Consider the following 144,179-nt stretch of genomic DNA (forward strand, 5'->3'; position numbering starts at 1 on the left):
ATGAGAAGTTCAGGAAAGTTCAAGCACAATTTAGAGGAAAGGTAAATTACATCACAAGATCAACGCAGTCAGCTTTAGGTTTTTACGGCATATGAAGTTGTAGAACAGGTTTTTAACTCAACATTCAACAAGTTTGTTGTTACATACGATTAGATATCATGTGAAGTAAAATTCTAGTGCTTATTGTTTGAGTCAAAGGATATATTTTGCTATCATTCTTTGAGTGTCTTAAGATTTAAGCGAGTAGATAAAGTGGCACCGAAATATATATTGTAACGCTGGAGAAGAACGTAAAGAGGAGGCATACACATATCAAGAGCAGCCATGACAAGCCTTTATTGGAGCCAAGAAGCAAGAGATTTGATGATTTGGTGTTTTTCTCACACAATATTTGTGAATTTGCATCAAAATCTAAGGAGTTGATTAGAATTCTGCACCCCGCTTTTGATAATGTCATAGTTGAGATGCAAGAATATCAAGCGAAAAGTAAAGGTAAATGTTCGTTATCTTATGAAGATGCTAGGTTGAATGATGTTAATGACCTTCAAAGTTCCCATATGTTAGAACAAGAGGTTGTCCCAAGAATAGACTGGGATCAAATATGGAAAAAAGATCACAAATGCATCAAAGAAAAAGAAAAAGGTAGTTTTAAGTGAGGTAACATTGATTTGCTTTTGATTAGGCAAAAATGTGTTTGTGCATGTTAGTACATTTGCTAATATATGATTTACTTCTTTTATAGTTGAACATTTTAGATGGTGGATCAATGATTCAGTCAAGCTCCAACCTTTATCATGCACATGATATGAATTATCCTGGAGAAGATATGACGCACTATGATAGAAGTTTCGGTGTTTAGTAAAATAAATTTTAGTTCATTTATGTTTTACTCATATAATGTTTTCCTCTTTGATGAAAATAAGAGTTAATTTCTGATTTGTGTTATGTTTTATTGAATAGTCACTTTTTGATTTTTCAAATTAGCTTCTGTAACTGTGTTGTGGTAAACAGTTTATGTGCTTATTAGAATACATTTTGATTTATTTGTGATTAAATTTCGGTTCATTTGTATTTTTTCCACTGTTGAGGTTTGATAAATACATTCAATCTATTCAGTGTGAACTTAGATTCATTCAAATTAATATGATTTCAATACAGCCCAGACATTTCCAGCAAATAAATCAAAAGGAATTTAAGAAAAGATTTTCAAATATATATTTTAACATTTACAATTCCTTACAAAGTAGTGTTCAAGAATGTCAATAGAAATTCATTATAATTTAGAAGATTGAACCTATTTATTTTCTATATCCCCATATGAGAATCTACAAAAAGGACTTGAGAAGGCAGTGGATGGCTTTGAGATTCTTATACTTTCAGATCCCTCAATGACTTTGTCTCTCAACTTATTTATCTTGTCCAAGAGAATGGTTGGACCATATTCATAATTGAAAGCATCAACTTGTTCCTACAATTGAAAGAAATTTATTCATATGAACTGAAATAAACTAAGAAATGAACCCAAATGAACTAAAAAATGAACCAAAATGAACTAAGATATGAACCGAAATTACTTAATGAATAAAAAATTTGCTCAATACTTCTCAGCAGCATTAAGTGAACCTCATTTAATTCATAAATAAACCAAAATTAGTTCAGATTTGAACAATGATGACAGGTCATCTTATGCTAGTTTTACTAGCAATTTTCATTTGTTTCATGCAATTTCTTGCACAATAAGTAAGTGATTAGAGTGAAATTTCATGTTCATCTTGATTCAATCAAACATCATTAATTTATACAAAATCATAAGATTTATGCAAGAATTAGGTGATTATTATGAATGATGCAAAACCTTATGATTTTGGTGAGACTTTGATTGCATGTTTGGTTGATTTCAGGTGAAAAAAATGAAGAGAAAGAGGGGCAGTGCAGAGTAACGCTGCGCTCAAATAAAGAACGCTACGCTCTCTAGCGACGCGCACGCGTATAGGATGCTTACGCGTCGGGCAATGATTTTTTAAGACCCACGCGTACGCGTGCATGATGCGTACACGTGGATGTAATTGGCGGTCGTTTGCAAAGAGAGCGCTTCGTTACCTAAATGAGCACCTGCGACAAAATTTAAATTTGGAATTGAAGTTTTACAACCGACGCGCACGCGTATATGACACGCACGTGTCGATGGAGCATCTGGGATGAAGCATGCAAACGCGTGGGTGGTGCAGAAGCTTGGAATTGACATTTTGCCACCCATGCGCACGCGCAGAGGACGCGCACGCGTAGGGAGCATTCATGGCACGAACGTAGCGCTCATTTAACGAACGCTATCAGGGTTGCACACGCGTGAATGGTGCGCGCAAGCATGATGGAGGCTAAAGATGGTAATGACGCGTATGCGTATGTGACGCGTATGCGTCGATGTGCAAAAATGCAAAAGGGACGCATGGCCGCGAAGCACGCGTACGCGTAATGAGCATTCAGCGAGCAAGGACGCGCACGCATAGTAGACACGTACGTGTCGGTGAATGAATGCTGCGCTCTCTTTCAGAGCGCTACGTTCCCCTAGAGCTGCAACCAAGTACCAATCCTGACCCACTTCATCAAAGGCCAGAAAGCCCACTCCAAGTACTGGATGACTAAATTAGAAAGTGTATAAATAGGAGAAAATTTGATTTCAATAGGATCTTCTACCTTTTAGCTTTTATCTTCTTTTTACCTTCTTTTTATTTTTTCCTTTTAGTTCTGCTTTTTAGGAGTACTGGAGAATTCTGAGATCGGATTTTAATTGCTTTCTATTTTTTTCTGTTCATCTTCTGAAATTTTCTTTTCTGTGTTTGGTACTAGAGCAATGATGAACTAAACCCCAATTTCATTAGGGTGAGGAACTCTATTGTAATTCTAATGAATCAATGAAATTCTTCTTCTTATCAATTCAATTGTGTAGCTATTGGATATCTTTTATTTTGATTTTGAATTACTCACTCTGGAAGGGGGTTTAATTCAGTGAATGCTTGTGTGAGCCTCGGAAGGGGAATCACTTGCATTAGAATTGGAGCTCTATCCTTCATTACTCTCTTGATCAATACTATTCGGGAGGAATTGAGATCCTGAGAGTTAGTGTGGCTTATGGATGAGAGATATGCACTTAACCTCTTTTCATGACAATTAGATCAAGGAATTGGCAAGATTGATTATGATTAGATAGATTGGATTGCCAAGAAATTGGGATCCAATCAATTTCAATCCGCCATAGATCTACCAAATGAATGAGAAAGGAGTTGAGACCAATTTGATTCATGAAGGATTACAGTATCTCCAATCCCTGATGAATCACTTTATTTGAATTTTCTTCACCTTAGAACTATAGTTTATATTCTGTTTTGATTCCCAACACTCAAACCCCTTTACAATTGATGCAATTTAAGTTTCCTGGCTATTTAGATTTTGCAATTTAAATTTCTTGCACTTTAAGATTCAGTTATTTACCTTTCTTGAAATTTAAGTTTTAGCTCTTTTAATTTCTTGCACTGTAAGTTTCAGCCATTTAGCTTCCTGTAATTTACTCTTCTGTCAGTTTACATTCTGCATTTTAGCTTTCCTGCAATTTACTTTATGTTTGATCAAATTTCACTCAATTCATTAACATTCGCTTAAGTAAATTCATCACCATAGTAAAGTTGCTTAATTCATCAATCCCTGTAGGATCGACCTCACTTTTGTGAGTTTTACTACTTGATGCGACTTGGTACACTTGTCGGTTAGTTTGTGCTGAATCGATTTTCGCTCATCAAGTTTTTGGCCCCATTGCCGGGGATTGATTTAGATTAACAATGATTAAGTAAGGTGATAATCTAGATTAAGCATTCTTTTTTGTTTTTGCTAAGCACTTTAATTGTTTGAAATTTTGTTTCTGCAAACTTTAACTGCACTCTAGTAACAGAGTGCTCTGTTTGTCTTTTTGTGTTTGTTTTGGTTGTATGCTAGGAGGGAGAAGAGGTGAATCCACCTCCTTTGATTCTGAGCCAGAAAGAACATTCTTGAGATTGAGAAGAGAAGCAAGAGGGAAGGGAGTTATTGGAGAAGAAGAATCAGAAGAAGGAGATTAAGAGATGGAGGGTAACCTACCTAATCCACCTGAGGATGTGGCCAACAAAAATGGTCAGCCTCAGAGAAGAGTTTTAGCCTCTTATACTATCCCCAACCCAAGGAATTGTGGGAGCAGTATCTTAACCTCCAATGTCCATGCCAATAACTTCGAACTCAAGCCTCAATTGATCACTCTGGTCCAGAATAATTGTCAATATGGAGGAAGTGCTGCTGAGGATCCAAACCAACACCTCTATGTGTTTTTAAGAATTTGTGACACTGTCAAAACCAATGGAGTCCACCCTGACATCTACAAGCTTTTGCTATTCCATTCTCACTGAGAGACAAAGCCACACTTTGGCTAGAAACCTTCCCTAAAGAAAGTATCACCAACTGGGATGATCTAGTTAGCAAATTTCTAGCCAAATTCTACCCCCTCAAAGAGTCATTAAGCTGAAAACTGATGTGCAAACCTTCAGGCAGTTAGAAGGAGAATCATTATATGAAGCCTGAGAGAGGTATAAAGCTTTGATCAGGAGGTGTCCAGAGGGAATGTTCAGTGAATGGGTAGATCTACAGAATTTCTATGAAGGCTTGACCATGAGTTCAAGGAAAGCCTTGGATTATTCTTCAGGAGGATCCTTGCAAATGATGAAAACTACTCAAGAGGCACATGATCTTATAGACATGGTGGCGAATAATGAGTATTTCTTCTCCTCTGAAAGGCAAACAGCTCCAAAGAGAGGCGTATTTGAGCTTGAATGAGTTGATACAATCTTGGCTCAAAATAAAATCATGCATCAGCAACTTCAACAGCAAATAGAAATGATGTCAAAAAGGATGGATGGCTTGCAGCTTGCAGCAGTGAGCACTACAACTCAACTATCAGTTGTATGGGGACAGCAGGAGAAAAGCTATAAAGAGCAGCAGCCAGAACAAGTGCAGTATATGCACAATCAAGGGTCTGGACAGAATGAGTTCCATAGAGACACTTACAATTCATCTTGGAGGAACCACCCCAATCTCAAGTGGGGAGAAAACCAAAACCGACATTCTTGGCAAAGAAACCCCAACCAAACAACTCCCACAACACAAACCACCAAAACCATCAAACCACTAACCAAAATCCATACAAAAAACCACAAAACAATTACCCCCAATCCAATTTCTATCCACCAAATAACCCATCAACTAACCATAACAATATTCATCCACCATCCACATCCAATACTCAGCCACAACCACCTCAAGAATCCCAAAGAATCTCTAATTTGGAGATAATAATGAAAAAAATGATGAAGCATCAAGAATTAGCCAATAAGAACCATGAAGCCTCACTGAGAAATTTAGAAAGACAGATTGGACAATTGTCCAAACAGCCAGCTGAAAGACCAACCAACACTTTCCCAAGTGACACCATCCTAAATCCTAAAGAAGAATGCAAGGCCATTCAATTAAGAAGTGGAAAGACTTTGTGGAATGACAAAGAAGCTAACAAGAAGCTAACAAGAAGCCAGCAGAGGATGACAAGGCTAACAGCAAGAAAGAAGTGGCAGCAGAGAAAAAAGACCAAGAGAATCCCAAGAAGAAAGAGGATGAGCCACAAGCTCCAAGGAAGGAAAAGAAAGTCATGGAAGAACATCCACAAGAACAGAGGAAGGTGGTGGGACCTTACATCCCTCCTCTGCCATATCCTCAAAGGTTGCAAAGAGAGCTCAAGGACCAACAATTTCCCAAGTTTTTGGAGGTCTTTAAGAAGCTGGAAATCAATTTACCACTTGCTGAAGCATTGGAGCATATGTCTTTATATGCTAAGTTACTCAAAGAGCTTATCAACAAGAAGAGAAGCTGGAATGAGAAAGAGACAGTGGTCTTGACCCAAGAGTGCAGTGCAGTAATCAAAAAGGGTCTCCCACCAAAGCTCAAAGATCCTGGGAGTTTCATCATATCATGCACCATAGGCAATATGACCTTGGAAAAAGCTCTCTGTGACTTAGGTGCCAGCATCAATTTGATGCCTCTCTCATTAATGAAAAAGCTTGCAATAGAGGAAGTCAAACCCACCAGAATGTCACTTCAAATGGCGGATAGATCACTCAAAATACCCAAACGGGTTGTGGAGAACTTATTGGTAAAGGTTGGGGAATTTATCTTCCCTGCCAATTTTGTCATTCTAGACATGGAAGAAGAAGGATACACTTCAATTATCTTAGGTAGACCTTTCTTAGCAACAGCAAGAGCCATCATTGATGTGGAGAAAGGGGAGATGATCCTCAGGGTGCACAATGAGCAAATAATCATCAATGTCTTTAAAGCAATGCAACACCCCCTGAAAAAGAAAAGCATATGAGAGTGGAGATGATTGAAGATCTGGTGGAGAAAGTACTGGAAGCAAGCGCTCTTGAAGAGCAAGAAGAAGAAATAGAAACAAAACAAGATATCTCAGAAGAAAGAGTAGCTGAAGTCTCCTTTGAAGGAAAGACAAAGGAAATGCCAAAGCAAAAACTGAAGCCTCTCCCTCCACATCTCAAGTATGCATTTCTTGGAAAAGAAAAAACCCTGCTAGTAATCATCAATTCTTCTTAAAACATGGAAGATGAAACAAAGTTGATTGAAGTGTTGAAAGTTCACAAGACAGCGTTGGGATGGACGATTGATGATATCAAGAGCATAAGCCCTGCCATCTGCATGTACAAAATTCTGCTAGAAGAGGACTCAAGACCTGTGGTGCAACCTCAAAGAAGACTTAACCCAACCATGAAGGAAGTTGTTCAAAAAGAGGTAATGAAGCTGTGGGATGCTAGAATCATATACCCAATCTCTGACAGCCCTTGGTTGAGTCCGGTCCAAGTGGTGCCAAAAAAAAGGTGGCATGACTGTCATTTTTAATGAGAAGAATGAACTCATTCCCACAAGGACAGTGATAGGGTAGAGAATGTGCATCGACTATAGAAGATTGAATGATGCCACAAAAAAAGATCACTTCCCTCTCCCCTTCATTGATCAGATGCTGGAAAGATTGGCTAGCCATGCCTACTATTGCTTTTTGGATGGGTACTCTGGGTACAATCAGATAGCGGTGGACCCCAAGGATCAAGAAAAGACTGCCTTCACATGTCCATTTGGAGTCTTTGCCTACAGAAGGATGCCCTTTGGGCTGTGCAATGCCCTTGCTATCTTTCAAAGGTGTATGCTTTCTATATTTTCTGACATGGTAGAAAAATTTTTAGAAGTCATCATGGATGATTTCTCTGTCTTTGGCAATTCATTTGATACTTGCTTGCATCATTTAACTCTTGTTTTAAAAAGATGCCAAGAAACTAATCTAGTCTTGAATTGGGAGAAATGGCATTTCATGGTTCCTGAAGGGATAGTTCTTGGGCATAAGGTTTCAAGCAAAGGTATAGAAGTTGATAAAGCTAAGATAGAGATCATAGAGAAGCTTCCTATACCAATCAATGTAAAAGCAGTGAGAAGTTTTCTTGGGCATGCTGGTTTTTACAGGAGATTCATCAAAGACTTTTCAAAAATAGCTAAACCACTACGCAACTTGTTAGTGGTTGACAATCCTTTTATCTTTGATGATAATTGCAAGCATGCCTTTGAAACCTTGAAAATGAAACTCACTACAGCACCAATCATCACACCCCCAGAATGGAGACTTCCTTTTGAACTTATGTGTGATGCAAGTGATGTTGCAATTGGTGCTGTATTGGGGTAAAAGAAAGACAAGCTGCATCATGTTATATACTATGCAAGCAAAGTGTTAAATGAGGTACAAAAGAATTATACCACCACAGAGAAAGAGCTATTGGCTATTGTGTATGCATTTGACAAATTTAGACAATACTTGATTGGTTTAAAAGTTGTAGTGTATATTGATCATGCTGCTCTCAAGTATCTCATGTCTAAACAGGATTCCAAGCCAAGGCTTATTAGGTGGGTGCTGCTGCTACAAGAATTTAACATTGAAGTGAATAGGAAAGGAAGCGAGAACCAAATGGCAGACCATTTGTCAAGATTACCACAAGAGGCCAACCCAGATACACCACAACCAGTGAATGAGAAATTTCCAGATGAACATCTTCTCCAAGTCCAGCAAGCACCTTGGTTTGCTGATATTGCAAACTACAAGGTGGGAAGAAAGATTCCTCAAGAGTTCACCAAGCAACAAGTGAAGAAGCTGTGTAATGAAGCCAAGAAATTCTTGTGGGACGAGCCATTCTTGTTCAAGAGGTGTCCAGATGGGATGATTAGAATGTGTATCCCTAAAAATGAGATGAGAGACATATTATGGCACTGTCATGGTTCAGCTTATGGTGGACATTTTGGACCAGAAAGAACAGCAGCTAAAGTGCTTCAAAGTGGATTTTATTGGCCAACTATATTCAAGGATGCCAGAGAGTTTGTGCACCAATGCAATAAATGTCAAAGAGCTGGAGGGTTAACAAAGAGGAATGAAATGCCTCAGAACTTCATTTTATAAGTGGAACTATTTGATCTCTGGGGTATGGACTTCATGGGGCCCTTTCCTCTATCCTATTCCTTCAAATACATTCTGGTAGCAGTGGAGTATGTCTCCAAATGGATGGAGGCTATAGCCACAACTACCTGTGATGCACCAATTGTCCTTCAGTTTCTCAAGAGACATATCTTTACCAGATATGGGGTGCCCAAAGGCTTTATTAGTGATGCTGGCAGCCACTTTTGCAACAAACAAATGGAAAAACTACTCCACAAATATGGAGTTATTCACAAAGTGGCCACACCATACCACCCTCAAACTAATGGGCAGGCTGAATTGGCAAATAGGGAGCTAAAAAGAATCTTGGAGAAGACAGTTGGAATCACTAGAAAAGACTGGGCAAGAAAATTGGATGATGCCCTGTGGGCATATAGAACCGCTTTCAAAACCCCAATTGGAAAATCACCATTTCAGCTAATCTATGGAAAATCCTGTCACCTTCCTGTGGAGCTAGAATATAAAGCTTACTAGGCAACTAAGCTCCTCAATCTTGACTCTCAGGCAGCAGGAGAGAGAAGGCTATTGCAACTCAATGAGCTAGATGAATTTAGATTGGAAGCTTATGAGAATGCAAAGATATACAAGGAGAGAGCTAAAAAGTGGCATGACAAAAAAATCTTGAAAAGGGAGTTCAAACCAGGACAACAAGTGCTCTTATATAAGTCCAGGCTCAAGGTCTTTCCTGGAAAACTCAAGTCTAAATGGACTGGCCCCTTACTTGGTGACAAAGGTTCTCCCTTATGGGAGTCTTGAACTTCTGAATGAAGCTACAAAGGACACATTCATAGCAAATGGTCACAGAGCCAAGCATTACCTGGGAGGACCCTGGAACAAAGAGGAAAGCATTCATGAGCTAGGATGAACAAGGATGAAGGATGTTAAGCTAATGACGATAAACAAGCGCTTGTTGGGAGGCAACCCAACTGGAGGTAGTTTTCTTTTCATAGCTATTTCAATAAAAAATTCAAGAGTTCCCCTGTATTGCAAGGAATTAAGTTTGGTGTTGCGCACCAAAAGGAGTATAAAAAGGGTGAATGTCTGATTTTAAGTTTGGTGTCCCACCAAGATTAGATGGAAAGACACTATAACCCTTTGAAGAACATCAGGAGTCATAAATTTCAAAGCAATCAGGGAAATCTCTTGACAGTTGTTTGAATTTCTTTACTGGTTTACTTAATAAAGTCACAAGGTTTCATGCATATGATTAATCTTACTATGGACAGTAGCAAGGGACTAAGTTTGGTGTTTTCACACCAAAGTAAGTTAAAAAACCTACAACAGTTCATACATGCTAACCGTTTTCTTAAGTGCTTGGGAAACAAGCAACTTCCAATGATTATGCAGGGAAGCATTCGACCTCTTGAAAGAATCATACATCAGCACCAAAAGAAATACAGAAGTTATAGATGGTGATGACAAAAGAAAAGCTGGAAGACACTCCCAAGAGGTTGTATTGTCACTTAATCCCCTTTACTTTGAAATGTTCTAAATTGGAAGTTTCTATATACCCTGCTGATTAGTCTAATTAGTGCAGATTCTGGTGTCTACTAAGTATTCTGGTCTAAGTGCTTATTTCATTTTCATCTACTTGAATGATGTGTCTTGTCCCTTTGCTTTTGATTTAATAAGAAAATATGATTGAAACAGAAAGTAAAAGTCCAATATGGTAGACATTACAATAAGGACCAGTGGTGGTAATTGTTTGATTAGTTGGTAAGCTCAATAATAAAACCCTCAAGGTAGAATATCTCTTTCAAGTATAGACTTAGTTACTGTTACTGCTATGGACCCTCAATTAATAAATATCCTTAGAAAAAAAAGAGAAAGAAAGAAAAGGCAAGAATTGGCAACAAAAATGAAAGAAACAAATAAGAAAGCTAGACACCAATAGCTTGGACCTTAGGACACATGCCTGTGGTGTCTTTGTATTAGGATTTGCTTGGATAATTAAGTTCTGAAAAGTATTTTAAAACTTGGTTACTTGGATTAACTAATTCGGGATTATCAACCGAAAATCCACTATCAAGAGCAACCTAATTACAAGACATTTAGTAACCCAAAGAAGTGCTGGGCATTAATGTTCTTAAGAAGAATTGTGAGCTAAGTGTCTGTAGTGAAGAGGTGTTGAGTAAAATTGAGCTAAAAAGCTGCTGCAACACTTGACACTGAGCTACAATTGAAAAATAAGTTTCTGAAGCAAAGGGAAGAAAGAAAATCTAACAAGGATCAATAAAGAATAAGGCCTTATAGGGGCAACTCTAGTTAACACTTAAAGAGACATTTCACATTTGGAAGTTGATAATAATTGGGCTGCATTCTGTCTGCATAAAATCCCATGAACCAAATTCAATCACCTGCTTATAAGGACATATATGCTTTCTGTCTTCATACCTTTTTCTCATGTTTTAGTGCTTGCTTGGGGACAAGCAAGATTTAAGTTTGGTGTTGTGATGACAGGTCATCTTATGCTAGTTTTACTAGCAATTTTCATTTGTTTCATTAGGTTTCATACACTTTCTTGCACAATAAGTAAGTGATTGGAGTGGAATTTCATGTTCATCTTGATTCAATCAAACATCATTAATTTATACAAAATCATGAGATTTATACAAAAATTAGGTGATTATTATGACTGATGCAAAACTTTATGATTTTGGTGAGACTTTGATTGCATGTTTGGTTGATTTCAGGTGAAAAAAATAAAGAGAAAGAGGGCAAGTGCAGAGTAACGCTGCGCTCAAATAAAGAACGCTACGCTCTCTAGGGACGCGCACGCGTACAGGACGCTTACGCGTTGGGCAAGGATTTTTGAAGACCGACGCGTACATGTGCATGACGCGTATGCGTGGATGTAATTGGCACTCGTTTGCAAAGAGAGCGCTACGTTACCTAAATGAGCACCTGCGACAAAATTTAAATTTGGAATTGAAGTTTTGCAACCGACACACACGCATATATGACGCGCACGCGTCGATGGAGCATCTGGGATGAAGCATGCAAACGCGTGGGTGGCGCGAAAGCTTGGAATTGACATTTTGCCACCCACGCACACGCACAGAAGACGCGCACGCGTGGGGAGCGTTTATGGCGCAAACGGAGCGCTCATTTAACAAACATTATCAGGTATGCGCACGCGTGAATGGTGCACGCAAGCATGATGGAGGCTGAAGATGGTAATGACGCATACGCGTATGTGACGCGTATGTGTCGATGTGCAAAAATGCAAAAGAGACGCATGGGCGCGAAGCACGCGTACGCGTAATGAGCATTCAGCGAGCAAGGACGCACACGTGCAGTAAACATGTATGCATTGGTGAATGAACGCTGCGCTCTCTTTCAGAGCGCTACGTTCCCCTGGAGCTGCAACCAAGTACCAATCCTGAACCACTTCATCAAAGGCCAGAAAGCCCACTCCAAGTACTGGATGACTAAATTAGAAAGTGTATGAATAGGAAAAAATTTGATTTCAATAGGATCTTCTACCTTTTAGCTTTTCTCTTCTTTTTACCTTCTTTTTATTTTTTCCTTTTAGTTATGCCTTTTAGGAATACTGGAGAATTCTGAAATCGGATTTTATTTGCTTTCTGTTTTTTTTATGTTCTTCATCTTTTGAAATTTTCTTTTCTATTTTTGGTACTAGAGCAATGATGAACTAAACCCCAATTTTATTAGGGTGAGGAGCTCTATTGTAATTCTAATGAATCAATGAAATTCTTCTTCTTCTCAATTCAATTGTGTAGCTATTGGATATCTTCTGTTTTGATTTTGAATTACTCACTCTGGAAGGGGGTTTAATTCAGTGAATACTTGTGTGAGCCTTGGAAGGGGAATCACTTGCATTAGAATTGAAGCTTTATCCTTTACTACTCTCTTGATCAACACTATTCGGGAGGAATTGAGATCCTGAGAGTTAGTGTGGCTTATGGATGAGAGATATGCACTTAACCTCTTCTCATGACAATTAGATCAAGGAATTGGCAAGATTGATTGTGATTAGAGAGATTGGATTGCCAAGGAATTGAGATCCAATCAATTTCAATCCGCCATAGATCTACCAAATGATTGAGAAAGGAGTTGAGACCAATTTGATTCATGAAGGATTACAGTATCTCCAATCCCTGATGAATCACTTTATTTGAATTTTCTTCACCTTAGAACTGTAGTTTATATTCTGTTTTGATTCCCAGCACCCAAACCCCTTTACAATTGTTGCAATTTAAGTTTCCTGCCTATTTAGATTTTGCAATTTAAATTTCTTACACATTAAGATTCAGTTATTTACCTTTCTTGAAATTTAAGTTTCAGCTCTTTTAATTTCTTGCACTTTGAGTTTCAGCCATTTAGCTTCCTACAATTTACTCTTCTGTCAGTTTACATTCTGTATTTTAGCTTTCCTGCAATTTACTTTATGTTTGATCAAATTTCGCTCAATTCATCAACATTCGCTTAACTAAATTCATCACCATACTAAAGTTGCTTAATCCATCAATCCCTATGGGATCGACCTCACTTTTGTGAGTTTTACTACTTGATGCGACCTGGTACACTTGTCGGTTAGTTTGTGTAGAATCGATTTTCTCTCATCAAACAAGCAGTTAAAAAGACTCAATCATCAACAAAAATACATTGAATATATACAGTTGACAAAAATCAGAGCTATAACTAACTAAACAAGCATACATGAACAAGTTCAGCATAGTCAAACCAAACAAAACCAAATGAACCTCAATTAAACTAAGAAATAAATCGAAATATCTTAAGGAATAAAAAAATTGGTCAATAATTAACAGCAGCATCAAGTGAACCTCAGTTAATTCACAAATGAAGGCGAAATTAGTTCAGATTTGAACAAGTCAAAAAGACTCAATCATCATCAAAAACACATCCAATTCATTTCTGAATTCAAATGAACCTCAATTAAACAAGAAATGAACCGAAATTTATTAATATGTATTAATTTAGAAGTAGAGGATCAACTATGTTTTATGATACTTACCTGTTTTCAGTTTTTACATTTGTATTTTTGCTTTTTGATCTTTTTGGGATCAATTGTTTCTAGCCATTTCATGGCATATATTCTGCAATCCCAACTAATAAAGAAATATGAAAATAAAATATGATTAATAGTACAGACATAGAAAAGTATAGTAAAACATATTAAATAACTCTACTATAGTAAAGAATAATAGGAAGATTGATACAGTGTTTGTTGACCACTGATCAAAATATAAGATCGAACCAATGCTCAATCAGGCACAAAAAGTGATTGATATGATTTAATTAGAGCAGAAGGACTAGAAATAATAGATAACTTACAACAAAAATGTGTATTATGTAAATAACTTACAACAAATTTATTCAAAGCTATTCTTTCACTAGACATGTCTTCTTTTTTGATGGGGTCAAGCACATGAAAGACCTTCTTCTGAATATCAGCAATCCACAGCTACCAATGACCTCCATGGAAAATTGGTGCAAATAATTGAAGTTTAGAAAAATGATAGAATATTTTAGTCTAAATGATACCAAATGATAGAATTATTTAAGAAGTTTTATAAATCACAACTTACAAATGGATGAAATGGTAGTTTTTTTGTCAAGAAAAGGTAGGTAGTCTTTAAATTTCTTAATCTGGAAGGCCTTCTTAGTGTTTTGATCAATGTACTCATGGTTATGCTTTGCCAACATAGAATTCTGCAAAATAAACTGAAATAAAATTCTTGTATAATACCATACATAATCAAAATGAATCAAAATTAATGATAAACTTTAATGATAGCTTACCACAATATCTATTGAGATGCAGTATATTTCTTCATCAAATTTGTGACATTTTTTGTTGTTGAGAAGCATACACAGTGTGGAGACTACCTATAGGACCAAAATTTATTAGATATATGGGAATATAACTTTTTAGGAAAATCATTAATGTTAATGTAATAGCATAAGAATTTACCATATTTTTTATGTGTTCTCTGGGTGTTAGAGACAAGAAGTGGCATCTAGTCCTCTCTAAATGAGCTTTGTGGTCTAAGAGGAATATGGTATCAAACTCATTGCTTAATCATTCTTTGTCAATCTTGATATGTGTCATCCACTGATAATATTTTTTCCTCAGCTCCTCTGTTATTTCCTTTTCTTTTATCGGAGTCTTGTACTTTTCAAGGGTACTCAAACTCAGCTCCAGACTTGTTTCCTTCGCAAATTGCAATGTTGCTGCCACCCCAACATCCATCACCACCTCTACCAAACTTTCAATCTGTGTTATTGTTGGTGCAAAGGTCGGTACACTTATGCCAAGGTGACAGAGAAAAAATGTCGGTAAATATTTTCACAAAAAATATCGCGTTACAAGTATAGTCTAAACCGACAATTAAACCTCAATCAATATTTAAATTGTTTATCACTTAAGCAAATCCAATAAAATTAACCGAAGTATTTAAACCTCGGGTCGTCTCTCAAGGAATTTCAGGGAAGTGTACTTATAACTGGTTATGGAAAAGTATTTTTGGGGTTTTTGTGATAAGAGATAAGTAATGTAAATAACAAGAAAATAAAATAACAACTAAGAAAAGTCCTAGCAAGGATTGAGAATTGAAATTCCTATCCTCATTATCATCATCAATGGTGATGGTAATTGCCTTTTGCTTTCACTTAGTTAACCTCTAACAATGAAGGAAAGTCAAGTGAGCAAAATCAACGTAAGTTCACAAGTCCTAATCAAAGACCAGATTTAGTGAAGCCTAAGCCAACCAGCAAGTCTCAATCACCAATCAACAAAAGAATTTTGATAACTCAAGAGTCTCTAATTGATCAATCCAAGTTAAGAACATAAAAATCTAATTTAAAGTCCAACCAAGAAATTTATCAAACACTTGGAAGGCATAAAATAAAAACATAGAAAATTAAAAAGGCATAGCAAAATCTAAGACCAACAATTGCAAGAGGAAACAATAGCAACAAAGTAAAGAAAGCAATCATAAACATGAAAACATAAATTGCATTAATATGGATCAAAGGAAACATAAGAGTTCATAAACTAAATTGGCAACATAAAGGAATCAATGATAGAAGTAGACAAACTAAAGTACTAGAATAAATAAAAGTAGAAGAAAACTAAATAAAAGCAAGGTAGAAATATGAATTTGAGAAAAGCTAAACCTAAAATTGCTAAAACCTAGAGAGAGGAGAGAGCCTCTCTCTCTAAAAAACTACATCTAAAACCTAAAATGTGAATGAATGAGAAGCGAATGATTGATTCCCCCTTCCAGCTTCACTATGTAGCCTCTAATCAATATTTTTGGGCCTAAAACTGGGTCCAAAGCAGCCCAGAAATTGCCCCTTGCATTTTCTGTTTAATGCAGCACGTGACGCTTGATGAGCGGATAATTTATACACTTTTTGGCATTGTTTTTAGTATGTTTTTAGTATATTTTAGTTAGTTTTTATTATGTTTTTATTAGTTTTTAAATAAAAATCACTCTTCTGGACTTTACTATGAGTTTGTATGTTTTTCTGTGATTTCAGGTATTTTCTGGCTGAAATTGAGGGACCTGAGCAAAAATCTGATTCAGAGGCTGAAAAAGGACTGCAGATGCTGTTGGATTCTGACCTCCCTGCACTCGAAGTGGATTTTCTGGAGCTACAGAAGCCCAATTGGCGCGCTCTCAATTGCGTTGGAAATTAGACATCCTGGGATTTCCAGCAATATATAATAGTCCATACTTTGCACGAGATTTGATAGCCCAAACTGGCACAAAAGCTGGCATTTAACTCCAAGAAAAGTCTCTACACATGGAAGCTTCAATGCTCAGCCCAAGCACACACCAGTGGGCCCGGAAGAAGATTTCTGCATTAATTACTCATTTCTGTAACCCTAGGCTACTATTTTTCTATAAATAGGACCTTTTGCTATTGTATTTTCATCTTTGGACGTTTAGTCCCTAGACCTTGGAGGCTGGCCATTCGGCCATACTTACACCATTATCACTTTTGTATTTTCAACGGTGGAGTTTCTACACACCATAGATTAAGGTGTGGAGCTCTGCTGTTCTTCATGAATTAATACAAGTACTATTATTTTTCTATTGAACTCAAGTCTATTTCTTCTCCAAGATATTCATTCGCACCCAAGAACATGATGAATGTGATGATTATGTGACACTCATCACCATTTTCACCTATGAACGCGTGACTGACAACCACTTCCGTTCTACAGACAGACGCAAAAGGATCAATGGATCCTATTCCAACATGATCGAGAACCGACAGATGTTTAGCCGTGCGGTGACAGCGCATTTGGAACATTTTCACTGAGAAGACGGGAAGTAGCCATTCACAACAGTGATGCCCAACATAAAGCTTGCCATGGAAAGGAGTATGAATGATTGGAAGAAGGCAATAGGAAAGCAGAGGTTCAAGAGGAACAAAGCATCTTCATACGCTTATCAGAAATTCCTACCAATGAATTGCATAAGTATCTCTATCTTTACTTTATGTTTTATTTATCTTTTAATTATCAATCCTCCATAACCATTTGAATTCGCCTGATTGAGATTTATAAGATGACCATAGCTTGCTTCAAGCCGACAGTCTCCGTGGGATCGACCCTTACTCACGTAAGATATTACTTGGACGACCCAGTGCACTTGCTGGTTAGTTGTGCGGAATTGTGACAAAGTGTGATTCACGTTTGAGAGCTCTAAGTCTTTGGCGCCATTGTTGATGATCACAATTTTGTGCACCAAGTTTTTGGCGCCGTTGCTGGGGATTGTTCGAGTTTGGACAACTGACAGCTCATCTTGTTGCTTAGATTAGGTAATTTTATTTTATATTTATGCTTTTTACTTTTTATTTTCAAAAAAAAAATTTTTTATTTATTTTTCAGAGTTTTTAAGAATGAATTCTAGAGTTTCATGATGATTTGTTGAAATCTGGCTGGCTGTGAAGCCATGTCTAATCTTTTGGACCGAGGTTTCAACTTATCATCACAAGAGCTTGTTGATTTCTATCAATTTTGCTGTTGAGAGCAATGATTTGCTAAAGCTTGGCTGGCCATTGGCCATGTCTAGTATTTTGGACCAGAGCTTTCACTGAAAGCTTGGCTGGCTAGTAAGCCATGTCTAATTCCTGGACCGGAGTCTTAGACTAACATCGCAATGATTCCTAGAATTCTTACTAAAAATTTTGAATCCCTTTATTTTCTTTTCCACTCAATTTTCGAAAAACCAGAAAAAAATTTATAAAATCATAAAAATCAAAAATATTTTATGTTTCTTGTTTGAGTCTAGTGTCTAATTTTAAGTTTGATGTCAATTGCATGACTTTCTTCCCAAGACAACTACTCACTGGAATTAGATCGAGAAGCTTTCTAACAAAATTCAAGAGAAAAGATTGAAGAAGAAGATAAAACTATTATTGATTCATTGAATTACAATAGAGCTCCCTAACCCAATGAAATGGGTTTAGTGAGTCATAGCTCTGAATTCAATTACAAAACTCAAAAGAAAATGATCCAAAGTTCCCGTGTATAAATCTCCTCCTCAGGGGCTGGATTCCCCCTCAATCCCCCGTGTCTCAAATGCAGAAACTAAGGCCTTTAAATAGGCTCCCTAAATTACAAAATGAAAATGAAATTCAAAGCAAATTACAATCAAATGAAAATAAACTATTCTAGATGATTCTTGTGGCCTTGATTTGGTGTTGTTGATGGGCCTTGCTTGCTTGAAGGGTAGAGTGACATAATTGATCCAAAAAGGATAATGATCCATTAAACTACACTCAAACGTTGCACCCCCCTTTCTTGAGTCGTCACTTTGTTCTCTTGTCAACCTTGCCAATTTGATGCCAAATATAGACTATTATACCTCGTTGGAAAGCTATGGATGTCAGCTTTCTAACTCAACTGGAAACACCTCAATTGGATCTCTACAACTCGAGTTATACTCCATGGAAGGTGAAGAGGTCAGCTGGCCTGGTTGCATGTTGGTACTATGCTCTTCTATGCACATTACGGGGCTGTTTTCTCCCTCAACTTTTAGTATCCACCATGCATGCCATATATGCTTGGAAAGCTCTAGATGTCTTCTTTCCAATGCATTTTGAATCACCTCATTTGGAGTTTTGTAGCTCAAGTTATTTATGTTTGAAGAAGGCATGGTCAAGCTGTTCCATATAACACGTTTAAGCTCCAGTTTAAGCTTAAACTGGAACTTAAACTCCACATGTGATATTCAAGCTTCCTTTATTGATTTTGTTGCTTCCTTGCCTAGCCTCTTCTTCCCTGAAATCATCCAAACAACTGCATCAAAGTCTTGCAAAATTTCATGAGAAATCTTTCATTCATAGCATTCAAGGAATATAACTAAAAACTCATGGAATTTGCATCAAAATCTTCATGTTTGAATGATTTAAGACAAGCATGACTATTTAGCCCAAATGATTACTTAAGGCTCAAGAAAATGCATAAAACAACTAAAAATAACAGAAAAATGCTAGTGAAACTAGCCTAAGATGCCTTGGCATCATCTTCTTCTTGCATTTTTGAATATATGCATATTGTTCTTCATTGATCTTCAAGTTGTTCTTGATGATTTCATTGCTCTGATCTTTAAATTCTCTTGTTTTGTGTGTTTTGTTGTTTCTCATATGCATTCTCAATTTGTTAGTGTCTCTTATATGAAAATTTTTAAGTTTGGTGTCCTGCATGCATTGTTTGTTTGATTTGAGTTTCCTAAGACAAGTTGTATTTTGATTATTTCTCATCATTGAAAAATTCAAAAAAATTTTCAAAACTATGTCTTTTAAGTCAATAATACAGAGAATTGAAGATTCAGAACATTCAGCAGATGAATCAAACAGAAAAAGCTGGGCGTTCAAAACGCCCAATGAAGAAGGAAAACTGGCGTTTAAACGCCAACCAGGGTACCTGGCTGGGCGTTTAATGCCCAAAAGGGTAGCATTTTGGGCGTTAAACGCCAGAATGGATACCATTCTGGGGGTTTAACGCCAGAAGGACACTAGAGGGAAGATTTTGTTTTTAATTCAAATATTTTTCAAATTTTCATAATTTTTCAAAATCAAATCTTTTTCAAATCATATCTTTTCAATCATATCTCTTCAAAATCAATTTCTTTCTATTTTTTATTATTTTAGAAAATCCTTGCTACTATTAATGATTTACTTCAAAATTTTCAAGTTGTTACTTGCCTATTAAGAAAGGATCAAATTTTAAATTTTAAGAATCATATCTTTTAATTTCTTGTTAGTCAAGTAATCAACTTTAATTTTAAAACTTTCTCTTTTTAATTTGATTTTCAATCATATCTTCTCAATCGTATATTTTCAATCACATCTTTTTCAAAATTAAGTTTCAATCATATCTTTTTGATTTCTAATTTCAAAATCTTTTTCAAAAAATCACTTAATTTCTTTCCTAATCTTAATTTTCGAAAAACCTTTACCAAATTTTCAAAATTTCTTTTAATTATTTCAAAATCTTTTACTTTAATTTCGAAAATTCTTCCCCTCTTCTCAACTCCTTCTATTTATGGACTAACACCCCTCCTCAATGAGCAATTCGAACTCTATCTCCATTGATAAGTTCGAATTCTCTCTTCTCTACCTCCTCCTTCTATTCTTTTTTTCCTCTGACACCTCAAGGAATCTCTATACTGTGACATAGAGGATTTCATATTTTCTTCTTCTCTCTTTCATATGAGCAGGAGTAAGGACAAAGACATTCTTGTTGAGGCTGATCCTGAACCTGAAAGGACCTTGAAGAGAAAGCTAAGAGAAGCTAAAGTACAACTCTCTAGAGAGGACCTAACAGAAATTTTCAAACAAGAAGAAGCCATGGTAGCCGAAAATAACAACAATGCCAACAATGCAAGGAAGGTGCTTGGTGACTTTACTGCACCTACTCCTGACTTCTATGGGAGAAGCATCTCAATCCCTGCCATTGGAGCAAACAATTTTGAGCTTAAGCCTCAATTAGTTTCTCTAATGCAACAGAATTGCAAGTTTCATGGACTTCCATTGTAAGATCCTCATCAGTTCTTAGCTGAATTCTTGCAAATCTGTGATACTGTCAAGACATGGGGTTGACCCTGAGGTCTACAGACTTATGCTCTTCCCTTTTGCTGTAAGAGACAGAGCTAGGACATGGTTGGACTCACAACCTAAAGAAAGCCTGAACTCTTGGGAAAAGCTAGTCAATGCCTTCTTGGCAAAGTTCTTTCCACCTTAAAAATTGAGTAAGCTTAGAGTGGAAGTCCAAACCTTCAGGCAGAAGGAAGGTGAATCCCTCTATGAAGCTTGGAAAAGATACAAGCAATTGATCAGAAAGTGCCCTTCTGACATGCTTTCAGAATGGAGCATCATAGGAATCTTCTATGATGGTCTGTCTGAACTATCCAAGATGTCATTGGATAGCTCTGCTGGAGAATCTCGTCATCTGAAAAAGACGCCTACAGAAGCTCAGGAACTCATTGAAATGGTTGCAAATAACCAATTCATGTACACTTCTGAAAGGAATCCTGTGAATAATGGCACAACTCAGAAGAAAGGAGTTATTGAGATTGATACTCTGAATGTCCTATTGGCTCAGAATAAAATATTGACCCAACAAGTCAATATGATTTTTCAGAGTCTATCTGGAATGCAAGCAGCAACAAGCAGTACTAAGGAAGCTTCCTCTGAAGAAGAAGCTTATGATCCTGAGAACACAGCAATGGAAGAGGTGAATTACATGGGAGAACCCTATGGAAACACCTATAATCCTTCATGGAGAAATCATCCAAATCTCTCATGGAAGGATCAACAGAGACCTCAACAAGGTTTCAACAACAGTAATGGTGGAAGAAACAGATTTAGCAATAGCAAGCCTTTTTCATCATCTTCTCAACAACAGATAGAGAATTCTAAGCAGAGCCACTCTGACTTAGCAAACATTGTCTCTGATCTAATCAAAACCACTCAAAGTTTCATGACTAAAACAAGGTCCTCCATTAGAAATTTGGAGGCACAAGTGGGTCAGCTGAGTAAGAAAATTACTGAACTCCCTCCTAGTACTCTCCCAAGCAATACAGAAGAGAATCCAAAAAGAGAATGCAAGGCCATAACCACAACCCACACGGCCGAACCTGGAGAGGAGGAAGAGGCAGTGATCTCCACTGAGGAAGACCTCAATGGACGTCCACTGGCCTCCATGGAGTTCTCTGATGAGGAACCATGGGAATCTGAAGCTCACACAAAGACCATAGAGATTCCATTGAATTTACTTCTGCCATTCATGAGCTCTGATGAGTATTCTTCCTCTGAAGAGGGTGAAGATGTTACTGAAGATCAAGTTGCTAAGTACCTTGGAGAAATCATGAAGCTAAATGCCAGGTTGTTTGGTAATGAGACTTGGGAGGATGAACCTCCATTGCTCATCAAAGAACTGGATGACTTGACTAGGCAGAAATTACCTCTGAAGAGACAAGACCCTAGAAAATTCTAAATCCCTTGTACCATAGGCACCATGACCTTTGAGAAGGCTCTGTGTGACCTGGGGTCAAGTATAAACCTTATGCCTCTATCTGTAATGGAGAAGATAGGGATCATTGAGATACAAGCTGCTAGAATCTCACTAGAGATGGCAGACAATTCAAAGAAACAGGCTCATGAACTTGTAGAGGATGTCTTGGTAAAGGTTGAAGGCCACTACATCCCTGCTGACTTTATAATCCTAGAGACTGGGAAGTGTATGGATGAATTCATCATCCTTGGCAGACCCTTCCTAGCCACAGCAAAAGCTGTGATTGATGTTGACAGAGGAGAATTGATCATTCAAGTGAATGAAGACTTCCTTGTGTTTAAAGCTCAAGGATATCCCTCTGTAACCATGGAGAGGAAGCATGAAGAGCTTCTCTCAATACAGAGTCAAACAGAGCCCCCACAGTCAAACTCTAAGTTTGGTGTTGGGAGGCCACAATCAAACTTTAAGTTTGGTGTTGAACCCCCACATTCAAACTCTAAGTTTGGTGTTGGGAGGTTCCAACATTGCTCTGAACATCTGTGAGGCTCCATGAGAGCCCACTGTCAAGCTATTGACATTAAATAAGCGCTTGTTGGGAGGCAACCCAATTTTACTTATCTATGTTAAATTCCTATTTTCCGTTGTTATTTTATGTTTTCTGTAGGTTGATGATCATGTGAAGTCACAAAAATAATTGAAAAAGCAAAAACAGAATGAAAAACAGAATTAAAAACAGAACACCCTGGAGGAGAAACTTACTTAACGCCAGTAAGGGTAGCAAGATGGGCGTTAAACGCCCAGTCTGGCACCGTTCTGGGCGTTTAACGCCAGAAATGGACACCAGACTGGCGTTTAACGCCAGGAATGGGCAAGAAGCTGGCGTTAAACGCCAGGATTGGCAGAAAAGGGCGTTTTGCACGCCACTTGGTGCAGGGATGAAAAATCCTTGACACCTTAGGATCTGTGGACCCCACAGGATCCCCACCTAACCCACCTCTCTCTCTCTTCTTCACCCATTTACCAATCACCTCAATACCTCTTCCCCAAAACCCCTCACCTATCAAATCCCACCATTCTCTTCACCACTCACATCTATCCATCATAAAACTCCACCTACCCCAACATTCAAATTCAAACCACTTTCCCTCCCAAACCCACCCATAATGGCTGAACCTTACCCCCCTATATAAACCCATCTTCACTCCTTCATTTTCACACAACATAAACACTACTTCTCCCCCTTGGCTGAAACACTAAGCCCCCTCCATCTCCTCTATTTCTTCTTCTTCTACTCTCTTCTTTCTTCTTTTGCTCGAGGACGAGCAAACCTTCTAAGTTTGGTGTGGTAAAAGCTAAAGCTTTTTTTGTTTTTCCATAACCATTTATGGCACCAAAGGCCGGAGAAACCTCTAGAAAGAGGAAAGGGAAGGCAAAATCTTCTACCTCCGAGTCATGGGAGATGGAGAGATTCCTCTCAAGGGTGCATCAAGACCACTTCTATGAAGTTATGGCCAAGAAGAAGGTGATCCCCGAGGTCCCTTTTAAGCTCAAAAAGGGCGAATATCCGGAGATCCGACATGAGATCCGAAGAAGAGGTTGGGAAGTTCTCACCAACTCCATTCAACAAGTCGGGATCTTAATGGTTCAATAGTTCTATGCCAATGCATGGATCACCAAGAACCATGATCAAAGTGTGAACCCGGACCCAAAGAATTGGCTTACAATGGTTCGGGGGAAATACTTAGATTTTAGTCCGGAAAATGTAAGGTTGGCGTTCAACTTGCCCATGATGCAAGGAGATGCACACCCATACACTAGAAGGGTCAACTTTGATCAAAGGTTGGACCAAGTCTTCATAGACATTTGTGAAGAGGGCGCTCAATGGAAGAGAGATTCAAGAGGGAAGCCGGTTCAACTAAGAAGGCATGACCTCAAGCCCGTGGCTAGAGGATGGTTGGAGTTCATCCAACCCTCAATCATTCCCACTAGTAACCACTCTGAAGTTACTATAGACCGGGCTATCATGATCCATATCATCATGATTAGGGAGGAAAATGAAGTTCATGAAGTTATATCCCAAGAACTCTACAAGGTGGCGGACAAGTCTTCTACTTTGGCAAGGTTAGCCTTCCCTCACCTCATTTGTCACCTCTGCAATTCAGTTGGAATTGACATAGAGGGAGACATTTTTATTGATGAGGACAAGCCCATCACTAAGAAAAGGATGGAGTAAACAAGAGATCCCACTCATGGACATGAGGAAATTCCTCACCATGAAATCCCTGAGACACCTCAAGGGATGCATTTTTCTCCACAAAACTATTGGGAGCAAATTAACACCTCCCTAGGAGAATTAAGTTCCAATATGGGACAACTAAGGGTGGAGCACCAAGAGCATTCTATCCTCCTCCATGAAATTAGAGAAGACCAAAGAACCATGAGAGAGGAGCAACAAAGGCAAGGAAGAGACATTGAGGAGCTCAAGCACTCCATAAGATCTTCAAGAGGAAGAACAAGCCGCCATTACTAAGGTGGACCCGTTCTTTAATTTCCTTGTTCTTTATTTTCCTGTTTTTCGAATTTTTATGCTTATGTTTATTTATGTTTATGTCTTTATTACATGATCAGTAGTGTCTAAGTGTCTATGCCTTAAAGCTATGAAAATGAATCCATTACCTTTCTTAAATGAAAAATGTTTTTAATTGAAAAAGAAAAAGAAGTGCATGAATTTCGAATTTTAAAACAGTTTAATTATTTTGATGTGGTGGCAATACTTTTGTCTTTCTGAATGAATGCTTGAACAGTGCATATTTTTTAGAATTTGTTGACATGAATGTTAAAATTGTTGGCTCTTGAAAAAATGATGGGAAAAGGAGAAATGTTATCTGATGATATGAAAAATCATAAAATTAATTCTTGAAGCAAGAAAAAGCAGTGAAAAGCTTGCAGAAAAAAAGATATATGCGAAAAAAAAAGAAAGAAAAAGAAAAAGCAAGTAGAAAAAGCCAATAGCCCTTAAAACCAAAAGGCAAGGGTAATAAAAAGGATCCAAGGCTTTGAGCATCAGTGGATAGGAGGGCCCACAGGAATAAAATCCTGGCCTAAGCGGCTAAACCAAGCTGTCCCTAACCATGTGCTTGTGGCGTGAAGGTGTCAAGTGAAAACTTGAGACTGAGCGGTTAAAGTCGAGGTCCAAAGCAAAAAGAAGAGTGTGCTTAAGAACCCCAGACACCTCTAATTGGGGACTCTAGCAAAGCTGAGTCACAATCTGAAAAGGTTCACCCAGTTATGTGTCTGTGGCATTTATGTATCCGGTGGTAATACTGGAAAACAAAATGCTTTGGGTCACGGCCAAGACTCATAAAGTAGCTGTGTTCAAGAATCAACATACTTAACTAGGAGAATCAATAAGACTATCTGGATTCTGAGTTCCTATAAAAGCCAATCATTCTGAACTTCAAGGGATAAAGTGAGATGCCAAAACTGTTTAGAAGCAAAAAGCTAAAAGCCCCGCTCATCTAATTAATACTGATCTTCATAGATGTTTTTGGAATACATTGTATATTCTCTTCTTTTTATCCTATATGATTTTCAGTTGCTTGGGGACAAGCAACAATTTAAGTTTGGAGTTGTGATGAGCGGATAATTTATATGCTTTTTGGCATTGTTTTTAGTATGTTTTTAGTATATTTTAGTTAGTTTTTATTATGTTTTTATTAGTTTTTAAATAAAAATCACTCTTCTGGACTTTACTATGAGTTGTGTTTTTCTGTGATTTCAGGTATTTTCTGGCTGAAATTGAGGGACCTGAGCAAAAATCTGATTCAGAGGCTGAAAAAGGACTGCAGATGCTGTTGGATTCTGACCTCCCTGCACTCGAAGTGGATTTTCTGGAGCTACAGAAGCCCAATTGGCACGCTCTCAATTGCGTTGGAAATTAGACATCCTGGGCTTTCTAGAAATATATAATAGTCCATACTTTGCCCGAGATTTGATAGCCCAAACTGGCACAAAAGCTGGCGTTTAACTCCAAGAAAAGTCTCTACACATGGAAGCTTCAATGCTCAGCCCAAGCACACACCAAGTGGGCCCGGAAGAAGATTTCTGCATTAATTACTCATTTATGTAACCCTAGGCTACTAGTTTTCTATAAATAGGACCTTTTGCTATTGTATTTTCATCTTTGGACGTTTAGTCCCTAGACCTTGGAGGCTGGCCATTCGGCCATGCTTACACCATTATCACTTTTGTATTTTCAACGGTGGAGTTTCTACACACCATAGATTAAGGTGTAGAGCTCTGCTGTTCTTCATGAATTAATACAAGTACTATTGTTTTTCTATTCAACTCAAGTCTATTTCTTCTCCAAGATATTCATTCGCACCCAAGAACATGATGAATGTGATGATTATGTGACACTCATCACCATTCTCACCTATGAACGTGTGACTGACAACCACTTCCATTCTACATGCAAACAAGCTTGAATGTGTATCTCTTGGGTTTCTAATCTAAGATTAGAACTTTCGTGGTATAGGCTAGAATTATTGGCGGCCATTCCTGAGATCCGGAACGTCTAAACCTTGTCTGTGGTATTCTGAGTAGGATCTGAGAAGGGATGACTGTGACGAACTTCAAACTCGCGAGTGTTGGGCGTGTGACAGATGCAAAAGGATCAATGGATCCTATTCCAACATGATCGAGAACCGACAGATGATTAGCCGAGCGGTGACAGCGTACGTAGAACATTTTCACTGAGAGGATGGGAAGTAGCCATTGACAATGGTGATGCCCAACATAAAGCTTGCCATGGAAAGGAGTATGAATGATTGGAGGAAGGCAATAAGAAAGCAGAGGTTCAAGAGGAACAAAGCATCTTCATACGCTTATCTGAAATTCCTACCAATGAATTGCATAAGTATCTCTATCTTTACTTTATGTTTTATTTATCTTTTAATTATCAATCCTCCATAACCATTTGAATCCGCCTGACTGAGATTTACAAGATGACCATAGCTTGCTTCAAGCCGACAGTCTCCGTGGGATCGACCCTTACTTACGTAAGGTATTACTTGGACGACCCAGTGCACTTGCTGGTTAGTTGTGTGGAATTGTGACAAAGTGTGATTCACGTTTGAGAGCTCCAAATCTTTGGTTCCATTGTTGATGATCACAATTTTGTGCACCAACGCTCTGTCACGTATACGCGTTAGCCACGCGTACGCATCGCTGGACTTTTCACTGACCACGCGTACGCGTCACCCATGCGTGCGCATCGCTACCAGATTCTGAATTACTTGATTTCTTGTGTTCCTTCCACTTTTTCATGCTTCTTTCCCATCCTCTAAGCCATTTTTGCCCTATAAATCCTGAAAACACTTAACAAATGTATCACGACATCAAATGGTAGTAGGAGAGAATTAAAATTATCAAATTTAAGGCCAAAGAAGCATGTTTTCAATCACAGCACAAAATTAAGAAGGAAAATGTAAAACATGTGAATTGTATGCATAAGTGTGAGAATGAGGGATAAAATGCACTAAATTCAGCCAAAAATGTACCACAAAATAGTGGTGCATCACATGGCTGAACGAAGGTGCACCAAAGTCATCTTCTCAATGTTAAGGATAGGGAGGACTGCAAGATGACAAAGAAAAGTTTTCAAAAATAATAAAAAAGCATTATGATATAACATTAAAACCAATAAAAAGGATTTTTAATAGAACTTACTCATTAACAAGAGCTTCTTGTTCTGATTTTCTTGCCAAAGTTTCTGTGGGGCTTGCTGATGAGGTTGCAGAGGGCAGTTGGATTACACAGTAAAGTGTTTCAAAATAAATCGAAATTATTATGATATAGCATCAAAACTAATAAAAATAATTTTAAGTAGAACTTACTCATTAACAAGAGCTTCTTGCTCTGATTCCATTGTCAAAGTTTCTGCGAGGGCTTGCTGTCGAGGTTATGGAGGGTAGCTGGATTACACAGAAAAGTATTTTAAAATGAACCAAAATTATTATGATATAGCATCAAAACTAATAAAAAGTATTTTAAGTAGAACTTACCTATTAACAACAGCTTTTTCTGTTTGAGTTTGTGAAGTGACAGAGTGATAAACCCCAATTTTAGGGTTTATCTTGTGTTGAATTTAGTGGATTTTATCGACTTTTCTCACATTTTTTCAATGAAATAAGCATGGTTTTCTAATTCTCCCTAAATTATGCTTAATGATTAAAAACATGCTTTTTAGGCCTTAAAATTGCTAAATTTAATTCACTTTAATCCCATTCGATGCCTTGATATGCTTGTTGAGTGATTCTAGGTTTATAAGGCAAGGATTGGATTGAAGAACTGAAGAAAAAGCATGTAAAGTGGATAATTCATGAAAAAATGAGAATTTGGTGAAATCATAGCGATGCACACACGTGCCCTACGCGTACGCATGAGGAAGGAATTCGCCAGGTCACGCGTACACGTGACCCATGTATATGCGTGACACTTGTCACGTGACCAACTTAAAGGAACACGCTGGGGGCGATTTCTGAGCTCATCCAGGCTCAAATCTAACTCATTTCTGAAGCTATTTAAGGCGTAATTCAAGAGGGAACAAGGGGGAGCAATTAAGATAGTGTAGAAACATATTTTAGGGTAGTTTTCTAGAGAGAGAAGTTTTCCCTTCTCTCTAGAATTAGGGTAGATTTAGGTTAATCTCTCTTAGATTTAGGATTTAATTCTTGTTTTCAATTAGTTTTTCTTGCAATCTCTTGTTCTTACATCTTTATTCTCTTAGTTTTTTTTTGTTAATTTCTCTTTTATGCCAGTTTAGTTTTATGAGCACTCTTGTTGATTTTCATTTTCTTTAATGCAATTGATGTCTTTTTATGTTTCTTGTTGTTTATTTGAGTTATTGTTGTTATTTTCTTGCATTTGGTAGTAGTAGACTTTATTATTTCTTGCAATTTAATATGCTTTTATTTTTATGCAAACCAAGTATTTGATAAAATACTTGGTTTAGGTTTAGAGTAGATTTTGTGTATTCTTGGCTCGGAAAGAGAAATTTGGTGCTCTTGAGTCATTAATACCCAACTTATGGTGGCGATCTAGAGTTGTTAGTTAATATTGTTTCCGTTGACGCTAATTTTTTGCTAATTCAATTAGTAAGTTGATTAGGACTTATGGATTGAGATTAACTAGACTTATTTGACTTTCTCTCGATGTTGGAGATAACGAAATAGGATTAGCTCTCAATAATTATTGTGTTATGATTAAGATAGAAAACCTTGATTCTCAATTCTTGCCATGAATGCCTCTTTAGCATTTGTTATCTTTAGTTATTTTCTTTATTTTCTTGTCATTTAAATTCTTGCATTTTAATTTCACATTTCTTATCATCAAGCCACCTTTGTGAATCTCATAACCAATAATTGAGCACTCGATTGCAATTCCTAGGGAGAACAACCCAGGAGCAATACTCTCGGTTATTTTTATTGGGTTGAACATGTGACAACCAAAATCAAACTTTGATTGAGGGTTGTTTGTTGGTTTAGATCTATACTTCGACGAGATTATTTTTGTGTGAAAATTCTAGACTGACGGTAACCTTCTTTCAAGTTTTTTCCGCCGTTGCTAGGGAATTGCAATGTGTGCTAGTTGTTGGTTATTGTTCATATGTGAATATTTTGAATATGTTTGCTTTTTGTTTCTTTGTTAGTTCTTGCTAGTTTTAGGAGTTGTTTTCTTTGTTTCTTATTGGCTTTCATTTTTATTTTCTCTTGTCACTATGAATTCTCACCCATTTGGCTATGAGTTTAGTTCTAACAATGTTGTAAGAAATGGAAATTACAATGAGAGCATACATCAAGGATGGAATAATCAAAGGTGGGAGTAGCCTCAAGCATATGATCAATCTTCTTGGCAACAACCTCCTCCAATGTACTATGAGCATGAACCATCTCATGGTGCATATCAATCCAATGGTTATGGTGGACCTCCTTGTGATTATCAATCACCACCACCATATGCCTATGAGCCTTATCCTCAACATAGCCCTCAACCACCATACTCACAAGCCCTATACCACCATTCACCTCCATATAATCCTAACCCATATCTACCATACCAACAACCACATGAACCATACCTAGAGCCACCACCATTCCAACACCAACATTCCCAAGAACCACCACTTCCATATACATTATCTCACTATTCTTACCAAGATGAACCACCTCCCATGTATGAGAAATTTCAACCACATGATGAATTTTCCCTTCTACCACAACCTTCCATGGAAGAATATCCATATCCATCAATCCAAGGACAATATGATCGTAGTTATGTTAGCCAAGTGAAACAAGAGCCAATGGATTATCTCACGGAAGCGATGGATCGGCTTAGAGCAATCTTGGTTTAAAAGGAGCAAGAGAAAGTCCAAAAGAGGCATGAAGCTATGATGATTCCATATTTTCCGATATGTTTTAGCTTGATTTGGATGGATTCTAGCACATGAACTCACACTTAAGCACCAAAATAGCATACTTTTGTGTTTTGTCCCTAATTTGATCCTAAATGTGAAAACATACAATTTTGTGCTTGAAATGAGCAATTTAATTCCACTTTTATTCCATTTGATGCCATGACATATTTGCTGAGTGTTTTTAGGCCTTAGAGGCAAGAATAGATAGCCAAAAGCGGAAGAAAACATGTACAAGAGAGAAAACATGAAGAAAACAAGCAAAAGCACACACAGCGAAGTGTGCATGCGCACAAGCTTGCGTGCGTGCGCACAAGTACCTGTGCATACGCACAGGTCAACTTTCAGCCAAGTGTGCGGACGCACACATCTATGTGTCTGCATAGGTCCCAACACGTGATTTTATTAATGAAACACATGCAGCGCATTTTCTGAGGCCTTTTGGCCCATTTTGGAAGGCTTAGATGCTGAATTGGAGTGCTATATGAAGGGGAACTCAACAAAGGCATTAGGGGGAGAGCTCACTTAGATAGTTTTTAGAGAGTAATTAGGAGTAGGAGTAGGAGTAGTGTAGAATTTCTCTTCGAGGGTTTATCAATTTCCATTGTAGCATATTATAGCAAGCTTAATTTTGGATTTTGATCATCTTTAATTGTAAGTACTCTTTAATTCCTCTTTAATTACATTGTCTTTATTCTCAATTTCCTTTGGTTCAAGTCACTTTGTTCATATTTGCAGTTTTGTGTTTCTTGAAGTTTTGATTAATGAATTTTATGTTTCATGCTCCTTTTATGTTTGATTGCTTGTTTATATTTGGTTTTTTTGATAGTTGGTTATAGTTTTCCATTTTACTTTATAATTTTTCATGTTTTACTTTTGTGCGTGCACAACCACCACCTTCCTTCCCCGTCTGTTTCCCCTTCTTTCTCCCTCTACATTACAGGTTCCCCTTTTCTTTCCTGTAACCTGTCTCTTTACTGTTTCTGTTTCATTTTCTTTCTTTAACTGCTTTTAATTTCTGTTTTAGTAACTAGGTGGTTTTTGGTTAGAAGACTTCTGTTTCTGGACTGAATACTGTTGATTGGCTGATTATTTCTGATTTTTCTGGGTTGGATAACTGCTACATTGAATTTTTGAATGCTGCTTTGATTGAACTGAGAATGCTGTTTCACTAATGCACATAACATGCTTGATATAATGACTGAATGGAATTTTTGATTCAACTTCTGTGTTTGATCAGCATAGGTTTTAAATTTTCTTCCCATCTTGCATTGTTAATTTCAGACTTGTGCAATTTTCTGTTGATTTTGATGCTGCCTAAGATTTAATTTTGATTGTACACCTTGTGTTATTTTTGCTGAGACATCAAACTAAACTTGACATTTGTAGCTGTGTAGAATACCAAGCTGAAACCATTTTGTTTGATGCATTTGCAAGTACATAACATGCTAGTTTGCTGCATTGTGTAGTGACTGCTCATTCCTTTTGCTTAAACACCAAACCAGCCTTAAACTCCTAAATTTTGAAATCTGTTTGGTGCCATTTGCAGTAGTACACACATTGGTCTTTTGAATGAATTGATTAAATGCCTACTCATGTGTGTTTAACGTTAATGACCATATACATAGGCACTTGTCCTTTTATGTTTTTGAGCAATACAATCTGTTCTTCAACCAAGTATTGCTTTGGACAAGAAGTTACCTCTCAACATGAATAACTGCATGCTTTCACTATGACTTTGATTATTGCCTTTGACGCCAATTTTTTCTAAATCTTCCATCTTCCAAGGCACAATTGCAATGCTCAATTTCGTTCAAGTCCATTCACTTGCATTGCACACCTAAGTCATATATATGCTTTAATGGTTGTTCATTCCTTCATTTGTCACTTAGGTGGCTTGATTAAGGGTAAATACATTTCCTCTTGTGCATTTGATTGCTTTACCCAGATTTTCCCTTAATTAAGTGTTTGTTTATCTTATTGGCTCTTACTTGAATTGTTTGATTATATCCTTCTTTTTTCTGTGATTTTTATCTGTTTCTTCTGAGTTATACTCTATTTTTGTCTTTTTCAGGATGGCTCACAAAGGGAAGGAGAAAGCCAATCCTTTGGCTCGTCCTCCTCCTGTGCCTCCAAGTGACCAACCGGACACATTCATTAACGCTGAAGCCGAAGAACAGTACAAGAAACTGGCAAAACGAGCCTTTTACTACGAGAGGAAGCTAAACCTGCCCGAGAAATATGCAGAACAGATTCTCAATAGATTAAATTTTTACCATTGGAAATTTGTAGAATTCGATCCGGTGGAAGTCAATGACCACCAAGTCAAGGAATTCTACAGAAATTTCCTAAAGAGGGATGCCCCAACTGTTTTTCTGAGAGGTGTCACATTGGAAACCTATGATACTACTTTAGAGGCCCTCTTGGATATTCCGCATATTCTTCCGGCTAGGGATGCTTTCACTCAGATAGTGAAGGACGTGACAACGGGCAAGCTTTCTTTGGATGTTGTTCTGAAAAAGATTGGCTTGCCTGAGGCCAGTTGGGAGTACAGCTGATGAGCGGATATTTTATACGCTTTTTGGGGATAATTTCATATAGTTTTGAGTATGTTTTAGTTAGTTTTTAGTCTATTTTTATTAGTTTTTAGGAAAAAATTCATATTTCTGGACTTTAATATGAGTTGTGTGTTTTTCTGTAATTTCAGGTATTTTTCTGGCTGAAATTGAAGGAGCTGAGCAAAAATCTGATTCAGGCTGAAAAAGGACTGCTGATGCTGTTGGATTCTGACCTCCCTGCACTCAAAGTAGATTTTCTGGAGCTACAGAACTCGAAATGGCGTGCTTCCAATTGGGTTGGAAAGTAGACATCCAGGGCTTTCCAACAATATATAATAGTCCATACTTTGCATAAGAATAGACGACGTAAACTGGCGTTCAACGCCAGTCCTCTGCCCAAGTCTGGCGTCCAGCGCCAGAAAAGGATCAAAAACTGGAGTTGAACGCCCAAACTGGCACAAAAACTGGCGTTCAACTCCACAAATGGCCTCTGCACGTGAATTGCTTAAGTCTCAGCCCCAGCACACACCAAGTGGGCCCCAGCACACAGAAGTGGGCCCCAGAAGTGAATTTCTGCATCATCCATCATAGTTTATCCAATTTTTGTAAACCTAGGCTACTAGTTTAGTATTTAAACAACTTTTAGAGACTTATTTTGTACCTCATGACATTTCAGATCTAAAATTCTTGCAATTCAACTGATAAACATAATTGATTTCCTGACTAAGATTTACAAGATAACCATAGATTGCTTCAAACCAACAATCTCCGTGGGATTCGACCCTTACTCACGTAAGGTATTACTTGGACGACCCAGTGCACTTGCTGGTTAGTGGTACGCGTTGTGAAAAGTGTGATTCACAATTCGTGTACCAAGTTTTTGGCGCCGTTGCCGGGGATTGTTCGTGTTTGAACAACTGACGGTTTATTTTGTTGCTTAGATTAGAAAAAAATTCTCTTTTTTTTGGTTTAGAGTCTTTTATTATTTATCCCTTGTTAAAACACTTTAAATTTATAGCTCAGTTAGTTAGAACGTGGTGTTTATGTTCATGGTAATTGGCTATCATATTTTTAAAAAAAAAAAAAACCTTTTTCAAAATAATTTTTCTATTAAATCCTGTGCCAAACTTTAAGTTTGGTGTTTTCTTGTTGATTTCCCTTTGGTTTTCGAAAATTTTAGTGGTTTTCATTAATCCTCTAAGCATTTTGCCCTATTTCTATTTTTATTTTTATTTGTTTATATAAAGTTCACTGACACTAAGGTACAGAATCATTTGTATAAGTTTACAGGGCTACAGAAGGAATCTGCACACAAAATAGAGATAGGGAGCTCAATGGCAAGAGAACGCCAGTAAGGGCAGCAATCTGGGCGTTCAACGCCAGAAACAGGCACCCGATGGGTGTTGAACGCCAGTAATGGCAGCAACTGGGCGCTGAACGCCCAGGAGATCAGCATTTGGGCGTTGAACGCCCAAAACAAGCAGTGTTTGGGCGTTCAAACGCCAGGAAGACAGGGAGAAGCCAAATCCATTTATCCCACACGTATTTCTATTTTAATTTCAAATTTTATGCTTCAATGCATGATTTTTACATGAACATGTCAAGAACCCTGATTTCTAAAATCCTTAATTTCTAAAAATCCATCTTTCCAAATTCAATCCAACTCTTTTCAAAATCTTTTCTGAAAACAAATCTATCTTTTTCACTCAAAAATCTTTTCAACTAATCCATATCTTTTTCAAATATCCATATTATCTTTTTCAAAATTCAGAGTTATCTTTTGCAAAAATCTATCATATCTTTTCAAAATTAAACTCTATCTTCTATCTTATCTTTTTTCAACTCAATCTTTTTATCTTATCTCTTCCAATTTTTCGAAAAAAACACCCCCCTACCCCTTTAAAATTGGGTTCGGCCTCCCCCCTCCTCCATCAACAACTGCACCTCGATCTCCTTCTATCCCTCTCCTTTCTTTTATTTTGCTTGAGGACAAGCAAACCTTTAAGTTTGGTGTGTTTATCCGAGATCACTAAGATCATGGCTCCCAAAGGAAAACAATCCACTCCAAGAGGCAAGAAAGAGATCGTTCCAAAACCACTTTGGAATCAAGGGAAGTTCTTATCTAAAGAACATTCAGACCATTATCTTAAAGTAATGGGTCTAAGATCAGTGATCCCGGAAGTTAGATTCGATCTGAAAGAAGATGAATATCCGGAGATCCAGGAACAAATTCGAATCAGGAACTGGGAAGTCCTAGCTAATCCTGAAACGAAAGTAGGAAGGAACATGGTCCAGGAGTTCTATGCTAATATGTGGCAGACTGACAAGCAAAAAGTATCTGGAACTGCCTACTATGAATTTCGGACCACGGTCAGGGGAAAGATTGTTCACACCACCCCTAACAAGATCAGAGAGATATTAAAGCTACCTCAGCTAAAGGATGATCCAGACTCCTTCAACAGGAGGATGATGAGAGCAGACATTGGCCTGGATAAAATTCTAGAGGACATATGTATCCCTGGAGCCAGGTGGACCACCAACACAAAGGGCGTCCCAAATCAACTCAAGAGAGAGGATCTCAAACCAGTTGCCAGAGGATGGCTGGACTTCATTGGCGTTCTCTGTTGCCCACTAGCAACCGCTCTGAAGTCACGGTTAAAAGAGCAGTGATGATCCATTGCATCATGATGGGAAAGGAAGTGGAGGTTCATCAGCTGATTTCAACTGAGCTCTATAAGATTGCTAACAAAAATTCAACTGAGGCCAGGTTGGCTTATCCAAGCGTGATTTCTCTGCTCTGCAAGGACGCTGGAGTAAGGATCGGAATAACTGAATATATCCTAATTGAAAAGTCAATCACTCGAAATGGCGTGCTTCCAATTGCGTTGGAAAGTAGACATCCAGGGCTTTCCAGAAATATATAATAGTCCATATTTTGCACAAGAATAGACGACGTAAACTGGTGTTCAACGCCAGTCTTCTGTCCAAGTCTGGCGTCCAGCGCCAGAAAAGGATAAAAAACTGGAGTTGAACGCCCAAACTGGCACAAAAACTGGCGTTCAACTCCACAAATGGCCTCTGCACGTGAATTGCTTAAGTCTCAGCCCCAGCACACACCAAGTGGGCCCCAGCACACAGAAGTAGGCCCCAGAAGTGAATTTCTGCATCATCCATCATAACTGCACAACAAGTAACCTTTAATTTATGCTCTCTTGGTTATTCGCAATTCAACTGATAAACATAATTGATTTCCTGACTAAGATTTACAAGATAACCATAGATTTCTTCAAACCAACAATCTCCGTGGGATTCGACCCTTACTCACGTAAGGTATTACTTGGACGACCCAGTGCACTTGCTGGTTAGTGGTACGCGTTGTGAAAAGTGTGATTCACAATTCGTGCACCAACAGCAAAGGAGATAAGGCGGTCCCATTGAGCATCACGTGCACTGATCTAAATCCTGAGGCAAGGATCTGGCAGTAGATCATTGCTGACTACATTCTACCGAGCACGCATGCCACGCACATTAGGGTCCGTGTGGCGGTTTTGCTTTGGGATATTCTGGAGGGGAAGAGGATCTCTGTTCTTCCCCTTATCAGAGAGTCGATGTGGAAGGTAAACCAACAATAGAAGTACAACATTTCATTCCCATCGATGATCACCAGATTAGCCGCTTTATCTGGAGTAGAGAGACGCCCAACAGACCAAACGTCTATCTTCATCAGTAAACAGCCATTCCTGCCATACGGTGACTATGACAGACCGCCACAGAAGAAGAGAAAGACCACTGAGCCACCATCAGAAGCAGAGCCCTCAGCACCTCCTACATCTCCCGCACCCACACCACGACTTCAGACACCCTATGAGCTGGGTCGGGAGATCATTCAGCTCCTCTACCATTTCGAACGCTGCAATGCTCGCCGCTTCCAGTGGATAGTGGCAAAGTTTGAGGGTAAAGACCCTGGGCCACCTCCTCCAGATACACCAGAACCCAAGGCCGAGACCGAGGAGCCTGAACCGGAGGAGCCAGCAGCTGAAGCTGGCCATGCAGTCGACCCCTTGAGCAGAGACCGGCGGAGCCCATGGTTGAGGAGGGAGCAGATCAGAGAGTTGAGGAGCCGGCAGCTGGAGCTGAGCAGACAGTAGAGATGGCAGCAGAGCCAGCTGACCAGCCAGTTGAGGAGCCGACAGTTGAGACCACCACAGAGACATCCCAAGCCATCATTTTTTATCAGCGTCATCACTACCCACCACCATCTCACGGTGGACCTTCTCATGGTTGATCCCCTCAGATTGATTCTTTTGAGCACTGAGGACAGTACATGATTTAAGTGTGGGGGAGGATCTTCTATTTTTGGGTGTAAACATTCTCTCCTAAACACTTTTCTTTTAGTTTATTCTCAGTTTTTACTATGCCTTTTGTAAATATTTCTGATACTTTGTCTTATACACTACATTTTAGTACTTTAGTTTATATATATATATGTCTTGAGCTTGTTTTGCATGGTATATAGTATATATATGGATTATGATTGGATGATGTGAATAGTATAGCACCTAGTTCATTTTGATCTTAATTGTTCATGTTACTTTTTGCTTGTTGAAAATTAGGAAAAGAACTAGGAAATTTTGAAAAAAAATTTTGCATCCATCACAACATACATACATATAGGAAATAATTTTGGTGAAAAACAACAAGATTTTCCAAGAGTTTTGTTTAAAGGGCATTCTATGGAATTGATTGGAAAACTATTTTTACACTTGCTTGAATGATTTCTCTTTGGAACATAGAAGAATAAAGAATAAATACCTTGTGAGTTTTTGAGTTTTAATGAGTGGTTACACATTTCAACCACTAATTTTGTTTATTGAGTGTTATATCTCTTCTATGATTGTAATCTTGGTTTTGCTTGATTCTTTATGTCCAATGATTGATGTTTTGAATTTCATTGAGCATGATTGACGCCGTCTTTGCATAACTCACTCACCCATATAGGCTAGCCTTTGCATTTACCGTTGTTAACCCCTTTTGAGCTTTATTTGCCCCATTGTTCTTAATATTAGCACATTACAACCTTAAGCGGAAAACCATGAATTTACCTTGGATTGCATCATTGATTAGCTTAGTTGAGGCCATCTTTGAATTAAACTCAGTCACTCATATAGCCTTACCCTTGCATCTACCATTGTTAACCCCTTTGAGCTTGTTAAACCCCTTTGTTCAAATTATAACCAAATCAAAAGCTTAAGCGAAAAACCATGAATTACTTTGAATTGCATCTTTGATTAGCTTAGGTTAAGGTGTGTGTTTCATTCAAGTGTGGGAGAAATTTTGGAAAACATTGGTAGTGATTGAAAATGTCTAATCTGGGTATTTTATGGAAAATTTTGGAAAATAGGAATAATCATGTATGAACTACTAAAATCATATGCATTTTTATTTTCAAAAAAAAAAAATCATCATAAAATGGGGATGAAAGTTATCCCTAAGTGAAGAAAAATGAATAAGGAATGCATATGTGTTGTGAATAATAAATCATACATGAGTGTTTGTGAAAAAGAAGTAATGGGTCGTTAGAATGCATTTTTGTGATTTGGTTGAAATATGTTGAGTTGGATACTTAAACTAATCAAGGATTCAAACCATTTTAGTCCACTTAGCCATATCTATTCCACCTTTACCCTAACCCCATTACAACCGTATGAAGTCCTCATGATAATTTCACTCATGTATCACTTGTTGTTGATTGTTAGATGAGAAGCAAAACCTTGAAAGCATGATTAGGAAAAGATTTGAGTAAATAGATCTTAGACACCGAGTGATTTGAGTGTATACACACCTAGTGAGGGTTCAATTACTGAATTCTATGTTCCTATATCTCTTATCATGAGTTCTTGCAAGTTGCTTCATTTTTGATGAGTTAAATCAATTCTTTAGAATTTTGCTTGCATTGGATTATTTCCTTGCTTGGCCCTGTTTGTCTATACTTGCTTGGAAATCTGATTGTTTATTTTCACCAATTCAATAGAAACTATAGATAGATACATATAGATAGTAAATAGTATACTTGCATGCATATAGATAGTTGCATTTAATAAGTTGATTTCCCCTTTGATCATTTTTCTTGTTGGTTTGGCATGAGGACATGCTATTGTTTAAGTGTGGGAGAATTGATGAGTCCATATTTTCCGATATGTTTTAGCTTGATTTGGATGGATTCTAGCACATGAACTCACACTTAAGCACCAAAATAGCATACTTTTGTGTTTTGTCCCCAATTTGATCCTAAATGTGAAAACATGCAATTTTGTGCTTGAAATGAGCAATTTAATTCCACTTTTATTCCATTTGATGCCATGACATGTTTGCTGAGTGTTTTCAGGCCTTAGAGGCAAGAATGGATAGCCAAAAGTGGAAGAAAGCATGTACAAGGGAGAAAACATGAAGAAAACAAGCAAAAGCACACACAGCGAAGTGTGCGTCCGCACAAGCTTGCGTGCGTGCGCACAAGTACCTATGCATACGCACAGGTCAACTTTCAGCCAAGTGTGCAGATGCACACATCTCTCCATCTGCACAGGTCCCAACACGTGATTTTATTAATGAAACACGTGCAGCGCATTTTCTGAGGCCTTTTGGCACATTTTGGAAGGCTTGGATGCTGAATTGGAGTGCTATATGAAGGGGAACTCAACAAAGGCTTTAAGGGGAGAGCTCACTTAGATAGTTTTTAGAGAGTAATTAGGAGTAGGAGTAGGAGTAGTGTAGAATTTCTCTCCTAGGATTTATCAATTTCCATTGTAGCATTTTATAGCAAGCTTAATTTTGGATTTTGATCATCTTTAATTGTAAGTACTCTTTAATTCCTCTTTAATTACATTGTGTTTATTCTCAATTTCCTTTGGTTCAAGTCACTTTGTTCATATTTGCAATTTTGTGTTTCTTGAAGTTTTGATCAATGAATTTTATGTTTCATGCTCCTTTATGTTTGATTGCTTGTTTATATTTGGTTTTGTTCATGTTTTACTTTTATGCACACAAGGTGTTTGTGAAAATGCCAACTCTAGATTTTGAGTAGATTTTCCCACCTTGGCTTGGGATTTGAGTTCCTAGGATACTAAAGTCATAATGTCTGACATTTAGTGGTAATTCTTGGGAAGTTATTTGACTCTTGTTTCCATTAAAGCTAGCCTTTTATCAACTAGTTTGGTAAGTTGGCTAGGACTTATGGATTAAGGTCAATTATGCTTGCTTGACTTACTCCTCGATGTTAGGGGTTAACTAGGCGAGATTAACTCATGATAATTACCATAGTTGTGGTTATGGCAATGATAGGATTCTTTAGATCCTCATTTCCAAGTCAAGGCTCTTATTGCATTTATAGCGTTTTCACTAGTTTTGATCTCATCTTCTCTTTACTTGCATTAATTACAATTCTGATCATCTCTTAGTTCTTTAATCTTTTGTTCTTTAATTCAAAATCCCTTTTTGCCTTAACAACCAAGGGAGTAACATTTCAATTGCATCCTAGGAAAGAATGACCCGAGGTTGAAAGACTCTCGGTTTATATGTTTTGAATTGAAAATATCTAAACTTTGATTGAGAGGATTGTTTGTTGGTCTAGGCTATACTTGCAACGAACATATTCTTATTTTGAGGAAATTCTAGATCGACAATGGTAATCAATCTCACCAAGCTATCATGGCTAACCTTGCCAAAATTAAAGCCAACTTGGACTCATTGGATTCATGCTACATACAAAGCATTTCCATGGATGAATGTGGAAAATCAACCAAAGAGCGGAGCATGAAAGAGATCTTAGAATCTTAACTTGAGAACAAGGAGATGGAGTGTGTTTTGCAACAAGTGGAAGGGATGGAGATTGTTCAAGAAGAAGAAGTGGTTGAAGACCTAGGCGAATTTGAACAAGAGATGGATTCCAAGCTTGAGAACACTTCTACACCAAGTAATGTTGTTGATGATTTTGTGGAAGTTGTTGAACCTTCTTCCATTGAGCTAGAAATTGATGTTGAGGAGGATAATGCTCAATGATAAATCACTATTTTATGGTTTATCTTGTGCTCAATTAAGGGGATTTTATCAATTTTCCATACACTTATTCATACAAAATGCATGGTTTTACAATTTCCTTCCTGATTTTGTGCTATGATTGAAAACATGCTTCGTCGCTCTTAAATTTAACTAATTTTAATCCTCTTTTATTACCATTCGATGCCGTGATATGTGTGTTAAGTGTTTTCAGGGTTTATAGGGTAGGAATGGCTTAGAGGATGGAAAGAAAGCATGCAAAAGTGGAAAGAATACAAGAAACTTAAGGAACTGCTAAAGCTGTCCAGCCTGACCTCTTCACACTCAAACGGTAATAACTTGAGCTACAGAGGTCCAAATAAGGTGGTTTCAGTTGTGTTGGAAAGATAACATCCGAAGCTTCACAATGATATATAATTTGATATAACTGCCCTAAAGCCAGGTGATGAGAACGCGTGAATCACGCGGACGCGTGACCTGGCAAAAACCCAATCCACGCTAACGCGTGACTTTGCCGCGACCTGTACGTACCAGAAATTGATGGGGGCAATTTCTGGGCTGTTTTTGACCCAATTTTTGGCCCAGAAAACACAAATTAGAGGCTATAAAGTGGGGGAATGCATCCATTCATCATACACAATTAGATACAACTTTCATATTCACAATCTTAGGTTTTAGATGTAGTTTTCTAGAGAGAGTGAGGCTCTCTCCTCTCTCTTAGGATTTAGGATTTAGGATTTCTCTTAATTTTAGGAGTGTTTCTCCTCAATTCCAGGTTAAATGTTCCTTTAATTTATGTTTCTCTTCTACTTTTATTTACTCTAATTCTTTTATGTGTTAATTACTTATGTTGCCAAATTGGCTTATGAATCTTCCCATGTTAGATTTAAATTTATGTTTAAATGCAAATTGAGTTATTTCAGATTTATAATTGCTTTCTTCTATCTATGATATAAATAATTTAGGATTTTCCCCTTTTGATTTGGTTGAGTAATTGGTGACACTTGAGTTGTCAAACTCAGCTGTTGATTGAAAATTGGAATTTGCTGATCAATTTGGATCCCTCTAAAGCTAGTCTTTCCATAGGAGTTGACTAGGACTTGAGGAATCAAGTTGATTAGTCCACTTGACTTTCCTTTATTTAGTAAGGGTTAACTAAGTGGGAGCAATAAACAATTCTCATCACACCTGATAAGGATAACTAGGATGGGATTTCCAGTTCTCATACCTTACCAAGAGTCTTTATAATTATTAATTTATTTTTCTTGCCATTTAAATTACTTGTTCCCTATTTCAAAAACCCAAAATTTTACTTTTTTCATAACTAATAATAAACACACCTTCATGCAATTTCTTGAGAAGATGACCCGAGGTTTAAATACTTTGGTTATAAATTTTATTGGGTTTTGTTACTTGTGACAACCAAAGTTTTTGTACGAAAGGATTCTTTGCTGGTTTAGAAACTATACTTACAACGTGATTATTATTTTTATAAAATTCTTTACTGGCAAGAATCAGTTCGTCAAAATGGCGCCGTTGCCGGGGAATTGCAAACATGTGCCTTATTATTGGTTATTGTAAATATTTTATTTTGTTTGTTTATTTATTTTTATTTTTGTTTTTAATTTTTCATTAGCTACTATGAGTTCTCACCCCCGTCGCTTTGAGTTTGGTTCTAATGCTGTTGAAAGGAATGGAAGCTATAACAGGAACATGCATCAAGGTCGAAAAAATCACAGATGGAAGGAGCCACGAGGATCTAATCAACCCTTTCGGCAGCAACACCCTCCAAGATACCATGGACAACGACCATTCTACAATGCATGCCAAGACAATAGTCATGGTGGACCCCTTCGTGACAAACCACCTCCACCAAATTACTATGGTCAAGAGCCATTCCAAGGTACGTACCAAGATGATAGATATGGTGGACCCCCTTGTAGTTACCAGCAAGCTCCATCATATGCCAATGAACCACCTCCTCAACATAGCTTTGAACCACCATACTCATAAACCACCTACAACCATTCACCTCCATATGACCCTAACCCTTATCCACATCAATTCCAATCCAATTACTCCCAAGAACCATCACTTCCATATACACCATGTCCATAACCATCGACCCAAGAACCACAGGCTCGCCTCAAAGAAACAGTAGATCAATTTCATGCAACCCTTCATCAACTGGAGCAAACAATAAATCAATTACCTTCCAGACGTTCGGACACTCAAGGAACCCCTATGGCATCATGTGGAAAATCTAATAAAGAACGTAGCATGAAGGAAATACTAGAAACTCCGGTGGACAGTGAGCAGCATGACTTTGTATTGGAACAAGTGGAGGAAGCCAGAATTATCGAAGAAGAAGAATTGGTCGAAGACTTAGGAGATGCAGAACGTCCATGGGAAAGCCCAGTCATAGAACCCCCTTCTAAGGAGTTTGAATTTGATGTTGAGGAGGGTGTACAATCTCCAAGGCATATCATGGTTGAAGACTTTGAAGGGAATAATCAAGAGATAGATTCAATCATTGATGAATTCTTATCTACATTTGAATCCTCTCCCATTGGACTTGACATGGAGATTAAAGAAGAAGAAGCACAACCTCCCAAGCCCTTGGTGAACAATAAAGAAGTGATCGAATTGGAAGAAAGCTACCAAGAGGAAGAGGTTGATATTGAAGAAGCTTGCAAGGAGGTGGAAGTTGTCAAAGAAGAGCCCAAGGGAATGGAGCTGGAGATCACCTTGCCAAGGTTGTTGGAGACCTCTCCCCCAAAGCCATCACCATCCATCCCTTCATTCAAAGGGGTAAATCTTTCATCTCTAAGCTTAATTAGCCCACTTGAATATGCTTTGCTTGAGACGGATGGGCATTTTAGAGCTCTTTGTGGCTTTATGAATAAGAGGGAGATGGTTAGTGGTAAGAAATGTCATGCAAGGTTCTATATGGTTGCATGCTCCAAATTGAAGTAAAAAGGTTGGTACAATTCTCAATTGAATGGGTCTAGGAGGCTGTTTGGATGCCTTAGTGAGAATTTCGATTGCTTACCACCCGGATGGAATCATGATGATCAACTTGAAGACGGGTGTAGGATCAAGATATGGGATCCGAGAATATATGAGGATCAAATTTGGGAGCTCAAAGCTTGTGAAGAACTCCATCAAAGCTTGAGAAATTTACTTGGTATTGATAGAGCTTATTGGAAGTCCAAGCATTGGTGGAAGTTTCAAGATGAGTTCAAGCACAAGCCACCATGACAAAGAGCTCACCAAATGTCCAACTTAAGGACTTTAACTAAAAGTGCTAGGTGGGAGACAACCCACTATGGTATGATCGTTCAGTTTCAGTCTTAGTTTTATTTTACATTATTCTATTTTTATTTTTGTTAATGACTTTTCTCATAATCTCTGCATATAGCTGTATATAGCCTGCATTTGCATTTGCATACTGCATAAAAAGAAATTCACTCGACGCGCAAGCGTTGCTGACGCATCCGCGTCATTAGTGCATTAGAAACAAGGAAGAAAAGAAGTAGCGAGTCACGCGAAAGCGTGGCTGGAGGCGTGCCTTAGGCACAAGCATGCCCACACGAATCACTATTTTATGGTTTATCTTGTGCTCAATTGAGTGGATTTTATCAATCTTCCATACACTTATTCATACAAAATGCATGGTTTTACAATTTCCTTCCTGATTTTGTGCTATGATTGAAAACATACTTCGTCGCTCTTAAATTTAACTAATTTTAATCCTCTCTTATTACTATTCGATGCCGTGATATGTGTGTTAAGTGTTTTCATGGTTTATAGGGTAGGAATGGATTAGAGGATGGAAAGAAAGCATGCAAAAGTGGAAGGAATACAAGAAACTGAAGGAACTGCTAAAGCTGTCCAGCCTGACCTCTTCGCACTCAAACGGTCATAACTTCAGCTACAAAGGTCCAAATGAAGTGGTTCTAGTTGCGTTGGAAAGCTAACATCTGAAGCTTCACAATAATATATAATTTGTCATAGCTGTTTCAAGCCAGGCAATGCGAACGCATGGATCACGCGGACGCGTGACCTGGCAAAAACCCAATTCACGCTAACGCGTGGACGACGCTAACGCGTGACTTTGCCGTGACCTGTACGTACCCGAAATCGCTGGGGACGATTTCTGGGCTGTTTTTGACCCAGTTTTCGGCCCAGAAAATATAGATTAGAGGCTATAAAGTGGGGGAATGTATCCATTTGTCAACACAATTAGATACAACTTTCATATTCACAATTTTAGGTTTTGTATGTAGTTTTCTAGAGAGAGAGGCTCTCTCCTCTCTCTTAGGATTTAGGATTTAGGATTTCTCTTAATTTTGGGATTGTTTCTCCTTAATTCCAGGTTCAATGTTCCTTTAATTTATGTTTCTCTTATACTTTTATTTACTCTAACGCTTTTACGTGTTAATTACTTATGTTGCCAAATTGGCTTATGAATCTTCCTATGTTAGATTTAAATTTATGTTTAAATGAAAATTGAGGTATTTCAGATTTATAATTGCTTTCTTCTATCTATGATATAAATAATTTAGATTTTTCTCCTTTTGCTTTTGTTGAGTAATTGGTGACACTTGAGTTGTCAAACTCAGCTGTTGATTGAAAATTAGAATTTGCTGATCAATTTGGATCCCTCTAAAGCTAGTCTTTCCATAGGAGTTGACTAGGACTTGAGGAATCAAGTTGATTAGTCCACTTGACTTTTCTTTATTTAGTAAGAGTTAACTAAGTGGGAGCAATAAACAATTCTCATCACACCTGATAAGGATAACTAGGATGGGATTTCCAGTTCTCATACCTTACCAAGAGTCTTTATAATTATTAATTTATTTTTCTTGCCATTTAAATTACTTGTTCCCTATTTCAAAAACCCAAAATTCTACTTTTTCCATAACCAATAATAAACACACCTCCCTGCAATTCCTTGAGAAGACGACCCGAGGTTTAAATACTTCGGTTATAAATTTTATTGAGTTTTGTTACTTGTGACAACCAAAGTTTTTGTACGAAAGGATTCTTTGCTGGTTTAGAAACTATACTTACAACGTGATTATTATTTTTTATAAAATTTTTTATTGGCAAGAATCAGTTCTTCACGCAACCTCCAAGGCACAGTATGAATCATGAAAGATTAGAAGAGGTTGAGCAATAAGCAAGCTCCACGATTGAAGATGATTCTGCACCAACCAATGTGCCTTTTGAAATTGTTGAACCTCCCTCATTGTGTTGTGAGATTGATGACAAGGAGGACCATGCACAACCTCCGACACATGGCTTGAGAAATGAGGAATGTATAGAAGAAGTTGGTGAACAAGGAATTGAAATTGGGGAAGCTTGTCAAGAGGCGGAGGTAATCCAAGAAGAGCACAAGAAAATGGAAACTACAAGGCCGTTGGAAGCCTCTCTCACTAAGCAACCATCCATTCTTTCATTCAAGTGGGTAACTCTCTTATCCCTAAGCTTTACTTTCCCACTTGAATATGGTTTGCTTGAGACGGATAGCCAACTTAGAGCTCTTTATGACTTTAAGAGAAAAAGAGAGATGATTAGTGGTCGGTATTGTAAATCAAGGTTTATTATGGTTGGAAGTTTAAGGTCTATATGCAAGGGTTAGTATAGTTCTCAATTGATTTGGTCTAGGAGGATGTCTTGGTGCTCAAATGAGAATTCTGTTTGCTTATCACCTGGATGGAATCATAAGAACCAACTTGAAGATGGGTGTAAGAACAAAGTTTGGGATCCCGGCATATGTGATGAGGATAAACTTTGGGAGCCCTTAGCTTTTGTGGAACTTTATCAAGACTTGGTACAATTGGTTGGAAATTCTGGCAATCAATGCAGATCAAGCATTGGTGGAAGTTTCAAGATGAGTACAAGCACAAGCCACCATGACAAGGAGCTTCCCAAATTATCCAACTTAAGGACAATAAATAAAAGTGCTAGGTGGGAGACACCCCACCATGGTAACCTCTTTCCATTCTCTTGTATATATAGTTGATGAATGAATTGAGTTGCCATTGTTAGGTGTTTTTCTCTCTTTATATTACTCTTGTATATATTGCCTTACGTGTTAGTTTGTTTCTTTAGAATTATGCCTTAAGTTGTAGGTTAGTTGTTTTGAATTTCATCTTTGTTTGAATTGCCTAGTGGAATATTTGAAAAATTTTTCAAAAAGAGTTAAGAATTTTAGTAAATTTGAATTTTGGTTGGTTTTAAGAATGTATATAGTGATTGGGATAGTTTTGTTCTATTTTTTTATACTTCTTAAAAAAAAGCCCTATCACACGTACGCTTAACCCACGCATACGTGTAACCCCCAGAATTTAAGCATAACAGGATCGTGCGTGGATTGTGCCATTGCACGGTCCAAACAGTGAGTTGTGTGCGTAGTGTGTGGGAATTGTGCATCTAGCACAATTTCTTCCCACGTGTACGCGTGACCCACACGTATGCATGACCCACGCGTACGCGTCATCTCCCATTTTTCCTCGTCACGCGTACGCATGACCCACGTGTACGCGTGACCCCCCCTCTGTTCACACACTCTTCTTTTTTTCTCTTCTCTCCATTTCTTTTCTTCTTTTCTTTTCTCCTCTCTTCTTCCCTTCTCCAACCATCATCCATCAGTACCATTTACCATCAACCATCATCTCCTTTAATTAGTTAGTTAGTTGGTTAGTTAGTTAGTTTAATTTTTTATTTTTGGTGCTAAGTATTAGATTATTGATTTGATTTGCTGTTTCTTGATGCTGAAATTTTTTATTGTTGGATTCCCTTATTGAGGTTGTAATTTGTGTCTTGTTGAATTTTTCTTCTTTGATGTTTTTACATGCCAAGTACTTGTGAATTGCCTTCAAAGCATTCCAAATATTTTGAATTGTATGTTTTGGCCACCATGTGATTTAAATTCTTTGACCATGACTAGGCAATTTCTTGATGTCGGATGATGTGCATTTATCTTAATGCATTGTGTTGCTTGATCATATACATCCATATGTTATGATTATGCCTTAATGACATGTTGACCCTTAATTGTTTAACTATGTGCTCTATACATACTTGAAACTATTCATTTTGGCATAATGTTTCATTTGTGAAATAGGATTGTAAGCTCACATAGGGGCATTTTTTTTGAAATTCTTAAGCTATATGGATCATGCTTGCTATGTGATCGATTTCTGCTTCTATCTCTGTTTTCCTAAGATGCATAGCAACCATGTGTCCTACTTCATGTCAATTAGGTGATGCAAACAAACTTCAATGTGTGTCATTGTTTGATGTGTGAGTTCTATATTTCATTTGATTTGTTAAGTTCTCTTGCACATCAACCAATATCCATTCATCATCCATTTCACAATTGCTTGATTATTTGCTTGAGTGCTTTCATGCCTCCTTATTGCTTGTTTGTTTGTCTTAACTGACAAGTTTTCTTTAGAGTTTCTCAAGTACACTAGAATGGGTGAAGTGTATGCTTCTTTTTATGTAATTGTGACATAGTTTTCAATGCTAGTGTGTGTGTTCTAAACCGCAAGCAACTTAGAACTCACATACTTATTTTCATCAATGTCACACACTATTTCACTCACTTCATTTTAGTGATAATTACCTCATTCTAACAATCTATGCTTCCTTGCTTTTTCATTTACTCATCTTACTATCCTGTTTCCTATCTTTCAGGATGACCCACCATAAGCAAAAAGGGAAGAGAAGAAAGAACATGCAGTAGCCGGTTGATCCACCAACTGAAGGTGGCAATCCGTGAAGTCGCCATACCCCCTTGCTCATCTTTGAATGCACCGAGGATGGTGTGAACTTTTAAGTATGGAGAGGTCGTCCGACCAATCAGCCAATTTTTGGGTGAAAAATTTCTAATCCTAATACTTTCACATTTTATTATTCTTCAATTACTAGGTCGTTTATAATTTTTAGTTGCATTTTCTTGGTTTGTATATATATATAATAAGCTTAGTCAAAATAATGAAATTTTCCAAAGAATTTATCTATAGGGCACCCCAATTGATTTGAGAAAATAAAATTTCATAACTTGCTTGAATTACATATTGTGGAACATATTTTTGAGCTAAGAACACATAAGCTTATGAGTTTTTAGTCTAATTGTGTGGTTACATCATATTAACCACTATTTTCATTCTTGTGTGTATTATTCTCTTTCTATGATTGTAATCCTTGATTTTTTGATTCTTTATATCCATTATTTTGTGTATCAATGCATTTATATGATTGAGGCTATCATTTCATTTAGCTCACTTATCCAAATAGCCTACCCTTTTATCTTTCTTTGTTAACCAATTTTGAGCCTATTTTAATTTCCTTTTGTTCTTAATTTTAGCACATCACTACCCCTAAGTGAAAAATAATAAATGTCCCTTGTTTGGATCTTTGATTATCTTAGGCTAGTGAGAGTGTATATCATTTTAAGTACGAGAAGTTTGGGAACATTGGGTGAGAAAAAAGTGTATTTTATAGTTTTATTGAAAATCTTGGAAATTGGATACATACTCATGCATTAAATATTTAAAATATATGCATTGATACTTTTGTATATATTTCATTGCAAAAAAAAAAAGAAAAAAAGAAAATAAAAAGAAAAATAAAGAGAAGGAAAAGAAAAAGAAAAAGAAAAGCAATAAAAAGGGGACACAATGCCCCAAAGAAGAGTAATAATAACAATGCATATGCGTTATGGTTGAAAGAAAATGCATGAGTATGCGTTAAAAGTGAAGAACGGGTAGCTAGGTATTGTATTAGAAGTATATAGATTGTTATATGTGTTTAGTGAGAGCTTAGACTAATCAAAGATGCAAATTTCAAGCTCACTTAACCATATATATCCTTACCTTGACCCTAGCCCCAATACAACCCTTGAAAAGTCCTCATGATTTTTGTATGCATGCATTGAATAATTATTGATTGTTAGATGAAAAACAAATCTTAGAAAGCATGATTAAAGGATAATTGAGTGAATCAACCCTATATACTTGGGCTATTAGAGCGGATACACATCCAGTGAGGGGTTTGATTGCTTAGTTCTATGTTTTCACCCATGATCATCTCTTATCTTGCAAGTTCATAAATTCTTTTCAATAACTCAATTCAATTATGGATTTGATTTGATTGTGATTGCTTCAGCCCTTATGTTCATATATGTATTATTAGAAATTGATTTATTTTGACCAAGTAGTTGCATGCATATAGATATGTTGCATTTAGATAGTTTACATTGAATAAATGTTGATACCCCTTTCTTGTATCTTTCTTGGTTTAGCATGAGGATATTCTTAGTTTAAGTGTGGAAAGGTTGATAAACCTCAATTTTAGGGTTTATCTTGTGTTAAATTTAGTGAATTTTATCAACTTTTCTCACATTTATTCAATAAAATAAGCATGGTTTTGGAATTCTCCCTAAATTGTGCTTGATTATTAAAAACATGCTTTGCAGGCCTTAAAATTGCTAAATTTAATTCACTTTAATCTCATTCGATGCCTTGATATGTTTGTTGAGTGATTCCAGGTTTACAAGGCAAGGATTGGATTGAAGAAGTGAAGAAAAAGCATGCAAAGTAGAGAATTCATGAAGAAATGAGAATTTGGTGAAAATTGTAATACCCTAATTACCCTAAGCCTTACCTCTAGCCGTAAAGCAAAGGTTAATCAAAGGTTACGACAATTCTAAGGCTTATACATATTTATATAGAAGGAAATAATATATTCTAGAAGCCCGATGAAGAATTAAGCTCAAAGATAGAATTACAAAAGCGCAAAATGTTCACACAAAGCTAACGTACAAGACACAAGGTATAGATGCAAGAGAATAGGACATATATAGATATAAGAGTATAATAATCATAAGGCAACTAGCCACAGCTTGCAGAGTTTAAGCCGACTAGTTACAAATAGAAAATACAGAGTTTTGGAGTTAAAATAGCTTATACAACTTAGTTCTCAAATAAGCCTCTAAGGCCGTAAAGTCTAAAACAAAAGGGTGAGAGAAAGTACTACAACAAAATAAAACTGAATAAACCAGGAAGAAACCATACTCCGCTCTGCCACTATGTCTGCAATTTCACCGAGGTGAATTACGAACTGCATCTGAGAAACAACAACAAAGTATGGAATGAGAACCGGAGGTTCTCAGTATGGTAACAGTTCCCAATATGTAAGATGTAAAGCTCCGGGATGCCGAAGGCAATCCTAGAACTTCACATCGAATACGGATATTCAAGCCTTAACAAAAATTAAATAAATAAAGAACTTAAACCATAAACCGGGTTATCTAAACTTAGGAGAAATTCTAACTAATACTATTCACATACCTGTATCCCACAACCTTCGCCAACCTAACCTCCGTGCGATCCCATTGCCACCGCCTACCTATCTCCTCAGCACCAGACAATGACAAGTAATACAAGCAAGTAAATCACAAGTAATATACATGTACAACAAGTAAAACAACTAGCAAATAAGCATATTATTCATTTAGGCAAGAGATGCAATTAGGCAAAGCAAACAAAACACATAGTAGATGCACATGATGAATGCCTGTTCAATTGGCTCGTGATATCACTTGTCGGTCTATGAATGCCAACCCAACACATCCTTCCGGATGTCGCCTTTCTGCCACGTCCGAGGATATAGCGCCTGGCACACTATCGTTCCGAGCATATAGTGCTTGGCACACTTGCATGCTCATTCCGAGGATATAGTGCTTGTCACACTCTTGCGGCAGAGAAGGAAAACAACAACAACATCTATTTCATCATAAATCATTCCAAGGATATAGTGCCTAGCACAGTATCATTCCAAGGATATAGTGCCTGGCACACTTTCTACATCCAACAAGTCCATCCACCTCAAATCATCGCCAGTCATCACCATTTCTTATCTTAATCCACTTTCAATTATCAATTCTCAATATTCTAAGGATATAATGCCTGACACACTCTCCTTTAAACACTATTATTCCAAGGATATAGTGCCTGGCACACTTTCCACATTCAACAAGATCATCATTCCTTTTTGAGTCCTCAACTCATCATAACCATCATCATTTCTATTAACATCCTTAAACATTCATATTTCTCAAGTTCATCATAAGCAATTCCATATCTCAAAAATCTCTTCAACCGTATACTTTACAACTCCACATTCACCAATTCAACTAGAAATTACACAAACCTTCCAAACCTAGTCACCGGCTCTAAGTTCATAACTAAAAATACACTTTTTATCACTTTCTTGTTTTCCCCCTTGACTCAAGAACCTAAAACTGGAAAAAGGTTTTAAACAAGTGTTACGAAAGTTTGCAAGCTTTCCGGGAAGGTAAAACAGTTAAAAACAAGGTTTTAGTTGAAAAACAGGGCATGTGCGTACGCACAAGGGTGTGCGTGTGCACGCCCAGGAAAGTTTTCAAAATGTGTGCGTACACATAGAGGTGTGCGTACGCACAGGTAGTAAAAATTTCAACTCTGTTCATCCGCACAAGGCGTGCAAACGCCCTCAATAGAGTGCACCTTCCAACGTGTGCGTGCGCACAGGGCTGTGCATGCGCACAGGTTGCAAAACTTCGTTGGTTGTGTGTGCGCACAGGGTGTGCTAACGCTCTCATCAGCAAGCCTTCCCCTGTGTGTGCGTGCACACAAGGCTGTGCGTGCACACAGGTTCAAAAGCTCACAGGAGTGTGCATGCGGATAAGGCTGTGCGTGCGCACACAAACCAGAAATTCTAAATTCTGCAGCATTCACAAAATTCAGATTTCAACACCAAACTTTGAATGATCATAACTCACTCTACAAAAATCTATTTTCTATAAACTTTATATCAATTTAAAGCTCTTAAAGCCATCTTTAATTTAAAATAAGTTTCATTCATTTTTAAGCTTTGAGACTCAAGTTATGATCTGTCAAAGTTCACCAAAAATCTATTTTTACCAAAACCTTGAAAATTCATTTTACCACAACTCTCAACTTAAAACCAAATCAAAGCCAACTCACCACAATACCAAAATCACTCATGAATCCATACTAAATAGTTCTCAACCATATCAACTATTCAATAATCCAAACCATCATAAATACTCATAATCATCATCAACCAACAACAACATCAACAACCACTACAAATTGTCATCAATTTCAATAACCATCACAAAATAATATCTAACATTAACCAAATCCATTTAAATGTTTATTCCTCACATTATCCTCATAAAACTCACATCCTTCATCAATTGTCATCAAAATCAATATTCATACTCCTCATCAATTAACCTCAACATTAGCAATCATTATCAACATTCATATTACCACAATCAACATATATACTCATCAACATCAACCAACATCATAATATATCATCAACACCAATAACCCTCATGCCCCTTATCAACCTCCCACTCATCATCAACAACAATAAATCACAACATTCATCATCTACCTCTATACAACTTATCATCAAACATCAAATTTACATACAGGTAAACATACACCCAAACATTCAATCTTATCTTAAGGTCAACTAGCTTAAGTGTCTAGAAATATTACATATTACATAAAGGAAACTGAAACCATACCTTGGCCAATTGCCAATATGCGCAAACACCCAAAACTTGATTCCAACAAGATCAACAAGCCTTAAGCACCAACACCACCTCCAAGAATTCACCAAATATCAAGCCATACACATAACATACCAAGAATCAACATTATGGCTAACCAAAACATCAAACCACAAGAGTTTAAAGAGACTTACCTTATCCAACGAGATTAGGAGTAAAATCCAATAATTACCCACTACTAGAGATCACCTAAACAACCAAAATCACAAAACTTACTCAAAAACCAAACCCCAAAAATGCAGAAAGTTAGGGCAGAAAACTGCGGTATGATTTTTTATTTCTTACCAGATTTTCGTAAATATAAACGAAGAGCTCATCAAGAGCTTTGCATGGCCGTAAACGGCTCGTCAATCGGAGTTCCGTAGCTTAAGTTATGGCTCCCGGAAGGTGATGATGAATAGTGACATCACCTCTTCTCCTCTCTTCTCTCAAACCGCGCCTCTCTCTTTTTGGAAGCTGAAAATGAGCTGAGTTGCTCATTTAACTCACTTATATATGTTGGGCCTTGGGCCCGGTCCAACCCGTTAGTGTTTTTGCTCCGTTTGGCCCACTTTGGGCCAAAAAGATTAGTGCCCGATTTTCGATTTTTCAAATTATTTTTATCCTTTCAAAACAATAAATCAATTTTCATAATCTTATTTCTCAAAATACACGGTACTGGATAGACTAGAGCCGGTACTGCCGGCTTAAGCGCTAGTACGCATTTTTACAAAATTTTTCGAAAAAGATACATTTTCCAAGTCAGAAAAATCTATTGAATTCAAATTTCACCTTTATAATTTCAAATTAAAATTTCTAAATTTTGATTCTACTTCGGGCACTAAAAATTTATTATTTTTACTAAAGCAATTAAACCGGTTCTTACAAAAATCATAGCGACGCGCACGCGTGCCCCACGCGTACGCGTGAGGAAGGAATTCGCCAGGTCACTCGTACACGTGACCAACTTAAAGGAACATGCTGGGGGCAATTTTTGAGCTTATCCATGCCCAAATCCAACTCATTTCTGAAGCTATTTGAGGCAGAATTCAAGAGGGAATAATGGGAAGCAATTAGGATAGTGTAAAAACATGTTTTAGGGTAGTTTTAGGGTAGATTTAGGTTAATCTCTCTTAGATTTATGGTTTAATTCTTGTTTTCAAATAGATTTTCTTGTAATATCTTGTTCTTACATCTTTATTCTCTTAGTTTTTCTTATTAATTTCCCTTTCATGCCACTTTAATTTTATGCAATTATTGTCTTTTTATGTTTCTTGTTGTTTGTTTGAGTTATTGTTGTTATTTTCTTGCATTTGGTAATAGTAAATTTTATTATTTCTTGTAATTCAATATGCTTTTATTTTTATGCACACCAAGTGTTTGATAAAATGCTTGATTTAGGTTCAGAGTAGATTTTGTGCATTCTTAGCTTGGAAGGAGAAATTAGGTGCTCTTAAGTCATTAATACCCAAATTATGTTGGGGATCTAGAGTTGTAAGTTAATATTGTTTCCATTGACGCTAATCTTTTGCTAATTCAATTAGTAAGTTGATTATGACTTATGGATTGAGATTAACTAGACGTATTTGACTTTCTCTCGATGTTGGAGATAACGAAATAGGATTAGCTCTTGATAATTATTGTGTTATGATTAAGATAGAAAACCTTGAGAACTTGATTGCAATTCCTAGGGAGAACGACCCGGGAGCAATACTCTCGGTTATTTTTATTGGGTTGAACTTGTGAAAACCAAAATTAAACTTTGATTGAGGGTTGTTTGTTGGTTTAGATCTATACTTTGACGAGATTATTTTTGTGTGAAAATTCTAGACCGACGGTAACATTCTTTCATGAGGTAAAGGTTTTTGCTTGTTTTAGCTCTTCTTCAAGAGAACATGGAAGAGCAATTGCAATAGGAACTCTAATGAAGGTAAACAAGAAAGGAGTTAACATGCAATAAAGTAAATTAGAAATCTGCACTAAATGAAATATGCACACTGATTAGAATAGGCAAGTAAATTGAAAAACTCACATATCTAGAGGTTGAGACGGACTTTGTTGTCGAACTACAAGGATTTGTTTTTTACGATCAGTTGTTGGACTACTCATAGTAAATAAAATTCTATGTCAATAATTAAAAAAAACTTATTATTACCTAAAATTAACAGAGCAATGTAACTATGTAAACTTACATAGTTTTAGGTTATAAATTCTATTTTTCCTTTTTTTCATGCCATTTTTTCTTGTAAAAAGTCTAACTGGGGATTTAGGGGTATTTATTCTAATAACAAGGATACCAAATTAAAATCATCAACCAAGATATTCTAATTAAAAGCAATAGTAAATAAATGTTAAGAGAAATTACATGGTATTGCTCGGTGCGTTTACAGACCGTTCCAAGCTTCTTTATGTTTGAAACACAGGTTCATTTTCACTGCCCAAGTTTACAGTTGGCAATCTAAGCAAAAATAAATAAATATTATTCCGTAAAACCAAAGAAATTACATCAGGTTTTAGGAAAATTTAGCAGAGAAAGAAAAAGAAATTTATATAAGAAACTGAATCTTATGTCTGTGATGAATCATATCGCGCGTCCGTCGAGTTGTAGTCATTTCTCTGTGTTTAAGCTCGAGCTACTTTTGTTTTTCAGGATTGCCAGTTTTTTCTTCATTCTTTTTTCTGTTTCTTTTCCTTTTTTACTGATCTCCTCTATTTCTTCACTTCTAACAATACATACAAAAGGTTTTGATTTAAAATCAGGATGAACCTTAATTCAAAATGAAATTAACCAAAATTTTTAAATGATTGCAACATACAATCCATGTTTGAAAACAAGCAGAGAAACAAGCAGTCAAGTGAACCTCAATTAATTCACAAATGAACCGAAATTATTTCAGATTTAAACAAGAAATCAAAAAGACTCAATCATGACCAAAAACACATTGAATGTATACAGCTGACAAATTTCAAAGCTATAACTAATTAAACAAGCACACATGAAAAAATTCAGTAAATTCAAGCAAAATTAAACCAAATGAACCTCAATTACACTAAAAAATGAACCGAAATTATTAAAGAAATAAACATTTAGTCAATAATTATCAGCACCATCAAGTGAATCTCAATTAATTCACAAATAAACTGAAATTAGTTTAGATTTGTACAAGCAGTCAAAAAGACTCAATCATCAATAAAAATACATTGAATGTATAAAGCTGACAAATATCAGAGCTATAACTAACCAAACAAGCACACATGAACAAGTTCAGCAAATTAAAGAGAAACTAAATCAAATGAACCTCAACTAAACTAAGAAATGAACCAAAATTACTTAAGGAATAAAAAATTTGGTCAATACTTATTAGCATCATCAAGTGAACTTCAATTAATTCCCAAATGAACTGAAATTAGTTCAGATTTGAACAAGCAGAAAAAAAAAGACTCCATCAATAAAAATAGAATATATATTTACAATAATAAAATAATTATTTTTGAATCTTACTCATATTTCGATTCAGTTCGATTTCCAAAGATCAATCCGGTTGAACAATCTTCCTTTTTTGCTTTGTTTCTTCGCCATTTTTTGTGGTTGTTTTTGTTTCTTTGGTGGTGTTTTCTGCATTTCTTCTTCTCCTCTGCAATACATACAAAATTTTTTGTTAAAATAACAATATATTACTTTAAATAAATAGATAATTTCTGATATGTCATGGTGAGAAGTATACTCATATTCAGAATCAGTTTCTTCTTCCGAAGATGAATGCAGGATGACATGTTTCTTTTTTTCCTTCATTTTCCCTTCTTTTCTTCTCTCTCTTCCTCCCTCAGCTCTACTCTTTTTACGAGGCCATAAACAGAAACTTATTTAGTTAGCACAATAATTAAGAAGCAACTGAACCAAAATTTCAAGGGAAATGGTTTTGTTTAGTTACTACTTCATTCTTTGCCTCAAAAGCAATCCTGTCGACCAGCCTCCTCCCTGTCCAGTACACCACCCATGGTGGCCCGGGAGTATCATTCGCTGCTTCGTCAGCAAACATCAATTTATGAAAATAGTTTATCATTAATACAAAGACACAAGCATCAACTGAAATTTTATCTCCTGCTTCTGGGCTGGTGCACGAAATTGTGATCATCAACAATGGCGCCAAAGACTTGGAGCTCTCAAACGTGAATCACACTTTGTCACAATTCCGCGCAACTAACCAGCAAGTGCACTAGATCGTCCAAGTAATAAACCTTACGCGAGTAAGGGTCGATCCCACGGAGACTGTCGACTTGAAGCAAGCTATGGTCATCTTGTAAATCTCAGTCAGGCGGATTCAAATGGTTATGGAGGATTGATAATTAAAAGATAAATAAAACCTAAAGTAAAGATAGAGATACTTATGCAATTTATTGGTAGGAATTTCAGATAAGCATATGAAGATGCTTTGTTCCTCTCGAACCTCTGCTTTCCTATTGCCTTCTTCCAATCATTCATACTCCTTTCCATGGCAAGCTTTATGTTGGGCATCACCGTTGTCAATGGCTACTTTCCGTCCTCTCAGTGAAAATATTCTACGCACGCTGTCACTGCACGGCTAATCATCTGTCGGTTCTCGATCATGTTGGAATAGGATCCATTGATCCTTTTGCATCTGTCACACGCCCAACAATCGCGAGTTTGAAGCTCGTCACAGTCATCCCTTTCCAGATCCTACTCAGAATACCACGGACAAGGTTTAGACATTTTGGATATCAGGAATGGCCGCCAATAATTCTAGCCTATACCACGAAGGTTCCAATCTTAGATTAGAAACCCAAGAGATACACATTCAAGCTTGTTTGCATGTAGAACGGAAGTGGTTGTCAGTCACGCGTTCATAGGTGAGAATGGTGATGAGTGTCACATAATCATCACATTCATCATGTTCTTGGGTGCGAATGAATATCTTGGAGAAGAAATAGACTTGAGTTGAATAGAAAAACAATAGTACTTGTATTAATTCATGAAGAACAGCAGAGCTCCACACCTTAATCTATGGTGTGTAGAAACTCCACCGTTGAAAATACAAAAGTGATAATGGTGTAAGCATGGCCGAATGGCCAGCCTCCAAGGTCTAGGGACTAAACCTCCAAAGATGAAAATACAATAGCAAAAGGTCCTATTTATAGAAAACTAGTAGCCTAGGGTTACAGAAATGAGTAATTAATGCAGAAATCTTCTTCCGAGGCAACTTAGTGTGTGCTTGGGCTGAGTATTGAAGCTTCCATGTGTAGAGACTTTTCTTGGAGTTAAACGCAAGCTTTTGTGCCAGTTTGGGCGTTTAACTCCAGCTTTTGTGCCAGTTCTGGAGTTAAACGCCAGAATTCTTGAGCTGACTTGGAACGCCTGTTTGGGCCATCAAATCTCGGGCAAAGTATAGACTATTATATATTTCTGGAAAGCCCAGGATGTCTACTTTCCAACGCAATTAAAAGCGCGCCAATTGGGCTTCTGTAGCTCTAGAAAATCCACTTCAAGTGCAGGGAGGTTAGAATCCAACAGCATCTGCAGTCCTTTTTCAGCCTCTGAATAAGATTTTTACTCAGGTCGCTCAATTTTAGCCAGAAAATACCTGAAATCACAGAAAAATACACAAACTCTTAGTAAAGTCCAGAAGAGTGATTTTTATTTAAAAACTAATAAAAATATAATAAAAACTAACTAAAATATACTAAAAACATACTAAAAATAATGCCAAAAAGCGTAAAAATTATCCGCTCATCATGGGCTTTGATCCCTTTTAGCAGGAAGCTGAGCACATGAGAAGTCCAATTCCATTCTCAGACTGTCTCCACATGATGGACATGTGGCTTATGGATTGGGGAGACCGTACTTATCGTTGTCGGTAACAAAAAGCATTTCTGGATGAGGACAACGAACATCCTCTTGAATTTTTGTAGGTCTCCCCTTCAACACTCATCTCCATCACAGATTTTGTCAAAGACACCAAAGTAGCACCTTTGAAGTTGTCAATAATTTTCTTCTGCTGCTGATTAAGTTTGTTGTACACAAATTTTTCAAGAAAAGTAGCCCTTACAATAGCACTAGTACCGAAATAATTTAATATAAACAAATTAATATAAAAATTACAAAAAGATCAAAAAAGAAAAATACAAATGTAAAAACTGAAAAGTATAATATCGCTTGAATTTAGGCCCAGTGCATCTCTTATCTTGGCAGGAGTTATGTAGATTTTCTCATAGCGCATCTCCAAGAATCCATTACAGAGATCCAAGGAGTATCAATTCCCTCAAGAGCTTATGTGAGACTTTCAATGATGGGATATGTCCTAGTGCACCAAATCCCATTTCCTCGACAAGAGCTTTCTTTCGATTACTCATGTTGGCGAATGCCTTAGCTATCGTTCTCATTGAGCATCTCAAATCGTAATTTTTCTGCAAAGATTTGAAATATTATATGATATATTTATAATACAAAAATAGAGTTGATTTAATGTGTATATGCTTACATCGTAAAGTGCCTTCTCCTTTTTTAGTCAATACCTATCAGCAGCATCAAGTGATTCTCAATTAACACACAAATGAACCGAAATTAGTTCAAATTTGAACAAGCAGTAAAAAAGACTCAATCATCAACAAAAACACATCCAATTCATTTCTAGATCTAAATGAACCTCAATTAAACAAAGAAACAAACTGACATTACTTAAGGAATAAAATATTAGGTCAATACTTATCAGCAACATCAAGTGAACCTCAATTAAGATGCAAATGAACTGAAATTAGTTCAGATTTGAATAAGCAGTCAAAAAGACTCAATCATCAACAAAAACACATTGAATTCATTTTTGAATCCAAATGAACCTCAATTAAACTAAAAAATGAACCAAAATTACTTAAGAAATAAAAAATTTGGTCAATACTTATCAACAGCATCAAGTGAACCTCAATTAACACACAAATGAACTGAAATTAGTTCAGATTTGAACAAGCAGTCAAAAAGACTCAATCATCAACAAAAACACATATTATTCTTTTATGGATCTAAAAGAATCTCAATTAAACTAAGAAATGAACTAAAATTACTTAAGGAATAAAGAATTTGGTTAATACTTATCAGTAGCATCAAGTGAACCTCAATTAATACACAAATGAATCAAAATTAGTTTAGATTTGAACAAGCAGTCAAAAAGATTCAATCGTCAACAAAACTACATCCAATTTATTTCTGGATCCAAATAAACATCAACTAAACTAAGAAATGAACCAAAATTCTTTATTAGAACCAATAAACTAACAACACAGTTTTGTTAAATGCTCTAGTTACAAAGAAAAACAACAAAAAATTGAATCAGAGAAACTCAATCTACTAAATGAACGAATTCATTCCCCTAAACCCTAAACCAAACTAGTAAAAATGCGAGAAATGAGAAGGAGAAAACTAAACGTAATGAACAAGTAGTTTTGTCAGTACCTTGAGGAATCTTTATTGGTTTTTTTTTGTGTATTTTGTTGATGATCTCAAACGCACCACCGGATGTTATAGTAGTTTTTGCAGAGAATTTGAAAGATTTTTGAGAGATTTTGAGAAAGATTTCAAATTTCTTTGTTGCAATTTTGAGTAAGAGATATGAACGATTTTTCATATTAGAGCGCGAAGAGACATGTAACGTGTAAGAATTTGAATAACTGCTTTAATAAAATAATAATTTTAATTGCTCAAAATAGGTTTGAGAATATAGAAGTGTTTTTCTTAAAAAATAAAGGTGAAATTTGAATTCAATGAATTTTTCTGAGTAGAAAAATGTATCTTTTACAAAAAAATTTTGTAAAAATGCGTACCAGTACTTAAGCCGACAGTACTAGCTCTAGCCTGACTGGTTATGCGTATTGAGAAAAATAATATTTTAAAAATTGAATTTATTATTTTGAAAGAACAAAAATAATTTAGAATTAAAAACCGGGCACTAATCTTAAAGGTTTTAGCCCAAAGTGGGCCAAACAGCGCTAACTGATTAGACCGAGCCCAAGGCCCAACATATATGTGCTTATTAATGAGATTTCAGCTCATTTTTACCCTAACAAAGAGAAAGGGGTGCTGGTGAGAGAAGAGAGGAGAAGAGGGTAATGTTACTATTCATCACCATCTTCTGGGAGCCATAACTTGAGTTACAGTGCTCCGATTGACGAGCCGTTTCTGATCACGCGAAGCTCTTGTCAAGCTCTTCATTTATCTCTAAACAAAGTGGTAACATTTTCGAAATCCATGCTCTAGTTTCCAGCCCAAACAATTTCACGATTTTGGTTCTAGTTCTTGAGTAGATTTTGTGATTTTGTTTGTTTAGGGGTGATCTAGTACTGGAATATTATTGGATTTTGCTTCTAATATTGTTGGGTAAAGTAAGTCTCTTCAAATCTTATAGTTTGATGTTTTGGCTAGTCATAGTGTTGATTTTTGTATGTTATATGATGTTAGATTGAGGTTTGGTGTTTGTTGGAGTGAGCTTGATGGTTTTAGAGCTTTGAGTTCGACGAGCTTAGTGTTTTGAGTTACGTGGGAATCGGCCAAGATATGGTTTCACTTTTCTTAATGTAATATGTAATGTTTCTGGACACTTAGGCTAGTTGACCTTAAGATAGGATTGAATGATGGTTATGTATGATTAATTATATGTGAAATTATGTTTGATGAAGAGGATGACATGGAATGTTAGAATCTGTGATATATAAAATATGATGAATATATGATAAATATTGATGTTGAATATGATTTTGATGGGTGGTGATTAATATTGATGATGATATTGGGTTTTGAATATTGTGGTTGGTGTTAATATTGAATGGTGATGAATGAGGTTAATCAAGAGTTAAATTTTGTGAAAATTGATAAGGTTGAGATATTAATTTATGAATTTGGAGATTTTTGTTGAATTATGGTGGAAAGATTGAGTTAAATTGGTGTTGAGTTGATTGAAGTACAATGGAATGGTAAAGTATAGTATGTGGTAGTGTTTTGTATTGAATTGGGTATGCTTTGGTTTGGTTTGGTTATGGAATTTGAAAATTAGAGAACTTTGATTTCTTTTGTGTAAAACATGATTTTTGGTGAACATTGATGGATCATAACTTGAGCCTCAATTTTTAAAATTGGTTGGAAATTATTTTAAATTAAAGATGATTTAAGGAGCTTTAAATTGATATAAAGTTTGAGAAAATGGATTTTTGTAGAGCAAGTTATGAACGTTTAAAGTTTAGGGTCTAAAACTGAAATTTCTGCAACTTAACTTTTCTGGATGCTAATATACATGCGTACGCGGACCCATGCCTCATATGCGGATGGTGGCCTCTGTCCAGCACTCCTGCATACACGGCCCAGGTATGTGTATGTAGTGTATGCATACGCGGACGTACCTTTTTCAACGTGTGCATATGCACGATAGGGGTGTGCGTACGCCCAACCCCTGTTTTGCTGAAAATGTGTTTTTCTTCACTTTTAAGGGTTCTCTAGCTTTCCAAAGTTCTAAAATTTCTCCTTAAGACTTGTGGCTAGTAATTAGGCCTAGGATTAATATAGATGGGTTTTTGTTTGAGATTTAATGGATTTATATATGAGTTTTAGAAGACGGTGACATAGCTTTGGTATGTCAGTTGGGTGGATTTATCTTGTGAGCTAATAGTGAGCCAAGTTGATGATGAAATTGAAATATTAATGATCGATGATGAATTGGAATGACTATAAACAGAATTATGCTATGAGTTATGCTGTATTACTGAATTGTTATGATTGGTAAGTCGCTATGCGCCTCGAGCAAGGGCTGTGGCAGTCTCCCGCTTGTCTGAGGTAGCGGTGCCGGCGTAGGGGCCGAGGCAGTCTCCCGCCTACGTTGAGATGTGAGGACTGTGGCAGTCTCCCGCTCACATAACCTTTCTGTACCAGAGTGGAACTCGGGCACTATAACTCGAAAGAATGTGCCGGGCACTATAACTCACGGGATGCAAGATAAAGTGCTGGGCACTATAACCCTGGTCGTGGCAGAAAGGCGACATCCAGAGATGTGTCGGGTTGGCATTTTGAACCGAATACTATATCCACGGGTCAATTATGTGCAGGGCACTATATTCCTGGCGTGGCAGATTCTCTGCTGCAAGAGTGAGCAGGGCACTATCTCCCTGGTCATGACAGAAAGGCAACATCCCCGGAGATATGTCGGGTTGGCATTTTGAACCGACAAGTGATATCATGAGCCAAATAGGATAGGCATTCATCATATGTATCTTCTATATGTTTGCTTGCTTTGATTACTTGAGTTATGCTGATTTGAATAACATGCCTAAATGCTAGTTGAATTACCTGCTATATATGTATATTATTTGTATTTTACTTGTTTGCATTATCTGTGATTATTTGGTGCTGTGGAGGTTAGGTAGGCAGTGGCAATGGGATCGCGTGGAGGGTAGGTTGGCGAAGGCTGTGGGATACAGTGGTGTGATGATTGGTATTAGTTAGAAATCCCCTAAGTTTAAATAACCCTATTTATGGCTTATGGTTTAAGTTATTTATTTTGCTAAGCTTGAATATTTGTGATGTGAAGTTCTAGGATTGCCTTTGGCGTCCCAGAATCTTACATCTTACATATTGGACACTGTTACCATACTGAGAACCTCCGGTTCTCATACCATATGTTATTGTAATTTTTCATATGCAGATCGCAATCCAACTCGGTGAGTTTGCAGATAGTGGCAGAGCAGAGGATCTTATGTTATCTGTGTTTTGGTTATTATGTTGTATTTCTCTCATTTTTGTTATTAAACTTTGTTGCCTCAGAGGCTTACTTTGAGAGATAAGTTGTATAAGCTATTTTAACTTAAAAACTCTGTATTTTCTATATGTAATCAGTTGGCCTAAACTCTGCGGGCTACGACTAGAGTTCTTTTGTTTAGTATTATTATATTAAGTCTTATGTTGTATCTTGTGCCATTATGTTTTTCGTTATCGTGTGTGAACGCTTCACGGTAAATCCGCTTTATGCAATTTTGGACTTTATAACTTCATCGGCCTTCTAGTATTACTATTTTCTTCTACTATCATTAATGTATAAGCTTTAGAACTGTCATGACACTTTGTTATCCTTCGCTTTACGGCTAGAGGTAAGGCTTAGGATAAAGGGGTATTACATAAAGTTTTTTGGGATTTCGGGAGCGTGTACACGCTCTTTTAATGAGAGTGATTTTTGTTGGTGTTGCGCTTGCTTGGTTGGACTTGGATGACAATAAAACTTGAATGTATAGCGAATCTGATTATTATTAATGGCTATAGTTGTGCCCTTGATCCTCCAAACTGCAATTTGCATTTGAAGGCGCTAAATTCTCTTGGGTGTAAAATAATTCAGTTATATAATTATTATGTTTGTTTCTATAATTTCACCTATATGTTTGTTTCTATAATTTCATCAATCCATCTATCTATCTATTTTTATTATATAAAAATTGATATCAACTTCTTTTATATTGAATTTAAACCATATTTCCTTCTTTATGATGTCATATCAATAATTTGATTACTTGACAAAACTAAAAAAATCAACCAATCAACTTTTAGTAAAATATTTAAAAAATCTAAAAAGAATAAGTTGTTTTATAAGTTTTTGAATTTATTGTTTAGTATTCTCATGTTGTTCTTGAATAATATTTTTAATTCATTATTTATTTGTATTTAACAGTGACTTTTTTTGTAAGACCCGGTTAATTAACGTCTAATTAACCCATAAATGAGAATTTATTCTAGAAAGCCAAAAATATTATTTTTATGGCTTAATATGATAGAGGAGATTGAGACGAGAATTTCGGTACCAATTTTATAGAAATCGGACCAAGATTGGACCGAACGGGCCAAACCGGTCCAACCGGACCTAAAGTGGGCCCTTGGCCCAACTAAACTAAACCAAAACCCTAGTTTTCAGCACTCTCTCTCCTCACAACACTCTCATTCATGCTGAAATGGTGGAGAGGAAGGGAAGAACACTCTCTCAAGTTCTATCTCTCACTTGATCTTCAAACCACCATAACTTTTGATCTAGAACTCCGATTGTCGCACCGTTTATGGCCACGCGTTCACCGCGGAGAGCTCTACAAAACCCATACAATCAATTTTGAGGTAAGCCACGTTTTGCTCTTCGAAATTCCAGCCCTTGTTTTCGAGTTTCATGGGTGAAATGTTGAGATTTTGGATTCTTTGATGTTATAGGACCCAACACTCTTGAAGGAGAAGGTTAATCTTGTCTCCTTTGACCTTGGGTGTGGTAAGATTCTCAACCCTAGTGTAATTTATTGTTCTATGATGTTTGGGTATTGAGATGTTGTGTATGGGTATGATGATTGTGGCTTAGGTTGTGTATATGTGAATATTGGATCTTGATTGGTGATTTTGGAAAGCTTGGGAGAGGGTTTGGTGTGATAAAATCTGTTCTTGTAGACAAGTGGTTTAGAAGTGCTCCGGTTGAGCTTGGGAAATCGGCTAAGGTATGGTTTCGGTTTCCCGTATCTAATATGTAATGTGGTAGGAAATACTTAGGCTAGAGGCCCTAAGATAGGCATTGAATTGTTGATGTTGTTGAATGGTTGAGATATATGATGTGATCATATATGTGATTATGAATATTGATGCCTTGATTGTGTGATATATGAGAAATGCATGTTGTGATATATGCTTGATGGATGATTGAGGTTGAATTGATGGGTGATACCATGTTGGTGGTGAGTATGATGTTGATTATGTATAATGATGGTTGATTGGAAATGGTATTATTGAAAATTGGGATGAGGGAGGATGTATGACATGATATTGTGTTTGTCCTTTAGCCTTTTGATTGAGAAGTGTTAAAAGGGTTGGATGGTGATTTTGAGAAATTTGGTAAAATGTCAATGTATGAGTTGAGGATGGCTTGATGTTGATTTTGGTACATTTTGATTGATTTCAAAGAAAAGGGATGAAATTGGCATGTTTTGATTGATTTTGAAAAGAGTTGAAAGTGGCTTGTTTTGAAAATGGCACTTTATGGTTTTGTATGAAAACATGGTTTTTGGGCATACTTTGACGGGACATAACTTGGACTACGGATCACTGATTTGTGCCAAATCTATTTAGAAATGAAATTGGACCCGAGATATCCATGCCGTTAGAAAAAAGGGTGAAAAACGATTTAAAATGAGAAAGTTATGTCCGTCGGAAGATTGGGGGTTGAATCTGTAAATTCTGCAGCTTTTAACTTAGAAAATTTTTAGCAGAATGATCCCCGGCGCGTAGGCGCACTTGGCACATACGCGCCGTTCTTCGAGTAAGCACCATCTACACGTGTGCGTGGTGTGCGCGGGCGCGTCGGTGCGCTGCACCAAATGCCCAGCCATTTTCCCGAGAGTTGTGCCAGTTTTGTGCTTGGGGCGCAAGAGCACCCACGCGTACGCGTGGCTGACGGTTGCGCGTCGTTTGGCTAATTTTCAATCCGCGCGTTCGCGCGTATGATGCTTGCGCATCGATGAGTTTTAAGGCCATCCACGCGTGCGCGTGGAGTGCGCGTACGCGTGGCCCTGTTTTCATCCCAAAGTTGATTTTTGAGTTTTAAAAGCCAAATTTCATACTTCTAAGCCTTCGATCTCACCACTTATGTCTTGAATCATTATGATATGCCTAGCATGAGAAAAAGGGCTAGTGAATGTGGTAACTTGCGAGTGAAGCAAGGGAAAAAATGAATGATCATTGAGGATCAAAGATGATTATGTGAGATGCGGATGATGGCGGAAGAAGTGCTTGTTATGCCATGGACTGAAGGGCCGTAATTGTTAATGAATTGGCTGGTTATGGATTTAACCGTGAGCCGGATGGCTGAATTATTGCCGTGTTACGGCGGAGCCATGATTATGGCTAAGTATAAATGCATATATGCTGTTGAATGAATTGTGAATGTTTGCACTTCCACCATCGGAGATGAGGGTTTCCCTGGGAGGAAGTAGTGGCTAGCCACCACGTGCTCCAGGTTGAGACTCGAAGCTCTTTTGACCCTATGTCGTAAGTGTGGCCGGGCACTGTGAAAGGCCCGGATGAGCTCGCCCCCGTAAATATTCACCAGTGAAGGTGATGGATATGGATCATAATTATGATCAAGTTTATGATGAGTATAACTCGAGTTGGGGATGCGCGACAGAGGGACAGTCCAATGGTTAGCTACCAGGACTTATCGGGTTGGCTCTATAACTGACAGATGATATCATCAGCCACTAGGGACAGGCATGCATCATAAGTATACTACATGAATTGTTTGAGATTGCCTATTTGACTGCATATTACTTGCTAATTGTCTAAATGCCTTATCTGTTCCTATTTGTAAATCTCCTGTCTGATATAACTGTGTTTGCTATATTATACTCCTGCTGGTGGTTGGGAGGTCTGAAGGAATTGGAAAGGGAAGTATTAGTTAGACTGAAGGATCTTTAGTCAGTTGCCACTTACGGTTTAGTTTGTTTATAAGCTTTGATATTATCTGGAGGAAGTTCTAGGATTGCCTTCGGCTTTCCTCTATTATTATGTATTATATATGTGGAAGCTGTTACCGTACTGGGGACCTCTGGTTCTCACCCATGCGGATTTTGTGGTTTTCAGATGCAGAACGCGAGGCTTCTCGTTAAGGCATGCTGGAGACTTCTGGATTAGCGAAAATCTTTGTTCTCGGGGCTCTGTTTTGGTTTATATGTTTTGCGTAGATACTTTTATCTCTCTTAAATAATACAAACTGTGATGACTCCTTCTAGAAGGGATTTTGGAGAATAGGTTTCTGTATTTGTGTCCCTTTGGGTTTCCTTTGGGGTTCTCCTTATTTTATTATATGTATATTGCTATGCTCGGACCGGTTATCTTCGCAGCCGGATTTTGAGTCTTGATATTCCTGTTTTTGACACTCTTTGTATATATATGATCTCACGTTAGCTTATCCTTTGCTCGTTGCGTTATCGATCGGAGTGTTGCGCTTTCGAGTTGCGGTTTTTGTTTACCCCCTTTTCTACAAAGGCTCTTAGTTATAATCAATTATTCATACTACTATACGTACTAAATTTTTGTTTTAGAGGTCGTAATACCTTGCCATCTCTGAATTATGACTTAAGCATAAGATTCTGTATGGTAGGGTGTTACATTATGGTATCAGAGCAGTTCGTTCCTATAGAGCCTGAGGGACGGACTGACTATGCTTCTGTGCATTCTCTGTATGTGTGTTATGTGCTGTTAGTATATCTACTTGATATAATTGGCATAAACGTTCATGAGCATACATTTGGGACTTTGAAGCACTAGACTTCCGATATTGAGACTGATCAACTTAATATCGATTGTTTGGTGTGTATAGGAACCAAATGTCACCTCGTGGACGCGGTAGAGGTCGTGGGAGGAGTCGTAATAATGCTCGTGCGCTGGAGAATAACCCTAATGACCCGGTGAACTTTATGACTGCGCTGGAGAACATGGCTGCTGCTATGCAAGCCACTGCTGAGGCTCTTGGTCAACAGATGAACAACCATGGTAATGACGGAGGTGGAGTTCAGGGCCCGATGACACTGGCGAACTTTTTGAAGGTTAATCCCCCGAAGTTCAAGGGAACTACTAGCCCGACTGAAGCCGATACATGGTTTTAGGCTATGCAACGAGCACTGCAAGTGCAGGTGGTACCTGAAGGGCAGCGTGTGGAGTTCGCTACCTATTTGCTCACTGGTGAAGCGTCGCATTGGTGGCAAGGAATCCGACGCCTCCTGCAACAGGGTGATGATTATATCACCTGGGATGTCTTCCAAGAGGAGTTCTATAAGAAGTACTTTCTGACTTCTGCTAGGATGGCCAAAGAGCTTGAATTGTTGCAGCTGAAGCAGGGTACTATGTCCGTATATGAGTATACTAACAAGTTTGAGGAGATGTTCAGATTCTCTCGTATGTGTCAAGGGACTCCGGTGGAATATGAGGAATGGAAGTGTGTTAAGTACGAAGGAGGACTCCGGAGCGATATTTTTGGTTCGGTGGGGCCAATGGAGATTAGGACTTTCTCCGAGTTGGTGAACAAGTGTAGGGTTGCTGAAGAGTGTGTGAAGAGGGCAGCCACTGAGAAAGGGAGTCACAAAGGATCATTTCCACAGAACCGAGGGAAGAGCTTTGCACCTAGAGGTCCTCCTTTCAAAAGGAAAAGTTCTTTTAGGAGGCCCAACAACAACAACTCCCAAGGGAAAAGGTTTGGGAAGCAGCCTCAGAATGATCAAGCTTGTACTAGGTGTGGAAGTCACCATCCGGGAGTACCATGCAAGGCCGGATGGGGCTTGTGCTACAATTGTGGAAAGGCGGGGCATAGAGCCACAAATTGTCCGGAGAAGCAGAAACAAGGTGCTGGAAAAGCACAACAGACTGGTCGGGTGTTCACCACCTCAGCTGTGGGTGCAGAGGGATCCGAGACACTCATTCGAGGTAACTGTAAAATGGCTGGTCAAACTTTAAATGCTTTATTTGATTCGGGAGCATCACATTCATTCATTGCATTTGAGAAAGCCCATGAGTTAGGGTTGAAGATCGTAACCTTAGGTTATGACCTAAAAGTGTATAATGCTACTCATGAAGCCATGGTAACTAGGCTAGGATGCCCGAAAGTTTCGTTTAGGTTCAAGCAGCGTGATTTTGTCCATAATTTAATCTGCTTACCGATGATCGGTCTTGATCTTATCTTGGGATTGGACTGGTTATCTGAGAACCATGTCCTGCTTGATTGTTCTACAAAGTCGGTGTACTTTATGCCGGAGGATACAGAAGGGCCAGTTGTGGTGAATAATTATTACTTGAATTCGATGATGGTAAACTGTTCTGGAATCGAATGTCAGGGTATCCTTTTGTTAACCGCGGGTGTTTCGGGTGATGACCAAAGCTTGGATCAGATTCCAGTAGTGTGTGAGTTTCCGGAAGTGTTTCCCGATGATATTGAGGAATTTCCACCTAACCGAGAGGTCGAGTTTGCTATTGAATTGGTGCCTGGGGTAGGACCAATCTCAAGTGCTCCTTATAGAATGTCACCATTAGAAATGACCGAGCTAAAGTCTCAGTTAGAGGAATTGTTGGGTAAGAACTTTATCCGACCAAGTGTTTCCCCGTGGGGTGCTCCAGTGTTACTGGTAAAGAAGAAAGATGGAAGTATGCGGCTCTGTGTGGATTACAGGCAGCTGAACAAGGTCACCATAAAGAATAAGTACCCATTGCCGAGAATTAATGACCTCATGGATCAGTTGCAAGGAACTGGGGTTTTCTCCAAGATCGACTTGCGATCCGGTTATCACCAGATAAGGGTGAGGGGTGAGGATATCCCTAAGACCGCTTTCAGGACTCGTTATGGTCATTACAAGTACACTGTAATGTCCTTTGGGTTGACGAACGCTCCTGCAGTATTCATGGATTACATGAATAGAGTGTTCCGTCCGTTTCTGGATAAATTCATTGTTGTCTTCATTGACGACATACTAATTTACTCCAAGACTGAAGAAGAGCATGCGGAACACTTGAGGACCGTGTTGCAAATTCTAAAGGAGAAGAAACTCTATGCGAAACTGTCTAAGTGTGAGTTTTGGAAGGATGAGGTAAAGTTTTTGGGTCACGTGGTGAGTAAGAAGGGAATAGCCACAGATCCAACTAAGGTAGAAGCTGTGATGGATTGGAAGCAACCAACCACAGTAACTGAGATAAGGAGTTTTTTGGGTTTAGCTGGCTATTACCAAAGGTTCATCAAAGGCTTTTTGCAATTAGCTTTGCCGTTGACAAAGTTAACCCGCAAAGACACTCTGTTTGTTTGGACTCCTGAGTGCGAGGAGAGCTTTCAGACATTGAAGAAAAAGTTGACCACTGCACCTGTGTTAGTGTTACCTGAGTCAAACGAGCCTTTTGAGGTGTACTGTGAAGCCTCACTAAAGGGTCTAGGGTGCGTGCTGATGCAGCATCATAATGTGGTGGCTTATGCCTCACGACAGTTGAGACCTCACGAAGTTAGTTACCCTACGCACGATTTGGAACTTGCTGCGGTTGTGTTTGCCTTGAAGGTGTGGAGGCATTATCTCTATGGGGTTAAGTTCCAAGTCTTCTCTGACCACAAGAGCTTGAAATATCTCTTTGACCAGAAAGAGCTTAATATGAGGCAAAGGAGGTGGATGGAATTATTGAAGGACTACGACTTTGAGTTGAATTACCATCCGGGAAAGGCGAATGTAGTGGCGGATGCGTTAAGTCAGAAGTCATTATATGCGGCTTGGATGATGCTTCAAGAAGAGAAGTTGCTCAAGGGATTCGAGAGTCAAAAAATTGGTGTTCGAAAAGTATCTGGAACCTTGTGTTTGAGCCGATTAGAAATCTCGAGTGACTTTAAGTCCGAACTCCTGAAGGCTCATGAAAATGATGAAGCGTTATGAAAGGTGTTACCGGCTATCGAACAAGGAAAACAGTGGAGAGTGTCGGAAGAAAAAGATGGGTTATGGAGATTCAAGGGTAGAATCATTGTGCCGGATGTTGGTACCTTGAGGCAAGATATCTTAAAGGAGGCACAGAAAAGCGGATTCTCCATTCACCCGGGAAGCACTAAGATGTACTATGATTTAAAGGCGATGTTTTGGTGGCCGGATATGAAGAATGATGTGGCGGAATATGTTTCAAAGTGCTTAACTTGCCAAAAGGTAAAGATTGAACATCAAAGACCTTCTGGGATGTTGCAACCTTTAGAGGTTCCGCAATGGAAGTGGGAAAGTATTGCAATGGACTTTGTGTCGGGATTGCCAAGGACTAGGACTGGTTTTGATGCTATCTGGGTGATTGTGGACCGACTGACGAAGTCAGCTCACTTTTTGCCCATTCGGATGACTTACACCCTTGAAGATCTAGCACGGTTATACATAAAGGAAATTGTGAGCCTTCATGGTGTACCTGCTACTATAATCTCTGATAGAGATCCTCGTTTCACTTCGAGGTTCTGGGGTGCATTTCAAAAAGCTTTTGGAACCCGATTAAGCTTGACTACAGCGTACCACCCTCAAACAGATGGTCAATCCGAGAGGACGATCCAAACACTAGAGGATATGCTGAGAGCTTATGTTTTGGACCAACCGTCGAGTTGGGATCGGTATATGTCGTTAGTGGAGTTTGCATACAATAATAGTTACCATGCAAGCATTGGAATGGCTCCGTATGAGGCATTGTATGGGAGGAAATGTCAATCTCCGCTATGTTGGTATGAAGCTGGAGAGAAAGGCTTGTTGGGGCCGGAAATGATAGCTGAGACCACTGAACAAGTTAAGAAAATCTGAGATAAAATGCTTACGGCGCGGGGTTGCCAGAAGAGTTACGCCGATCAGAGGCGGAAGCCCTTGGAATTTGAGGAAGGAGATCATGTTTTCCTTAAGGTTACTCTGACCACAGGAGTAGGTAGAGCAATTAAAGCAAAGAAGTTGAATCCTCGATACATTGGTCCATTTCAGATCCTAGAGAGGATTGGGCCGGTGGCGTATCGGGTGACTCTACCACCTCATCTTTCGAACCTGCACGATGTGTTTCACGTGTCGCAGCTTCGGAAGTACACTCCTGATGCTAGCCATGTGTTAGAACCTGAATCGGTTCAGTTAAGAGAAGATTTGATGCTTCCAGTGGCTCCAGTCAGAATCGATGATACTAGTCTCAAACGGTTGCGTGGAAAAGAGGTTTCATTGGTCAAAGTGGCTTGGAGTCGAGGTGGTGTTGAGGAACACACTTGGGAACTTGAATCGGAGATGCGAACGGATTATCCGCACTTATTCTCAGGTAATTGGATTTGAATTTTGTGGGCAAAATTCCCAATTAGGTGGGTAGAATGTAAGACCCGGTTAATTAACGGCTAATTAACCCATAAAAGAGAATTTATTCTAGAAAGCCAAAAATGTTATTTTTATGGCTTAATATGATAGAGGAGATTGAGACGAGAATTTCGGTACCAATTTTATAGAAATCGGACCAAGATTGGACTGAACAGGCCAAATCGGTCCAACCGGACCTAAAGTGGGCCCTTGGCCCAACTAAACTAAACCAAAACCCTAGTTTTCAGCACTCTCTCTCTTCACAACACTCTCATTCACGCTGAAATGGTGGAGAGGAAGGGAAGAACACTCTCTCAAGTTCTATCTCTCACTTGATCTTCAAACCACCATAACTTTTGGTCTAGAACTCCGATTGCCGCACCGTTTGCGGCCACGCGTTCATCGCGGAGAGCTCTACAAAACCCATACAGTCAATCTTGAGGTAAGCCACGTTTTACTCTTCAAAATTCCAGCCCTTGTTTTCGAGTTTCATGGGTAAAATGTTGAGATTTTGGGTTCTTTGATGTTATAGGACCCAACTCTCTTGAAAGAGAAGATTAATCTTGTCTCCTTGGACCTTGGGTGTGGTAAGATTCTCAACCCTAGTGTAATTTGTTGTTCTATGATATTTGGGTATTGAGATGTTGTGTATGGGTATGATGATTGTGGCTTAGGTTGTGTATATGTGAATATTGGAGCTTGATTGGTGATTTTGGAAAGCTTGAGAGAGGGTTTGGTGTGATAAAATCTGTTCTTGGAGGTGTTGATACCTTGAGAGCTTGTGGACAAGTGGTTTGGAAGTGCTCCGGTTGAGCTTGGAAAATCGGCTAAGGTATGATTTCGGTTTCCCGTATCTAATATGTAATGTGGTAGGAAATACTTAGGCTAGAGGCCCTAAGATAGGCATTGAATTGTTGATGTTGGTGAATGGTTGAGATATATGATGTGATCATATATGTGATTATGAATATTGATGCCTTGATTGTGTGATATATGAGAAATGCATGTTGTGATATATGCTTGATGGATGATTGAGGTTGAATTGATGGGTGATACCATGTTGGTGGTGAGTATGATGTTGATTATGTATAATGATGGTTGATTGAAAATGGTATTATTGGAAATTGGGATGAGGGAGGATGTATGACATGATATTGTGTTTGTCCTTTAGTCTATTGATTGAGAAGTGTTAAAAGGGTTGGATGGTGATTTTGGGAAATTTGGTAAAATGTCAATGTATGAGTTGAGGATGGCTTGATGTTGATTTTGGTACATTTTGATTGATTTCAAAGAAAAGGGATGAAATTGGCATGTTTTGATTCATTTTGAAAAGAGTTGAAAGTGGCTTGTTTTGAAAATGGCACTTTATGGTTTTGTATGAAAACATGGTTTTTGGGCATACTTTGACGGGATATAACTTGGACTACGGATCTCTGATTTGTGCCAAATCTATTTAAAAATGAAATTGGATCCGAGATGTCCATGCCGTTTGAAGAACGAGTGAAAAACGATTTAAAATGAGAAAGTTATGTCCGTCGGAAGATTGGGGGTTGAATCTGTAAATTCTGCAGCTTTTAACTTAGAAAATTTTTAGCAGAATGATCCCCCGCGCGTAGGCACACTTGGCGCATACGCGCTGTTCTTCGAGAAAGCACCATCCACGCGAGTGCGTGGTGTGCGCGGGCGCGTCGGTGCGCTGCACCAAATGCCCAGCCATTTTCCCGAGAGTTGTGCCAGAGTTGTGCCAGTCTTGTGCCTGAGGCGCAAGAGCACCCACGCGTACGCTTGGCTGACGCTTGCGCGTCGTTTGGCTAATTTTCAATCCACGCGTTCACGCGTATGACGCTTGCGTGTCGATGAGTTTTAAGGCCATCCACGCGTGCGCGTGGAGTGCACATACGCGTGGCCCTGTTTTCATCCCAAAGTTGATTTTTGAGTTTTAAAAGCCAAATTTCATACTTCTAAGCCTCCGATCTCACCACTTATGTCTTGAATCATTATGATATGCCTAGCATGAGAAAAAGGGCTAGTGAATGTGGTAACTTGCGAGTGAAGCAAGGGGAAAAATTGAATGATCATTGAGGATCAAAGATGATTATGTGAGATGCGGATGATGTCGATGAAAGTGCTTGTTATACCATGGGCCGAAGGGCCGCAATTGTTAATGAATTGGCTGGTTATGGATTTAACCGTGAGCCGGATGGCTGGATTATTGCCGTGTAACGGCGGAGCTATGATTATGGCTAAGTATAAATGCATATATGCTGTTGAATGAATTGTGAATGTTTGCACTTCCACCATCGGAGATGAGGGTTTCCCTGGGAGGAAGCAGTGGCTAGCCATCACGTGCTCCAGGTTGAGACTCGAAGCTCTTTTGACCCTATGTCGTAAGTGTGGCCGGGCACTGTGAAAGGCCCGGATGAGCTCGCCTCCGTAAATATTCACCAGTGAGGGTGATGGATATGGATCATAATTATGATCAAGTTTATGATGAGTATAACTCGAGTTGTCGGGTTGGCTCTATAACCGACAGATGATATCATCAGCCACTAGGGACAGGCATGCATCATAAGCATACTACATGAATTGTTTGAGATTGCCTATTTGACTGCATATTACTTGCTAATTGTCTAAATGCCTTATCTGTTCCTATTTGTAAATCTCCTGTCTAATACAACTGTGTTTGCTATATTATACTCCTGCTGGTCGTTCAGAGGTCTGAAGGAATTGGAAAGGGAAGTATTAGTTAGACTGAAGGATCTTTAGTCAGTTGCCACTTACGGCTTAGTTTGTTTATAAGCTTTGATATTATCTGGAGGAAGTTCGAGGATTGCCTTCGGCTTTCCTCTATTATTATGTATTATATATGTGGAAGCTGTTACCGTGCTGGGGACCTCTGGTTCTCACCCATGCAGATTTTGTGGTTTTCAGATGCAGGACACGAGGCTTCTCGTTAAGGCATGCTGGAGACTTCTGGATTAGCGAAGATCTTTGTTCTCGGGGCTCTGTTTTGGTTTATATGTTTTGCGTAGATACTTTTATCTCCCTTAAATAATACAAACTGTGATGACTCCTTCTAGAAGGGATTTTGGAGAATAGGTTTCTGTATTTGTGTCCCTTTGGGTTTCCTTTGGGGTTCTCCTTATTTTATTATATGTATATTGCTATGCTCGGACCAGTTATCTTCGCAGCCGGATTTTGAGTCTTGATATTCCTGTTTTTGACACTCTTTGTATATATATGATCTCGCGTTAGCTTATCCTTTGCTCGTTGCGTTATCGATCGAAGTGTTGCGCTTTCGAGTTGCTGATGACAAGTCATCTTAGCCTAGTTTCACTAGCCTTTTTCTTTTGTTTTCAATTGAATTATGCACTTTCTTGAGCCACAAGCAAGCCAATTGGGTAGATTTTCATGTTTCCTTTGATTTAATTGACCATAGATAAATTAATGCAATTTCATGAGGATTTATGCTATAATTGCCACATATTATGAAAGAATGACAATCTCATGATTTTGAGCATAGCTTTGATGTGTTTGGTTGATTAATGATAGGTGAAGAAAGCTTGGAGAAAGGTTGAAGCAAGAAGGAATGGCTAGGAGCAAGAGAGAACAAAAAGTTTGAGCAAAAGTTTGCCTCAAACTTTAGCTCAAACTTTCGGAATAAGTGAAAACACCCCAGGGAACAAAAAGCTTGAGCAAAACTTTTGCTCAAACGTTGGTAGCAGCAAGAATGGGGCAGCTGGTGTAAAAAGTTTGAGTAAAAGTTTGCCTCAAACTTTTACTCAAACTTTTACTCAAGCTTTTATAATTCCCAACCCGGTTCACTTCGGTTCTCTCTCCAACTCCAAGAGCAATCAACCAAGGCCTCTATCAACCCAATTCCATCAAGAGCAAAGGCCCAATTCAAAGCTTGAAGACCATTTGAAGAAAGTGTATAAATAGCTGAGGATTTAAGTTTTTAAGGGAGCTTTCCTTTAGTTTTCGTAGGTAGTTTTCGGAGAGCTTTTGGGTGTTGAGTAATTCTGAGTTTCTAAGTCTCGGGGAAGGAGAATTGAATTCCCTTCCTCTTAGTTTTCTTGCTTTCAATTTCAATTACATTTGCTTTGATCTTGGGTTGGAGAATTGAAGGAATTCTGTTTCAATCTCATCCTGAGATCTCTCTGTTTACTTACTGCACAATTGAATTTCAGTTTCTGTTAATTGCTTCTTCTTCTACTTTCTCTGCAATTTACATTTCCTTTGCAATTGCTCTTGTTGGATCTAGGAAGGCATTGAGATCTAGACTTGGTTATCTAGTCTCTTGAGTCCTGAGATCTGGATTCCCATTCTCAATTTCTCTGTTTACTGCTTTTCAAGCTCTTTTATATTTCTGTTTTAGATCCGATTCAACCCAAGGCATCTTCTACTCTTCTGTGTGTTGAATTTAACTCTTCCTTGTTTAATTTCTGCAAATCCAATTCCCAATTCCCTTTACAATTCAAGCCATTTACATTTCTTGCACTTTAAGATTCTGCAATTTACATTTCTTGCGTTCTAAGTTTCGGCCATTTAATTTCTTGCCCTTTAAGATTTAGCACTTTAAATTATAGTTCTCTTTAATTTCATGCAAATTACCCATTCCCTTTATTTTCCATGCAATTTGAATTTTGCAAATCACAAATCTCTCAACCAAATCATGATTCGCTTGACTAAATCAACCACTAAACTAAAATTGCTCAATCCTTCAATCCCTGTGGGATCGACCTCACTCCCGTGAATTATTATTACTTGATGCGACCCGGTGCACTTGCCGGTGAGTTTTGTGTTGGATCGTTTTCCGTCCATCAAGTTTTTGGCGCCGTTGCCGGGGATTGAAATAGATTGACAATGATTAAGTGAGGTGGTGATCTAGATCAAGCACTTTTTCTTTATTTTTCTCTAATTTTGACTAACCCACCAACTGTTTGAATTTTTGCCTAAACTAACACTAACTTTGCTCTCTCAGTAGAGTACATTGCTTTTCTGGTTCTGTGTCTGTTTCTTAATGTTCTGTACAACAAAAGCAATTTTCTTCTGATTTTCTCTCAAAGCCTATTAACTGTTTGACACATTGTGTTAACTAATCCTCTGACTACATTCTGGCATGAGAATATCCAATTTTCATTTGGATTGTTTGTGATTGTGCAGGTCATGGAGGAAAGGAATCCTACAGCAAGAGGAGAAAAACTGAGGCATTATGATTTCCAGCCTCCATAATCAAAGAGCAAGGTGTCAAGCTAGTGACAATAAAAGAGCGCTTGTTGGGAGGCAACCCAACCGGAAGTAACCATCTTTTCATATCTATTTCAATAAAAAGGTTAATTAGTTTTATCTATATTGCAAGAAGCTAAGTTTGGTGTTGCACACCAAAACAATCTAAAGGAGGATGAAGGATTCTAAGTTTGGCGTTCCACCAAAATTCCATCATATAACATATTCTCACCTTCTGCATAATGCTAACTTCAAGCATTTAGACAAACTAGTTAACTATTCTGTTGTTTTCAGTTTTATTACTTTTGAAAAAGAAAAAGAGTTCCACACATGGTTAATCTGATGCATGAGAATCATTGGCAAGGTACTAAGTTTGGTGTTCTCACACCAAAGTAAGTTCAAAAGCCCACAAATAAATCATGCATGCTAACCATTTTTCAAGTGCTTGGGGAACAAGCAACTTTCAATATCATTGCAGAGCATCATACAAGCTTTTGGAAGGATTAAGCATCATCAACCAAAGAGATGAAAGAGGAATGTGAAGACCAGCAATGATGATGAGGAAGAGGACAGCAAGTAGACTCCAAAAGGTTGTATTATTCATTATCAGATATTGCTGTGATTGAAAGTTATATTATACCCTTACATGTCCTTCTGTCTAATATAGTTTTTCTGCAATTCAATAAGCAAGATGCTTGATCATTTACAACACTATCTCCAAAACTTGTTTGCACTCAATAATTAAAAAAATGCATCACATGAAAGTTCTTTGAAAAGAAGGGTTGAGGAATTAAACAATTTTAAGGCAAGCAAAAGATTAGGAGAAGTGGTGGTTCTAGTTGTATGAATATGTATTGAGGTTGCATGCTTATGAAAACTTGCATGGGAGCTCATAGGCGAGACATAGAGTTCAAAGAAGTGTTGTGGAGATTCTCAAATATTTATTGATCCAGGAAGCAGCAAACAAAACAAAAGAAAATAAAGAAAATACAAAAACAAAAAGAACATGGCCCAAGGCTCTGAGCATCAATTACTAGGCAGAAAAGAAGAAAGAAACAAGAACTCAAAGAGTTATTATCCTAGTAAATGCTTGTGGTCGAAGTGTGTCAGAGAGAGAAGTTTGAGCAAGTAAATCCTAAGGGGTGCTTCAACACCTAATACCTTAAAACCAACTGGTTTAGGAGTATTGATTGAAAGCTTATCTAAAGAGCCACTTTGAGACATGACACTTAGAGTCAAGGCCAAAGCAAAGAAACTATAAGCTGCTTCAAGGTGATTACATATAAAGAGATCTCCATGATACCATTTGGATAAAAATCCTAAGACCTAAGACTCCCAAGATGTAGGGACTAGTAAGCACTGAAACCCTTGCATGAGCATATGATTTAGAGTTCACCCCACTGTCACTTAATCACTTCACTCACAGGACCTTACAAATTATTCTTCAATCCGTCTTAATTGAAAGAACCTTTGAGCATAATTCATTTCTTGCTTGGGGACAAGCAAGCTTTAAGTTTGGTGTTGTGATGACAAGTCATCTTAGCCTAGTTTCACTAGCCTTTTTCTTTTGTTTTCAATTGAATTATGCACTTTCTTGAGCCACAAGCAAGCCAATTGGGTAGATTTTTATGTTTCCTTTGATTTAATCGACCATAGATAAATTAATGCAATTTCATGAGGATTTATGCTATAATTGCCACATATTATGAAAGAATGACAATCTCATGATTTTGAGCATAGCTTTGATGTGCTTGGTTGATTAATGATAGGTGAAGAAAGCTTGGAGAAAGGTTGAAGCAAGAAGGAATGGCTAGGAGCAAGAGAGAACAAAAAGTTTGAGCAAAAGTTTGCCTCAAACTTTAGCTCAAACTTTTGGGAAAAAAGCTTGCGCCAACGTTTGCCTCAAACTTTTTGGCAAACGTTGGCGCCATGAGTGTGCATAAGGGGGCCAACATTTGAGCAAAAGTTTGACCCCAAACTTTAGCTCAAACGTTGGTAGCAGCAAGAATGGGGCAGCTGGTGTAAAAAGTTTGAGTAAAAGTTTGCCTCAAACTTTTACTCAAACTTTTACTCAAGCTTTTATAATTCCCAACCCGGTTCACTTCGGTTCTCTCTCCAACTCCAAGAGTAATCAACCAAGGCCTCTATCAACCCAATTCCATCAAGAGCAAAGGCCCAATTCAAAGCTTGAAGACCATTTGAAGAAAGTGTATAAATAGCTGAGGATTTAAGTTTTTAAGGGAGCTTTCCTTTAGTTTTCATAGGTAGTTTTCGGAGAGCTTTTGGGCGTTGAGTAATTCTGAGTTTCTAAGTCTCGGGGAAGGAGAATGGAATTCCCTTCCTCTTAGTTTTTTTGCTTTCAATTTTAATTACATTTGCTTTGATCTTGGGTTGGAGAATTGAAGGAATTCTGTTTCAATCTCATCCTGAGATCTCTCTGTTTACTTACTGCACAATTGAATTTCAGTTTCTGTTAATTGCTTCTTCTTCTACTTTCTCTAAAATTTACAATTCCTTTGCAATTGCTCTTGTCGGATCTAGGAAGGCATTGAGATCTAGACTTGGTTATCTAGTCTCTTGAGTCCTGAGATTTGGATTCCCATTCTCAATTTCTCTGTTTACTGCTTTTCAAGCTCTTTTATATTTCTGTTTTAGATCCGATTCAACCCAAGGCATCTTCTACTCTTCTGTGTGTTAAATTTAACTCTTCCTTGTTTAATTTCTGCAAATCCAATTCCCAATTCCCTTTACAATTCAAGCCATTTACATTTCTTGCACTTTAAGATTCTGCAATTTACATTTCTTGCGTTCTAAGTTTCGGCCATTTAATTTCTTGCCCTTTAAGATTTAGCACTTTAAATTACAGTTCTCTTTAATTTCATGCAAATTACCCATTCCCTTTATTTTCCATGCAATTTGAATTTTGCAAATCACAAATCTCTCAACCAAATCTTGATTCGCTTGACTAAATCAACCACTAAACTAAAATTGCTCAATCCTTCAATCCCTGTGGGATCGACCTCACTCCCGTGAGTTATTATTACTTGATGCGACCCGGTGCACTTGCCGGTGAGTTTTGTGTCGGATCGTTTTCCGCCCATCAGTTGCGGTTTTTGTTTACCCCTTTTCTACAAAGGCTCCTAGTTATAATCAATTATTCATACTACTATACGTACTAAATTTTTGTTTTAGAGGTCATAATACCTTGCCATCTCTGAATTATGAATTAAGCATAAGACTCTGTATGGTAGGGTGTTACATTTTTATTAGCATAAGTTTTTCTATTCTTTTATTTTTAACTGGTTTGCACTACAACAGTCACAATCAATTAAAACTATAACCCCATAATTAATTAATTTATTTTGAAGATTTCTCAAAAAATCTCAAATTTGGCACAACAAAATATCCTTATTAGGTATATTCAAATATACTATGATAGTATATTAATTTCTAATTTTATATTATATTATTCGCATTCTCATTCTCAATCAATTTTTCTAATACTATTTTTTTTAATTATTTTTGAACTATAGAGCATTTCAAAGTTACACAACGTAACACCATCCTTTAGACAATATTACCAAACAAACAGATAATTGGTTTATCAAAATTTGCATGGTTCATTTATGGAAAATATTTACACCAACAAATAAAGAAGAGTCTATCGGGTTAGAAATGATTATATTAGATGATAACGTACAAAACAAAAATACCTATTACATTTTTAAAATGAATTTACAGGAAAAACACTCATATTACTTTTACTATTTAATTATATTTTAAGATTCTTATAATTATACTTATTTCAATTTGTTATTGGTTGTTGCATTTGTAACATATAAAAGAATTAAACGTTAACAATTTTGTTCACTAATTTTTAACCATGATTATCTAACACTGCAAGAAATACTTTATGTAATTGTGAGAAAAAATATGATAAATAAATTCAAATATTTTTTTACAAATATCACATAAAAAGACTAAATCCGTCAACTAAAATAAATACAAAAATGAAAACAACAAATAAAGATGTAGCTTTGTACAACTCCGGTACAAAATTTTTTAAATAAAAATACATCAAATTTAATATTAATTTACATATATTAATTAATTTCTAAACTAAAGTAAAACGAACAAATATTTCAAATACATGCACAAAAATAACATTCCAAATTTAATTATCATCTTAAAGTCAAAAGTTTGCCGGATAAGTTTGTGCCACCCTGTTGAAACCCACCAAAACTTATGGATTAGGCAGGATTTTTTTAGTATAGCAGCCTCAAATTTCTAACTCGGTTCACTTTTTTGGCAAGTTATGCGAACAAGTCTGACAGATTTCGACCTATTTGCCATCCTTATTTTGGTGTTATCAATTTATTATATTTGCAGATATAGTTTGGGAGAACTTGTTCAATGAAAAAAGGTGTAGATATTATTTCCAACGACAAATTGAAAATGTAATCCATTTTTCCTTTTTTCTATGATATTCTTTTCATAATATTTGCCTTTAGGGTTAAAGTGTCAAAATCATATTTTGGTTACTATATTATAGATTTCTTTATTTAAATTAATAAAATATAATTTTTCCTGAAATGTGTCAATTATAAAATATTTAGCAATATACAAAATTATCATATCCCAGATATTGAGTCCCAAATCACATAAAAAATATATCTTTGGTAGTCAATTAGCAGAATATAACACAAGTCAAATGTTATAGATCTTGAGTGCACTCAAAATATGAAATAAATGCTCAAAACGGGAGGAGTGCACCTAGAATATGCTTATAGTGGATTTTAAGAGTATTCGAGATACATACATTACAGACTATTATATATGGTGCAATTGAAATCAACGTTCATTTGATAAGTTTTTTTAAAAATTTTAGAAAATTTGCTTGCGCTTTCACTTTAGTTCTGAAAGCATATATGGCTCACCGAGATTACATGCATTCAAGAGATATAAACCAACTAAATGCGACGTGGCATGTAGTCAGGGTGTTGGATTTCGAAGTTGGTTTGTCTATCTTTTATTATAAGTAGTTAATTAGTTGACATGTTAGAATAATTTAATTTAATTAGTTTTAGTTGATATGTTAGGATATTTTGATCTAGTTAGTTAGAAAAGTTATTAGATTAACTTATTTTAATTAATTAGTTGAGATGTTAGGATAATTCGATTTAAATAATTATAGTACGTGTTAGATATGTTAGATTATTTTTATTTATTTAATTAATTGGCATGTTTAAAATTATAGTATTTGATTAAATTATTTAAGTACTTAATTATAATCATTGTTATTATTGTTGTATGTAATTACAAAAAGACAAATCAACTATATTCTTACAAACGTCTCAATTGCGCTTGTCATGTCATGTGACGTCTATCCTATCGCTTGATGTCTTACTACCTTACATTAGAGAGCTAGGCTGGGTTTAGACACGTGGTACAGCTAAGGAATTTCATGTTGGACAATGCCTTACACTCTGTATTTGCTGAGCGGTGAAGGTTTGAAACCTATAGTTTCTACCTTCCTAGGGGCGAGATCACTATTACACTCCAGGATATGGCTTATCATCTTGGTTTGCACACAGATGGTGACTCGATTGGGGTTGCACTAGAGACTTCTAGCAGTATCATTGGCACCCCACATGGTAGTGGGTTGAGGACTTGTTCGATGATAGGCCTCCACCTTAGCTAATGACAGGAAAAAGAATTTCAGTTTGAGGATGATTTGGCTTAAATATAGGGTCGCACATATTCCACTAGGGCAGATCCAGATACTCTCTGCCAGTATGTCCGGTGCTACTTGTCGATGCTTTTTGGCGGGTATTTGTTTACGAATAAGTCAACCAACCTTGTCCCTCTTAGATGGTTTCCGCTCCTCGAGAATTTTGATAGTTGCAGATAGTTACAGACAGTTGTCTTGTGCTTCTGTATTGCTGCCACACACTTACCATTCATTGTGCAATGCTGCCCGGCATGATGTGACAAACATTGCAAGGTGCATACTACTAGTGTTGATGTGGATTTACTGTAGGTTCTTGTCCTTCTGTTCAACTGGCTACGATGTACTCAGATTCCTACTTGCAATGAGGTAAATAATACTTATTATTTATTTTTGTTTGTTACCATTTGCAATATTGATTACTGAACATAATTTATACGATGTACTCCATGAATAGATTAGCAGGCCTAGGATAACAAACTAGAGACCACCATCAGGGTAGGATACTAGAGGTTAGAGCGTTGGACATCCTTGCTTAGTATGACCATCTTGCCGACAAAGACCAAATCTCTTCTCCAAGTGCTCCACTGCATCCATCTCAATCCGAAGTCATGTTAAAACTGGTCTTTCCTTTTCCTTTTGCTGTATGGAGGGGTTGGGTTTAAGCCTTGCACCGTACCGTGAGCCCCACATCTTTTCTCCTAGTATCAACAAAAACTCTATCTCATAAAGCTTGGAAACTAAAGCCATCTGTACATGGGGTCAATGAAGGTGCCTCACTCAATGCTCGCTGCAGCACATGCCGCAAATGCAAGACGAAAAGGATAATGTAAAGATTGGAATAGCCCACAGTCACATGTATGCAAATTGAATCGAACATGATAGAAAGTCTGGCTCCACTCTTCTAGAGGCTCTACCTCCTCTACACTAAATATCGATGCTCGACAATCACAACATGGGTGACTCTTATTTACGGTAAAGTCTCTCTATTCTTCTCTATAGTTGCTAATAGTCATTATGAGAATACCTGGCCACCTTGAAATTAAGCATGTACTTCACAATCTTTGCGCAGAAATAGTTGTTACAGCCTCTCTTAAGTTGCCCTCACAAAAGCCGCCATAGGAAGGTTCCTCGTTCCCCTTAAAAAAGCATTGATACCCTCTGAAAGATTCGTTGTCATGTGACCACACTTATGACCACCATCATAATGCTGGAGCTATAGTTCCTTTCTAAACCTTAGTGCCCACTCCAACAAATTCCTTGATAACTCTCTCAAGGAATCCAAGTACCAGTTACATCCCACCTTGCTTGGACTATACACTAAATTGATAAGATACCTCTTGTCCTGTGCTAAGTTGAATCGAGTATTGAAGTTAGAAGTCATGTGACTCATGCAATGAGCATGGTGAGCTGTTAGAGAATGCCAACCACTATTGGGTGCATTAAGGGCATGACGTAAAGCTTGAGATCTATCTGATATGAGAAGAAGACCATGTTAGAGAGTAATATGCTGTCTCAAATTTGTGAAAAAAAATAGTAGACTCAGACTCCACTAGTGCAAAAGCTATGGGCATAATGTTGTTATTACCATTCTGGGCCATAGGAATTAACAACTGATGAGTGCTAAGTACCGGTTTAGAAAATTCACAGGTTTAAAAAGCTCAAGATTTTTTGTAGATCTAAACTAACAATTAACACTCTCAAAGTTTACCTTAAAATATCACAATTCAAATTAACAATTAAGAGTTTACTCCCAGGTCATTCTCTCTAGAAATCATAATAGAGTGCTCAATCTTTGGCTTTGGGAGAATCGGGGGTTTGAGTGAAATTGACAAAAATTTAAATAGTGAGAAATTAAAGAAGCAAGCAATAACTAAATATCAAAAGAATTAAACTAGAAGTAATTAAGGCAACTAACTAGAAAAAAAAAGTAAATTCAAATGCTAAAAAGTTATTGGCAAGAGTTGAGGGTTAAGGATTATTATCCTTGTCCCTAACCACAAGATCATAATTTCAAAATGCAAATTCAATTCATCAACCTCTACAAATTGAGGAAAATCAATTAGGCTTAATTATTTCTAATCCGCAAGTCCTAACGGACTTACTAATTGAATTAGTAAAAGATTAGCATTAGTGAAAACAAGATTAATTAACATATCTAAATTATCAATCAACTTGGATATTAGTAACTCAAGTTTACCTAAGTTTTCAACTCAAGCCAAAAATGCAAAATCTACTCTATAACTAAGTGAGGCATTTCAACAAACACTTGAAAGGCATATAAACAAAACTTCATAAATTATAATAATAATAAAATCTACAACTACCCAATTCAAGAAAGCAACAATAACATCTTAAGTAAGCATGATTAAAACATAAAACATCAAAGTCATTAAATGTAAACAAAAATTCAACAAGATTTCATAAACTAAAATAATAAGATGAAGAAACTAACAAAATATTCCAAATAAAGTAGTGTTTGAGAACAAAAAGATAAGTGCAAAACTACACCTAAACAAGATTACAACCTAGAACTAAAGAGAAAATTAAGTAAAATCCTTGGAATTTTAGAGAGAAGTTGGAGCTTCTCTCTCTAGAATCCCACTAAAAACCTAAGAAATGTAAAAATGGGTGAGTATAATGTAGTGTGTCCTTCTCCCACCTTCATCTTGGCTTCCAAATACCGTCAGATATAGTTGTTAGGGGGCACTTGGAGGCCCCAAAATGTGGATGTACATGCTTTATTAATTAAGGCACGTGGATTGACCTCACGCACGTGAGAATCTCGTTCATGCGAGAAAATATCGTTTGTGCAACATTCTCATTTAGGCGAGAATATGTCGTTTGCATAAGATTCTCGTTTAGACGAGAAAGTTCTGTTTGCGTGAGAATCACGTTTGGGCAAAAAAATGTTGCTTAATCGAGTTTCCATACAACTTCACTTCAGAATTGCTTTTCGAATTCATTTTTTTGCTCTATTATTTTCGATCGTTTGAGGTCATTAATGTACTTTAACCTTGAAAAACTTAAAGATATTTTATCATGGCATCGAATGACATAAAAAGAGATTAAGAAATTAATAATTATGAGCACAAAAAGTGTATTTTTCACAACCAACTTCATCGGAAGCAAGATTTGAAAAATTCAATTCATTAAGCCAAAATTGTGCATGTTAATTGATAAACTCCATACTTTTTAACACAATTTAGAATGATAAAGGGCCAGTTTGGGTAAATAACTTAATTAAACTCTTTTGAAAAAAAAGCTTAAAACATAAGGACTTATCTTAAAAGCAACTTATAAATAAGTTATTTTGTATTTGGATTTTTATCATAGAAGTAATTGTTTTAAAGTTGTTTGATTACTTGCATCATCTACCCTTCTTTCTTGCATAAAGAAGACCATAAAAGAGCATAAATCTCATTTGATCAGTACAATTTATGCATTATTTGATGAATATTATGGTGCACTACTTTGAGATGAGTTGTGCTGAATTTCAGGTGAGAAAATCATCAAAAATGGGGTAGAAGACAAACAAGAAGCTGGGCATGTGAAACTGGCGTGACACTTGAAGCAAACGCCACAAAAACGCACTGGCATGGCACACCAGGAGCTGGGCGTGACACGCCAATACTGAAGTCCAGAGAAGAAGTCCAAGCATGCATATGGGCGTGGCACGCCAGAGATTGGGCATGGCACGCTAATACAAAATTCCAGAGAGCTACAATGTAGGACACAAAAGGGGCATGGCACGCCAAGCTGGGCGTGGCACGCCTGACCCATCAACTATTATGGGCGTGCCACTTGAGCAAAGGGGCGTGGCACGCCAACTCTCCACCCCAAGAAGAACCTTCACTATGGCGTGCCACTTGGTATCGAAGGCATGGCACGCCAGCCCCAAGAAGTCACTTGGGCGTGCCACTTGAGAACCCAGGCGTGGCACGCCATGCTTGAAGAGTTCACAAAACCATGGGCGTGCCACTTGAGCAGCATGACGTGGCACGCTGGTACAACAATCCAGAGAAGGGGCTGAAGGCAATTGAAGACTGGGCATGCCACTTGAGCAACCAGACGTGGCACGCCAATGCACAAAGGACCAAAAGCAAGGACTGGACGTGCCACTTGGTATCGAAGGCGTGGCACGCCAACCTTAGCATTTCACTATGGCATGCCACTTGAAGGCTGAGGTGTGGCACGCCAACTACTGGAACCAAGACAAGATCATGGGCGTGGCACGCCAGCCTTTAGGCGTGGCACGCTGGTATAAGTTTCCAGGGAGGATGAAGGAGGCCAATTACATGGGGCGTGCCACTTGGTATCGAAGGCGTGGCATGCCATTCACCATTCTTCACTTAGGTGTGCCACTTGAGTAGCCAGGCGTGACACGCCAGTGTCATTCAGAAGAGAAGCATTGGGGCGTGCCACTTGAGTTCGTGGCGTGGCACGCCAAACAGAGCAACCACTCACTCACAAGAAGGGCCTGGCACGCCAGACCCTGGGCGTGCCACGCTAGTTCAACTTTCTAGAGAAGCCTAGCCAAGCATAAAGCAAGGGCGTGGCATGCAATACCTTGGGCGTGGCACGCCAGTACAAGTTTCCAGAGGCAAAGAGAAGTGAGAAAGGCAAGGGGCATGCCACTTGAGTTCGAAGGCGTGGCACGCCAACACAAGAAATCCACTATGGCGTGTCACTTGAGCTCGAAGGTGTGGCACGCCAAGGTTGAAAGAGGGACGAGCGTGCCACTTGAAGGATTAGGCGTGGCACGCCAAGCTGGAAATGAAGAGCACGTGACACGCCAGAGGCACGCCAGCCACACGCCAGCTGAGAAGTCATGCGTATTGAGTGTTTTCTTTTCCCTCCAAAAATGTAATTTTCCTTTTTCACTTTTGTAATTCTTTTATTTTACTAGGAGTAGTATAAATACCCCCAAAGAGTACTGAAGAAAGGGGGTTAAGCAGTCAGTTTTAGATCCACTTTTACACTTCACTTTTGAGTACTTTTTGAGCTATGAGTAGCTAACTTCCCTCTCATTGAGAGAGGGAGCTCTGTTGTACTTGATGGATGAATGATAGTAAAATCTTTCTTCTCTTCATCTTCTCTTTGATTTGCTAGAAGGAATTTCGTTCTTAATGCTTAGTGTTTAATTATCTTGGGAAAGAGATTGAATGCAATTGGGTTTCATAGGAACCTTGGGAAAGGAAACATGAAACCATGCTTGAAATCCCTTCTCACACTAGAGTAGAATCTGGGTTTTGGTGTTTGGATATGTGAGATATAATCCTCCCTCTACTTGGACCTATGATGGTGTGTGGTTGATAAACCACTATTTTATGGTTTATCTTGTGCTCAATTGAGTGGTTTTTATCTACTCTTTACCCACTTATTCATACTATTTGCATGGTTTTACATTTGCCTTCCTAATTATGTGCTTTGATTGAAAACATGTTTCTTTGGACTTATATTTGCTAATATTAATCCTCTCTTATTACCATTAGATGCCTTGATATGTGTGTTAAGTGATTTCAGATATTACAGGGCAGGAATGGCTCAAAGGATGAAAAGGAAGCATGCAAAAGTGGAAGGAATGCAAGAAGTTGGAGAAATTGCTAAGCTGTCCAGCCTGACCTCTCTGCACTCAAACGGCTATAACTTTAGCTACAGAGGTCCAAATGACGCGGTTTTACTTGCGTTGGAAAGCTAATGTCCGGAGCTTCGATTTAATATATAATATGCTATAGTTCCCCTGACGCTAGGCGACGCGACCGCGTGATCCATGCGGCCGCGTCGCAGTGATGGAAATCAGCGCGTTTTGAATTCGAAACCAGCGAATTCTGGACTATTTTTTGACCCAGTTTGTGGCCCAGAAAACACAGATTAGAGGCTATAAAGTGGGGGAATGCATCCATTTATAGGAGGCTCTCATAATTCACAATTTTAGGAGTAGATGTATTTTTTAGAGAGAGAGGTTCTCTCCTCTCTCTTAGGATTAGGATTTAGGATTTCTCTTAGTTTTAGGAGTAGCTCTCAATCCCAGGTTCTTTATTTTTATTTATTTTTATTTAATTTATGAACTCTTCCGTGTTACATATAATTTTCTTAATTAATGTTATTTGAGGTAATTCAGATTTAATTTTGCTTTGCTTTATTTATAAGTGCTTTCAATTTAACTTACACATTTTCTTCCTTTTGGCTTTGGTTAAATAATTGGTAACTCTTGAGTTATCGAACTCATTGTTGATTGAGAATTAGAATTCTTCAAGAATTAATTCATCCACTTAACTTACCTTCATAGTTAGAGGTTAATAAGGTGGGAGAAAAATCCAATTCTCATCACAATTGATAAGGATAACTGGGATAGGACCTCCAGTCTTCATACCTTGCCAAAAGCTTATTTTATAGTTATTTATTTATTTTCTTCTTCTTATCATTCACCATACTGCTCCCTTAATTTCTAAAAACCCTACCATTACTTTCTAAAGCCCCAATATTTTCAAGACTCATAACCAATAATAAGAACATACTTCCCTGCAATTCCTTGAGAAGACGACCCGATGTTTAAATACTCGGTTATCAATTTTAAAGGGGTTTGTTACTTGTGACAACCAAAACGTTTGTACGAAGGGATTTTTGTCGGTTTAGAGACTATATCTACAACGCGACTGTTTTTATGACATTCTATACTGGCAAAAATCCCAACGTCAAAATGGCGCCGTTGCCGGGGAATTGCAAACGTGTGCCTTATTATTGGTTATTGTAAATATTTTTTAATTTTTGTTTGTTTATTTGTTTTTATTTTTGTTTTTATAAATTAAGAGGTTATTGGTTTTTATTTAGTTATTACAAAATTTTTTTTAAAATTTGTTCTTAGTGTTCATCTTGATCTTCGAGTTGTTCTTCGCGTTCATCTTGACCTTCAAGCTGTTCTTAGTTGTTTTCTTCGTTTTGATCTAAAAATTTGAAATTTGGTGACATTTTATTGTTTTTTCTCTTTTCTTATTAAATTTAAAAATTCAAAATTTAAAAAAATCAAATTTCAAAATTCAAACTTAAAAATTTTCAAAATTCAAATTTAAAAAATTTCAAATTTTAAAATTTAATTTTCAAATTCAAAATTTAAATAACCTTTTAATTTAAATTTATTTTTATTTTCATTTTTAATTTTTATTCGCTACTATGAACTCTCACCCCTTTGGCTATGAGTCTGGTTACAATAATGTTGCAGGAAGAAGAAATTACAATGAGAACAGGCATCAAGGTTGGAACAATCAAAGATGGGAGGAGCCACAAGGATTTAATCAACCCTCATGGCAACAACCACCTCCAATGGACTATCAACAACCACCCCCATATGCCTATGAACTCTTTCCTCAACATGACTTTGGACCACCATACTCACAAGCTCCTTTCCACCATTCACCTCCATATAACCCTAACCCACATCCACCATACCAACCACCTTATGAACCAAATGAACCATACATAGATCCACCCCAAACCTCCATGGAGAAAGAACTTGCCGATCTAAACTCTACTATACAAGCTCTCTTCACCCAAATCAGACCACCAAATACCTTCAACAATCAACCCTCAAGCTCTAGTACACTTCCTTGTCAACCACAGCATAATCTCTCCATCCCATCACCACCATCCATGGAAGAGCACCCACATCCATCAATCCAAGAGCAAGATGATCCCAATTATGCTATTGATATGGAACAGGAAAGAAGGAATCATCTTCGCGAATCCATACTTCATAAGGAGCTAGAGGAGGCCCTAAAGGTGAAGGTAGTAAAGACTCCTGAAGATGAAAGAATAGTTGAAAGGAGTTGTCATGGAAAGAAAATCATCAAAGATGAGTACAATTTTATATTAAAACTACTGGACAAAGCAGTAATTATTAAAGAGGAAAAAGTGGTTGAAGACTTGGGAGATGCTGAACCTCCATGGGAAAGTCCAGTCATAGAACCCCCTTCCAAGACGTTTGAAATTGATGCTGAGAAGGGTGTACAACCTCCAAGGCATATCACAGTTGAAGACTTGGAAGAGGTTGATCAAGAGATGGAGATTCAAGAAGAAGAAGCACAACCTCCCATGCCCTTGGAAAGCAATGAAGAGGAGACTGAAATGAAAGAGAGCTACCAAAAGGAAGATGTTGAAATTGAAGAAGCTTGCAAAGAGGTGGTAATTATCAGAGAAGAGCACAAGGGAGTGGAGCTTGCAATTTCATTAAAAATACCTCCCCCTAAGTTGCCATCATCCTTCACAACATTCAAGTGGGTAAAATTCATATCCCATAGCTTTCTAATCCCACTTGAATATGGGCTACTGGAGACGGATGGTCAACTTAGAGCTTTTTGTGGCATTAAGAGTAAGAGGAAGATGGTTAGTGGTTGGAGTTGTCAAGCAAGGTTCAACATGGTTGTGTGTTCAAAGTTTAAACGCAAAGGTTGGTGTAGAGCTCAACTGAATGGGTCTAGGAAGTTGTTTGGCCACTTTAGTGAGAATTCAGATTGCTTGCCACCCGGATGGAATCATGATGATCAACAAGAAGACGGGTGCAATAGCAAGGTTTGGGATCCTGGAATCTGTTCTGACATCCAACACCCCAGGAGCCTAAGAATCTGTTTGAAGCTGCTCAAAGGCTTTACGTGCCTAGTTTGGGACCCCGGAGGCCATTGGAATCACAAACATTGGTGGAGATTCCTGGATGAGTTCAAGCACAAGCCACCATAACAGGAAGCTCACCAAATGTCCAACTTAAGGACTCTAACTAAAAGTGCTAGGTGGGAGACAACACACCATGGTATAATCATTCCTTTCTCAATTTTAATTTTATTTAGTTTTGTTTGTTTTTGAAATTTTATTTTATTTTATATTGAACCTGGATTTTTGCATCACATTCATATTAACACTGCATTCTGCATCTTTTCAGATAAGAAAAAAAAAGCGCCACGCGACGCGACTGCATCAGCGACGCGTCCGCGTCGCAAGGAGAGAAGAGAAAATAAAAACGAACAGAGAGTCACGCTAGAGTGAGGCTGGAGGCGTGCCAGTGGCACAATTCGTCCCACGTGACCGCGTCGCTGATGCGTCCGCATCGCAGGGGAATACTGGCCTCCCACGCGATCGCGTGCTCCACGCGGCCGCGTAACCTGGATTTCGACGTCAAGGAGTGCATGGCCGAAAGTTGAGCTGGAGTTGGGCTGGACTCGTGCTGGAAGCCCAAGCCTCACCACGCGAATGCGTGCCCCACGCGTCCGCGTCATTTTTAAATGATGGCCACTCACGCGATCGCGTCGACCACGCGATCGCGTCACTCAGAATTTTAGCAAAAAGAGTTTCGAACAGAGAGTTGCGCGACTGCGAGGCTGCACTCGCGCTAATCGCACAAAACAGGCCACGCGATCGCGTGACCCACGCGTCCGCGTCACCTGACCTTCTTGCGCACCACGCGACCGCATCACTCACGCGTCCGTGTCACAAGCGGCGCACAGAATATCCAGATCAGCCAATTTTCTTATCCTTTCTTCTCTATTCCTTATTTTTCTTATCTTTTCTTATTTCTTTCTTCTTCCTTTCTTATTTTCCTTCACCTCCATTCTATTTTATTTGCATATTTCATTCATTACATCTTAATTTTGTGCATATTTTTATTTTCTTTTCCAAAATTAATTATTTTTCTCTTGGTGTTAAAATTTTCTGATTTCACTGTTGCAATTTTCTCTTGAATTATTTTGGGTGCTTCATGACTTGTTTTATTCTGATTGGGTAATATTATTTAAATCAATGCTAATTTTTATATTACTGATATTCCTTATGCATTGACATGAACTTACATTGTCTTTCATTACCCACTCTCTTCCCTATGTTGCAAATTTTTGCACTCTTGATCTGCCATGTACTTCTATTGTTTTCTCACTTGCATGTTGTAGCTACCATGTAATTGAGACCCTTATTATTTGGCATTAACACCCATATTTTAAATTATTTCCTATCTTTATTTTTGGGTTACTTTTCTTCCCTTTTTCTTTCAGGATGGCGACCCGGAAGGGAAGCGGAAGACGTTTTACATGGGGAGACAGACAACTCCATCTGCACAATCTATAGAGAAAAGCATCAGTTGAAGCCACCCGTCCACTTGCACATCTTAGCATGCACCGAGGACGGTGCAATCTTTAAGTGTGGGGAGGTCGATACCGATCTCCATGGGTTAGTACGTTTCTGTTTCAACACCAATGTTTAAATTTTCCTTGTTAAATTAGTTATTGCATTTGCATATTTGTTTGATTTTATGCATTTAGTTACTACTTGGTTAAAGTAATAAAATTCTTTTAAGACCCTATCTTTGAAAAAAAAAATTTCACTAATTTAAATTGAAAAAAAAAATTTTTATGTTAAAACTTGTTTGAAGTTGTATTTGGAACATAGTTTTTGAGCCAAAGAATACACAACCTGTGAGATTTGAGCTTATTTATATGGTTACATTATTCAACCATAAATATTTTATTCCTGTGTGTTTCCTTCTCTATGATTGTAATCTATTTTTTGTTCCATTCTATATGTCCAATATTTAGTATATTTACATGCTTGCATATGATTGAGGCCATTGTTTGATCTTAGCTCACTTATCCCAAAATTAGCCTACCTTTTACATCACCCTTGTTAGCCCCCTTGAGCTTTTAAATTCCTTCTGTTTTATAATCACATTACTAGCCTTAAGCAGAAAAACAAAATAAGAATCCCAAGTTGAATCCTTGGTTAGCTTAAGATAGATATTGTGTAAAATTTAAGTGTGGAAAATTTTATGGGAACATGAGATGATATGAAAAAGTAGGGAATTAAATTGAATAAGTTATTTGAAAATTTGGGAAGCATGCTCATGTGAAATCAAAATAATTAAATTACCATGTGTATTGAAGAAAAATATATTAAGTAATTAAATAAGGGGATACAAAAAAAACTAAAAAAATAAAAAAAATAAAAAAAAAGAAAGAAAAGAAGAAGAAAAGAAAGATGAAAAAAAAATTATATATATATATATATTACCCCAAATGCAAAATAAAAAGAATCAATGTACATGGGACAAAATTCAAAAATAAGTTTGATATATGAGCATGTAATACAAAAGTGGGAAAAATTTGGGTAGTTAGGTAAAGTATTTTAAAATTGTATAAAGTATGTATATGTTAGGTGAGATCTTAGACTACTCAAGGATTCACTTCACTAGCTCACTTAGCCTTATATATATATACCCTCACCCTTACCTTAGCCCCATTACAACCTTGAAAAGACCTCATGATGTTTGCATTGGTATACTAAATATTTGTTGATTGATTAGATGAAGAACAAAGTTTAGAAAGCATGATTAGGGAAGAGTAGAGTGATTTACCCTAGACACTTGAGAGTTAGAGTGATATACACTACCAGTAAGGGTTCAATGCTTGATTCTATGTTCCCTGCTTTCATGAGCTATCTTCTTACAAGTTTACTTGCTTTTTACTGTATGGTTTGAATTAGTGAAATTTGATTTATGTCTATTCTTGGAGAATTTGATTTACTTTTAACCAAGTAGATAGAAGCATTTCACATTTAGTTGCATTCATATAGATAGGTTGCATTTCATACATTCTACCATTCCTCTTCATCTTTATAGTTTCTCTTGAGCTTAGCATGAGGACATGCTAGTGTTTAAGTGTGGGGAGGTTGATCCTCTCTGCACTCAAACGGCTATAACTTTAGCTACAGAGGTCCAAATGACGCGGTTCTAGTTGCGTTGGAAAGCTAACGTCCGGGGCTTCGATTTGATATATAATATGCTATAGTTCCCCTGACGCTAGGCGATGCAACCGCGTGATCCATGCGACCGCGTCGCAGTGACAGAAATAAGCGCGTTTTGAATTCGAAACCAGCGAATTCTGGAATGTTTTTTGACCCAGTTTGCGGCCCAGAAAACACAGATTAGAGGCTATAAAGTGGGGGAATGCATCCATTCATAGGAGGCTCTCATAATTCAGAATTTTAGGAGTAGATGTAGTTTTTAGAGAGAGAGGTTCTCTCCTTTCTCTTAGGATTAGGATTTAGGATTTCTCTTAGTTTTAGGAGTAGCTCTCAATCCCAGGTTCTTTATTTTTATTTATTTTTATTTAATTTATGAAGTCTTCCGTGTTACATATAATTTTCTTAATTAATGTTATTTGAGGTAATTCAGTTTTAATTTTGCTTTGCTTTATTTATAAGTGCTTTCAATTTAACTTACACATTTTCTTCCTTTTGGCTTTGGTTAAATAGTTGGTAACTCTTGAGTTATCAAACTCATTGTAGATTGAGAATTGGAATTCTTCAAGAATTAATTCATCCACTTAACTTACCTTCATAGTTAGAGGTTAATAAGGTGGGATAAAAATCCAATTCTCATCACAGTTGATAAGGATAACTGGGATAGGACCTCTAGTCTTCATACCTTGCCAAAAGCTTATTTTATAGTTATTTATTTATTTTCTTCTTCTTATCATTTAACATACTGCTCCCTTAATTTCTAAAAACTCAACCATTACTTTCTAAACCCCCAATATTTACAAGACTCATAACCAATAATAAGAACATACCTCCCTGCAATTCCTTGAGAAGACGACCCGAGGTTTAAATACTCGGTTATTAATTTTAAAGGGGTTTGTTACTTGTGACAACCAAAACGTTTGTACGAAGGGATTTTTGTCGGTTTAGAGACTATATCTACAACGCGACTGTTTTTATGACATTCTTTACTGGCAAAAATCCCAACGTCAGTGGTATAATCAGGGAACAAGCATATCTCTCTTCATGAGGAATTAGACCAAGGAATTAGCTATTGATCAAGATCTGAGAGATTGAGTCACCAAGGGATTGGGGCTCAATCAATCATGATTGCCAAGAGGTCAATGAGTTGCATGATTGAAGAGGATATAAGCTAGACTTGATCCAAAGAGACAACATCTCCCAATCTCACTGAATTTCCCCATTCTTATCTATCCATTTCTTTATAACTTAATTTTACATTCAGCAATTCCCCATTCCCATTTACGTTCAAGTCATTTATGATTCTGCACTTTACTTTCTGCCATTTATATTTCTGCACTTTATTGCTTTTCTTTATATTCTAGTCATTTACATTTATGTCATTTACAATTCTGCACTCTACAATCCTATTGAACTGCTTGACTAATTCATCAATCGATTAAAACTGCTCAAATTTGCCAATCTCTGTGGATACGATCCCACTCTACTGTGGGTTATTACTTGACGATAATTTTGGTGCGCTTGCCAAAAGGACGGATTCACCAATTTTGAATGGGGTGTGAATTCTAGTCATCAAGTTTTATGGCACCGTTGCCGGTGATTGGCTTAAATTTGACAGTGATTAAATCAATTGGAGAGCTAGATTAAGCAATTTAAATTCCTTGTTATTTTACTTTATTTAGCACCTTTTATTTTCTTTTATTTTGGGTTCTATTTCTTTCTTCTTTGAGTATTTTTTCTATATACATATTTCCACTCTTTTAACTGTTTGATTAATTATACCACTCACACTAACATCCACTTTAACAAGAGTAATTTCTTCATTCATTTTCTTTCTTGCTTTTTACTTTGTTGGTTGTATGACAGGTAGAAGAAGCGGGGCTTCAACTTCCTTTGATTCTGAACCTGAGAGGACCTTCCTTAGATTAAGGAGGGAAGCAAGAGGGAAAAGAGTTGTTGGTGCTGAGGAAGAGGAAAAGTATTTTGAAACAAACATGGAGGAGAACATGGAGAACCATAATGAAGAAGAAGCTCACAACCATGCCAGAGAAGGTCCAGTAAATCATGATGGGCAAGAGAGGAGAGTCTTAGGCTCTTACATCAACCCAAATCCAGGAAATTGTGGCAGCAGCATCTTAAAGCCAACAATTCATGCCAACAATTTTGAGCTGAAACCTCAGCTCATCACACTCGTTCAGAACAATTGCTCAGATGGAGGAAGTGTCCAAGAAGACCCTAATCAACATCTCAGCACATTCTTGAGGATATGTGATACTGTAAAGTCCAATGGGGTACACCCCGACATCTACAAACTACTCTTGTTCCCTTTCTCACTCAGAGATAAGGCAGTAAAGTGGTTGGAATCATTCCCCAAGGATAGCCTAACTACATGGGAGAAGGTCGTGAACAGATTCCTTGCAAGATTTTACCCTCCACAAAGAATCATTAGGCTGAGAGCTAAGGTACAAACTTTCAGACAACAAGATGGAGAAACACTCTATGAGGCCTAGGAGAGATTCAAAGATCTGACAAGAAGATGCCCACCAGAAATGTTCAATGAATGGGTACAACTACACATCTTTTATGAGGGACTATCCTATGAAGCAAAGAAGACTGTGGATTATTCTTCAGGAGGCTCACTCAACAAGAAGAAAACCATTGAAGAGGCCATAGATGTCATTGAAACTGTAGCTAAAAATGAGTATTTCTATGCTTCAGAAAGGACTCAGAAAAAGGGAGTGCTAGAGCTAAACACTGTAGATGCTTTGTTAGCTCAGAACAAAGCAATTGCAGCTCAAATAGCAGCTCTAACAAAAAGGATGGAGGCTAACCAAGCCTCAGTTATTCAGGACCAAACTCCCCAACAAGAAGGGAATGCACCAGGATCTGAAGGTGACTGAGAACAAGCAAATTATGTGAACAATTCATCCAGACCACCATATGACCCACACTCTAAGACATACAACCTAGGTTGGAAGAATCACTCAAACTTTGGGTGGGAAAATCAACAAAACCACAACCAGGACCACAACAAGCCTTATTCATCAAATCAGCAATTCAACCACAACCCCAACCATCAAACAGGGAACCATAGACCCTACCATAACCCACAAAACACATCATACCATAGTAACCAGCCCACACACAACAACCTCAACCAAGATGCACCATCCTCAACTATATAACCATGTGAAATCAAGAGCAACTTTGAGAAGATAGAAGCTGCAATAGCACAACTATCCTCACAAATTACAGGAGCAGTCTCAACCCTCATGGACAGACAAGCACAAACTGACAGAAGGATAGATGCTAATCAAGAGAAATACAGGTCAAATCTGAAAAATCAGGGCACAGCAATCTCAAAGTTGGAAGCACAAGTGGGGATTTTATCCAAGCAAATCCCACTTCCCACACACACATTTCCTAGTGATACTATGGCCAATCCAAGAGGGGAATGCAAAGCCATTACTCTAAGAAGTGGGAAGGTTGTAGAAGAAGGAACCCCAAGCAAATACAAGCATGAAGAAGTTGCAGCAAAGTATGGGAACAAAGATGAAGAAGAAATCCCTGCTCCACCTCCACCAAAATCAGTTTTGAAGCCTTACGTGCCAAAGGCACCATACCCACAAAGACTGGGAAAAGATGGGAAGGATGACCAGTTTTCTAAGTTCCTAGAGATCTTCAAGAGGCTCTAAATCAACATACCATTCGCTGAGGCATTAGAACAAATGCCACTCTATGCTAAATTTTTGAAGGAGCTTATAACCAAAAAGAGGAACTGGGAAGCAAAAGAAACCATAATATTGACTGAAGAATGCAGCGCCATCATACAGAAGAAGCTGCCTCAAAAGCTGAAGAACCCAGGGAGTTTCCAAATTTTCTACATCATAGGAGACATCACCATTGAGAAGGCTTTGTGTGATTTGGGAGCTAGCATAAATCTTATGTCCATGACCATGATGAGAAGAATGAAGATTGAGGAAGCCAAGCCAACAAAACAAGAAGAGGAGCTCATCCAAGTGCTGAGACAACACAAGGATGCCATAGGCTGGACACTTGCAGATTTAAAAGGAATCAGTCATTCAATGTGTATGCATAAGATCTTGCTTGAAGAAGATGCCAAACCTTCAAGACAACAACAAAGGAGGCTGAACCCAACTATGAATGAAGTGGTTCAGAAAGAAGTGTTGAAACTATGGCAAGCAGGGGTGATCTACCCTATCTCAGACAGCCCTTGAGTAAGTCCGGTACAAGTAGTCCCTAAGAAAGGAGGGATCACTGTTGTGGCAAATGAGAAGAATGAATTGATACCCACAAGGATAGTGACCGGATGGCGTATGTGCATTGACTACCGGAAACTTAATGAAGCCACCCGAAAGGACCACTTTCCCTTACTTTTCATGGACCAGATGCTTGAAAGATTGGCAGGACATAAATATTATTGCTTCTTAGATGGGTATTCGAGCTACAACCAAATTATTGTAGACCCCAAGGACCAGGAAAAAACTTCATTTACTTGTCCATATGGTGTTTTTGCCTATAGGAGAATGCCCTTTGGATTGTGCAATGCACCTGCAACATTCCAAAGGTGCATGCTCTCCATTTTTTCAGACATGATTGAGAAGTTCATAGAAGTATTTATGGATGACTTCTCTGTATTTGGGAACTTATATTCTGATTGCTTATACCATCTTGATCTTGTGATATAAAGGTGTCAAGAAACTAACCTAGTTTTAAACTGGGAGAAGTGCCATTTCATGGTGACTGAAGGGGTGGTTCTTGGTCACAAGATTTCAAAAGATGGTATAGAAGTGGACAAGGCAAAAGTGGAAGTAATTGAAAAATTACCTCCACCTTGCAATGTCAAAGCAATCAGAAGCTTTTTGGGACATGCTGGGTTCTATAGGAGATTTATCAAGGATTTTTCAAAAATTGCAAAACCCCTTAGTAACCTACTTGTCTCAAATACTCCCTTTGTTTTTGATAGAGAGTGCATGATAGCCTTTGATGAACTTAAGAAGAAACTCTCCTCTGCACCTATTATAGCACCACCAAGCTGGGATCTTCCCTTTGAACTAATGTGTGATACATCTGATTTTGCTGTTGGTGTTGTTCTAGGACAGAGGAAAGACAAGCTAGTACATGTTGTTTACTATGCTAGCAAGGTTCTCAATGAGAATCAAAGAAACTATACCACGACGGAGAAAGAACTTTTAGCCATAGTTTTTGTTTTTGACAAGTTTAGATCATATCTTATTGGCTCAAAAGTGATTGTGTTCACTGATCATGCAGCACTCAAATACTTGCTTACCAAACAAGAATCTAAGCCCAGACTAATAAGGTGGATCTTGTTGCTCCAAGAATTTGATATTGAGATTAAAGATAGGAGCGGAGCAGAGAACAAGGTAGCTGACCACCTCTCAAGGATCCCACAAGATGAAAAGATGCAGCAAGTAGCAGTCAATGAAAGCTTTTCTGATGAACAATTGATGATGATTTGAGTAGCCCCTTGGTTTGCAGACATAGCCAACTTCAAAGCTATTCGGGAGCTACCAACTAACATCAATAGGCACATGAGGAGGAAGTTAATCAAGGATGCCAAAGAATACATCTGGGATGATCCTTACTTGTTCAAAAAGTGTGCTGATGAAATCCTAAGAAGGTGTATACCCCATGAGGAAGGGCATGAAGTATTATGGCAATGCCATGGATCTGCATATGGAGGTCACTTTAGTGGAGAAAGGACAGCAGCAAAAGTGCTTCAATCCGGATTTTACTGGCCAACAATGTTTAAGGATGCCAAAGAAATGGTGTCAAGATGTGATGAATGCCAAAGAGCTGGTAATCAAACTAAGAGAAATGAGATGCCACAGCAATTCAGACTAGAGTTGGAGCTGTTTGATGTATGGGGGATTGATTTCATGGGACCCTTCCCAACCTCCTACTCAAATAGCTACATATTGGTGGCTGTTGATTATGTCTCAAGATGGGTAGAAGCCATAGCCACTGCAACAAATGACAACAAGGTTGTGATAAGCTTCTTGAGAAGGAATATTTTCAGTAGATTTGGAGTCCCCAAAGCTCTCATTAGTGATGGAGGGACACACTTCTGCAACAAACAACTCGAGGCACTCCTTCTCAGATATGGAGTGAAGCACAAAGTGGCAACTCCATACCACCCACAGACCAACGGGCAAGCTAAAATTTTCAACAGAGAGCTAAAAATAATCCTTGAAAAAACTGTTGGAAGCTCAAGAAAGGATTGGTCTAAGAAGATGGATGATGTACTATGGGCCTACAGGACAGCCTATAAGACTCCCATTGGGATGTCTCCATACCAACTAGTATATGGCAAGGCTTGTCACTTGCTAGTTGAAGTTGAACATAGAAACTTTTGGGCTCTAAAGATGTTAAACTATGATGAGCAAGCTACTGGAGAAAAGAGATTAATGCAACTCAATGAGCTGGAGGAGTTTAGGAATCAAGCATATGAGAATGCAAAAATCTACAAAGAAAAAACAAAAAGGTGGCATGACCAAAAGATAGCAAGAAGGGAGTTCACTGAAGGACAGAAAGTGTTACTCTACAACTTAATACTCAAGTTTTTCCCTGGAAAGCTGAAGTCTAGATGGTCAGGACCTTTCACCATACTCAAGGTGTTTCCCTATGGTCATGTGGAACTCATGGAGGACAAGACTCAGAGAACTTTTATTGTCAATGGCCATAGACTCAAACACTACTTGGGAGGCTCCTTAGAGGAGCAAGGATAGAGCTACAAGCTCAGCTGAAAATGAAGGAATGTCAAGCTAATGACAATAAAGAAGCGCTATTTGGGAGGCACCCCAGCACTTTATCCTTTTAGATTTAGTTGCTTTTCTTAGAAGTAGTTTAAAAATTTGTTGCATTAGGTAGTTTACTTTTCAGTCGCTCCTTTATCTTACATTGCCATATTAGGTAGTTTACAATTGCAGATTAGAACGTTGATTTTAGCTTTGGTAGCTAGATTTTCTTTACATTTTTTCTATTCCAGAATTGTAACTTGATGAAGGCATTGATCATGATGAGTGAATGGGCTGAAGACTAGCTAAAATGCTAAGTTTGGTGTGGCCTCTCACCCACTTAATCTAGGCCTACAGAAAATTTATATCTTGATTTGAAGAGTAAGTCCAAGGATTAAGTTTGGTGTGGCCACCACCAAGAATCATTTAGCAGCCCAAGTCACCCAATTTGAAAGCACTTAATGCTTTGGGTAAAAACATGAATGTGGTTTAATGAGTTCAGAGGAATTGGAATCAAAATAAAATAAAAAGATTGATGTTATTCCACTCCTATGAACACATTAAATACACAATGATAAAGCCAATTTATTGATATACCAAAGAATTAAGTTTGGTGTCCCAAGGGACACCCATCAGTTGCAATCCAATTCACTTTTGATGAGAAGGAATGTGAAAGGGTTCTTTTTGTCATTACTAATGGGATCAGTTTCATTTCAGGAGAGAAGATGGGGCCCACATGGTAAACAACTCACAAAGCAAGGAAGTCAAAGTGTACTTACACTTTGGAACTCAACACACGCAGAAGACACAGTGAGAAAAGAGTTGGCGCCTCTTCCCACTAGGCGCCACTCCCCAAGTGGGAAAACATTTACCTTTTTTTATTTTCCACCCTTCCCACCACAACATTCACCCATTATAAAAGCCTCACCTCACCATCTCCTATCCCATTTCAACTACCCCAATCACACACGAAGAGCATACAACCCATTCCTTTCTCTTTTCATCCTTTACCATCTCTTTTCCTACTTTCTTTCTTTTTTCTTTCTTGATTGGGACAATCAAGTCCTAAGTTTGGTGTTAGAGCAAAACCTTATTTTGCTTGTTCTTTCTTGCAGCTCCATTTCACTTTCAAACACACTCTCTCAAACTCATGGCACCACCAAAAAGCTCAGCCTCAAAAGAAAAGAAAAGTCAAGGAACCAATCTCTGGGTCCTCAAGCTCCTTCAATGACTACAAGTTCCTTTTCGCATTCAACCAAAACCAATTCTATGGTTGGGTGAGTGAGAGGGAGATCATTCCAGAAGTTGGGTTCCAATTAGGGAGGAATGAGCACATTAAAATCAACATTGAGATCAACAATAGAGGTTGGTCACTTCTATGCAACCCACCAAGGAAAGTGGTAGAGAGCTTGGTGAGAAAATTCTATGCCAACGTAATGCCTCAACTAGGGCAACACTATGGCTACATTAGCTATGTAAGGGGGAAGTCTATTGACTACAGTCCCTCTAGCATAGAAAGGATGCTAATGGTGAAGAGGACAAGCTCCACTCGGAGCTATGAAGAAAGAATGAAGAAGCAAGACCCTGGGTTCGATGAGATCCTAAATGAGATTTGTGTGATGTATGTGCATTGGATCAATGACAAGGATGGGGTACCTAATCAATTGAGGAGAAGAGATTTGAGCCCCCAAGCTAGAGGGTGGCTAAAATTTGTGAAGAGGTCCCTAATCCCCACATCCAACACTTCAGAGGTGACCAAGGAGAGAGCTGTACTCATCTACAGCATCATGAAAGGAGAGAACATCAACGTCGGGGAGATGATTGCCAACAACATCAATAAAGTGCTGAAGAGCACCAGTGACAACACAAGGTTGGCATTTCCCAGCATTATACAGAGGCTATGTGATGAGGCTGGAGTTGAAAAGATTATTGATGAAGTGCTTGTGAAGTAAGACAAGTTCATAACTACCAAAAAGATGGCCAAAGTGGTAGCTATGCACCCACTGCACAGAGCCAGAGAACGAAGAGCTCAGGCCCATGAACACAACAACAACAAGAAGAAGAGGAGGCAGAAGAGCATCCTCAATTCCTGGCACTTCAACCACTACCACAATATCAATGTCAACAATTTTCAGAGGGATTCAACTGGGAGCAACTGCAAGGAGATGTACACCAAATGAAGGGAGATCTACACCACTTGAGGGAAGATGTCAATCAACTCAAGGAAATTCAACAACAACAATAGAGCCAAGTCAACCAAAACATTCAACAAATCCAAGGGAATTGGGAGCACATGAGAAAGGAGCATCAAGAACAATTTGACTGGGGAGAGGTGTGAAGTGCACTAGACAAAATAGTGGAGCAAGGCAAATGGCAACAGAGGAACCTGGCTGAATTCAGATATCTCTATGATGCCAGAACCATATCCAGGAGGCAGTATGACATTAATACACAAGTGAAGCTGAATCACTTGTGTAACGCCGTGGCCACTCTGAACCCAGGATACCCAACCTTCATGCAAGGAATGGAAGAACTAAGTGCAAGACAAGAAGAAATCCTAGCCAAACATAAGGAGGATGAAAGGAATTACATGAGGAGGGCAGGATTTTGGAAACCCAAGGACATCAAAGCACAATAAGGTTCCTCCAAGCCAAATGAAGGTGGTTCTTCCCCCCTCCAAGAAGAAGGACAAAGGGAAGGGGCCAATGAACTAAAGATGAAGCTGCTCAAGGTTGTTGAGTCCCATGGTTGACACTTTCCAATTTCTGAATTCTTGTTTAAGTGTTTGCTTTATTTACTTTTTGAATAAATAATCATGCTAGGATAGTTTATGTTTTATGCATAGTTTTTAATTCCTATTTGAAATCTTTATGAGTTCTTCTTTTCAAGAAAGAAAATGCCATGTATTTCAAGTCTTCATTTCAACAAAAATAAAAAGTAGAGTTTGTCTCCATAAGAGTTACTGTGAGTTGTGTAAAAAACAATGAGAAAGACCAAGGCCAAGATGGATTATGAAACAAACTAAGATATAAGTGACCAAGTTTAAGACCTTGAATGAACTAAAAAAAAAAATGAGTCATGGAAAAGCAACTAGTCCTAGAAGGTATAACTAGGGGAAGGTTAAGGGGTGTTCCTTGAATATCCATAGAACCAAGAGGTAGTAGGCAATAAAGACCAAAGGCTCTGAGCATCAACTACTGGGATAGAAAAAGAAACATTAAAAAGCTTAAAAAGAATAAAAAAAAAAAGAAAAAGGGAAAAAATCTTAGTAGATGCTTGTGGTGAAGATGTGTCAAGAAGAGACCTGGGCAAGTAAATTCTTAGGGGTGTCTCAACACCTAGTACCCTAAAACCAACTGGTTTGGGAGTGCTAATTGAAAGCTTAATTAAAGGGTTGTCTTGAGACAAAACACTTAGAGTCGTGGTCAAGAAAGCAAAACAAACTTTACTACCTCAAGGTGACAATCAATAGAAAGGACTCCTAAAGCCTATACCTGAAAGAACCCTCAAGGATCCAAGAGTTTTTCATGACATTAAAACATTCATGCATGTGTTGAACACTTAGCCTTACTCTTAGTTGTATTACAATCACTCAAAGCCAAGGCCTCAAGTTATAAAAGTTTACTCAGATTGATTTGCTTGGGACAAGCAAAACTTAAGTTTGGTGTTGTGATGACTTGCATCATCTACCCTTCTTTCTTGCATAAAGAAGACTATAAAAGAGCATAAATCTCATTTGATCAATACAATTCATGCATTATTTGATGAATATTATGGTACACTACTTTGAGATGAGTTGTGCTGAATTTCAGGTGAGAAAAGCATCAAAAATGGGGTAGAAGACAAACAAGAAGCTGCACGTGTGAAACTGGCGTGACACTTGAAGCAAACGCCACAAAAACACACTAGCGTGGCACGCCAGGAGCTGGGTGTGACATACCAATACTGAAGTCTAGAGAAGAAGTCCAAGAATGCATATGGGTGTGGCACGCCAGAGATTGGGCGTGGCACGCTAACACAAAATTCCAGAGAGCTACAATGGAGGACACAAAAGGGGCGTGGCACGCCAAGCTGGGCGTGGCACGCCTGACCCATCAACTACTATGGGTGTGCCACTTGAGCAAAGGGGCGTGGCACGCCAACTCTCCACCCCAAGAAGAACCTTCACTATGGCGTGACACTTGGTATCGAAGGTGTGGCACGCCAGCCCCAATAAGTCACTTGGGCGTGCCACTTGAGAACCCAGGCATGGCACGCCAAGCTTGAAGAGTTCACAAAACCATGGGCGTGCCACTTGAGCATCATGGGGTGGCACGCTGGTACAACAATCCAGAGAAGGGGCTGAAGGCAATTGAAGACTGGGCGTGCCACTTGAGCAACCAGGCGTGGCACGCCAATGCACAAAGGACCAAAAGCAAGGACTGGGCGTGCCACTTGGTATCGAAGGCGTGGCACGCCAACTACTGGAACCAAGACAAGATCATGGGCGTGGCACGCCAGCCTTTAGGCGTGGCACGCTGGTATAAGTTTCCAGAGAGGATGAAGGAGGCCAATTACATGGGGTGTGCCACTTGGTATCGAAGGCGTGGCACGCTATTCACCATTCTTCACTTAGGCGTGCCACTTGAGTAGCCAGGCGTGACATGCCAGTGTCATTCAGAAGAGAAGCATTGGGGCGTGTCACTTGAGTTCGTGGCGTGGCACGCCAAACAGAGCAACCGCTCACTCACAAGAAGGGCGTGGCACGCCAAACCCTGGGCATGCCACGCTAGTTCAACTTTCCAGAGAAGCCTAGCCAAGCATAAAGCAAGGGTGTGGCATGCCAGACCTTGGGCGTGGCACGCCAATACAAGTTTCCAGAGGCAAAGAGAAGTGAGAAAGGCAAGGGGCGTGCCACTTGAGTTCGAAGGCGTGGCACGCCAACACAAGAAATCCACTATGGCGTGCCACTTGAGCTCGAAGGCATAGCACGCCAAAGTTGAAAGAGGGACGAGCATGCCACTTGAAGGATTAGGCGTGGCACGCCAAACTGGAAATGAAGAGCACGTGACACGTCAGAGGCACGCCAGCCACACGCCAGCTGAGAAGTCATGCGTATTGAGTGTTTTCTTTTCCCTCCAAAAATGTAAGTTTCCTTTTTCACTTTTGTAATTCTTTTATTTTACTAGGAGTAGTATAAATACCCCAAAGGAGTACTGAAGAAAGGGGGTTAAGTAGTCAGTTTTAGATCCACTTTTACACTTCACTTTTGAGTACTTTTTGAGCTATGAGTAGCTAACTTCCCTCTCATTGAGAGAGGGAGCTCTGTTGTACTTGATGGATGAATGATAGTGAAATCTTTCTTCTCTTCATCTTCTCTTTGATTTGCTAGAAGGAATTTCGTTCTTAATGCTTAGTGTTCAATTATCTTGGGAAAGAGATTGAATGCAATTGGGTTTCATGGGAACCTTGGGAAAGGAAACATAAAACCATGCTTCAAATCCCTTCTCACACTAGAGTAGAATCTGGGTTTTGGTGTTTGGATATGTGACATATAATCCTCCTTCTACTTGGACCTATGATGGTGTGTGGTATAATCAGGGACCAAGCATATCTCTCTTCATGAGCAATTAGACCAAAAAATTGGCTATTGATCAAGATCTGAGAGATTGAGTCACCAAGGGATTGGGGCTCAATCAATCATGATTGCCAAGAGGTCAATAAGTTGCATGATTTAAGAGGATATAAGCTAGACTTGATCCAAAGAGACAACATCTCCCAATCTCAATGAATTTTCCCATTCCTATCTATCCATTTCTTTATAGCTTAATTTTACATTCAGCAATTCCCCATTCCCATTTACATTCAAGACATTTAAGATTCTGCACTTTACTTTCTTCCATTTATATTTCCGCACTTTATTGCTTTTCTTTATATTCTAGTCATTTACATTTATGTCATTTACAATTCTGCACTCTACAATCCTATTGAATCGCATGACTAATTCATCAATCGATTAAAACTACTCGAATTTGCCAATCTCTGTGGATACGATCCCACTCTACTGTGGGTTATTACTTGACGATAATTTTGGTGCGCTTGCCAAAAGGACGGATTCACCAATTTTGAATGGGGTGTGAATTCCAGTAATCATTGTTTAATAAATATGAGTGATAAAATAGCTTTTGATAAGGAGAGAAATCAAATTTTTGACTTCTTTAAAAGCTCTTAAATAAATAACTTTTTGAAAAGTTAAAAGCATATCTAAAAAATTGTACCAAATAACATTAATGTGACTTTTCATAAGTCCAAAGCCCAAAAAAAGAGAAGCTTTTGAAGCTTCGCAAACGGGCTCAAAATGGAGTTTATCAAATCTCCCACACTTCAATATTAACATATCCTCATGCTATAATACTATTGACAAAGATGATGAAGGATGTCAATTATGATAAATGCAAACCATTGACACTCATTAAATGCAACTACCTAATGCTACCTACTATATACGTGGAGTTGGTTAGAATTAATTAATTCTCTAAGATATAGTAAAGCAAAAAGGACAAAGGTATAACATCAAGCAATTCAATCCCATTTATCAATTAAGTTCTAAAAGAATTTGAAACTTGTAAGATAAAATTTTCATGAGAAGGGAGAACATAGAATTGAGCAATCAAATCCTCGTGGGACGTGTTTACTCTTTAATCGCTCTAGTGTATAGGATTGAATCACTCAATTCTCTTCTAACCTTACTTTCTAAAACTTGTTCTTCTTCTAACAATCAACAAATATTTAAAGCATGTATACAAATATAATGAGGATTTTAGGGGGTTGTAACGGAGTTGGGATAAAGGTGAGGGTGTATTTAATCAAGTGGAGTAGAAATTTTAATCTTTGGTTAGCTTAAACTTTCACCTAACCGGCAATAACTTTTTTTACTCTAATTTCTAAATCTAGCTACCCATGATTCACTTTCTACACACACCCATGCATTTTTTCAATTTATATCACATATGCATCTACTACTAGGACCTTTCTTTGAGGGTACTATTTAATCCCTTTTTAGTTTATTTATTTTCTTTTTCTTTTCTTCTATTTTTTTGTTGAATATATACATTATATTCTTTCTTTTCTTTTTTTAAAAGGTAAATGCATATGATTTTAACAATATAATGCATGGATGTGTTTGTCCAATTCTCAAAATTTTCAATCAATACATTTTTTTCTTCACCAAAGATTTTTTTTTTCATCATACTTAAATGATGCAATACCCATTAGGCTAAACTAATTAAAGATCAAATTAGTAACATTCATAGTCTTTCACTTAGAAAAGTGTTATGCTAAAGATTAAGAACAAAGAAGAATTCACTAAAATCAAAATTGGTTAATAATAGTAGATTGATAGGGTAAGGCTAATTGAGTAAGTGATTCATATGAAACAATGGCTTCAATTATATAAATGTATACATACACGAAATATTGGACATCAAGAATAAAACAAGTCAAAGATTACAATTATAAAGAGAATAACACACAAGAATGAAATAGTGGTTAAAGGTATATAACGACAGATTAAAGGCTCAAATCTCACTAGATTATGTGTTCTAGCTCTAATCTGTGTTCCATAATCCTTATTCAAACAAGTTCAATAAAAAGCTTTAACTCAAATTAATGGGATGCCCTAAAAAATTTTCTTAAAAACTTATTATTCTAACCAAGTAACCTAAAAGTTTAAAATAAAAATAATTAAGAATAAATATAAAAAACATAATAATAATAAAAATAAAATATGCAAGTGTTCAGAAGAAATTTGTTTACAACCTATGATGCTGATCTATACCCCCATATTTCAATTTTAACAGTCAACTATGCACTTATTACGATTAGGGGGCCAATGTAAGCTCTACAAATCTCCACTTTCAGCTAGTGGATCCTCAAGCAATTGAAACTGGTGTGCATCTATGTCTATCATCTGGCTCTCATCCTCCACTTTTTGTTTCCCCTTTTTTATCACTCATCCATGGTAAGGTGTCTTCATTATACTCTTCAAATTCCTTCACACTTAAGCTCTTGTCAGAACTTAAATTCTCATAAGTTTCATCATGGATCTCTGCAACAACATCATTAATTATGCCACACCTACGTATTGAAGGCTCCTCCAACGGATATTTCATTACCTCATTCAAGTCAAACTTCACTACTCTATTACTAACTTTAAAAGAATAGGTGCCAGAAAAAGCGTTTAGCTTAAATTTTGAAGTTTTCATTCTACATCTTCCAAGCAAGATGGATGATGGTCTTCTGAAATTATTAGGTGACATCTCCAAGATGTAGAAGTTCACCAGAAAAATAAAATTCTTGATACGCAACAAAACATCTTGCACAATACCAACAATCGAGATGATGCTCTTGTTTGCCAACCCAAATCTAGTGGTTGATAAACTCCAATTTTGTGGTTTATATTGTGTAGAAATTGAGGAGTTTTGTCAATATTCTCCGCACTTATTCACAAGAATTGCATAGTTTTGTGTTCTATTCCTAATATTACTTCATGATGTAAAACATGCTTCTTTTGCCTTAAAATTGCCATATTTTGATCCTCTTTTATTATCATTCGATACCGTGGTGTGTTTGTTGAGTGATTTCAGAGTTTACAGGACAAGAATGGCCTAGAAGAGAGAAAGAAAGCATGCACAAGTGGAAGGAACATGAAGAATTGAATTTTGGGGAATTCAGCATTGGCGCACATGCGCACCTCACGCGCACGCGTGGGTGCGGGAAGTGGAATTGGCACGTGAAGATTGGCATATACGCGTGATTAGCGAAATCTCCATCGACGCGCATGCGTGCATGGCGCGTACGCGTAGATCGCAAAAATCAATTGATGCGCACACGTGTATGGCGCATACGCGCGACAAGCTGCACGTGACCTCATTAAAGGAAATCGTGCCTGGTGATTTTTGAGGTTCAACAGGCCCAAATTCAAGCTGGTTCTGCATGGAAAAGACCCAAGGATGCTAGGGGGAAAGAGGGGGGATCATTCATTCACACTTAGACACAATTTTAGCTAGTTTTTGGTTTTTTTTCTTCTAGAGAGAGAGACCCTTGTTCTTCTCTAGATCTCATTTGATTTGATCTTCCCTTGTTGAATTCTGAATTGGATCTTGTTGATTTCTAGTTTTGATTACTTAATTTGAATTCCTTAGTATAATTTTGTTTAGATCTTGTGTTAGATTTATGTTTTCTTGTCAATTGTCATCTTTTACCCATTTTGTGCATCTTGTGGATCTTGAATTGTTAATGTCATGATGATGATTTCCATGATTAATTGAGTTGTTTGAGTGATTTTCTATTGATAATTGTTAGTGGGTACTTGTTAATTTCAATTTAATTGCATTTTGAATATGTCTTTTAGTGATGCTTACCATGTGTTTGATGAAATGTTTCCTTTGATTATGGAGTAGTTTTCTTTACTCTTGGCCTAGGCTAAGGGAATTCGATAAACTTAAGTCATTGGGTCTAATTGGTTTGGTGATTTAAGAACCCTTAGTGGTCAAGTTGATACCCATTGACACTAACCCACTACTAAGTCAATTGGTAGTTGGATTGGGACTTATGAGTTAAGATTGATCAAACCACTTGACGTACCTCAAGCTTAGGAGTAAATATTACGTACTTAAAGCTCTTAGAGGTAGACTTAGTGAGTTTGGTTCCTCATAATTACCAAGATATGGTAGTTAGACAAGGATAGTAATTCCAATTCCCATACCTAGCTAAGAGTTGCTTTTATTATTCATATTTGAAAACAAAAAATTTCAATTGCTTGATTCTAGTTATAGTTGCTTGATAGTTTTAGAGTAGAATTATATTAAATGTTCTCTTGTTAGTTTGAAATTACTCATACCTTGCTTTATTCATTTGAATTAATTTCTTGCACTTTAAGATTCCTTATTTGTTAAGCCTTTTTATCTAATTTATTGTTCATGACTTGCAACCCCGGAATTCTAACCAATGTTAATGCACATGTTTGCCCATTTCTTGTGAGACGACCCGAGGTTTGAATACTTCGGTTACTTTTATTGGAGTTGAACTTGTGACAACCAATTCCATCTAAATTTGATTTGAGAGTTGATTATCGGTTTGGACTATACTAACAACAGAAATATTTTGTGAAATTTCGAACCGGTATAGATTCTTGACCATCAGTGGCCGACCTCTTGCATAGTGATTGAGCCTTTTAAAATAGAAGAACATAGTAAAAATAGAAAGATGAAGGAGCAATAGTAGATAAATATAATCCAAGATTTCAAAAGGATTTATTAACAACATAAATATAGTCCAACCAAAGCAAATCATGAAATTGCAGTATAACTTGCATTGTAACAAATAAAAAATATAGTATAAGTTTCAAAAGGATTTATTAACAATATAAAACACCAAGTATTTAAAGGTATGCTTGAGATTCAAATTCCATCTTGGTAACTGGCTGAGCAGAAGGATATCTCTCAAACTTAACATACTTAAGGCAGCCTTTTACCAAAACAAAAAAAAAAGAGGAAAAAGAAAAAAGAGAGTAGTAGGATACCAAAGCTTCTACCTCATCAATTCCAATCTTTGCTACAGAAACTTTTTGCTTTGTTTGCTTTGCATATTCAATAGAAGATATAGTTAATAGAAGACAAATACAATAGGCTATCTAACAACAAAATATTAGGTCCAATTTTTAATTACAAGTCAATCACAACCTCAGATGCAGAATGTTTTAGAACAGGGGAGTTTACCCAAAAAAGGGAGCACCATGTATTATTACTTTATATCATGGGCAACTTCGATGTTTTGGGGCCAGGTAGTTTCTTAGATTGTGATTTTGCAATATATATATACTTCAGAGGGATATAAAACACTAATCAACTGAATGTTTTGAGGCACTAATTGGCATTAAGAAAAGGAAAAACCCAAGAAATATCATGAACTACAATTTTTCACAATCTCCAACTCCAATGCTTTTAAAGTTTAAAGCTTCTTAATTCTCAACTCCACATAATGGAATGTATACTAAACTCTTCTGTAAGGTATATAAACTGAAGTATAGACAATTTCAGTTTCTTCTCAGGTAATAATAAAACTGTATACTAAACTGTATATTATATAACAAGGCAATGCAAAAAGCATTCATGAACAAAAGGAAAATGTAAAAGAAAAAGAAAAAAAAAGGATAGACAATTTCATCCTGTGGTTTAAAAGAAAATCTTTCCAAAGTAGATCCTCTACTCAGGAATTTCAATCAATATAAATTTTTAGTTACTAATCAGCCACAAGGTTATCAAACTCTAGAATTAACTTGTAAGTGTAGGTTCCCAAATATAAATTTACAATTTTATCATAGTAAACTTTTTTACCTAAAGACAGCTCTTGAGTTTGATGACCATTATCAAACATACTGATGCACATTCCTCCAAAGTCATATCATCCATGTGTGTTATGGAAAAAATTTAAAGATATTAGGCTAATTCTTTGGTTCATTACAAAACTATAACGGAAAGAAAGCAAAAGGAATTAAAGGTATGCTGTTTTTTCCGGCATAATTACAAATAGCATGGTGATTATAAAAATAAAAAAAGAAATGATAACTGGCTAGGTAACAGGAAAGTGGAAATAACCAAATTGATCAGAATCTAGATTTGGGAAGAGTACCTGCTTGAGAAATTGATAAAAATGACCGCGACAGCGTCGAGATACCGGAAGACGAAGGCGATGGCGCCGTGAGCCAAAGACGATGACGACGATGACGGCGCAGAAGACAATGCAACGGTGACGGCGCAGATGGCAACGGAACGGTGACGGCGCAGATGGAAACGCGACAGTGACGACACAGAAGACAACAACAACGGCACCGAGATCTCAAAGATGAAGGCGGCAGCGCAGCAAACTCAGTTGATGATGAAGACCCTGCGATGAGAGGTGCTTCTGGCGGAGGTTGCATCGGTAACTATGTGAGAATATGAGAGTGTCGTGGCCTTGTGGGTGAATTAGGGTTACAGAGAATAGATTAATTCAGTAATTATTTTGTTTTATTTAAATTAGCGACCTTAGTTTTAACAGTATTTTTTATTGGTCACTAATTCGGTTGCTAAGGTTTAAATTTTTAGCCAATATAGTGACCACGATTTTGTGACCGAATTAGCAACCAAATTTTTCCACCCTATTTTTTTATCGGTAGTGACCAATTTTGCAACCAATCGCTTAAATTAGTATTTATATTTGGTTGCTAAATCGGTCACTACCTTAACTATTAGCAACTGATTTAGTGACCATCGGCTTAGCGACCAACCATTTTTAGCTTCTTTTTCTATTGGTTGCAAAATCGGTCGCTAAATAAAAAAATACCGACCGATTTTGTGACCAACAATCCCAAGTGTTACTTCCTCAATTTAGTTGCTAATTCAGTCGCTAAGTTAAAAAATAGTGACCATTTTAGTGACCAACTTTATGTTACTCATAAAACAAACTTATCGGTCGCCAAATCGGTCTCTATTAGTGATCAATTTCTTTGGTCACTAAAATCGGTCCCTGAATATAATTTTAGCGACCGATTTAGTGACCGATTTTTTTCTAGTCCTAGAAATCCTATATCGGTAGCTAAATCAGTTGCTATTAGCAACTACTTTTTTGGTCACTAAAATCGGTCACTATTCTGATAATTTGTTGTAGTGTCAAGTGTGGTACCGGATCTCAAGGTAATAGAATAAGGTCACCTTTGGGATTTGGAAGTGGTTGCGAAGGAATGCTACTTATACTTGAGGGTTGGGAGGTGCTTGGGTTATTGTTTGAAGGTGATAAGGACAATCTTGCTAAAGCATCAACTATTGTCACTATATAGGTATTTTTCCTCCTTTAGAATTCTCTTTGTTCTTGGAGGTATTCCTCTTGCTTTTGGAGGAATACGCAGAGAGCTTCTTCTATGGAAGATTGGCATAAAGAAGTGGATTGATTGTTTTGATTTGGTTGCATAAGGTGAGGTGGTTAGTATATTTGTTGATTTTGAGGTTGGGATTCTTGGCTTTGATTATGATAGGTGGGGTTAGGTGGGATTGTTGATTTTGGTGTGGTTGGTTATGGTAGGTTTGGTTTTAGTAAGCTTGGATTTGTTGGGGTTGGTTCCACCTTTGTTTGGATTTGTCTCTCCATCCTTAGTTATAATTATTCTTATGTTGATAGGGGTCTTGATTGCTAAGGTGGTTAGTTGACCTTGTTTGGAAAGGGATGGCCACCACTAGAGTGTTGTCTTCTTGAATTTTAGGACATTCATTGCAAGCACAAATGGCACATACTCTAGGTGATCCTTCAAGTTGGAGTGGTTGTGACGAGTCTTGAAGCTTAGGAGGTTCTTGTTGATCTTAGTGAATTTTCCTAAGTAAGCTTGTCATTTCTCCAAGAATCTTGGTCAAAGCAGAATTGTCGGTTGGGGACACTTCAACAATGATACTTGATTGAGTAGTCCTTGCCTTGAGGTGTTGTATTGGCTCTGCCAAGTCCGAGATTACTTGCCATACCTCCTCTGGTATTTTGTGTTTCATAAGTGATCCACCACTAGAAGCATCAATAAGAGTTTTGTCTTACAGATATAGGCCCTTCTAAAAGTAGTTCATCAGAAACAAATCTTAGATTTGATGGTGAGGACACGAGGCACACAATTTCTTGAAACGCTCTCAGTACTCGTATAATGTCACTCCATCATGTTGCATGATACTAGAGCTGCTGAAGCTCTATGCACCCTTCCCTCAACTGCTCAATGGTGCTGTGGGAAAGAGAATATACTCAAGGTTCCTAGACTTGTTTGCATCTCTGCATGTAAACATACCATTCATCAAGGCAATTCAATAAATGCCTGCATTCATCAAGTATATGAAGAAACTTCTTCCCAGGAAAAGCTCACTCAAAGGAGGCCAGACTATAGTGATGAACAAGGAATGTAGTGCCCTTATTCAACCTGAGTTGCCTACAAAAAGAAGAGACCCATGGAGTTTTCACATCCCTTGTGCCATAGGTGAAACTATGTTCGATAGAGCACTATGTGATTTGGGGGCCAGCATCAACTTACTGCCCTTATCCCTGGTGAAGAGGCTGCAGATCAATGAGATAATGCCCACAGATGTAATCATCAGACTGGCTGACAAAACTCAAAAGCAAGCAATAGGAGTGGTGGAAAATGTGTTGCTAAAGGTTGGGAAATACTTTCTCCCAACAGACTTTGTCATCCTGGACATGGAAGAGAGTCACACTCATCCAATCATATTGGGAAGACCATTCCTAGCTACGGCTAGAGCACTTATCGATGTAGAGAAAGTAGAGCTAATATTGAGAATCCATGATGAACGACTCAGCTTCAATGTTTTCAAACTCTCACAAGAAACAGATCAAGAGGACAAGGAACTAAGCACAAATGATAATGAGACACTGAAGGAGGAGACAAGCACTGAAGCACAGCCAGATCATTCTGAGATCCCCTTAATTGATAAACAAGGAAAACAGCAATTGCCACAGCTCAAGGAAAAATTGGAGGAACCTAAACCTCTAGAGGCAGGTAAAGACAACATCACAACCCCTTTAGAAAAAGAGGTCACCAAGGGGAAGGCAACCTCAAAAGAAACAAAGAAGAAGGTACCAAGGAGGTGGAGGAACAAGAGGATCCCTACGGAAGACTTCTTTCCAGGGGATAGAGTTGTCTCAACTTACTTCCCAGATATTCCCCCTAATCTCCCTACTGTACCATCTCAGTTACCTAAGGTCTTCACTATCAACAGAGTTCTTTCCCTGGAACATGTGGAGATTATTGATCCAACCAATGAATATAAGTCCACAGCAAGAGGGGAGGACTTTAAGCACTACCAACCACCCTGATGAGGAAAAAACGTCAAGCTAGTGACGCTAAAGAAGCGCTTCATGGGAGGCAACCCATGTTTTATATGTTTTGAAAATAATGAATAAATCAATGTTTATGAATTTCAAACCAGACTTGACAAACACTTGGTGAAATCTTTATCATGCAGTATATAGTGAAGAACAAGTTTGGTGTTCAAAGCAAACCAAGATGCATGCTAGTCTTGGGAGCTTTGAACAAAACTTTTCATCACATTGCTTCAAACTAAGTTTAGTGTCACCCCATGGTGCCACCAAAATGTATAAGGATACACAAGTAGTTAGTTAGTTGAAATTCATAAATAAACAAACTCTTTTTCTTCTCTTTATTATTCTAGCCGTAGAGTTTGATCTTTATGATATTAATTTCTTTATTTTAAATCTTTATAGAAAAAGAAAAGAAGCATAAAAAGGGATGGATTGGACAACTAAACAAAGAAGGATCGGACACCACAAAAGGAAGGGCTACACACTTGTTCTAAAAAGGGAATACATTGGAAAATGTTTTCATGCAACATTGGAAAAATAGAACCCCTAAAAGACCGAGCAATCTCATTCATAAAGTGATGATCCTTGTCTTTTATCCATGCATCATCCCAACCGTCCATCAAGTAACCACTCAATCAATCCACACCCTCCATTCTCTCACAACTTCTCTATATAAATGACCTTTGTTCCGTACCCACCTTCATTGTCATTACCCAATCTTCACCACTCTCCATTTCGGTACAAGACACTCCCTACCCCATTAAAAACCTTTTTCCCACCTCACTCTCTTCATTGCAATAAAACCTTAAAGAACCAAAAATCTCCACAACTTTGCCACCTTCACATATTAACTATCATTCATGGTGTCTTCGGGTTCTAAAAGAAGGAAGGGAAAGGAACCCATGGAAGAACACCCATATGATGAAAAGAGATTTAGAAGCTTGCATCATGCATTGCAATACGGGCGGATGGTTGATAAGGAAATCATTTATGAGCTGGAATTTCAAGTTAAAAAGACTGAGTGCCCCGAAATCACAGAGAAGATAGAAAGGAGAAGATGTGAGCTCCTCACTGACCCGGTCATTAAGGTGAATGCAAACCTCATAAGAGAATTTTATGCAAATGCGATTCGATATGATAAGAAGGATGAGTCTTACACAAGCTTTGTGAGAGGAAAGATGGTGGACTTTGGCCCCATGAGTGTCATGAGGGCATTGAAGCTACGGTCTATACAGTTTGAAGAAGAAAGCTATCACTCAAGATTGGACAACCCCAATTATGACCAGATTCTGCAAGATATTTGTGTACCAGGAGCTGACTGGGAAAGGGGTGCGGGAAATAAACCAAAGTTCATCAAGAGAACAGATCTCACTCCTGAAGCCAAGGGGTGGTTTGAGCTAGTGAGAAGGTCTGTTCTCCCAGCTGCAAACAACTCGGAGGTGAATGTTAAGAGAGCCACAATGGTGCACTGTATACTGAAGGGAAGAGAAATCAAGGTTCATGAACTCATAGCTAAAGGTATTAGAAAGATGGCAGAGAAAAGCGACTCAAGAGGAACGTTAGGTTACCCCAGCACTATTTACCGAATATGCAAGAAAGCTGGGGTGGTTTTTGAAGATGAGAACCCCGTGTGGATAAAGGAAGGCATCCCAATAACTGTACGAAGGATGAATGCTGCAGCATTCCCTTTGCCTCAGCGGAAGCAAAGGAAGAGGACAGCCCTTCAAGTAGTGGAAGGACAAGTCTTAGAGGGCCAAGCACAACAGACCTTGGACATGCACCAATTGCAGGAGGCCATTGATGGCTTGTCTAGACAATATTTGGAAAGCCAAGGAGCATAGAAAGAGCTTCAACTACAGATGATGGGGCAGCAAGAGGAAATATTCTCAAGATGGATGACTCAGCAAGGTGAGTGGCAAAGGCAAATGATGGAACAGCAACTAAGTCAAGGACAACAATGGGGAGAAACATTCAACAGGATGGAACGAAGTCAAAACGAGCAACAAGAATCCATCCAGAGGCTAATCAACATCCAAGCACATCAAGGGGCACACATACATGAGATGCATCGAAGACAAATAGAACAGGCAGAACTATTGGACGAGCAAAGGGCATTCGCAGAAGGAGTTTACATGAGCAAAACAGGACATCACATAAACACTCAAGCCAGGCTCGGCTACTTAGTGGGACAGCTGCCAATATTGAATCCAGGAATAGCCAGGTATAAAGAAATGAAGGATGAATTAGCACGAGAGGAAAGACAAAGGGTGGAAGAGAGTCATGAGTCAGTGAGGAAGGCACTTGAGGATTGGAAGCAAGCAAGATTGGCACGGATGCGAGAAAATACAAGAGGAAACAAGGAGGACAAGCAAGGAAAAGAGCATGGACATCCACAATAGTAAAAGGTGGTGGAGTTCCTCCTTTATTCCACCTTTCTCTATGTTTTAAATAAGGAAGATCTTGTATGAAATAGAACTTGCTTCCATGTTAAGTTTAAACCTTTTTCAATTATGTCTTTTAAGTTTTTGGTATTGAAGAAAGTCTCTGTGTGCTAGTCTTTATGTCACTGCATCCTTACTTTACTTACTTGTATGCTTGTCCCTTTTAATCAAATGAAGAGAGAATATTTATGTTTCAAAAGACCAGAGAGGAGTTCATACTATGGAGAACATTCATGAGTTTGTGGTATGATCATAAGTTAGCTAAGTTGGTTCAACCATAAGGTGGGATGACAACTATCTGGCCTGAATACTTTGCTTTGAATATACTCATGAGACTAAGTATATGACAAAATCCTAATAAGAGAAAGAGAAAAGAATAATGAAAGTGGAAAAACAAAGGAAAAAGAGTAAGCAATAAGGCTAGGCACCAATGGTTCTGATCTTAAGATATGTGTTTGTGGTGTTCCTATGTGAGGGATCTACTTGGATGAATAAGCTCTTAGGGGTGCTTTATCACCTGGTAACTTGGGTTAACTAACCCGGGATTATCAGCTGCAAGTCCATTATCAAGAGTAACCCTCACCACAGAACATTTAGTAACCCAAAGAGGTGCTGGACACCAAGGTCTCAAGAAGGAAAATAAATTAACTATATGCCTGTGGTGTGTATGTATGGGGGAGAGACTTGAGGGAGTAAGTCCTTAGGGGTGCTTCAACACCTAGCACCTTAAACCAACTGGTTCGGGAGTGTTGGCTGAAAGCTTATCTTAAAAAGTTGTCCCCTTACAGAGCACTTAGCCTAAGAACACCAACAAGCTCTGAAATGACAATAAAGGGATCAATGAATAAAAGTCTCATGGGATGTAAGCAAAGTGAGTGTTTTAAGACATGATAAAGGTCTGAAAGCCAGGAATGAACCTAAGTTGCTATGCATGAAACCACCATAAAATCAGTGATATGACTTCTACAAGAATGACTCATTGCTCTTGGCATTCCATTCATCATTCTCTTGTTCCAGTACTTGCTTAGGGACAAGCAAGCTTTAAGTTTGGTGTTGTGATGCCAGGGCATCTTGACCAGTTTCACTGACCTTTTCTTTACTATTTTTAGGTTAGTTTCATGCATTTCCTTAGGAAATAAGTTAGTTTTGGGTAGATATTCACTTACACCTTGATTCAAGCATACATTGTGCATTTTACATTATTTCATGAGGATTTTGCATAAGTTTAGTGACAAATTGTATGTTTCATTGCCCATGACTTGGACTTGAACTTTGATGCACTCTATTGCTTGATTTCAGGACCAAAGGAAGCAAGGAATGGGAGGTAACTTGCAAAGTTAATAAGAAAAGTGATTGCCAATAACGCTCTCAAAGCCATCATTGACCACGTTAAGAGTCACGTTAACTAAGTTAACGTGAACTCTAACGTGGAGAAGGGAAGTTGAGCCAACGTTAGTGACACTTAACATTGTCACTAACGTTGGGGATGGCTAAGCATGGCCACGTTAGAAGCCACGTTAACCTAGTTAACGTGGACTCTAACGTGAGGCATAGGGGCACCTTGGAACGTTAGTGACAATGTTGAGTGTCACTAACGTTCTCGAAGGATGGCAAGCCCACGTTAAAGAGCCACGTTAACTAAGTTAACGTAAGCTCTAACATGGGAACAAAGGGGGCTTTTCAAAGTTATTGGAAATGTTAAGTCTCAATAACGTGTGCGAAGGACTTAGAGGCAACGTTAGTGGCAACGTTTATGCCACTAACATTGAAGTTAACGTGGCTTTTACTTAGTAACGTTAGTGAGAAAGTTGATTGTCACTAACGTTCTCGAACTTATATTTTCACTAAACGTTAACACCCCTAACGTCCTGAGCTAAAGTCTCTGCCCACTTCACATTTTCTCTCTGCAAGTAAAGCCAAGCCCAAATGAAGAAGAGAACTGCTTCAAACTCAAGATCCAAAGGCCCAAGACTTGAAGAGCCAACTAGAAGCTGAGACAAGTAGTATATATAGGAGTAGCTTTGAATTGTTTAGGGAGTTCAAAAAAAGGGGAAAAAGGGAACTACTCTCTGTATTTTACCTTATCTGCAATTTCTAGTTTTATGATGTATTCTCCATCTTTGTTTTCATTTTTCTAGAGCTATGAACAACTAAACCCCTTTCATTGGGTTAGGGAGCTCTGTTGTAATTTGATGGATCAATACTAATTTTCATTTTTCTTCTTCTATCTTTCCTCTTGATTTTACTTGAAAGCTTTCGCTCTTCATCCAATTGAGTAGTTATCTTGGAAAAGAAGCTATTCAAACTTGGATCTCTTCTGAACCTTGAAAGAGGAATGAAGAGATCAAGCTAGAAATGCTTTCTCATGCTGGACCAAATTGGGTTTGGATGGGTATGTGACTATAACCCTCTCAATACCTGATTTGGGAAATGCATGTGGTATAATCAGTGACCATACTTCATCTCTTCTCATGAGCAATTGACCAAGGAATTGGCTATTGATCAAGATTTGAGAGATTGAATTGCAAGAAATTGTAATTCAATCAATTAAGATTGCCAAGGAGATCAATGAGTGCATTGATTGAGGAAGAGATGAAAATGAACTTGATCCGGAGAATTGCAACATCTCCTGAGCCCAATGAACTCCCCATCTCTGATCTTACCCATTCTCTTTAATTTCTGCCATTTACTTTTATGAGAAAATTCCCCATTCCCATTTACAATTCTGTAATTTACTTTCAGTCATTTACTTCCAGTCCTTTAATTCTAGCATTTACTTTTCTGTTATTTACATTCCCGCCATTTTGTTTTCTGCAACTCTCAACCCAAATTCTGGATTCGCTCAACTAGAACATTCTTCTAATTAAAGTTGCTTGATCAATCAATCCCTGTGGGATTCGACCTCACTCTATTGTAAGTTTTTACTTGACGACAAATTCGGTACACTTGCCGAAGGAAATTTGTTGAGAGACAGTTTCCACCCGCATCACTCTCATCATTAAAAATTCAAAAATAAAAAAAATATCTTTCCCTTATTCTGCTCATAAATTTTCAAAAATTTGGATTGACTTAGTAAAAAATTTTTAAAAATTTAGTTACTTCTTATGAGACAAGTCAAAATTTCAATTTAAAAATCCTATCTTTTCAAATCTTTTTCAAAAATCAAATATTTTTCATTTTTTATATTTATTTTCGAAAATTTCAAATTAGTTTTCAAAATCTTTTTCTTATTTTTGTTTCATATTTTCGGATTTAGTGCTAGCATTCAATTTTTAGATTAAAAAATTTCAAGTTGTTACTTGCCTATTAAGAAAAGTTTCAATCTTTAAATTTTAAAATCATATCTTTTAGTTTCTTGTTAGTCAAGTAATCAACTTTAATTTCAAAAATCAAATCTTTTTTATTTCCTTTTCAAATCTTTTTCAAAGTAATTTTCAATCATATCTTTTTCAAAATCAATTTCAAAATCTTTTCTAACTTCTTATCTTTTTAAATTTGATTTTCAAATCCTTTTCAATTAACTACTTGACTTTTTGTTTGATTTTAAAAGTTTTTCTATTTCAATCATATCTTTTTCAAAACCACCTAACTACTTCTCTCTCTCTAATTTTCGAAAATTACTAACCCCTTTTTCAAAATTCCTTTTAATTAACTAATTGTTTTAAATTTTAATTTAATTTTATTTCTCTTTTTAATTTTCAAATTCTAACTAATAATTAAAATAAAAATAAAAATATTTTTATTTTATTTTATTTAATTTCGAATTCTTCTATCTCTCATCTCTTTCTATTTAATTATTTATCTACTAACACTCCTCTTCCACTTAAAATTCGAACCCCCTCTTCTTCTCTGTGTTCGAATTTTTCTCTTCCCCTTCTTCTATTCTTCTCTTCTTCTACTCACATAAAGGAATCTCTATACCGTGACATAGAGGATTCCTCTTCTTTTTTGTTCTCTTCTTTTTCATATGAGCAGGAACAGGGATAAAAACATTCTTATTGAAGCTGATCCTGAACCTGAAAGGACTCTTAAGAGAAAACTAAGAGAAGCTAAAGCACAACCCTCTGGAGAGGACCTAACAGATATTTTCGAAAAAGAAGGAAACATGGCCGAACCCAATAACAATAGTGGAGATGCAAGGAAGATGCTTGGTGACTTTATTGCACCCTCTTCTAATTTCTATGGAAGAAGCATCTCAATTCCTGCCATTGGAGCAAACAACTTTGAGATTAAGCCTCAATTAGTTTCTCTAATGCAATAGAATTGCAAGTTTCATAGACTTCCATTGGAAGATCCTCATCAGTTCTTAGCTAAATTCTTGCAAATCTGTGACACTGTCAAGACCAATGAAGTTGATCCCGAGGTCTACAGGCTTATGCTTTTCCCTTTTGCTGTAAGAGACAGAGCTAGAACATGGTTGGATTCACAACCTAAGGAAAGCCTGAACTCTTGGGAAAAGCTGGTCAGTGCTTTCCTGGCCAAATTCTTTCCACCTCAAAAGATGAGCAAGCTTAGAGTGGAAATCCAAACCTTTAGACAGAAGGAAGGTGAGTCCCTCTATGAAGCTTGGGAAAGATATAAGCAATTGATCAAAAGGTGTCCTACTGACATGCTTCCAGAATGGAGCATCATATGTATATTTGATAAACCCTAATTTTGTGATTTATCTTGTGCTTAATTTGGAGAATTTTATCACCTTTTCTCATATTTATTCAATGAAATATCATGGTTTTGCAATTCTCCCTTGATTTGTGCTTAAATGTGAAAACATATTTTTTTGGCCTTAAAATAGCTAAATTTAATCCACTTTAATTTCATTCGATGCCTTGATATGTTTGTTGAGTGATTTCAGGTTCATAAGACAAGTATTGGATGGAAGAAGTGAGGAGAAAAGCATGCAAAGTGGGAGAACTTATGAAGAAATGAAGGAACCGTAAAGCTGTCAAGCCTAACCTCCTGGCACTCAATCGACCATAACTTGAGCTACAAAGGTCCAAATGAGGCAGTTCTAGCTGCGATAGAAAGCTAACATTCGGGGCTTCAAAATGATATTCAATTTGCCATATGTTGTTTCACGTATAGAGGCGTGCACGTGCCATGTACGCGTGCGCGCCGATGCTGCTCGTGGCCCACTAAAGTGAATTCGCCCCCAGCGATTTCTGAAGCACTTTGGGCCCAACCCAACTCATTTTTGATGCTATTTCATGCAGAATTCAAGCTTGGTCAAGGGGGGAGAAATTGTTTGTAGCATTAGCATCATGTAGGTTAGTTTCTAGAGAGAGAAGCTCCCTCTTCTCTCTAGAATTAGGTTAGGTTAATCCATCTTAGATCTAGGCATAATTTCTTGATTTCATCTTGTTTCTTTTCCAATTTCTTGTTTATAATACTCTATTCTTCTTAGTTCTCTTGTCAATTTTACTTTTATGTCTCTTTATGTTTATGAATACTCATGTTGGATCTTGTTTACATTTAATCAAATTTAATGTTGATGTTCTTTTAATTGATGATTTGAATTGTTGATTTACTTTTCTTGCAATTGGTAGTTGATAGATTTTACTATTTCTTGTCATTTATTATGCTTTCCTTTTGTACCCACCAAGTGTTTGACAAAATGCTTGGTTGGAGGTTAGAGTAGATTTTGAGCATTCTTGGCTTGAGAAGAGTAATTGGGCAATCTTGAGTCATTAATACCCAATTTACATTGGTGATTTAGAGTTGTTAGTTAATATCATTTTCAATGACGCTAATCTTTTGCTAATTCAATTAGTGAGTTGATTAGGACTTTTGATTTGAGATTAACTAGTCTTGTTTGACTTTCTCTCATGGAAGATAACTTATACCTTCTTCCAATGTTGGGGATGACGAAATGAGATAGATTCTTGTTATTATTATGATATGATTGATTAGTCTTATTTGACATTCTCCCTATGTGAAGATAACATGATACCTTCTTCCATTTGTTGGAGTTGACTAAATAAGATGAATTAATCATTGTATGACTAGGATAGGAAGCCCATGATCTCAATTCTTGCCATGAATGTCTCTCTTTATTAATTGCTTTCTTTAGTTACTTGCTTGATTTACTTTTCTTGCCATTTATTTTCTTGTCCTCTTATCAAATCAAACCCCCCCCACATCTTCATAGCCAATAATTGACCACTTCATTACAATTCCTTGTGAGACGACCCAGAGTCTAAATACTTCGGTTAATTTTCATTCAGGTTTGTACATGTAACAAAAACCAAAAATTTAATTTGATTTGAGGATTGATTATTGGTTTGGACTATACTAACAACGGAATTATTTTGTGGAATTCCGAACCGGTAAAAATCTTTGTGTCAAATTAATGGCGCCGTTGCCGGGGAGTTGCAATGGTGTTACATTATTGGCTATTGTGAATATTGTGAATAATTTTGCCTTTTGCTTATTTGTTAGTTTTTGTTAGATTTAGGACTTTGTTGCTTATTTTTGTTAGCTTTTGTTTTTATTTGCTATTATGAATTCTCAATACTTTGGCTATGAGTTTGGCTCAAATTATGTTGTAGGTAATGGGAACTACAATGAGGATGTGCATCAAGGATGGAACAATCAAAGATGGTAGGAGCCTCAAGGGATTGATCAACCTTATTAGCAACAACAACCTCCGGATTCTTATGGGTATAACTCTCATCCTAATGCATATCAATCTAATGGATGTGGTGACCCTTATTGTGATTGTCAACAACTACCACCACATGCCTATGAACCACCCCCTCAACATGGTTTTGAATCACCTTACTCACAAGCCCTTTACCACCAATCACCTCCATATGACCCTAATCCTTATCCACCATACCATCCACCTTATGAACCATATGAACCATACATGGAACCACCACCATTCCAACACAATTACTCTCAAGAACCACCTCAATATACACCATCTCCATACCCTTAACAAGATGAACCAACTTCCAATTATGAAACTTCCTTCCCAAACAATGAACTTTCTTTTTTCACACCACCTCCAATGGATGATTCTCTCCAAGAATATGTTAGTTCTTACATTCGAAGGGAAGAAGAGAACCAAAAGGAGTTCAAGGAGTTAGAAGCCAATATGGCTACCCTAGCAGAAGCCGTTCACAATATGGTCTCCTCCTGACTAAGCCTAAGCAACCAATGCACTCCCATTGACGAATGTGGAGAGGTAATTAAGGAGCATAGTGAGGGAGTGAGTTTAGAGTTTCAAGGTGAAGAAGAGGAGTTGAAGCAAGAATTGTCACACGAGGAAGAAGTTGAGATAAATGAGCCGGAAGAAGTGGTTGAAAACATAGGAGATGTTGGAAGTCCATGGGAGTGTAGAAGTAGAGAGTCCTCTTTCAAGAAGCTTGATATTGATGTTGAGGAGGGTGTACAACCTCTAAAGCATATCATGGTGGGAAACTTTAAAGAGGTTGATCAAGAGATGGATTCAATCATTGATGAATTCCTATCTATAATTGAATCCTCCCCCATTGGGCTTGAAATTGAGATCAAAGAAGAAGATACACAACCTCCCATGCCCTTGGTAAGCAATGAAGAAGAGATTGAATTGGAAGAGAGCTATCAAGAGGAAGAGGTTGAAATTGAAGAAGCTTATGAAGATGTGAAGGTAGTCAAGAAGGAGCACAAGCGCGTAGACCTTGCATTAGCTAAGTGTAGGGAGGTCTTCCTTCCTAAGTCACCATGCTACACAACATTCAAGTGGGTAAAATTCTTACCCCTAAGCTTTAATTTCTCACTTGAATATGGTTTGCTTGAAAATGATGGTCAACTTAGAGCCCTTTGTGGAGTTAAGAGTAAGAGAGAGTTGTGTAGTGGTTGGACACATCACTCTAAGTTCATGATGGTTGCATGCTCAAAGTTGAATGGCAATGGTTGGTGTAAAACCAAATGGCATGGGTCTAGGAGAATGTTTGGATGCTTAATTGAGAATTCTAAGGTCATGCCACCCAATTGGAATCATGATGATTGATGACTGGAATTCACACCCCATTCAAAATTGGTGAATTAGTCCTTTTAGCAAGCGCACCAAAATTATCGTCAAGTAATAACCCACAGTGGAGTGGGATCGTATCCACAGAGATTGGCAAATTCGAGCAGTTTTAATCGATTGATGAATTAGTCAAGCGGATCAATAGGATTGTAGAGTGCAGAATTGTAAATGACATAAATGTAAATGAATAGAATATAAAGAAAAGTAATAAAGTGCAGAAATATAAATGGCAGAAAGTAAAGTGCAGAATCATAAATGACTTGAATGTAAACGGGAATAGGAAATCGCTGAATGTAAAAATAAGCAGTAAAGAAATGGATAGATAAGAATGACGAAATTCATTGAGATTGGGAGATGTTGTCTCTTTGGATCAAATCTAGCTTATATCCTCTTCAATCATGCAACTCATTGACCTCTTGGCAATCATGATTGATTGAGCCCTAATCCCTTGGTGACTCAATCTCTCAGATCTTGATCAATAGCCAATTCCTTGGTCTAATTGCTCATGAAGAGAGATATGCTTGGTCCCTAATTATACCACACACCATCATAGGTCCAAATAGAGGGAGGATTATATGTCACATATCCAAACACCAAAACTCATATTCTACTCTAGTGTGAGAAGGGATTTCAAGCATGGTTTCATGTTTCCTTTCCCAAGGTTCCCATGAAACCTAATTGTATTCAATTTCTTTTCCAAGATAATTGAATACTAAGCATTAAGAACGAAATTCCGTCTAGCAAATCAAAGAGAAGATGAAAAGAAGAAGGATTTCACTATCATTCATCCATCAAGTACAACAGAGCTCCCTCTCTCAATGAGAGGGAAGTTAGCTACTCATAGCTCAAAAAGTACTCAAAAGTGAAGTGTAAAAGTGGATCTAAAACTGACTGCTTAACCCCCTTTCTTTAGTACTCCTTGGGGTATTTATACTACTCCTAGTAAAATAAAAGAATTACAAAAGTGAAAAAGGAAAATTACATTTTTGGAAGGAAAAGAAAACACTCAATACGCATGACTTCTCAGCTGGCGTGTGGCTGGCGTACCTCTGGGGTGTCACGTGCTCTTCATTTCCAGCTTGGCGTGCCACGCCTAATCCTTTAAGTGGCACGCTCGTCCCTCTTTTAACCTTGGCGTGCCACGCCTTCGAGCTCAAGTGGCACGCCATAGTGGATTTCTTGTGTTGGCGTGCCATGCCTTCGAACTCAAGTGGCACGCCCCTTGCCTTTCTCACTTCTCTTTGTCTCTGGAAACTTGTACTGACGTGCCACACCGAAGGTCTAGTGTGCCACGCCCTTGCTTTATGCTTGGCTAGGCTTCTCTGGAAAGTTGAACTAGCATGGCACGTCCAGGGTCTGGCGTGCCACGCCCCTCTTGTGAGTGAGTGGTTGCTCTGTTTGGCGTGCCACGCCACGAACTCAAGTGGCACGCCCTTATGCTTCTCTTCTGAATGACACTGGCGTGCCACGCCTGGCTACTCAAGTTGCACGCCTAAGTGACGAATGGTGAATGGCGTGCCACGCCCATGATCTTGTCTTGGTTCCAGTGGTTGGCGTGCCACGCCTCAGTCTTCAAGTGGCACGCCATAGTGAAATGCCAAGGTTGGCGTGCCACGCCTTCGATACCAAGTGGCACGCCCAGTCCTTGCTTTTGGTTCTTAGTGCATTGGCGTGCCACGCCTGGTTGTTCAAGTGGCACGCCCAGTCTTCAATTGCCTTCAGCCCCTTCTCTGGATTATTGTACCACCGTGCCACGCCATGCTGCTTAAGTGGCACGCCCATGATCTTGTGAACTCTTCAAGCTTGGCGTGCCATGCCTGGGTTCTCAAGTGGCACGCCCAAGTGACTTCTTGGGGCTGGCGTGGCACGCCTTCGACACCAAGTGGCACGCCATAGTGAAGGTTCTTCTTGGAATGGAGAGTTGGCGTGCCACGCCCCTTTGCTCAAGTGGCACGCCCATAGTGGTTGATGAGTTAGGTGTGCCACGCCCAGCTTGGCGTGCCACGCCCCTTTTGTGTTCTTCATTGTAGCTCTCTGGAATTTTGTATCAGCGTGCTGATGACAAGTCATCTTAGCCTAGTTTTACTAGTCTTTTTCTTTGTTTTTATTAGGTTTTATGCACTTTCTTGCATTATAAGTAAGTAATTTGGAATGGAATTTTATGGTTTCTTTGAATCAATCAACCACCATTTAATTGATACTAAATCATGAGGTTTAAGCTAAGTTTAATTGATATTTAATTGATTTATAAACCTTGTGAATTTGGTGATACTTTGATTGGTTGTTTTGATTACTTGTAGGTGAAGAAAAGAAGAAAACAAGAAAGCGTGGCCTAAGAAGCGTGGCCCAAGGAATAGAAGAGTGTGGCAAATAAAATTAAGAAGTGTGGCACATGAAAGGAGGGAAGCCATGAAGAATTGTCCAAGAGCGCAACAATGGACCAAGGAAACAAAGCTCAATGCTCTGCTCCTCTTGAGAGCGGAGCACAAATTGGGAAACAAGAAACAAGGGAGGAAGAGCAATGCTCCGCTCTCCTTGAGAGCATTGTCGGGCTCCCATAAAAAATAATTTCAAGGAAATGTTTGCCAAATGCTCCCTCCAAGGATCGAACCCATGAGCAAAAGGGGAGTGGGAGAGCGCTACTCACAAAGAAAATAAGCCACACTTGGCCAAAATGCCAACTCCAAGGTTCGAACCAAGCACCTTGAGGAAGCAAGGAGCAAAGGCGCTACAAGGAACCAAGGAAATTTGCACCAGCGCACCTCCCTCAAGTTTTGAGCCAAGGACCTCCCTTTGGAAGCACCAATGCTCAGCTCACAAGGAGAGCAGAGTGCTACTCCTTGGCGCACACAAGCAAGCTTGACACGGCCAGGACTTGGTGCGCGCATCATGACACGGGCAAGGAAGCAAGGCGCGCAAGACATCCCCCACACCAAGCCAAAGCTCCGCTCCCCACATGAGCGGAGCATTATCCTGATGCCTCTCCCAGCCTTGGACGCAACAAGGATCGCCACACAAAGCTCCAATGCTCCGCTCCCCACAAGAGCAGAGCATCCTCCTGGGAGCAATTTTCAACTTGGGCTGAAATTCAATCAAAAAGCCAACTTAATTCAATTCTTCACCAAATTAAAAAGCCCATCCAAATTCTAAAATCCAAGAATAGAAAGTGTATAAATAAAAGCTAGTTTAATTAATTTAGGACCTCTAGACTTTACTTTGAAATTTTCTTTGAACTTTCATTTTCATTTTGAGCTTTTACTTTTGAATTTAGATTTTAGAGAATTGGGAAGGGGAATTGATCTCTCTTCTTCCTGGTTCTTGCTTGAGCACTCTTTTATTTTCTTGCTTTTGATCTTGGGTGGAGAATTGAAGAACTTCTGTTTCAATCTCACCTTGAGATCTCTTGGTTACTTTTCTGCATAATTCAATTTCCATTTCTGTTTACTGCTTCATCTTCTACACTTTCTGCAATTTACTTTTCTTTATTTCTTTTGCAATTGTTCTTGTTGGATTAAGGAAGGATTTGAGATCTAGACTTGTTTTCTAGTCTCTTCCACTCCTGAGATCTTCAACCTTCTTTTAAATTGCTACAATTAAGCATCAGTCACTTTCTGTTTTAATTTCTCAAGCATTTCTACTTTTCTGTTTAGATCTATTTTACTTCAATTCACCTTCTACTCTTCTGTTTAACTGCAATTCACTTGTTCTTGTTTAAATTCTGCAATCCCAATTCCCAATTCCTTTTATAATTCAAGCAATTTACATTTCTTGTACTTTAAGATTCAGTCATTTACATTTCTTGTAATCTAAATTTCTGCAATTTATATTCCTTGCACTTTAAGATTCAGCCTCTTTAATTTCTCTGCACTTTAATTTTCAGTCAATTACCCCTCTCCCTTTACATTTTATGTAATTTAGCTTCTGTTAATTACAAACCACTCAAACCAATACTTGATCCACTTGACTAAATCAACCACTAAACTAAAATTGCTCAATCCTTCAATCCCTGTGGGATCGACCTCACTCGTGTGAGTTATTATTACTTGATGCGACCCGGTACACTTGCCGGTGAGTTTTGTGTTGGATCATTTTTCACACATCACGTGCCACGCCCAGCTCCTGGTGTGCCACGCCAGTGCGTTTTTGTGGCGTTTGCTTCAAGTATCACGCCAGTTTCACAAGCCCAGCTTCTTGTTTGTCTTCTACCCCATTTTTGATGCTTTTCTCACCTGAAATTCAGCACAACTCATTTCAAAGTAGTGTACCATAATATTCATCAGATAATACATGAATTGTATTGATCAAATAAAATTTATGCTCTTTTATGGTCTTCTTTATACAAGAAACAAGGGTAGATGATGCAAGTCATCACAACACTAAACTTAAGTTTTGTTTGTCCCAAGCAAATCAATGTGAGTAAACCTTTATAACTTGAGGCCTTGGCTTTGAGTGATTGCAATACAACTAAGAGTAAGGCTAAGTGTTCAACACATGCATGAATGTTTTAATGTCATGAAAAACTCTTGGATCCTTGAGGGTTCTTTCAGGTATAGGCTTTAGGAGTCCTTTCTATTGATTGTCACCTTGAGGTAGTAAGGGTTATTTTACTTTCTTGACCATGACTCTAAGTGTTTTGTCTCAAGAAAACCCTTTAATTAAGCTTTCAATTAGCACTCCCAAACCAGTTGGTTTTAGGGTACTAGGTGTTGAGACACCCCTAAGAATTTACTTGCCCAGGTATCTTCTTGACACATCTTCACCACAAGCATCTACTAAGATTTTTTTTTATTCTTTTTGATCTTTTTAATGTTTCTTTTTTTTTCTATCTCAATAGTTGATGCTCAGAGCCTTGGGTCTTTATTGCCTACTACCTCTTGGTTCTATGGATATTCAAGGAACACCCTTTAGCCTTCCCCTAGTTATACCTTCTAGGACTAGTTGCTTTTCCATGACTCATTTTCTTTTTTAGTTCATTCAAGGTCTTACACTTGGTCACTTATATCTTAGTTTGTTTCATAATCCATCTTGGCCTTGGTCTTTCTCGTTGTTTTCGCACAACTCACAGTGACTCTTATGGAGACAAACTCTACTTTTATTTTTGTTGGAATGAAGACTTGAAATACATGGCATTTTCTTTCTTGAAATAAAGAACTCATAAAGACTTCAAACAGGAATTAAAAACTATGCATAAAACATAAACTATCCTAGCATGATTATTTATTCAAAAAGTAAATAAAGCAAAAACTTAAACAAGAATCCAGAATTTGGAAAGTGTCAACCATGGGACTCAACAACTTTGAGCAGCTTCGTCTTTAGTTCATTGGCCCCTTCCCTTTGTCCTTCTTCTTGGAGGGGAAAGAGCCACCTTCATCTGAATTGGAAGAATCTTCTTGCGCTTTGGCATCCTTGGGCTTCTAATATCCTAACCTTCTTCCCTTTCACCTTCATGTTAGCTACTGCATTGCATAGGTAGCTCAACTTTGTTTGCGCATAGCAATCATATTTCCCTCTAGCTACAGTTCTTGCTTCGTAGAGGTGTCTGAATTCAGCAAGGCTCTCCATTTATTGTAATTGCCATCTCAGAATCACTCCTAAGCTGCCTTGCATTTCTCCCCAATTAATTTGATCTTGCTGCTCCTTGAGATCCTCAAAACCCCCTTGGAGTTGTTGAATATTTTGGTTGACTTGGCTCCATTGTTGTTGTTGAGTTTCCTTGAGTTGATTGACATCTTCCCTCAAGTGGTGTAGATCTCCCTTCATTTGGTGTACATCTCCTTGCAGTTGCTCCTAGTTGAATCCCTCTGGAAATTATTGATATTGATATTGTGGTGGTGGTTGAAGTGCCAGGAATTGAGGTTGCTCTTTTGCCTCCTCTTCTTCTTGTTGTTGTTGTTGTTCATGCGCCTGAGCTCTTCGTTCTCTAGCTCTATGGAGTGGGTGCACAGCTACCACCTTGGCCATCTTTTTGGCAGTTATGAACTTGTCTTGCTTCACAAGCACTTCATCAATAATCTTTTCAATTCCAGCCTCATTATATAGCCTCTGTATAATGCTGGGGAATGCCAACCTTGTATTGTCACTGGTGCACTTCAGTACTTTGTTGATGTTGTTGGCAATCATCTCCCCTATGTTGATGTTCTCTCCTTTCATGATGTTGTAGATGAGTACAGCTCTCTCCTTGGTCACCTCTGAAGTGTTGGATGTGGGGATTAGGGACCTCTTCACAAATTCTAGCCACACTCTAGCTTGGGGGCTCAAATCTCTTCTCCTCAATTGATTAGGTACCCCATCCTTGTCATTGATCCAACGCACATGTATCATACAAATCTCATTTAGGATCTCATCGAACCTAGGGTCTTGCTGCTTCATTCTTTCTTCATAGCTCCAAGTGGAGCTTGTCCTCTTCACCATTAGCATCCTTTCTATGCTAGAGGGACTATAGTCAATGGACTTCCCCCTTACATAGCTAATATAGCCATAGTGTTGCCCTGGTTGAGGGACTGCGTTGGCATAGAATTTCCTCACCAAGCTCTCTACCACTTTCCTTGGTGGGTTGCATAGAAGTGACCAACCTCTATTGTTGATCTCAATGTTGATTTCAATGTGCTGGTTCCTTCCTAATTGGAACCCAACTTCTGGAATGATCTCCCTCTCACTCACCCAACTATAGAATTGGTTTTAGTTGAATATGAAAAGGAACTTGTAGTCATTGAAGGAGCTTGAGGACCCAGAGGTTGGTTCCTTGACTTTTCTTTTCTTTGAGGTTGAGCTTTTTGGTGGTGCCATGAATTTCAGAGAGTGTGTTTGAAAGTGAAATGGAGTTGCAAGAAAGAACAAGTAAAATAAGGTTTTGCTCCAACACCAAACTTAGGACTTGATTGTCCCAATTAAGAAAGAAAAAAGAAAGAAAGTAGGAAAAGAGATGGTAAAGGATGAAAAGAGAAAGGAAGGGGTTGTATGCTCTTCGTGTGTGATTGGGGTAGTTGAAGTGGGATAGGAGATGGTGAGGTGAGGCTTTTATAATGGGTGAATGTTGTGGTGGGAAGGGTGGGAAATAAAAAAAGTAAATGTTTTCCCACTTGGGGGTGGCGCCTAGCGTGGGAAGAGGCGCCAACTCGTTTCTCACTGTGTCTTCTGCGTGTGTTAAGTTCCAAAGTGTAAGTACACTTTGACTTCCTTGCTTTGTGAGTTGTTTACCATGTGGGCCCCATCTTCTCTCCTGAAATGAAACTGACCCCATTAGTAATGACAAAAAGAACCCCTTTCACATTCCTTCTCATCAAAAGTGAATTGGATTGCAACTGATGGGTGTCCCTTGGGACACCAAACTTAATTCTTTGGCATCTCAATACATTGGTTTTATCATTGTGTATTTAATGTATTCATAGGAGTTACCATCAATCTTTTTATTTTATTTTGATTCCAATTCCTCTAAACTCATTAAACCACATTCATGTTTTTACCCAAAGCATTAAGTGCTTTCAAATTGGGGGACTTGGGCTGCTAGATGATTCTTGGTGGTGGCCACACCAAACTTAATCCTTGGGCTTACTCTTCAAATCAAGATATAAATTGTCTGTAAGCCTAGATTAAGTGGGTGAGAGGCCACACCAAACTTAGCATTTTAGCTAGCCTTCAGCCCATTCACTCATCATGATCAATGCCTTCATCAAGTTGTAATTCCGGAATAGAAAAAATGTAAAGAAAATCTAGCTACCAAAGCTAAAATCAACATTCTAATATGCAATTGTAAACTACCTAATATGGCAATGTAAGATAAAAGAGAGACTGAAAAGTAAACTACCTAATGCAACAAATTTTTAAACTACTTCTAAGAAAAGTAACTAAATCAAAAAGGATAAAGTGTTGGGGTGCCTCCCAACTAGTGCTTCTTTATTGTCATTAGCTTGACATTCCTTCATTTTCAGCTGAGCTTGTAGCTCTCTCCCTGCTCCTCTAAGGAGCCTCCCAAGTAGTGTTTGAGTCTATCGCCATTGACAGTAAAAGTTCTCTGAGTCTTGTCCTCCATGAGCTCCACATGACCATAGGAAAACACCTTGAGTATGGTGAAAGGTCCTGACCATCTAGACTTCAGTTTTCCAGGAAACAAATTGAGTCTTGAGTTGTAGAGTAACACTTTCTGTCCCTCAGTGAACTCCCTTCTTGCTATCTTTTGGTCATGCCACCTTTTTGTGTTCTCTTTGTAGATTTTTTCATTCTCATATGCTTGATTCCTAAACTCCTCCAGCTCATTGAGTTGCATTAATCTCTTTTCTCCAGCAGCTTGCTCATCATAGTTTAACATCTTTAGAGCCCAAAAGGCTCTATGTTCAAGTTCAACTGGCAAGTGACAAGCCTTGCCATATACCAGTTGGTACGGAGACATCCCAATGGGAGTCTTATAGGCTGTCCTGTAGGCCCATAGTGCATCATCCAGCTTCTTAGACCAATCCTTTCTTGAGCTTCCAACAGTTTTTTCAAGGATTCTTTTTAGCTCTCTGTTGGAAATTTCAGCTTGCCCGTTGGTCTGTGGGTGGTATGGAGTTGCCACTTTGTGCTTCACTCCATATCTGAGAAGGAGTGCCTCGAGTTGTTTGTTGCAGAAGTGTGGTGCACGAATTGTAAATCACACTTTTCACAACTCGTACCAGTAACCAGCAAGTACATTGGGTCGTCCAAGTAATACCTTACGTGAGTAAGGGCTCCCACGGAGATTGCTGGCTTGAAGAAATCTATGGTTATTTTGTAATTCTTAGTCAGGATATCAATTATAATTATCAGTTTGGATTGCGAAAAATAAAAGAGCATGAATTAAATACTTGTTATGCAGTAATGGAGAATATGTTGGAGTTTTGGAGATGCTTTGTCTTCTGAATCTCTGCTTTCCCCTTGTCTTCTTCTTCACGCATGCAAGGTTTCTCCTATGGCAAGCTGTGTGTTGGTGGATCACTGTTGTCAATGGCTACCATCCGTCCTCTCAGTGAAAATGGTCTAGGTGTGCTGTCACCGCACGGCTAATCATCTGTCGGTTCTCACTCATGCTGGAATAGGATCCATGATCCTTTTGTGTTTGTCACTACGCCCAACCCTTGTGAGTTTGAAGCTCATCACAGTCATTCAATCCCTGAATCCTACTCGGAATACCACAGACAAGGTTTAGACTTTTCGGATTCTCAAGAATGCTGCCAATGGATTCTAGCTTATACCACGAAGATTTTGATTAAGGAATCCAAGAGATACTCATTCAATCGAAGGTAGAATGGAGGTGGTTGTCAGGCACGCGTTCATAGGTTGAGAATGGTGATGAGTGTCACGGATCATCACATCCATCATATTGAAGTGCGAATGAACATCTTAGATAGAAACAAGCGTGTTTGAATAGAAAACAGAAAGAATTGCATTAATTCATCGAGACACAGCAGAGCTCCTCACCCCCAACAATGGAGTTTAGAGACTAATGTCGTCAAAGAGTACAAAGTTCATATCTAAAATGTCATGAGGTACAAAATAAATCTCTAAAAGTTGTTTAAATACTAAACTAATAACCTAGGTTTACAGAAAATGAGTAAACTAAGATAGATAGTGCAGAAATCTACTTCTGGGGCCCACTTGGTGTGTGCTGAGGCTGAGACTTGAGCTTTACACGTGCCTAGGTTGTTTCCAGAGTTAAACTCCAGGTTGTAACCTGTTTCTGGCGTTTAACTCCAACTTGTAACCTGTTTCTGGCGTTTAACGCCAGAATGCAACATGGAACTGGCGTTGAACGCCAGTTTATGTCGTTTATCCTTGAGCAAAGTATGGACAATTATATATTTTTGGAAAGCCCTGGATGTCTACTTTCCAACACAATTGAGAGCGCGCCATTTGGACTCTTGTAGCTCCAGAAAATCCATTTTGAGTGCAGGGAGGTCAGAATCCAACAGCATCTGCAGTCCTTTTTCAGCCTGAATCAGATTTTTGCTCAGCTCCCCTAATTTCAGTCAGAAAATACCTAAAATTACAGAAAAACACACAAACTCATAGTACAGTCTAGAAATATGATTTTTATTTAAAAACTAATAAAAATATAATAAAAAGTGACTAAAACATGCTAAAAACTACATGAAATTACCCCCAAAAAGCGTATAAAATATCCGCTCATCACAACACCAAACTTAAATTTTTGCTTGTCCCCAAGCAACTAAAAACAAAGTAGGATCAAAAGAAGAGAATATTCAATGAATTCCAAAAACATCTATGAAGATCAGTCTTAATTAGATGAGCGGGGCTATTAGCTTTTTGCTTCTGAACAGTTTTGGCATCTCACTTTATCCTTTGAAGTTCAGAATGATTGGTATCTATAGGAACTCAGAATTTAGATAGTGTTATTGATTCTCCTAGTTCAGTATGTTAATTCTTGAACACAGCTACTTTATGAGTCTTGGTCGTGGCCCTAACCACTCTGTTTTCCAATATTACCACCGGATACATACATGCCACAGACAAATAATTGGGTGAACCTTTTCAGATTGTGACTCAGCTTTGCTAAAGTCCCCAATTAGAGGTATCCAGGGTTCTTAAGCACACTCTGTTTTTACTTTAGACCTCGACTTTAACCGCTCAGTCTCAAGTTTTCACTTGACACCTTCACGCCACAAGCACATGGTTAGGGACAGCTTGGTTTAGCCGCTTAGGCCAGGATTTTATTCCTTTAGGCCCTCCTATCCACTGATGCTCAAAGCCTTGGATCCTTTTTATTACCCTTGCCTTTTAGTTTTAAGGGCTATTGGCTTTTTGCTCTTGCCTTTTGGTTTAAAGAGCTTTTGGCTTTTTCTGCTTGCTTTTTCTTTTTCTTGCTCTCTTTTTTTTTTTGCGCATTTTTTTTCTGCAAGCTTTATTCTTCACTGCTTTTTCTTGCTTCAAGAATCATTTTTATAATTTTTCAGATTATCAAATAACATTTCTCCTTTTTCATCATTCTTTCAAGAGCCAACAATTTTAACATTCATAAACAACAAATTCAAAAGACATATGCACTGTTCAAGCATCATTCAGAAAACAAAAAGTATTGCCACCACATAAAAATAATTAAACTATTTTAAAATTTGAAATTCATGTACCTCTTTTTCTTTTTCAGAAAATATTTTTCATTTAAGAAAGGTGATAGATTCATAGGACATTCATATCTTTAAGACATAGACACTTAGATACTAGTGATCATGTAATAAGACCCAAACATAAATAAACATAAAGCATAGTAAACAAAAAACAGAGAAATAAGAACAAGGAGATTAAGGAACGGGTCCACCTTAGTGAGGGTGGCGTCTTCCTCTTCTTGAAGAACCAATGGTGCTCTTGAGCTCCTCTATGTCTCTTCCTTGTCTTTGTTTCTCCTTTCTCATAGCTCTTTGATCTACAGTCAAATGCTCTACCACTGAACTATGGACCCTTGAGATGAACCTCTCCATCTCTCATGACTCGGGGGTGGAAGCAACTACCTTCCTTTTCCTCTTTCTAGAGGTTTCTCTGGCCTTAGGTGGCATAAATGGTTATGAAAAAACAAAAAGCAACACTTTTTTTTCCACACCAAACTTAAAAGGTTTGCTCGTCCCCGAGCAAAAGAAGATAGAAGGGAGTAGAAGGAGAAGTGGAGGAGAAGGAGGTGTGTGAATGGGTGGGTATGGGAGGGGAATGGTTTGAATTGGAATGGTGAGGTAGGTGGGGATCTTGTGGGGTCCACAGATCTTGAGGGGATCTTGTGGGGTCCACAGATCAAGTGGGGTCAAGGACTTAACATCCCTGCTCCAATTAGGCGTATAAAACGCCCTTGCTGTGCATTCCTGGCATTTAACGCCAGACTGTTGCTTGTTTCTGGCGTTAAATGCCCAAATGTAGCCTGTTTCTGGCGTTTAACACCAGGCAGATGCTTGTATCTGGCGTTAAACGCCAGCTTGGTGCTTGTTTCTGGCGTTAAACGCCAGACAGATGCTTGTTTCTGGCGTTTAAACACCAGACTGCTCTCCTCCAGGGTGTGCTGTTTTCAATGCTATTTTTCATTCTGTTTTTGATTTTTCAGTAGTTTTTGTGACTTCACATGATCATCAACCTAATAAATCACGAAATAACAAAAAGAAAAGAAAATAGATATGATTAAATAACATTGGGTTGCCTCCCAACAAGCGCTTCTTTAATGTCAATAGCTTGACAGTGAGCTCTCATGGAGCCTCACAGATAATCAGAGCAAGGTTGAAACCTCCCAACACCAAACTTAGAGTTTGGTTGTGGCCTCCCAACACAAAACTTAGAGTTTGAATATGGGGGTTTTGTTTGACTCTGTATTAAGAGAAGCTTTTCATGCTTCCTCTCCATGGTTACAGAAGGAAAACCTTGTGTCTTATAGTTTGCAATGTCTGCAAACCATAGAGCTTCCTGAATAACAAATAATTGCTCATCCGGAAAGGTTTCAGAGATCTCAGTAGGAAGGAGGGGTGCTTCTGCTACTGGTTCTATCTGGGACAGGTGATCAGCTACTTGATTCTCTGTCCCTTTTCTGTCTCTTATTTCTATATCAATCTCTTGTAGAAGCAACACCCATCTTATGAGCCTGGGCTTTGAATCCTGCTTTGTAAGTAGATATTTAAGAGTAGCATGGTCAGTGTACACAATCACTTTTGATCCTACTAAGTATGATCTAAACTTGTCAATGGCATAAACCACTGCAAGCAGCTCTTTTTCTGTGGTTGTGTAATTTTTCTGGGTATCATTTAAAACACGGCTAGCATAATAAATGACATGCAGAAGCTTGTCATGCCTTTGTCCCAATACTACACCAATGGCATGGTCACTGGCATCACACATTAGTTCTAAAGGTAATGTCCAATCTGGTGCAGAAATAACTGGTGCTGTGACCAGCTTAGCTTTCAGGGTTTCAAACACCTGAAGACACTCTGTGTCAAACACAAATGGCGTGTCAGTAGCTAGCAGATTGCTCAAAGGTTTTGCGATTTTTGAAAAATCCTTTATAAACCTCCTATAGAATCCTGTATGCCCCAGAAAGCTTCTGATTGCCTTAACATTGGTGGTTGGTGGTAATTTTTCAATTACCTCTACCTTAGCTTGATCCACCTCTATTCCCTTGTTCGAAATTTTATGCCCAAGGACAATTCCTTCAGTCACCATAAAGTGACATTTTTCCCAATTTAGAACCAGGTTAGTCTCTTTGCATCTTTTCAGAACAAGTGCTAGATAGTTAAGACAGGAGCTAAATGAGTCTCCAAATATTGAGAAGTCATCCATGAAGACTTCCAGAAATTTCTCTACCATATCAGAGAAGATAGAGAGCATGCACCTCTGAAAGGTTGCAGGTGCATTGCACAGACCAAAAGGCATTCTTCTGTATGCAAATACTCCAGATGGACATGTGAATGCTGTTTTCTCTTGGTCCTGAGGAACTACTGCAATTTGGTTGTAACCTGAATAGCCATCCAAAAAGAAGTAGTATTCATGACCTGCTAGTCTTTCTAGCATCTAGTCTATGAATGGTAAACGGAAGTGATCCTTCCTGGTGGCTGTATTGAGCCTTCTGTAGTCAATACACATACGCCACCCTGTAACTGTTCTTGTAGGAACCAGTTCATTTTTTTTATTATGAACCACTGTCATACCTCCCTTCTTAGGGACAACATGGACAGGACTCACCCAGGGGCTATCAGAAATAGGATAAATAATCCCAGCCTCTAGTAACTTAGTGACATCTTTCTACACCACCTCCTTGATGGCGGCATTTAGCCGCCTCTGTGGTTGAACCACTGGCTTAGCATCATCCTCCAAAAGGATCTTGTGCATGCATCTGGCTGGGATAATGCCCTTAAGATCACTTATAGACCACCCAAGAGCTGTCTTGTGTGTCCTTAGCACCTGAATTAGTGCTTTCACTTCCTGTAGCTCTAAAGCAGAGCTTATGATTACAGGAAAAGTGTCACCTTCTCCCAGAAATGCATATTTTGGTGGTAGTGGTTTGAGCTCGGGTTTAGGAGGTTTCTCCTCTTCCTGAGGAGTTTTCAGAGGTTCTTCTATTTCCTCTGGTTCTTCCAGATTAGGCTGAACATCTTTAAAAATGTCCTCTAGCTCTGATTCGAGACTCTCAGTCATATTGACCTCTTCCACCAGGGAGTCAATAATATCAACGCTAAGGCAGTCGTCTAATGTGTCTGGATGTTGCATAGCTTTGATCCTCAACCTTAGTTGCTGCAGGTTTATTTCCTACAGAGGTGGTTGGAGAAGCCTTTTTAGAGGGGTTGCTATCAGCACTTGTGTGTGTCTGATCCCTCATTGGCATTTGGATGCCAGGGTTAGAAGCTTGATTGCCATTGGACGCCAACTTCTTACCTATTTCTGGCGTTTGAACACCAGAACTGAGCTTCCATTGGGCGTTTAACGCCAGCTCCTTGCCTATTTCTGGCATTTCAACGCCAGAATTGTTCCTCTCTGGGCTCTTACTGTCCTCAGAGGGATTTTGGATGAGATTTTGGTCATCTTCTGTCAGTTATTCTTTCCTCAGCTTTCTGCTGCCCTGAAGTGGGGTATTTAATGTTTTTCCACTTCTTAATTGAACTGCCTGGCACTCTTCTGTTATCTGCTTTGACAACTGCTGTTTTGTCTGATTCAATTGTGCCTCCATATTTTTATTAGCATTTTTAGTGTCTTGTAGCATCTCCTTGAATTCTGCTAGCTGTTTTGTTAAAAGGCACAATTGTTGATTGAGTTCAGCAACTTGTTCTGGAGGACCAAGTTCAGTAGACACTGCTTTGGCTTCTTCTTTTATGGAGGATCCATTACTTATGTACAGATGCTGGTTTCTGGCAACTATATCAATAAGCTCTTGAGCCTCTTCAATAGTTTTCCTCATGTGTATAGATCCACCAGCTGAGTGGTCTAGGGACATTTGACCACCTTTTGTAAGCCCAGAGTAGAAGATGTCTAATTGCACCCACTTTGAAAACATTTCAGAGCGGCATTTCCTTAGCATCCCTCTGTACCTCTCCCAAGCATTATAAAGGGATTCATCATCCTCTTGTTTAAAGCCTTGGATGTCCAGCCTTAGTTGTGTCATCTTTTTTGGAGGGAAATATTGATTCAAGAATTTGTCTGATAACTGTTTCCATGTCCTTATGCTTGCTGTGGGTTGGTTATTTAACCACCTTTTAGCTTGATCTTTTATAGCAAACAGAAATAGTAACAGTCTGTATACATCCTGATCTATCTCCTTGTCACGTACTGTGTCAGCAATTTGCAAGAATTGTGCTAGAAACTCAGTAGGTTCTTCCTGTGGAAGACCGGAATACTGATAGTTTTGCTGCACCATGACAATGAGCTGAGGATTTAGCTCAAAACTGCCTGCTTTGATGGGAGGTATACGGATACTACTCCCATATGCAGCAGTAGTGGGATTAGCATATGACCCCAGAGTCCTTCTGGACTGTTCATTTCCACTTTTGTCCATGATGGAGAAAGGAAGATGATGTGGATTGTAAATTTTTTTTTTGGAAACTAAAAATATGATGCCAGGGCATCTTGGCCAGTTTCACTGACCTTTTCTTTACTATTTTTAGGTTAGTTTCATG

The sequence above is a fragment of the Arachis ipaensis genome, chromosome B06 (assembly GCF_000816755.2).
Source record: "Arachis ipaensis cultivar K30076 chromosome B06, Araip1.1, whole genome shotgun sequence".
Lineage (NCBI taxonomy): Eukaryota > Viridiplantae > Streptophyta > Magnoliopsida > Fabales > Fabaceae > Arachis > Arachis ipaensis.